The sequence below is a fragment of the Dreissena polymorpha genome, chromosome 15 (genome assembly GCF_020536995.1).
Source record: "Dreissena polymorpha isolate Duluth1 chromosome 15, UMN_Dpol_1.0, whole genome shotgun sequence".
Taxonomy (NCBI): Eukaryota; Metazoa; Mollusca; class Bivalvia; order Myida; family Dreissenidae; genus Dreissena; species Dreissena polymorpha.
The window spans coordinates 32,561,627-32,686,095 of NC_068369.1; the positions used below are offsets into that span (position 1 = coordinate 32,561,627).

General features: G+C 36.6%; 3 protein-coding genes and 1 long non-coding RNA gene across 4 annotated transcripts; all 4 read right to left on the reverse strand.

Moving 5' to 3' along the window:
- Positions 1-8,210: 8,210 nt before the first annotated feature.
- On the reverse strand, positions 8,211-10,667 carry LOC127860053 (uncharacterized). The gene is made up of 3 exons (XR_008039583.1): positions 10,523-10,667; positions 9,943-9,987; positions 8,211-8,366 (listed from the first exon to the last, which is right to left on the reverse strand). It is a non-coding gene; the product is annotated as an uncharacterized LOC127860053 (long non-coding RNA).
- A 1,172-nt stretch (positions 10,668-11,839) lies between these two features.
- On the reverse strand, positions 11,840-19,372 carry LOC127859672 (kielin/chordin-like protein). Its single transcript, XM_052397178.1, has 9 exons — positions 19,348-19,372; positions 18,383-18,415; positions 17,459-17,602; positions 16,939-16,971; positions 16,420-16,563; positions 15,217-15,249; positions 13,081-13,224; positions 12,296-12,328; positions 11,840-11,991 (listed from the first exon to the last, which is right to left on the reverse strand). The coding sequence occupies exons 1-9, from the start codon at positions 19,370-19,372 to the stop codon at positions 11,840-11,842; spliced, it is 741 nt and encodes a 246-aa protein (XP_052253138.1).
- A 5,032-nt stretch (positions 19,373-24,404) lies between these two features.
- Positions 24,405-46,507, reverse strand: LOC127859673 (kielin/chordin-like protein). Its single transcript, XM_052397180.1, has 14 exons — positions 46,424-46,507; positions 43,671-43,718; positions 42,748-42,891; positions 41,036-41,077; positions 37,637-37,780; positions 36,973-37,005; positions 36,371-36,514; positions 29,055-29,087; positions 28,078-28,221; positions 27,450-27,482; positions 26,843-26,986; positions 25,912-25,944; positions 25,222-25,365; positions 24,405-24,445 (listed from the first exon to the last, which is right to left on the reverse strand). Exons 2-14 carry the CDS (start codon positions 43,696-43,698, stop codon positions 24,405-24,407), a joined length of 1,107 nt encoding a protein of 368 aa, XP_052253140.1. The 5' UTR covers positions 43,699-43,718; positions 46,424-46,507.
- A 10,001-nt stretch (positions 46,508-56,508) lies between these two features.
- On the reverse strand, positions 56,509-92,005 carry LOC127859674 (fasciclin-1-like). Its single transcript, XM_052397181.1, is given in 23 exon segments — positions 56,509-57,254; positions 58,042-58,156; positions 59,543-59,720; positions 60,228-60,390; positions 60,676-60,844; positions 62,396-62,555; positions 63,369-63,481; positions 63,484-63,512; positions 65,353-65,470; positions 65,844-66,000; positions 70,780-70,927; positions 72,161-72,275; positions 73,408-73,570; positions 74,570-74,717; positions 75,504-75,618; positions 76,744-76,906; positions 77,588-77,732; positions 78,152-78,266; positions 79,687-79,846; positions 82,720-82,874; positions 84,983-85,092; positions 88,768-88,939; positions 91,410-92,005. Coding segments are annotated over 23 exon segments (3,285 nt in total). The 5' UTR covers positions 91,500-92,005; the 3' UTR covers positions 56,509-56,970.
- Between the last annotated feature and the right edge of the window lie 32,464 nt (positions 92,006-124,469).

Sequence of the window (124,469 nt, forward strand, 5' to 3'; positions counted from 1 at the left end):
TAGGGCGCGAATAAATTGTGAGCTTACATTTTCACAGATCAGTTTTTGCCACAGATAGGACCTATTAATTTTATCATAACACGGTTGGTAGTCAATAAAGATGTAGTACAGTTTATTATTAGAACTTAATACTTTCATAATAATGGAATTTAGAATAAAAATACAGTTCGTTATAGACTTTCCCTTTTGGAATCCGAATTGTTTTTTTAGATAAATTTTCTCGCTTTTCCGCCCATGATTTTAATATATTTATTAATAATTTTGAATGAACCTTAGCCAAAATAAGTATAAGCGAGATGCCCCTATAATTTGTAGCTTCGTCGGGATTTCCCTTGTTAAACGTCGGTGCTATAATGCCTTCGCCACATCGAGTGTGGTATTCGCAATAGTTGAATATTTTATTATGAAAGGTTTGTTAAAAGGTTCAATAGTTTCGTAGGATGTTCTTAGCATTTTGCTTGTTATAGAATCGGGTCCTGGAGCCTTATTGTTATTTTGGGAGAAGATTGCTCTCTATAACCTCGTCTATCGTAAAATTCAAATCCAGGTCATTGTTGTTATTTTCCCCTAAATAAAGAGTGTCAGTATCCGGACTTGACGTTTCATCTAGTAATTCCTTAAAGTGCACGAATAGCTCTTGAATGTATAGAAATTAAGACGTTTCTTGTGCATTCCTGTATGTTTTATGTACGGAATGTCAAAATTTTCTAGGTTGCTTTTTAGCTATTCCCTCTAACCATTTGCCTTCTTTTATTTTAAATGTATATCGTGATGCGCGTTTTACTTTATTATACTTCGTTCTAGCTAGGGTATAATTTACCCTGGACTCATCAGTTCTGCAACGTGTGTAAACATTCCTTGCAATGATAAATTCCTTGTTTTTTCAGTAACAACTTGCATCAAACCACTCATGTTCCTTTTTTTCCTTATTATTTTGGGATTAGTAATTAATTTGTGTTTATTGCCAAACGTTCCCTCGGCTATATTAAATATTACGTTTTAAAATACTTCAAATACATTATCAATATTACCTGCGGTAATAGTATTTGCTAATATCAAAATTTCGTCCGTTTTTTTTTGTTAACTTTTTCGGTATAAAAAGCGTTTATTGCTGCTAGTGGATAAATGGCTTACTTTTAGCTGAAAATGTAAGCATTTAATATATACCAATATCATTTCTTCTAACACATATTGAAAAGTTTAAGTACAATTTTCATACAAATTGTTTTTTAACGAAAATATCTGGGATTATAAGTCCCCATGCAGTCAATAGTGTCAAGGGCATAATTTGAAAACTTAAAAGAAGTTTATTAGACGATTCTGCACACCAAATATTCACGTTCCAACCGTTGTTGTTTCACGCAAAATTTTCTCAGTTTTCATGGCTTTCATGGTTAACCATCGAATTAAATTATTTAAATATCATTACCCTGGTGTCTTTGATGAGTGTGCCTCTTATATGGAATGGACCTCGTCTACATCGTTTCTACATGTATATTATAGAGATGTCACAATAACTCATGTAGTGCTATTATTTTAATTAAAAAAATGATCTTGTGAGACGTGTACATATCCCGTAAATTTAATTCTTCTTGTTTGTAAAACCCTAAAGTGCGGTCGTTTGTGTAAATATAACAATGCATAAGTATCTGTGCAACGCACTTTAGGGTTAAAACTTGACCCTAAATTGCTTATCATACTTTGGGGTTCAACCCGAACGTGCGTTGTAACACGGGCGCATGCAAAAAGACTAGCTGTATTTTAGGTTAGCGGATTTAATTTATTGATTTTAATTACAAACTTGATTTTTGTCTTTATAAATATAATTGTCCATACTGTAATTAAGAAGATCAAAGTTGTGTGTGTAAATTAATTAAGGCTCAGTTTGCCTGCGATCTTTGGCTAAATTCCTGTTCATACGTATGAACGTTTAGGAGTCACAGTGTATTTATATATTTTTGTTAAAACGGGGTCTGAATATTGAAAAGCCGAACTGGTACTAAACATTTCTTACAGAAACTATTGGACAATTCTTAAAATGAACAAATTGGTTAAACAGATGGCTGTTTTGTGAATCTGTTTTGGGGGCATTATTTCCCTCTTTTTTTGAAAGCATTCTTTTTTTGAGTTTTCCTTTTCGTTCGAATAATTTTGAATATTCAGCACAGACATATTTATCTCACTATTTCATATTATAAAGAATAAGTTAAGTTTAGTTTAATTTAGTTTTGCTTTTGGAATACCAGACCGGATCGTTTGTGATATCCGTCGCAACTAGACAATCACCCCAGCTCGATATTTGAGACTTGTACCGAATGTCGATGTCATAGCTGGCTCCATATTCTTCCCAGCAGGATATTCGGAACTAGCGCAGAATGTCGATGTCAGAGCATGCTCGACAATCGCCACAGCTCGATAATCGAGATTAGTGTCGAATGTCGATGTCAGATCTGGCTCCATATTCGCCCAAGCTGGATATTCGGGACTAATGTCGATGTCAGCGCTGCCTCGATATTCGTCCTAGCTCGATATTCAGAACTTGTGTCAAATGTCGATGTTCGAGATGGTTCCATATTTGCCGCAGCTCGATATTCGATACTAGTGTATAATGTCAATGTCAGAGCTGCTCGACATTTGCCCCAGCTTGATATTCGAAATAAGTGTCGAATTTCGATGTCAGAGCTGACTCCGTATTCGTCCCTGGTCGATATTCAGGACAAGTGTCGAATGTCGATGTCAGAGCTTGCTCGATATTTATCCCAGCTCGATATTCGGGACTAGTGTCGAATGTCGATGTCAAAGCCGGCTCGATATTCTTCCAAGCTCGAAATTTGGGCCTAGTGCCGAATGTCGATGTCAGAGCTGGCTCGATATTCACCCCAGCTCGATATTCGGGACAAGTGCTTAATGTCGATGTCACAGCTGGCTCGACATTCGCCCAAGCTCGATATTCAGGACAAGCGCCGAATATCGATGTCAGAGCTAGCTACATATTTGTCCCAGCTCGATATTCGGAACTAGTGCCGAACGTTAATGTAAGAGCTGGCTCGATATTGGTCCCAGCTCGATATTCGGGACAAGTATCGAATGTCAATGTCAGAGCTAGCTCGATATTCGTCATATCTCGATATTCAGGACTAGTGCCGAATGTCGATTTCAGAGCTGGCTCAACATTCGCCCAAGCTCCGTACTCGGACCTAGTGCCGAATGTCGATGTCAGAGCTGGCTCGATATTCGCCCAAGCTTGATAATCGGGGCAAGGGCCGAATATTGAGGTCAGAGCTGGCTTGAGATTATTTCCAGCTCTTTATTCGGGACTAGTGTCTCAGGTAGATGTCAGAGCTTGCACGATATTCGTCACAGCTCGATATTCGGGACTAGTGTTGAATTAAATGTCAGAGCTATCTCGACATTCGCCTCAGCTAGATATTCGGGACTACTGCCGAATGTCGATGTCAGAGCTAGCTCCATATTCGTCAAATCTCAATTTTCAGGACAAGTGCTAAATCTCGATGCCAGAGCTAACTCGACATTCGTCACAGCTCGATATTTGGGATAAGTTCCAAATGTCGATGTTAGAGCTAGCTCGATATTTTTACTATCTCGATATTCGGGACTAGTGCCGAATATCGATTTCAGAGCTGGCTCGATATTCGCCCCAGACCGATAGTGGATACTAGTGCCTAATGTCGATGTCAGAGCTAGCTCGATATTCGACCCATCTCGTTATTCGGGACTAGTGCAGAATGTCGATGTCAGAGCTGGCTTGTCATTCGTCCCAGCCTAATATTCGGGACAAGTGCCGAATGTCGATGTCAGAGCCGGCTCGACATTCGCCCCAGCTCGATATTCGGGACATGTGTGTAATGTCGATGTCAAAGTTGGCTCGACATTCGCCCCAGCTCGATATTCGGGACTAGTGTCGAATATTGATTTCCAAGCTAGCTCGACATTCGCCCAAGCTCGATATTTGGGGCTAGTGTCGAATGTCGATGTCAGAGCTGGCTCGACATTTGCCCCAGCTCGATATTCGGGACTATTGCCAAATGTCGATGTCAAAGCTTGTTCGATTTTCTTCCCGCCTCGTTATTCGGGACTAGTGCCGAATGTCGATTTCAGACTGGATCGACATTCGCCCCAGATCGATATTCAACACTAGTGCCGAATGTTGATGTCAGAGCATTTTATAAAATATTGACAGAACTATGAACATATTTAATTTGAAAAAAAGACCAATTTAGCTTTAGAGTTCCCGGGTATGTTGTAGTATATTTATTGTACTGAGAGTAGATTGCAGTTTACTTCAGAGTAACCGGGGTACATTTAAGTAGTACACGAGCCGACATAGACCAATCTAGATCAAGTTTTTGCTCGGTATTTCAGTTCATCACGTCAACATGAAGCGATTCAGCCGATTCTTTTATTAACTTCACTTGTTGCTATTGTCAATACAGCACAAAATATTAATTATAATTTTATTCTAGCATTTGATGTTCATTTGAATTTTAATGTCATGAGAAAAAGGGTAACGTTTTTAGCACTCGTATGTTTTGTGATTATTCCCGGGTTAAGTTTTAGGTTTAGCGCCCGGATTCATTTCCCGAACACATTTTATTTCAAGATTGCAGACAAGTGCACATACAATATAAATTATACCAAAAATGTGTTGCAATCAGACAAAAGAACATGACACCAAAATCATGTAATGCATCCAACGATAATCTTAAGTTAAGTATAATAGTAGCCAACGACAGGCAAACAATATAAGTTAGTGAAGTATCTTGTAAACTTAACAACTACATGCAGCCGTGTGTTGAAAACAAACATATACGAAATACATGTATATTCAAAAGCAAACAAATACATAATCACGTGTTCATAGACATAAATAATGTGTACATTGTAATAACAGCTAAAAAGGACACAGAGAAGCAAAAATGTGTGCATATAGCTCATAGATTATGGTATGCCAGATAAATCGTGTTACAGAGCGCAAACATGTACATTTACGTAGATGCGAATGTCAAAAAATCCAAAAATGGCATATTGGTATCAATTTGTCGGGCTCTACACGATGCAACAAACGGCATATGTGTACCTTTCTCTACTAAGGCACTATTGAACCCTCAACATTTGCGAAACGTGACCATTTTGTATTAAATTCTAAAATCGCGAATGTCTTTGTGTAGGATTCAGCCAATTATACGTCGCCTTTATTCTAAAGTCTCGAATGTAAACAATTGCACACATCGATGGATAAACAACATTTAAGAAACAATTGTCTTTAAATATTGCACATTGATAGAGTGCATGCATCTCAACCACCTGTCAAAATTTCATAAAAGTATCTAGTTGTATAATACATGGTTTGTTATTTTAAAACTTAAGAAGCGATTTTTTTCAAAATCACTTTTTTGGACTTTCTTGCATTTACAATTAGTGCGACGGCTTATTGAAAGTACTTTTTTGCTTTTTATGAGCTAAGAACACGCATGGATACGCAATTGAGACGAGGTCGAACGGTTGTTTGGCTTCATTTGTTTAATGATGCCTTTTGTTAAATATGTATTTTAATATTACTCGTTGGTGATTGCATTTAAATGAGTCAATCATGTTCTTTCGGCTTGCACCCACCATGCTTTAATTGCAAAGAATTGTAAGTTGGTTTATACATTTTAATTCATACTACAATTGTTTATTAAATTTGTTTATATATTTTAATCATAATGCGTGTACTTATTGGTCGCCGAATTAAAGGGGCTTTATTACATTTTTTTTCATATATCGAAATTTGTCGTTAAATGATTAATATTGATACATGTTAACATTGGATGTAAAAGGTCCATTAAACAAAAGAAAACGAGCATAAAATTAAAGAAAGAAAAAAAGGAACCCTCAACTGGGCTTGAACCACTTACACCTGGAATAAAAGTATATCGCTTAGACCGTGCCATCTGTGCCCATACAATTGGTGATGTATTTTATAATGTTTATGAGCAATCCTCGTAGTATCACAAAATATAACGACAACAACAGAACTCTCCAAATTATTCAATCGTTTCTCTTTATAATATTCAGGTTTTTAAATCGTCAAAAGATGCATATAATAGATTTTTGAGAGCATGGTAAATGTTCAGTATTACTGTTTACTCACAAATATCATAAATACAACGAAACTTGGCGAATCTGGAATATTTTTTTTATTTGTATCATTATACAAAGACGTGAAAAGCCCCCTTTTAAAAACTTAAGGTTTGACTCCAAACGATATTTTGAACTCAATGTTTCTCCTTAATTCATTCTATCATACCCCCACAGGAAGTATATTTGAGTCACTTTATGAGCCGGTCATTCGGTCGATTCGTCAGCATAACATATTGGACGTTTGTCGAGCGCAATATATTACCACATTGCCTAAGCAATTCAATTGAAAATTGGCAACGATCATCGGGATAAAATTAAGAGACGGAATACAGTTTTATTGAAATGATTTACGCTGTTCTAATAAAAGCGAATGTCATTTGTTTCAATGAAAACATTTTTGTTTTGAAGAAAACTATTCAACCATGTTAATTTTCTTTTGAATGTATGTATTGGATATCCATTAATTAAAACATAACAAACACAAATCTTGCACCGTTGTTAATATTGGAACAGTTTAAAATGATGACGAAATGACGTACCCAAGAAGTAGACATTTATGCAAAAAAAACTATATTCCGACGAATATACAGGTTTTTACAGTAAACATTTTCGGTTGAATGGACTTGTATACAGGGTTTTACAGTAAATGTTTTCGGTTGACTGGACTTGTATACAGGGTTTTACAGTAAATGTTTTCGGTTGACTGGCTTGAAATGGGTTTAACAGTAAATGTTTTCGGTTGACTGGACTTGGACTGGGTTTTACAGTAAATATTTTCGGTTGACTGGACTTGGAAAGGGTTTTACAGTAAATGTTTTCGGTTGACTGGACTTGAAATGGGTTTTACAGTAAATTTTTTGGGTTGACTGGACTTGGAATGGCGGTTAGCGTATGTACCTCATTTCAATGGTACTTAATGTTATATATCATCGTCATTCCTGTGTTGAATTATCCATATCATTATTAATGCATGCATTAAGAATTTTTTTTTATTGTTTTTGAATTAGTCAGATGTATCACATATTTATATTTATTTATGAATAGTAATACAGATTTTGACATGTATATGTTCTCGTTTTCTTTTCTTTATAATACGTTTAAATACGTTTAGAAGTGTGGCGTTATCCTGCGGAATATGCATGATATGTTTGTCAATGGCCAAATAGTTTTTATTTTGTTACATGCTGAAAAAAGTGCTGGTTCTTTTTTAAAGAAGTTGTGGTATTAATGGTAATAGCGAAAGCAGTAGCGGAAGATGTCAATGCATTTCCAGACATCGAATACAATTTTTGTATCGTTTATAAATGTTTTCCCCATAGACACCAGGCACTGATTCTTAGCCCCAGGAAACGGAATTGAGAGCGTTTCAATAAGCCTTAGGCTTTTGATGAAATCGAGCTAACATAAATAGGTTTAAACTAAATGGGCCGATGCGTGGATGCTGACAAGGCTTCCATCGGAGCATATGAGTAATTTGAACGCGGCATCGGGTTTTCGAATTTTAAAGATGAATATGTCCGTTTTCAATTCAAGATTAATCTGAAAGTCATCAAAAACGCATTCACATATAACCGTTTCATAAATCGACCGTATGGGAATTGGAATTAGTGAAAACTTAATTTAAGTGAATGAGTTTGTATATAATTAACATCGGTTTATGTATTTTGCGTTTACTATAACATGTTCATGTTGGATCATTTGTTAAGAATACTCAAACAGTATGTTTGCATTACATGTCAAAATAGACACAATAAGGGCCTACATTTAACATCGCTGCGTTTTAGCGCGATGACTCCAGCTTGTTTCAAGTGTCACACTATGCTGTATATTTTGTCTCGTTAATTTGTCTAACGCCGTAGATGAGATACCAGTCAATGGAAACAAGAACATCTTCTGATAATTTTCAGTATTCCGGTATTTCGAGGTACCTTGTACACGGAAGCTTCCAAAGCATTGTTCACGAAACAAAATTAACATAAACAAGTAATGTAGAGTATGCGTCATGAATTTATTGCACAAGAAAACACAACAACATACGTAGACGACAACGACAGTAGTTTTAGTCCAATTCAAAACTACTTATTAATAATGTCGTCTGCAAGATTCAGTTGTCGTTGGGTCTTCGGTGTTTGCCTAGCAACCGTACTTACTATCTTCGCATTCGATGTTGCCATAGTTACAGCGACATTTCTTGCACGGTTTATAGTCTGGGATATAGTCACCTGCAAAACGTGACATTTCGATTAACGATAACGATGGTTTCAGTGCATGAAGTAATACAAGAGTTTAATACATGAAGGCAATACATGAATATCATGAATATATATAATACCTTATTAAAATACCTGAGTGTAATAAATAAAAGTAATAAATGGGTGTAATACGTGAGTGTAATATACTGATGTGATACATGAGAATTGTAAATGAATATAGTACCTGAGTATTAATTGAGTGTTAAGAAATAATTTAGTGTAAAACATTAGAGTGTAATATATGAATGGCATCAATAAGTGTCATACATGAGTGTAATAAATTAATGTGATATATGAGTGGTGTACATGAATGTAATAAAGAAAATAAATATAATACACGATTGTTATAAATTAGTGGAATAAATCAGACGCTAAACTGGAATATAATAATACTTTTTACAATGGGCTTAATTAATGAGTGTGATTCAAATAAATAAGACGCTAAATGTGAATGTAATGATTTTCAGTGGGTGAAATTAGCTGGTGACACAATCGCCCTTAAAAATAGTAGATCACACAAGCTTAAAATGTAATATACACAAAACGCACTAGATTTTAATACTTGACATATGTGTATTATTAGTTACATTGTTATTAACTGATGGTGTATGGGATATACACGCTCAGCAAGTTCATACCATACAATATCGAAGTATGGTATGAAAGTACTGAGGGTGTATATCCCATACACCATCAGTTGCTATCTTTGTAACGATTCTATCTCAACCGACTACTCGATTACTCGGGTTGTATGGCAATTACTCGGGGTGTATTGAAAATACACCATGGCCACGTAACCGTTCTAAGACAACAGGATTAGGTTATTTTTGTAGGAGATGAGATATAAGAGTCAACTTTATGTTCACAGTGTTTTCTCTTCATAACTGTTTATAAAAACGAATAACCACTAGGATAATTAGTTTTCTTGGAAAATATTCTTATACTATTTAATATTCTTAAAGTCTTATTAACTAGGATTGGCTAAATCGGAGGTGTGTTTTTTTCGTAATTAAAGTAAATAGAGGGTATTTGTTGGATTCGATGGAATATCGATTTTATTTCACGAGTGATCATATAAAATAATATTTTTATGATCATGAGTGAATAAAAATCGATATTCCATCGAATCCAACAAATTTTCCTTTTATTTTATGCTTTTTTCACCGTTAAAGTAGATTGTAAAAGAGTTTAACTGGATAATTTCGCTGGATTTATGACGTCATTTTATTGAAAAAATGACGTCATTTCACAGTAAAACTATTTCACTGTTTAAAACAGTGGATTACCAGTTTTATTTCACCTATATTCCTCTATAAACCACCTGAAAGCATAAAATAAAGTGTTTTAATTCGAAGCACATTACACACTGGAATAACACTTATTCATTAAAAAACAACATACTTTCTATTTTTACAACACAGGTACCTTTTAAATAGTGATACACATCTAAGAAACAAGCGATGGTGTCATTAATTCTTAAAAAATAAACTATATGAAAAGGATTGCAATTTCGACAAGTCTAGCTACTAAGTACGGCAACTCTTACCATCATCGTAATCTTTGCCATATGGTCCATTTTTGCACGGTTTCTCTAAAAAAAATAAGAGACATCAATCATTTTTTCATAATAATTCAAATTGAAAGTATGACTGTTTACGAGTTTAAACACAAAAAAAACGAACGCATTCATTTTGTTTTATAAGTTCACATCCTTATAACGAAAATAATTATTTTCTTACAGTCAAAAACACCATATCACGCAAATGATTAATGTTTTAAAGCTTGAACATCTTTATCTTGAATGATACTTTCGGCACTCATATTATGTTTAGAATGCACGTTCTTTCTTTCTATTGTATCACTCTTTGTTCAGACTGCGCAGGTTAATCTTGAAAGATTCTTTACGCACTCGTATTGTTATAATACAAGTACTTTGTTTCTCTCGCACCATTTTTGTTCAGACTGCACAGACTGCACAGGCTAATCGTGAATGATACTTCACGCACTCGTATTCTGTTTAAAATGCACGATTTTTTTGTTTCTATCGTACCACTCTTTGTTCAGACTGCACAGGCTAATCTAAGATGACACTTGACGCACTCGTATTATGTTTAAAATGCACGTACTTTCTTTACACACTTGGCAGCATTTTCCGTTCGGTTTAATCCGGTCGTATTCCGCGCACGTAAGTTTCGGACACGTGTAGTCTTCGCATTCCACCTTGCCGTCTACGCACGTGCAATACTTGCATGGGTCCGCGCTGGGAGTGTTGTAGCCTGTACATAGCTTGTTGATCACAATAAGTAATTAGCCAACAGTATTAATTATACAGATATATGATTTTATAGAATTAAACTCTTGGTGTCGTGTAAACTTGTGATTTACAAGCTAATCAGCAATTACCTTGCTACAGTGTCCTCGCTAGGAGTAACAGGCTACGCAAACTAACTTATTTTGGCCAAAGAAAAGGGTGTCCGAAAATGTAGTTTGTCCGAAAACTTAGAGTAATTGCGGTATTGTAGCACGCACATGGTTTGTCAATTCAATAATAAGTGAGCTTACAGTTTGCCCAATATGGATATCACAGTTATGTAAGGGTTGTCATGAATTTTAAAAAGAAACTTTTCTTCCAGGGATAACATATTAATTCCAATTTGGTATTATAGAAGACGGGATTCTTTCATGGCAAAAAGACAAATTGTGCAATGCAATTAGACACGTGTTGATTACTTATGAATACCATAAGCAGTGTCAGCAAAACTCGAGCAAAATTACTTGAGCTTAAAAAGATCGGAAGAAAAATAAAGGTTAAGCCGAATACCAAACATTCGTACCATGCTTGTATTCTTGGTCGCTCTTCTTGCATTTGTTATCTAAGGAAAAAGTATAACTTATTACATGAATTGAACATATGAAAACCCTGTTGTAATGATCTGATAATTAACTACTTTAGTTACACATCACACATTTAGACACATTAACGATTAACGATAAATCGTCGCAAAAATAATCAAAGGTTTTTCAAATGTGTTTCGAACATACAACAACAATTAAACAATAGTGTTTTATGTTCATTATAAATGTATTTACACATTTGAATGCTACAAGATTTAAATAGCTTTTTTTCATGGATATGCAAACTAATGTTTGGCAATATGGTATTTCTATATTTTGTCCAATAAACAATTATATGTGATAATATTGATAACGTTATATAAAAACATGAATTACATTTTTTTACAAATGTTCCTGATGACTGACCAATACGTATTTTAGCAAATAATCCATTTGGATTGCAATTTTAACATAATTGGACCTCGATTTAAATCACACTCTGATTGCCATATCAAGCACAGTTGGAACCGATTTAAAACACACATTGATTCCCATTTAAAACACATATTGATTATTTTAAACAACTCATTGTGAATCCCATTTAAAACTCACTCACATTCTTTACATATCGGACAACATTTGCCTGGCTGTGGGACTGTGACGTAGCAGTTCAGTATCGGGCAGACCACGATGTCACATTTCACTCTACCGTTGTCGCACGTCCAATTCCTGCATGGGTCAGCGTCCGGAACCGGTTTTCCTGGAATCGAAAGTCTTTACAACTTTCCGTGTTATGTTGAAAATGGAATTAAATATTTCAAGATCGAGTATTGTTTTTCAACAATCGAGAGTGGATACAGAAATATATAATCCACCGAAGCGAGCACAGTTTTCGTTTGAAATTATTTTCATTAATAACGTCATGACGTCAAATAAATGAGCGCGAAACTTATTAACACTCCATTTCATTTTATGTATTAAGTCGATACATTCAAATTTAAATTATATATCACATTATAACAGGATATAATAATTAATGTTGATTTTGGCTGCGTCCTACTCACCGTGTTCGTATGTTTTGCCGTCACGCGTGCAACCTGAATTGGTGAGAAAACAATAGTTTAAATTTTTAAATGCAATGCATAGATCCATACTTTGGAATGAGCAACTTGATTTCGTTTGTACAAGATATACTTTGCAAGTATTTAATTATGCACCTGCGTATCGTTTCTGCGTACATTGCCCAAATGCGTCTACTAATATTGGACCAGAATGGAACAAACAATGAATACAATACATGTAGATTTAGATCACCTATAGAACGGTTTTGTGATCGTTCGTAGGCTGACCAAAATACTCAATACTCACATGAGTATAAACTCAAATCTCATCTTCAGAGTTAAGCAAATACGTTGACAATGTTCATGATATTGGGCAACCTCCGCGCAGAGATTTGACTGGAACCAGCATAGCTGGCTCAAATCCCTCCTGCCTTCATAACAAACCACGTGATGATAACCTAGCCACGTGGTACAATAATTTTAACCGCTGTTAATTTTACTTTTTTGCAATTTAGGTAATTAATTTTAATTAATTAATTAAATAATTAATTAATTAATTAACCTAAACTTATACACTATTTTCAAAATATAGAAGAAAATGATACTACTCTTCATAATATAATAATTGAACAAAAATATAAAATCCCACCAAATCTGGTAGGATTTTCTTGTGATGGCAGAGATTGTATGTGTGAGCATGGAACGACAACTCTGCGTGGAGATTGTATTTGAGAGCAAGGAACGACAACTCTGCGTGGGGATTGAATAATGGGCTCAGGTTTACGTACTTTCTTTACAGCGTGGACAGCACCTTCCGGCCGGTTTGTACGTGTCGTAGCATGCCAGCTTTGGACAGGATATCGTGTCACACTTAACCTCCCCATTGAGGCAGCGGCACGTTTTACAAGGGTCTCTATCGGGCACAGGTTGTCCTGGTAATAGGAAATTCGTGAAATTCTGATTATGAAAGAAAACAAAAGAAGTATTCGCTTCGTGATTTTTTGTTTTAAATTTGTGGATTGGTAGACACACGAGATCAACGAAAGTGGATGTCTAAAAATTCGTGGATCAGTAGGTCCACGAAATCAACGAAATTTAATGTCTAACATTTTGTGGATCGGTTACCCCACGAAATCAACGGAATTGGATGTTTCACAATTAGTGGATCAGTAAACCCACGAAATCAACGAAAATGAATGTCTAACAAATACGAAAGATTTTACAATATACATTTTTCATTATGGATCCATGTATTCACCAACGTGTTCATCAACTGCGATTATTGATCTTCACAAACCACGAATGGTTTTAACAATTACGTAAAATATTAAAAAATAATAATTTCTTTAATGAGTATTTCTGGACGGATGTCCCGTTTTTCCTGAATAATATGTGTTTGATTTAGAGATTGAACAACTTTTCTTTGAGTTTGAATAACAAAGTTTGGTTATTTTACATAACAAACGATAAGAGTATACTGTTGTAGTTATGGTTACTGAAGTTTCGATTACGTACACAGTGTTACGTAATCCCCTTTGTGTCGTATTTGGAGTTATCTAGATCGCGAAACATAAGTATATTGGGTTATCTAGATTGCGAAACAGTAGTATATGGATTTATCTAGATCGCGAAACAGAAGTATCTGGAGTTATCTAGATTGCGAAACAGTAGTATCTGCATTTATCTAGATTGCGAAACAGAAGTTTATGGGTGTATCTAGATTGCAAAACAGTAGTATATGGATTTATCTCGATTGCAAAACAGTATCTGGAGTTATCTAGATTGCGAAACAGAAGTAACTTAATTTATCTAGATGGCAAACCAGTAGTATATGGAGTTATCTAGATTGCGAAACAGTAGAATCTGGATTTATCTAGATTGCGGAACGTGATATCTGCATTTATCTAGATTAAAACAGTATAATCTGGAGTTATCTAGATTGTGAACTGAAGCATATGGAGTTATCTAGATTGCAAAACAGTATTATCTGGAGTTATATAGACAGCGAAACAGTAATTTCTGGAGTTATCCAGATTGCTAAACAGAATTATCTGGAGTTATCTAGATTGCAAAACAGTAGTATCTAGAGTTATCTAGATTGCTAAACAGTAGTATATAGATTTATCTAGATTTCAAAAAAGAAGTATCTGGAGTAATCTAGATTGCGAAACAGAAGTACCTAAATTTATCTAGATTGCGAAACAGTAGTATCTGGAGTTATCTAGATTGCAAAGCAGTAGTATCTGGATTTATCTAGATTGCAAAACAGAAGTATCTGGGTTTATCTAGATTGCGAAACAGAAGTGCCTAATATATATCTAGATTGCGAAACAGTAATATCCGGATTTATCTAGATTGCGAAACAGTAGTATCTGGAGTTATTTAGATTGCAAAACAGAAGTATATGGAGTCATTTAGATTGCGAAACAGTAATATATGGGTTGATCTACATTGCGAAACAGAGTATCTGTATTTATCTAGATTTCGAAACAGTAATATCTTGGTTTATCTAGCTTGCGAAACAGAAGTATCAGGGGTTATCTAGATTGCGAAACAGTAGTATCTGGGTATATCTAGATTGCGAAACAGTAATAGCTGGGTATATCTAGATTGCGAAACAGTAGTATATGGAGATATCTAGATTGCGAAACATTAGTATCTGGGTTTATCTAGATTGCGAAACAGTAGTATGTGGAGTTATCTAGATTATGGAACAGTAGTATCTGGAGTTATCTAGATTTCTATACAGGCGCAGGATTTGTGTTTGGATTACGTTGGGTAATAATCAACATGATTCCTACGGTAATTCCCTCATAAAAAAATATAAGTATATTTGTTAAAATCTTACCATGAAATCAACAACAATTAATGTCTAGTGAAAAATAATGGCTTTACAATATACACATTGCTCTAATTTTACCTACCGTGCTCATACTTCTGTCCGTTCTTTTCACAACCTGTATAAACGAGAAAAAATACACACTGCAAAACTGTGAAATATTTGACAACTACGTGACATGTATTCACTTCGGAACCAGTAAGTATTATCGGCATGCGTACAACGAATGTTGATATACCACTCTGGCTGTCAAGTATCAATTAACTAATTACACACGTTTCTGAAAATCTGATTCGTTTTACTTAAATGTTTGTCATATATGTTACAGATGAGCATACAGTTCATTTCGTTACATGTCGTTAGATTCGTGTTACAATATGGTACAATATTGTACAGTTATGGGCTTATTTTTATGTTGGATGAATTCTTATTCACATACAAATACAACAGTTTCAACAGTGTATTAATACTCAGCACATACATATGTGATATGCGTTTACAAATATATACATGTAGACTAGAAAATGCCCAGGCTGTGGGTCATGTGATATTTGAAAAAGTGCAAACATATGTGACCATTTAGAACACATGTTCAGATACTGAAACGTCTTGATAATACATAATGTATGCTCTATAATTTAAATAGTTTTTATTTTTATGAACTTGTTAGATGGTTATTTAAACAATTTTTCAGATTATTGTAATAAATGTTCCCAGATTGCAAATTATAGTTTCATTGTTCTCATTCTTAAGTTAATAAACTTTTACACAGTTTACATTCGTTCGATATTACTTAAGTCGATATTTGATAGATATATGTGCCATGTTTGTACATGTGTTTGTAAGCTATATGACTAAGGATAAAATTATGCGTTACCGATTAAAACCCGGCAGTAGTATGCGTTATTTTAGGCATATAATAGTTTTAAAATGTACAAACGTTTCGTTGCAAATCTCAAGTATGTCGATTGCGATCTAGATCTTTTCTTCTTAAAACATCGGCGCTCATTTGAGCCGCGTTCAGGCAAATCTGGGCTTAATGCATAAGCGTAATGTCATCCAAGATTAGCTGACTATATGCATAGGCTTACCAGGGACAACATCGTCCGACTAAATTTGCTTTGCATTCAAAAAATACACTCTGTAAACGAAAGTTTCAATCAAAGAGGAAAGCGTCGTCCATGATTAGCCTGTGCGGACTTTAAAGTCTAAGTTGGGACAACTTTTTACGCACATGAATTAAGCCTAGTTTTCCTAGAGCTCGGCTCGTTTATAGAGAAGAACTTACCTTCCTTGCATTTCGCACAACACTCTCCCTTTGGTTTGTACAAAGCTGCGCACGTCAAAGGTGTGCAGTCCTTGTAGCCGCACTTGACCACGCCCTTCGCGCACTTGCACGTGGCGCATGGGTTGTCGTCTGGAACGCTCTCACCTGATTGGTAAATGAGTTTGACAAGTTAAACTTGATACGCGTAAATTGTATGTCAATTACCAAGACACGTACATTCATTTTAATTACCAAGACACATTCATGTCAATTACCAAACAAGTGAATTTATTTCATTTACCAAGACACGTACACTCGTTTTAATTACCAAGACACGTACATTCATTTCAGTTACCAAGACACGTAAATGTATGTCAATTACAAAGACACAACATTGATTCCAATTACAAAGACACGTACATTCATTTCAATTACCAAGACACGTAAATTTATGTCAATTATAAAGACACAACATTAATTCCAATTACCAAGACACGTACATTCATTTCAATTACCAAGATGCGTAAATGTATAACTCACCGTCCTTGTATGTCTTCCCGTTTCGAACGCAATCTGGAAGAACATTACATAATGCAAACATCATTATGTTAATATAATGTTATTAAAAGTACCGTCAACCACAAACGACGAAAGCGGAGGCGGAGATTGGTATTGACTAGGAAGTGAACCTTTTAAGAAGTTTCTTAGCCGAAATGAGACAATCAATCATACGTAAGAAAATAAGTTGATTTTATTAAAGCAATATGTTATTCGGGTGTGGCAAGCGTGATTTATTTCTATCAATTTGTTATAGTGTTATTTATGTAAGAGACCTTCTTCAAGCAACACAGACCGAACATTTTTTAAATACGGGACGGCCTTTCGCGTGACAAGCGGTGGGGTACATGCAATACGTTACAGGGGCGGCTGACATGCCGTGACTTCACAAAGGGGTATGGGCCGTATACATGCCGAAACGTCACAAGGAGGCCGGTACATGGCGAGAAGTAACAAGGGCGCGGGGAAAAATTCATGACGTCACAAGCGGCGGGATACATACCCGTTCTACACACGGGACAGCACTTGGCGGCTGGTGTGTATGATACGTCGCAAGGCGGTGGGGCACATGCCGTGAAGTCGCAGTCCACATCTCCGTTGTTGCACGTACAATTCTCGCACGGATCCTTGGTCGGAACAGCCTCGCCTTTAAACGAACATAAAGTATAGTAAAACGGTTCAAGTCGTGAAGGCCTCGGCTTTAAACGAACATAAAGTAAGGTAAAACGGTTCATACAACAAAGAACGTTAATCAATCCCCAACATTACGCCTTTGTCAATGTGTATTTTACATCCATACTATAGCTTATTCAGCATTATAAAAAAGGTAGAGGGGCGACACCATCGACAGTATCGTATTTGCTGCCTACTTTTCTATGTGTGTGTATAATTCGAAGTTTATGAGGTCCTTCACAACGTGAGAACACGAGGGCTTGTCTATTTTAAAAGCGCTTTCAATTAAAATATGTTTGCAGACATTGTTTAATTGTTTACGTAAAATATTGGTCTACGAAATACTATATACCAATCGTTCATTTATTGTGTACATCGCTGTCAAGTAATTATTGAGTCAAAACTTTCAGACAAGGTTTTATGGACCTTTTATGTTGAATACCATCGTGCCCATAGATAACCACAATGATACATCGTTTTGCCACCTTTTCTACTCACGATTCGGACCCTTTGGAAACGGCTTGATGCGTTTGCAGAAAGTGTTGTCCCAGATTAGCCTTTCCATTCCGCCAAGACTAATCAGGGACGACACTCTTCGCTTGTATGGATTTTTTTAATTTAAATGAAGTCTTTTCTAAACAAAAATCCAGACTAGACGGAGAGTTTCGTCACTGATGAGCCTGTGCGGACTGCATTAAGCTCGGTTATCCCAGAACGAGGCTCTTACGTATATTTATTAGTAAACACAATTTACCGTCTTTGTACGTCTTGCCATTCATTGTACAGCCTGCAAAATACACACCCATATTAGTGGTCACATTATGGCGTGACTTCATAAAACGACGAAGACAAACCAAGATTAAGTTAAATCAATTCCATTAAAAAATATTCTCATTAAAAATTAACTTTCTGTTGTTTAATGCAGTATACATTTCGCAGTCCCACTTGTGTAATGCACATTTTAAACCAAGGGCAAATTGTTAGCAATTATTATTCACTGGACATTGAAAAAAATCTCGATCATAAATGCAACTTTAAAAAGGACAAAGATATAACAAAATAAATATAAAAAAGAGAACAAGACCGACCCTGCATGCAATCCGGGCAACATTTGCCTTTTGGTGTATACGTGTTAGGACACGTGGGCGGTACGCAGACGGTATACACGCAGTCGACGTCACCGTTTCGGCACGTGCAGGTTTGGCACGGGTTATCGCTGGGCACGTTCTCACCTGGCGGCAGACGATTGTATTGTTTGCAGAAGACGATTGTTTAGTTTGCGGCAGAGTAATGTATTGTTTGCAGCAGACGATTGTTTAGTTTGCGGAACACGATTGTTTAGTTTACGGCGTATATTGTTAGTTTGCTTGTAACTGTTTACTAGCTTAATCTCATATAAATGATCGTGAAAAATGATGACAATGTATAGCATTGTAACAGAAGCAAACGGATATGACAATTGCTTTTAAATATCTTTAATAACAAGTTTTATAGTAAAATGCGGATGTGTTTAGGTTATATTGCCTAGATTTGGAATCGATGCAGTGTTGTGCTTTGACAGTGCAATGTATTCAAAAGAAATCGGTGATAGCAGTTGTAAATTGTCATACATCGAACCTTGATCTGGTAATCTTCATAAAACTGTGTTTATCTTGTATATCCCCTCAAATAAGAAAATGCTAGTTAAATAAATGTTATTCTATGAAACACATTTCTTACCTTCTTTGTAGTCCTTTCCGTTCATTTTGCATACTGGAATATACATTAAAGAGATGCACATATTATGAATTAAGCAGAACAACTGACCAACAAAAAGAAAATATAATATAATCATCAGTGGAATCAATGAAATCATCTTTTTTGTTAAGTAGCGATACACGTATAAAAAAACTGGGTGTAACATGTGTTTATATCGAGTAATACTTAAATTGTAGTCTGAATGTGACATTTTTATGAACACGTAAAATAAAGCTTCATTAGAAAATGAACAAAAAGTCAGAAGAATGTCCATGTAAAAGAATGCATTGATTTTAAGATCATTATATGATGTTCATAATTGACTTTCATATACCGTGAAATCATCTGTATTCGTCGGTATAGTATTTCCTGCTTTTACAAAAAAATGTCTTCGTTGATAATTAATTATTAGATTTCTGAATTTGGAACCAAAAGGGGAAATTTGCGTCAGTCAATTTTCGATATATGTGTCACGGCACCGAACTTAAGCGGGCCGGTAGAAAGGTGTTGCGGTCCGGTAAGCTCAGTCGGGAGAGCACTCGTCCTGTAAGCGGGACTGGCTACACGAACCGGTTAGCTCAGTCGGGAGAGCACTCGCCCTGTAAGCGGGACTTGCTACACGGTCCGGTGAGCTCAGTCAAGAGAGGACTCGTCCTGTAAGCGGGACTGGCTACACGACCCGGTTAGCTCAGTCAAGAGAGGACTCGTCCTGTAAGCGGGACTGGCTACACGGCCCGGTTAGCTCAGTCGGGAGAGCACTCGCCCTGTAAGCGGGACTGGCTACACGGCCCGGTTAGCTCAGTCGGGAGAGCACTCGCCCTGTAAGCGGGACTGGCTACACGGTTCGGTTAGCTCAGTCGGGAGAGCACTCGCCCTGTAAGCGGTACTGGCTAGACGGTCCGGTTAGCTCAGCCGGGAGAGCACACGCCCTGTAAGCGGGACTGGCTACACGGCCCGGTTAGCTCAGTCGGTAGAGCACTCGTCCTGTAAGCGGGACTTGCTACACGGCTCGGTTAGCTCAGACAGGAGAGGACTCGTCCTGTAAGCGGGACTGGCTACACGGCCCGGTTAGCTCAGTCGGGAGAGCATTCGCCCTGTAAGCGGGACTGGCTACACGGCCCGGTTAGCTCAGTCGGGAGAGCACTCGCCCTGTAAGCGGGACTGGCTACACGGCCCGGTTAGCTCAGTCGTTAGAGCACTCGCCCTGTAAGCGGGACTGGCTACACGGCCCGGTTAGCTCAGTCGGGAGAACACTCGCCCTGTAAGCGGGACTGGCTACACGGCCCGGTTAGCTCAGTCGGGAGAGCACTCGCCCTGTAAGTGGGACTGGCTACACGGCCCGGTTAGCTCAGTCGGGAGAGCACTCGCCCTGTTAGCGGGACTGGCTAGACGGTCCGGTTAGCTCAGACGGGAGAGCACTCGCCCTGTAAGCGGGACTTGCTACACCGTCCGGTGAGCTTAGTCGGGAGAGCACTCGCCCTGTAAGCGGGACTGGCTACACGGCCCGGTTAGCTCAGTCGGTAGAGCACTCGTCCTGTAAGCGGGACTGGCTACACGGTCCGGTGAGCTCAGTCGGGAGAGCACTCGCCCTGTTAGCGGGGCTGGCTACACGGCCCGGTTAGCTCAGTCAGGAGAGCACTCGTCCTGTAAGCGGGACTGGCTACACGGCCCGGTTAGCTCAGTCGGGAGAGCACTCGCCCTGTAAGCGGGACTGGCTACACGGCCCGGTTAGCTCAGTCGGGAGAGCACTCGCCCTGTAAGCGGGACTGGCTACAAGGCTCGGTTAGCTCAGTTGGGAGAGCACTCGCCCTGTAAGCGGTACTGGCTAGACGGTCCGGTTAGCTCAGCCGGGAGAGCACACGCCCTGTAAGCGGGACTGGCTACACGGCCCGGTTAGCTAAGTCGGTAGAGCACTCGTCCTGTAAGCGGGACTGGCTACACGGCTCGGTTAGCTCAGACAGGAGAGGACTCGTCCTGTAAGCGGGACTGGCTACACGGCCCGGTTAGCTCAGTCGGTAGAGCACTCGTCCTGTAAGCGGGACTGGCTACACGGCTCGGTTAGCTCAGACAGGAGAGGACTCGTCCTGTAAGCGGGACTGGCTACACGGCCCGGTTAGCTCAGTCGGGAGAGCACTCGCCCTGTAAACGGGACTGGCTACACGGCCCGGTTAGCTCAGTCGGGAGAGCACTCGCCCTGTAAGCGGGACTGGCTACACAGACTGGTTAGCGCAGTCGGGAGAGCACTCGCCCTGTAAGCGGGACTGGCTACACGGCCCGGTTAGCTCAGTCGTTAGAGCACTCGCCCTGTAAGCGGGACTGGCTACACGGCCCGGTTAGCTCAGTCGGGAGAGCACTCGCCTTGTAAGCGGGACTGGCTACACGACCCGGTAAGCTCAGTCGGGAGAGCACTCGCCCTGTAAGTGGGACTGGCTACACGGCCCGGTTAGCTCAGTCGGGAGAGCACTCGCCCTGTAAGCGGGACTGGCTAGACGGTCCGGTTAGCTCAGACGGGAGAGCACTCGCCCTGTAAGCGGGACTTGCTACACGGTCCGGTGAGCTCAGTCGGGAGAGCACTCGCCCTGTAAGCGGGACTGGCTACACGGCCCGGTTAGCTCAGTCGGGAGAGCACTCGTCCTGTAAGCGGCACTGGCTACACGGTCCGGTGAGCTCAGTCGGGAGAGCACTCGCCCTGTAAGCGGGGCTGGCTACACGGCCCGGTAAGCTCAGTCAGGAGAGCACTCGTCCTGTAAGCGGGACTGGCTACACACTTTTCACCAATTGGCGACATGTTTGTGTTGATGTCGTCGATCGGTCATGCCAGGAAATCAATGAAAATATATGACCCACGAAAATTATGAGTTTCAAGTAATCATACATAATGATAATTCAACAGAAAATAAAACATATATTCAACACGGCCTGGGCTAGCATACCTTGGACACAATCTGGACAGCATTTTCCGGGGGTGGTGACTTTGTTGGTACAAGTTAGTGTTTGACAGGATGTGTACGTGCAGACAACATTGCCCTGTGTGCATTTGCAGTTTTCGCAAGCGTTGTTGCCCGGAATCGACTCGCCTGGGGAAGAAAAGGGTCATTTTACGTACATATATATTGGTCGGGTTTATTATTTCGTGTTTATTTTAGAATCTTACAAAGTAAAGTTCCATTTTAAGAAACATTAATTTAAAGTCTAATTGATAATATCGCACATATCTCTTTGAAAGAGGTCCAATCAAAAGCGTTAATGTATCGAACAAAACATGAATCAATGCAATTAAATTACCTTTGTTGATGTTAAAACATATTAACGAGCAATGCAATTACAAATAGCTAGTTGAATACTAAATTAATCCGTTTCATAAAAGAGACAACACTTACCCTCCTTGTATTTCTTTCCATCTTTCTCGCAGCCTAAAATAAGGATGAAACCTTACTGCCAGTGACATGACATGCTACAAGCGTTAGGACAGTAAAGGCCATTTTCTTTGCAAACCGAGATAAATACATGCGCGTAATGTGTCGTCCCAGATGAGCACAGGCTAATCGGAGACGACACGCTTCTATGGATTTTGTCGTTTTAAGGCACTTTCCGAACTAAAACATACTTAAGGTCATGTTTTTTTAGGTGAACCTTCACCCTAATTTTGCAGATCGTAGCAACCTTTTTACAACAACACCAAAATGTGTCTTGAAGAACATTTTCTTTTAACTGCATACTAATTTAAACAGAATTATTGTCATACTGAAGTTTTTAATATAAGCAAAAGGAGCACATCCATATCATATAAAGAACTTATTGGTTTATAGACCATGATGCTTGACAACTGTTTTTTCATATTGAAATACAGTGAGCAAAAAGTCGTATTAAAAATTACAAGCATTAACAATTTAAAATATATGTGAATTAAAGATATAAATATTTTTCGTATAACAATATCACCTATATAACAACAACAAGAAAACAAAAACAAAAAACAACAACATGAACAAATTCAAACGGGAAGATTTATTAATACCAAAATAAATTATTTTAGGAAGAAATCACGGCTTCCCCTCATTGTAAGCAAAAATGAACCGTGTTGACGTTCTGAAAAAACGGGTCTTAACTCATGTGCGTAAAGTGACGTCACAGATTAGACTGTACAGTCCGCACGGGCTTATCAGGGACGACACTTTTCGCATGGCCATATTTTTCAACGAAACATTCCATAAAAGCGAAATAAATTAACCTTCGTTTTCTCAAACGCGACTCAAATGAGTTTAACGCAATTAAAACCGACCATACCTTCCTTGCAGGCCGGACAGCACGCGCCGCTCGGTATATATGTGTTGGCGCAAGGTAACGCCAAGCACGTTTTGTAGCTACATTCAACCTCGCCACCTTTGCACGTGCAAGTCGCGCACGGGTTGTCGTCTGGGACGCTTTCCCCTGGAACAAGAATGGAGTACGTATGTGTGAATTAAGACATGTACTTATATCCGTACAAAACAGACTGTGTAGTTTATTATATTAATATAATGTTATTTAACTTCTCTCTTTAGATTAATATCTTTATTACTCATTATTTTGTGCATGTATGTATAATACTAATGATTTGTTATCACGATAAGCTGTAATATGACTTATTACATAACATATATGTTCTGTTCTGTTCTGCTATTTAAAAGTTTATGCAATTCTTGCTGACCTGAGTCTCCATTACTTGAGGACTCTGAGTTTTCCCCAGGACTTATTCCTTAGTTACTTACTAAACTCGTCTTTTTACTTATGGCTAAAATGTCTATTATTGTCGAATCATTTGTATTCGTCGCGATGAAATGGTTTGTGTTTTTCCTTGTTAACGATTTTTTTCAATGCTACTTTAGTTAAAAGCATGTCAAATAGACACCAAAGAATTTACATTAACTTGTTTACACCATACATGAAAAGTAGAGCAGATATTTTATGGAGTAAATCGCAATAATTCATTACTATTTTATATAACTAAAGCTTTTAACATATGGACGACTTTTTTTATCGAAATGTTTACAAAGCACTTAATTACCTTCCTTGTACGTCTTCCCGTTCATAACACAGCCTGAAAAAATAACGGAAATATATTAAGAATGGCTTTATTTTAAAAAGTTGTGCATGGTATTTGTCACAAAATCCACATATTAAACAATGTTAAAAATATACAAATAAAGTGTACAATACATGTTTACAAAAAAAGATAATTTTATTGGCATGTTCAGCAGTTTTTGTATTGGAGGACACTATATGACAAAACAAGAAGCAACAGTTTCTTAAAAGTTATGACATTTTTAAACTGAACTGTCACAGATGGTCGTAAAAATTAAATACAACATGGTTAACTGACTACTGTGCGATTCTTACAAAAAAATATTAACAGACCACTATAAAAGCAGACACCTTATTCTAATTTATTTATTTATTTATTTATTTATTTATTTATTTCGCTATTTATTTATTTATTTATTTATTTACTTATTTATTTATGTATATATGTATTTATGTATTTATGTATTTACTTATTTATTTTTTCTATGAACAATGAGCGTCGTAAATTTTCAAAATGTTAACTTTTGATTGGCACTAACGTTTTATGAATTGATTTATGTACCGTGTAAAGGAATGTATAAATACGCAATGAATGCAAGACTGTATTTATTTCCATAGATTACTCAGCACATTATCATATAATAAAACACAATTTAAACTTGTTTAGACATCAACTTATCACCCGCAACAAGCCACACATAACCTTATAGCTAAGATGTGATATTTACGATAATATAAGCGAATACATTAAAATCTAAGCATTAACTGATGACTGCAACAAGTCACACATACCCTCCCTGCATTTGGCACAACACTCGCCGTGGGGTCGGTATTGGTCCTTACACGTCAGTGCGGTGCACGTTGTGTAAGTGCACGTGACTTCACCTTTCTGACACGTGCAGGAAGCGCATAGGTTGTCATCCGGGACCGTTTCTCCTGAAGGCATATAATTAATGGTATCATAATGCGTTAAATAGTATAGATTGCCCCCAACAATGTAATTAATACTAATGCAGTGGGGTTAATTGCACCGTTTGTCCTAAAGAAATATTAATTATTATACTATTATGCTTTTAGTTTTTCGATTGTCCTAGACAACATAATGATTATATATTGCGTTTAAAAGTACCGTTTGCCGTAAGAAATATCATAAATGATATTATGCGTTTAAAAGATATTAATCATACGCGCTGTTTTAATTTAAACTTGTTTGCACTCATTCCGCACGATAAATACCAATACGAATTTTAACAGACCAGAGTATTGTTTTGTTCCGATATCTTGTGTTTATAGCTGTTATTCAATAAATAATTAAATACCAAATAAGGATATAGAGACATCTTCGAAACGCATATAGTGACATCGGCCGAAATGAAACAATGTTTTATCTCTTCAGTGTTGCTTTTATTTGATATCATTCTATTAAGCCCATATATAGTCTATAATAGTCTTGATGATATCAAACATGAAAGCTATACACACCTTCCTTGTATGTCTTTCCGTTCCTCACACAAACTGAAATTAAACAAAACCACAACACATTAACAAAAAGCAATACGATAAAAGCGTTTATTTTGTCGGCATGACATTTCGTGTTTTTCTTTAGAAATAGACTTTTTCATGGTCACAACAATTCGTGATTTTCTGATTTGGGTTAAAAGGAATTTGCGTCGGTATTTTTCCGATATGTTTGTGTCAAATTGTATCATGGAAATTGATATACTGCCAAATACTTTGTCTACGATGCGTATATTTGTGTGTTCTGTATAGTGTATACAATTCGCTAACAATTGCAATTACACGATCACCATTGGCAACCAAACGTTTTAATCAGCCAATAAGCGTGTAAGTATGATGTAAGAGTGCAAGAAAAGAGTACATACATATGGTCAATACACAATGTTTGTTTGTTTTTAAAGTTATCAAATTAAAAGGATACCAAACGGGAAAGCGTTGTTTCTGAAGTCATACATACATGTATAATGTCATGCAACGGCACCAAAAGGCGCCGAGTTTTTGTTGATGTCACATTTGACACATGATCATCGCTCAGGGAAAACGAGGCTTAAAGCATGTGTGTACATCGTCGTCCCAGATTAGCCTAGATCAATGACGACGCGTACATGATATTGTTCGTTCGACAAACGTCTCTTCTAAACAAAACAAAAACAGTTCAAACGATAAGTTTCGTCTCAGATTAGCCTGTGCGGACAATAAAGGACGACGCTTTCATGATAGTGTTCGTTCTACAGAAGTCTCTTCCCAACAAAAAAAAAACTACAACTTAAGCGACAACTGTCGTTCCAGATTAGCCTTTGCGGATTGCAAAAGACTTTTCTGAGAGGACACTTTATGCACATGCATTAAGCCACTTTTTCCCAGAACGAGGCTTATATTATTTTCAGTGTCTTACCTTCTCTACATTCGGGACAACATTTACCGGCCGGTTTCACCTTGTTTGCACAGGTCAACGGTTCGCAAGTGGTGTAGTTACAGCGTACGAGGCCGTTCCGACACACGCAGTTTGCGCATGGGTTTTCAGCTGGGACCGTTTGGCCTGAAAAACAATATTTTTTAAAACAAGTCTGGTAATTTTTTAAGAATAGTCATAAGGTGGAGTGTGTTATTATTAATGTTCTGTTTTTATTATGGGTTGTCAACACAATTGCAAATAAACAAGTAAACAATAAACCATTCGCAATGAATTATGTTGTTCTGTTTATGACACTTTTCTAATAAGAATTTTTGTTTGGTTAGGAAAAATTGGAGAATTTCAAAAGAAAACAACAACAAACTAAGAACCATATTGAACCCAACAAGAAGCATATTTTCTCTTATTTTGCGTATTTGCATAAATGCACTCCTTAAATAGTCCACTATACATTATCATATTACAAACTAAATACAAGTAATGACTCTATACAAAATTACATCCAAACTTTGTTTTTATTACTTTTAAAGAACATGATCTTGTTTTATCTTTTACAATATTTTAGTAAAACATGTGGAAGACGTCTTACCTTCCTTGTACGTAACGCCATTCATTTCACATCCTGTCAAAAATGCACAGAATCAAAACGCTGATAACATCAATAGAAGATAAAAAGACGGAAAACCAACTATCAAGAATTATACCAGACACATGATACAGGACAGTATCGGCGATGCCAAATACCCAACATAATTAAATTTGGTGCACACTCTTAACGAGCGAAGCAAAACACATTACATTATTATTCTAAGTCTGTGCGGCCATTGTAACTTGTATATTATTTACTAAACACACTTTCTTTGAATTACAATAAACTAGGTTGGGAACAGCTTTGGTGTCAAGTAAGTGAAGTATTTGCAGATGTTTAAATTTTTACAATCAAATATATAAAAATACAATCGCAGACATTCAGAACAATTGTAATTGGATGCGTTAATGTATTGAATTATTCTTAAAATAATCAGAAGTAGCTTTTTTGAGACAGTAAACATCACCACTAATATAATGTGTTATTGAATCTATCGATGTATGTAAATGTATAGAAGTATACGTCTTTCATCATTTACCGATCTTGTTTTATGGATAACAGACCAGCCATTTTGTTTCAAAGAAAATCGTCTGGAATGCTAAATGCCTCAAATATCTCTAATAACTACCTTCGACGCATTTGGGGCAACATTCTCCCTTCGGCGTGTAGCTGTTGTCGCAATTCGGATTGGTGCAGTTTGTGTACGAGCACGTAACGTCACCGTTCATGCACTTGCACTTGGCACACGGGTTATCATCTGGGACGGTGTCACCTGATAGACCAATCAACGACCAAGAAATTTCAATTACGAAAGTGATCGGTTTCACCGATGAAAAAAGTAATGAAACGGAAAATGTTAGAAATAAGTAAATATTAACATACAATGAAACAAGCACAAATACAATCATTATAAAAATATGTGTTACCATCCACAAGCTGTTCTTTTAATTTCAAGTTAGTAATTGTCTATACACAAAAGAACAAAACATCAAACTCCGCGCAAAGATTTGGCTCATAGATCGATCAAATTCCTGCTGTCATAATCAACCACGTGATGATAGTCGAGTCACGTGGAACAATAATTTCCCCGTTGTAATGTTTACTTTTTTAATAACGGTAATTTATTTTTTATTATGAATCTGAACGTATACATTATTTTCAAAATGAAATAGAAAATGATACTGCTTTTCATAACATAATACTAAAACAAAAAATAAAATCCTTCCAAATCAGGAACGATTTTCTTGTGATGGCAAATATTGTATGTGAGAACATGGAACGACAACTCTGCGTGGAGATTGACACATCATATAACATGGTACTAATTGTAAAACTGGAGAAAAGCTGGTATCACCGCCTCGAAACGGTCTATGCGAAGCAAGTTATTGGTCACATGTATTTCCAAATGTCTAATAATATGATCGCTGTATTGTTAGAAACGCATATCAAATTTAGTTTGCTAAAATGACGCTTTCCTTTTTGTAATTTTTTTTTCAATACAAATAAATCTAGAGAAGGAATACGTTCTTGTTAAACCAAATGTAAATAACCAATTGTCGAACGCAACAATATAAAGAGTACACAAAAATACAAAACGCTATTTACCTTCATTGTAGTTCACGCCATTTAGTGTACAACCTGAAACAGTAATAACACACAACAGTTTATTCTGTGCTTCCCGTGGTTCATAGAGAAATATTAATGAATTAAAACTGATAATTCACTGTTTCAAACAGTTAACATTAACAGTAAAATTTATCAATATCTTCACAGTTTTGAAGTGAAATTACGTTGTTTTTATGTCATGGCGTCACTATTTTAGCGTCATTGTTCAGTTTACATACACACATAATCTTGTGTAAGCATACAATAAAAAAATGTGTTGCATTCGTTGGCATATCGATTTTAATTAACTAGTGATCATAAAAGATTTTATATTTTCTATGATAGCAAGTGAGTTAAAATCGATATTCCAATTAATCCAACACATATCCTCTGTGTATTCAATACTTTACAAAGATAGGACTTCATATCACGTGATTGAAATAGCGCTCTAACATAACTTTAAATTAATGTGTGAATGAATCAATTAAAGTTTTTGCTATTATCAATTTAACCGTTTAAATTGTCAGATTGCAATTTCCAAACTCGGATAAGTTAATATAAAACACAATACAATATTATATGATACATCTCTTTATCCTGACGAGACAATATTCAGAGGGGGTAATCACGTGAACAAGTGGATGGCGACCTCTATGCCGAGAAAGGTACTTTTCGCTGTTTTAATTCCACTAACTGTCCAGCCATATCAGCAAGAAAGTGATCAGCATTTATTTCAATTAAATATTAGTTCTTTAGCTCGTCTTTACTCTGCAAATTTTATTAGCGTGAAATGTAATGTTGTTACCCGCTAAGAAATTTCGCAGCGAGTCATTTCGAGATAGAGATATATAGAGCGAATATTAATACGATAAACTCTAATTACTTTCTTGCTGATATTGCTGGAAAGTGAGCGACTTTTACGTTATTAATACAAGTCATAAAGGGTATGAAAGGGCGAAACATACCTGTATCGGCACGGACGTCGCCATTGGTTTATCAAGTGATTGCACCCTCTGATATTACGTATTGGGTATTGGGCTATGTCGGACCGTATTTGGTACAAAAACGAATATGGTACATTTGTACCATATTCGGCCGAATATGGTACAAATGTACCATACTCGGACCGAAGATGGTACAATTTTCGACCGAATATGGTACAAACATTGTACCATATTCGGTTGGAATAAGTTTTTCTATGCTCGCCAAAACGTATTTGGTACATACCAAAAAAACTCATAAAAATGAAAATGGCCTACGTATATGGTACATAAATTATGTATTTCTTAATAAATGAAATAGTCTGCCGATGTGTAAACTTTTTTTCAAACTCAAATACATTGTATTAACCTAATATTGGAAGTGACAAAAGTATCATCATCATCATCATCATCATCATCATCATCATCATCATCATCGTCGTCGTCGTCGTCGTCGTCGTCGTCGTCGTAACTAGCAGTAACAGAAACAGCTAACCTAACCACACTTTACATGGATTTTGCTGGTTGTGTAACTGTTTCGCCGGCTAGCTCAGTCGGTTGCGCGTCAGATTGGCACGCAGGCGGCCTGGGTTCGATTCCCGGGCGGGCCAGATACTTTCGTGGAGATCATTAATAGCAATTTTCAAATTTTTAAAACTTTTTTTTTCGAAAGTGTATTTTCACCAAAATCCGATTTAAGAGATTTTGAGCTCTTTTAAATGAATATATCTCTCCAAAAATAAGGATGTTTGACTGGCTGCTTTAGACAGGTGTGACTGTATTCCTAAACATTACTTTGTAAAGTTGATTTGTCGTTCCGACGTCATATTGCTGAGAAGCCGACAAAGCTTTGAAGTTTCCGATTTTTTCTTTGATAACGTGCCGCTTTAAAAAGGCGGGAATTTTGCACACGAGTCTTACTCAGAAGTCAGTAACCATAATTATTTGACTTGGCGGTCGGCAAGAAAAGTTGTGATTTTCGACTAGAAAGAATTGAAATCCAAACTTTCTTCAAACTTCAAAAGAATTCTTGACAGTAAGTACTGTACATAATTTTAATTTTCAGTTGTCTTAATATGCATTGATGTTTTAACATGCATTGATTTTTATGTTTTATGCCCCCCCCCCTCAGAGTGCATTTGCAGTAGTCCGTCCGTCTATCCAATTGTCCGTGGCATTCCTTCCGGGTGCGTAACTCCTAAACTGCTAAAATATTTAAGCTACAGTCATTTTTTCGAAAGTGTATTTTCCACCAAAATCAGATCGAGCTCCTGTAATCTGTAGATTTGAACATTTTAAATTTTATGGAGTTTATAGGTCTTTGACATTCGAACCCTGCCTAGTCGTGACTTCTGGTGAGCGACCTAGGCCCCCAGGGCCCCTTCTTTATATCCCTTCCATCCACGTAGCATTGGTTTCTACAGACCGTTTGTCCGTTGACCGCCATAAGTTTGCCCGCTATTTTTCCCCTGAATTTGAATTCGGTTGGATTTCAATGAAACTTTACATGAAGTACTTGCTACTTTCATTGCGCATATTGCCCGGAAGTTCGGATTGTAAATTTTAGCGGAGCTATCAGACGAGTGATTTTAGCTCAGCTCATGTCGTGAGACATTCGTTTTCGACACGCGGTGTTCAATACAAGCTCTATTAACTAATGAAGTATAAATGTATAATAACTTATTATATTATTTCAGATGAAGGAAGCAATAAGGAGAAAAAGGAAGCAATTAGGGTGCTTGCCCAGGTCGAAGTACGACATTATTGTCAGATGTTTAAACGGATCGTTCGATGTCCCTGTGAAGAAACGGACACCTGAAGAGAATAATTGTTTGGCCATGATTAGAAAACGTAAGGACTTCGAGCTTGGTGACCGGGGTTCTTTATTGTGTGGCGGAAAGCAAGTCCTTGTGAAAGAAGATCTTCCTAGATTTGTTGAGAAGATGTTCATGGAAAACAAAGGATGTGGAGCAAGGGTTATTTACAACAAACTGAAAGTAAATTACACGGGGTTCTCGGAACAAGCTATCCTTGAAATACTGTACAATAGCAAGTATTACCATGAGAAGTATCCGAGATTTACAAACAAGCCAAAGCCAAAGACAATTACAGAAGAGGAACCAGGCAAAAGATGGCAGATTGACATAATTAACATGAAAAATCAAAGTGTTAGCTACAAGGGGTCCACATACAGTTATATTCTACAAGTCGTGGACGTTTATTCTAGGTACGTTATGCCAAAACCCCTGAAAACGAAGAGTTCGCGTGAAGTTGCAAAGGCATTAGAGGACGTGTTGATGGTTAACCTTGCCCCTGACATCATCCAATGTGACAACGGACTGGAATTTAAAGGCCCTAGTATGAAACTTTTGTTGAACAAGTACAACATCAAAATGATCAATAGTAGGCCGTATCATCCTCAATCACAGGGCAAGTGTGAAAGGTCAAACAGTGTTATAAAGGCCAAGATTCTATTTGCAACAAAAAGTAAACGTGGATTTAACTGGGTCGAAGGGCTTCAAGATTTAGCCTATGCCATAAACACAAGTTTCAAACGAGTTCTTGGGGGTCTCACGCCCTTTGAAGCCTACTACGGAAGAAGTCATGTTTTTACCAAAGAACGTCATAGTTCTCGTGAAATAAAGAAAACCATACGGCGAGCAAATAAAAAGGCTTACAGGTCGCTGTTGAAAAACGCAACTTCCCCAAGCAAGTACAAAGTAGGAGAGACAGTATTAATTCGCTATCCCTTTCGAAAATCCAGGGTGCCAACCAAAAGATATGTTATCGAAGGCAAGGTAGAAAAAGTAAAACGAAATGGTGTTTATATCGTGTCATTTCAAGTACCGAACAAACCCGAACTTGGATTCGTAAGCAAATCGGTTGGGGTCGAAAACATGACTAGCCTAACTGTTGCGTTAGAGAAACAACGAAAAATTAAAAAACATTCATTAAAACAGAACCGCTCAGAGAAACAAAATCACAGAACTAAGTACTATCATGTTTTAACACACCATGAAAATCTGCAGTTGTTGGATGGGGTGAATATTGCCATGGACCCAAATCCGGATGGAAATTGTCAATTTGCTGCTATATCGCATCAACTTGGTAAAATTGGTATATACAAAGACGTAGATGCTTTACGTAAGGAAGCAGTCCATCACATTGTAGAAAACAGATATTTCTATGAAACTTTTGTCTATGATGAAACATTTGATGAATACGTTAAGAATATGTCTAAGAATGGGACATACGGCGACAACCTCACGCTCATTGCACTTATGAGAGAATATAATTTGCAGTGCCTGGTAGTTTCTACCCGAGGACTAGAACACTCATCAATTGTGTCAGCAGATGGAAAGTTCGATGGTGATGTTGGAACAATTGCATTGGGGTATTTCCCAGAAGGATTTGGCATGCATTACGTTAGTATCCGTATCAATCAACGCGTGTACAAGGACATAATATCACGCTTAGAACAGTCGTATGACAACGGTGACTCTGGCGACAGCGCTGCGTCTGGCGACAACGCTGCGTCAGGCGACAACGCTGCGTCTGGCGACAACGGTGACTCTGGCGACAACGGTGACTCCGGCGACACCGCTGCGTCTGGCGACAACACTGCATCTGGCGACAACGCTGCGTCTGGCGACAACGGTGACTCTTGCGACAACGGTGACTCCGGCGACAACGGTGACTCCAGCGACAACGGTGACTCCGGCGACAACGGTGACTCCGGCGACAACGCTGCGTCTGGCGACAACGGTGACTCCGGCGACAACGCTGCGTCTGGCGACAACACTGCATCTGGCGACAACGCTGCGTCTGGCGACAACGGTGACTCTTGCGACAACGGTGACTCCGGCGACAACGGTGACTCCAGCGACAACGGTGACTCCGGCGACAACGGTGACTCCGGCGACAACGCTGCGTCTGGCGACAACGGTGACTCCGGCGACAACGGTGACTCTGGCGACAACGGTGACGTCTCTGTGTGTTCAGCCCTGAAAGAGCTTCAAGATATGATAAACAATAGGAGGGCACAGAAGCGAACGACTTTTCCATTTCTGATGTTACCACTTCACATTCAAGTTGAAATTTTTAAGTTCTGCATACAATCAAACCCGTCAATCCAGTTTGTGTTGGCGAAGGTCGGCAAACCCTTTAGAGATTTAATAAGGTCAATGAGTTTGCAAACACCTAGAATTTACATTCGGCCGGATATTGGACTAGATACTAGTAACAGAAATCCTGTTAGCGTTCGTTTCCTATTAACAAGAGCGGGCAGAAACAGCGGTCTTATTTCGGCAATAAAAGAAATCATCAAGGGGCCAAAATGGGCAAACGCATGGCTGCGTTTGCGTGTTAGTGGAATCGGTTGGTATGATATCATAGATGTCATGTACAGACATTTCAGGTGAAATATACATGTATATCGGTGTTTGGAAACCTGTTATGTTATTTTTGTGATTGATGATTATGTTCTTCTACCGGAAATTTGTTGTCATTTGCTCATTTACTGGTAACTTTTTACGAAGCACATTTGGGATATTTTGGCTGCTACTAAAATGAATGTATATATGTATATTATGTCTTGTCAAAATGCTACAGTTGGATTAAAATTTAAATGCTGTTCTATGTTCTTCAATATTACTTTGAAAAATCCTGTCAGTATACCAATAAATGAAAAAAGTACAAGTTTGTTGAATCTCTTGAATGAAACAAATTATAAAATACAAAATGTAAAATGAATATGTGATGATGATGATGACAAAACATTTGTGATGATGATGATGGTAAAAAAATTGTGATGATGATGGTGGTGGTGATGATGATGACAGTGGTTATGATGATTGGGGTTTGATGATTGTGGTGATGATGATGATGATGATGATGATAATGATGATGATGGTGATGATAACAAACGTTTTGGGATGATGATGACAGCGATGTTTATCGGACGATGATGATGGTTATAATGATGATGATAAGTTTTTAGATGATGATGACGGCGATGTTTATCGGCCGACGATGATGATAATGATGATGATGATAACAAAATATTTGTGATGATGATGATGGCGATGTTTATTGGCCGATGATGATGATGATATTCTCATCGTCGTCATCATCATCACAACATCCTCATTATCGACCGAAAACATCGCTGTCATTATCATCACAAAAAAAACTTTTGTGATCACCATTACGATCATGATAATGGATATGATGATGTTGGTTTTGATGGTGATGATGATGGTGGTGTTGGTAAAGATAACAACGATGATGATCATTGGGGTGTTGATAATTGATGTGATGATGATGATGATGATGATGATGATGATGATGATGATGATGATGATGATGATGATGAGATAACGATGATGATGATGATGATGATGATGATGATGATGATGAGATAACGATGATGATGATGATGATGATTACGATGATGAGTGTGTATCATATTCGGAACGAATGTGGTACATTTTTCATCCGAATATGGTACAAGTTTGTACCATATTCGGTCAGGCATTTTACCCCAAAACTGCAGATACGTATATGGTACAATTAGACAGTTGTACCATATTCGGCCGAATATGGTACAAACTTGTACATATTCGTTTTTGTACCAAATACGGTCCGACAGGGCTAACTTCATTCTATTTTACAAACGCTTTAAGTAAAGTTAGGACAATACAACGCCAGAACTGTGCGAAGTGTGTGAGGAGTATTTAGCAGAAAGGGAAACAAACTATGCGGCACGTAGTACTCGATAGGTCATTGTTGGAGCAGGAACTACTTAAAAGTAATCTTTTATATACTACAGATAACCCCCGGGGTGCTGGAAATATCCTAAAAAGTTCCCCAGGTTATGACTGGGTGCATCTAAGTATATTTTCGTAACTTGGATACATTGTCGTTTACTTACGAGTACTCGGGGTACCTTTAAGATCTGAGCCTATAAGGAATAATTGAGCTTTTAATTAATATCGGATTAGATAAACCCAGAGTTTTCGGGGTGTGAGATGTATTACGATTTAAGGGGAAACGAAAATAAGCGGTAAGTAGTCTGTGCCTATTCTCAGACTAAAGTCTCAAAATATTGAATATTCTTGAAACTTAACATTACTGAAACCATTTGAAAATCAAGTTTAGCGTGGCAGTGAAACCCTTTATTTATATAATTATTCGTTAACAACAATGCGTTAATGATTAAAGGACCGTGTTAAGCCTTAATATATGCAAACTCTGAGGCATTTGTATTGAATCTCAAACTGTTCTTTATGCTTAAGTCTAACAATAGTAGGTTGGTGAATCCGGGCACCTGGTTACCTCTTCTACAGACTGGACAACATTCTCCGTACGGCACGTAGGTGTTCGTGCACGTGAGCGGGTCGCATGCGCGGGGCATGCAGTCGACGTCACCCTGGGAGCACGTGCAGATGTCACATGGGTCATCGGCCAGCACTTCTTCACCTGAATACGTGATGAAGAACAACAACAACAGTACGCTGAGCAATAAGAAAACATATTTTCTATAAGTATGGTTGTTTTGAGACCTGAACTATTTTAAACTTCGCACGTTGAACATGTTTGTTGTTAAAGAATAATTCGAATGGTTAAAAAGGTTAAACGTAGACAAAAATTGAAATAAAATACACAAACGACGCTTAAACTTTTAATTTTAGAAGTGAGTGTTTTACATGAGCTAGTCTAACTATTTGTATATGTATTCGTTAAGTCACCATTGTTGAGTAGTTCATTTTACACAAAAATTATTTAATCAGCACAGTTACACAACTTACTGTTACATCTTTTATTTACTGTCAAATAATATGCCAATATCAATTTAATAAAACAAGAAGTCCGTTTTTATGTTAGTAATCTAATTGTGCTTTTTTTAATTTGTTTTTCATTAAGATATGTTTACATACCTTCTTCGTGGTTAACTCCATCGACCACACAACCTGAAAATATAAATATTTTTTACATACCGTGCAGTGCCATAAGCATCTGAAAGTTAAAGAGCGTCTGAAAAAATAGTCAATAATAGCAATAGCTCATAATGACATGCAGTACACAATAAACAAATAAATAAATAAATATAAGAAAGTAAATTAAAGCATTCACGATACTACAATGCATATGCTTTGTTTACTATTTAAATTCATCGTTTGTGTCTTTAGTCAAGCAAAGACAATGAAAGAGGTGGTAATCACGTGATGGTCAAGATGGCGACGTATATGCCGAGACAGTTATTTTTCACCGTTTTATACCATTTATTTATTTTATTTAATGATTCAATGACGCTCACCTTCCAGCCATATCAGTAAGAAATTTATTAGCGTTTGTTTCATTGGGTAAAAGAAAAACGTTGTTCGCAAGAAACATGGTGTGCACACGTGGTTTTAATTCAACAGGGAGGCAAAGATGGCCGACCAAAACCCTATAAAATACCGTGTGTTTTTTTCCGCAAATAACAAAAAAAAAACATATATTTTTTCTGACTTCGGTAAGCGTTTTAAAATATGCAATATTAAGACTATTAAAAATGTCCTACTTGAATGTACCGAGCTTTAGAAACAAATTCACATCTACCGTTATTGCAGACGGGACAGCATTGGCCGACAGGGATATATGGATACTGGCACGTGGGTTTGGCGCAATCTTTCTTTTTGCAATCCACATTCCCTTTGTTGCACGTGCACACCAGGCATGGGTTGTCATCAGGAACGGAAGCACCTGTAACCAATTATATAAATCTTGATAACTCTTATCCAGTGGATAACATTTGGTAATCTTCACTTAAAAATATATTTTTGAGTAAGCCATTGTATAAGAAATAACGATATCCAAACATTTGCACGTTTTGGATACGTTTTGGGCAAGATTTAGCAAAGGTATTCGACTTCTGTTATCTTTATCCAAATAAAGTTATCTTTTAGATAAGCCAACGTAATCCATATTTATATAATTGGCTACTGGACACGAAATAAACATAGGAAATGATTGCCAGAATATTAATAACATATTTATAATTAAGTAGTAATAATATTATGAATAATAATAATAGTATTATAATATAAGAATATAAATATTAATAATATAGTAATAATATATTAATATTATACTTATTATATATAATGTTATTATATTTATATTATATTTTATATCATATTATTATTTAATATTTTTATATTTAATTTTATTATATATTGATTTATATTATATTTTACATTATATATATTATATCATATATTATTATCATGGTATTGTTATATATTATACTACTATTAGTATAGTATAATTTTTATTTTATTTGAATTAATTTATAAATAATAATAATAATAATACTAATAATAATAATAATAACAATAATATAATATAGTATATAAAAATAATAACATATAAATAACAAATCAGCAAATGGAAATACGGGTTTGTCATCAGAACGGAAGCATCTGGATGTGAAATATACATTGGCAACTACTTAAGACATAATAAGACATGTGAGCCTCGTTTTGGGAAAACAGGTTTGAATGTATCTATGTGAATCTTGGACGACACTTTACGCACATGAATTAGGCCTGGTTCCCCAGAGAGAGGTCCAGCACATGCATTAGGCCTGGTTCCCCAGAGAGAGGTCCAGCACATGCATTAGGCCTGGTTCCCCAGAGAGAGGTCCAGCACATGCATTAGGTCTGGTTCACCAGAGAGAGGTCCAGCACATGCATTAGGTCTGGTTCACCAGAGAGAGGTCCAGCACATGCATTAGGCCTGACTCCCCAGAGAGAGGTCCAGCACATGCATTAGGCCTGGTTCCCCAGAGAGAGGTCCAGCACATGCATTAGGTCTGGTTCACCAGAGAGAGGTCCAGCACATGCATTAGGCCTGGTTCCCCAGAGAGAGGTCCAGCACATGCATTAGGCCTGGCTCCCCAGAGAGAGGTCCAGCACATGCATTAGGCCTGGTTCCCCAAAGAGAGGTCCAGCACATGCATTAGGTCTGGTTCCCCAGAGAGAGGTCCAGCACATGCATTAGGCCTGGCTCCCCAGAGAGAGGTCCAGCACATGCATTAGGCCTGGTTCCCCAGAGAGAGGTCCAGCACATGCATTAGGCCTGGTTCCCCAGAGAGAGGTCCAGCACATGTATTAGGCCTGGTTCCCCAGAGAGAGGTTAAGCACATGCATTAGGCCTGGTTCCCCAGATAGAGGTCCAGCACATGCATTAGGCCGGGTTCCCCAGAGAGAGGTCCAGCACATGCATATGGTCTGGATCCCCAGAGAGAGGTCCAGCACATGTATTAGGCCTGGTTCCCCAGAGAGAGGTCCAGCACATGCATTAGGTCTGGTTCACCACAGAGAGGTCCAGCACTTGCATTAGGCCTGGTTCCCCAGAGAGAGGTCCAGCACATGCATTAGGCCTGGCTCCCCAGAGAGAGGTCCAGCACATGCATTAGGCCTGGTTCCCCAGAGAGAGGTCCAGCACATGCATTAGTTCTGGTTCCCCAGAGAGAGGTCCAGCACATGTATTAGGCCTGGTTCCCCAGAGAGAGGTCCAGCACATGCATTAGGTCTGGTTCACCACAGAGAGGTCCAGCACTTGCATTAGGCCTGGTTCCCCAGAGAGAGGTCCAGCACATGCATTAGGCCTGGCTCCCCAGAGAGAGGTCCAGCACATGCATTAGGCCTGGTTCCCCAGAGAGAGGTCCAGCACATGCATTAGTTCTGGTTCCCCAGAGAGAGGTCCAGCACATGCATTAGGCCTGGTTCCCCAGAGAGAGGTCCAGCACATGTATTAGGCCTGGTTCCCCAGAGAGAGGTCCAGCACATGCATTAGGTCTGGTTCCCCAGAGAGAGGTCCAGCACATGCATTAGGCCGGGTTCCCCAGAGAGAGGTCCAGCACATGTATTAGGCCTGGTTCCCCAGAGAGAGGTCCAGCACATGTATTAGGCCTGTTTCCCCAGAGAGAGGTCCAGCACATGCATTAGGCCTGGTTCCCCAGAGAGAGGTCCAGCACATGCATTAGGCCTGGTTCCCCAGAGAGAGGTCCAGCACATGCATTAGGCCTGGTTCCCCAGAGAGAGGTCCAGAACATGCATTAGGCCTGGTACCCCAGAGAGAGGTCCAGCACATGCATTAGGCCTGGTTCCCCAGAGAGAGGTCCAGCACATGTATTAGGCCTGGTTCCCCAGAGAGAGGTCCAACACATGCATAAGGCCTGGTTCCCCTGAGAGAGGTCCAGCACATGCATTTGGCCTAGTTCCCCAGAGAGAGGTCCAGCACATGCATTAGTCCTGGTTTCCCAGAGACGACACTTTACGCACATGCATTAGGTCTGGTTCCCCAGAGAGAGGTCCAGCACATGCATTAGGCCTGGTTCCCCAGAGAGAGGTCCAGCACATGCATTAGGCCTGGTTCCCTTGAGAGAGGTCCAGCACATGCATTAGGCCTGGTTCCACAGAGAGAGGTCCAGCACATGCATTAGGCCTGGTTCCTCAGAGAGAGGTCCAGCACATGCATTAGGCCTGGTTCCCCAGAGAGAGGTCCAGCACATGCATTAGGCCTGGTTCCCCAGAGAGAGGTCCAGCACATGCATTAGGCCTGCTTTCCCAGAGACGACACTTTACGCACATGCATTAGGCCTTGTTTCCCAGAGCGAGGTTCAGCAAGTGGTAAAACCGAAAAATATGTTTTTATGAATTTGCCTTAACATGTATACCTTTCATTTTACTAACTGCGTGGGTCATATTTCGAAGAATAAATGTTTTAAAAGACTGAGTAAGAAAGCCAACATACTACGATATCGTAAGAATGATCAAGAGTTGGTATATCACATTATGCTAAATTATTTATTGTTTACAATAAAAAACTACAACCGAAACTTCTTTTCCACGGCGATAATGTACTACAACATCGGAATGCCACGGTAACGGCTAAATAACGTTGTATGCACGTCTTTATTATAAAACATAAGAGAGTAAATGACGAACATACCGTTCTCGTATTTCGTACCGTTCACTATACACCTCAAGTCAGCTGAAATATACGTATATAATAAAATAAAATTAAATATATAATAATATAATATAAACAACATAGAATTACCTTTCTTTAGTAACAATTAATAAACAACTGCTACATATGACAATACAAATATGTTTTAATACAATTTAACCAATATAGTTAGTCATGATTGCGTATACTGGCCAAATAAATGATGTCAAATAAATTTTATATAGTAAATAAATTAGTTTTAGTTTAGTTGATTTAATCTCTATCGCATAGAGATAGCGTTTAACTCGAGTCTTTTCCCTGGAAAGAGGTAGGTGTTATGGTTGACACAACGTCAACTACAAACACAAATATGTTACATAACTTAATAAAACTTCACACTCGGTATTCCAAAAAAAACAATCATTCATAATTTGTGTTATTTTCTTTGTTTAGTTCTTGTAAACAATCCATGTTGTCGAATAAGATTGTTTTCTTTTGAGATGTGACACTTTGTTTTGATTTTTGTTTTGTTTAAACCTATTTATTTTAGTTCGATTGCGTCGAAAGCCTCAGGCTTATAGAAACGCTCTTGAGTCCGTTTCCTAGAATATCTAAAGAACGCTCAAAGAGTGGGGATCGAACCCGTGACCTCACGATCGCTAGGCGGACACCTTATCCATTATGCCACGGCGAACTCTTGTTTGCAAATAGTTTAATACATGTTTCCTGGAACCAATTCTAAACCACGAATGCCTTCTTAGGTTACATTCCATAAATATTTTTTTATCCATCTAGGTCGAGTGAAGTGCCTATTTCTAAAGTGTTGCTTTCGACACTGGTTTAGAAACCATTTGGAAATCCCGTCCATGAATTGTGTCGTTGTTTCCTGTATCCAACGTATATTTACAACATTTTGGTGCACTATATTTGAGGCTCCATAGGAAGATTTGCGTGTTGTGTGCTTTTATTTTAGTAATATGTTTTTGTCGAAATCTATTTGTCAAAACCCCGCTTTCCGATCATGTTTGCATTTTGACGTATTGGATTTTTTTAGAAATTGCATGGCCTACCTATTTTGCAATTTAGGGTAGAAAAAAACCATGGTGCAGGGTCACGTGACCTTGTGGGTTCCCCATTTTATCTTTAATAAATGTATACACGACGGTTAGTGGTCCTTTATTTCAAATAACTTTCTTAAATTATATTTCTTATATTTTTAACTAGTGCATACAACAGATTTTTATGCTACTTATGGCAATGTGAAATACATCGGAATTACTTTACTTAATACGCCTGTGTTCTTGTTTTAAAACTCGGTATCTACTGCATTCATTGTACACGGTTATGCGTCACGCAACGTGAAATTTTGTCAACGGTTTCAGACGTATTCGAGGATTCATTCTCATACCTTAAGATATCGGCACCAACTGCAAAACGGACTGTCTTTGATACACTAAAGATGTTTGCAAATGTCTTTCAATAACTTGAGATAGTTGCAAAAATAAAGTTCTAAACGCAGTGTATTTACATTCTGTCCATATCGTGTGTAAATCCCGGGAGACCCTGTTGATTCTGCACCCTGAACACATTCATCTTTACATTTATACCGGGAGAGCACAATATGAATGAAAGAAAACGAAGGAAAATGTCTTAAAAATTTGACTTTTTGAGATTGATTGACTGTACGTGAATTGGAGAAAGTGTAACCTCACCTTCTTTGCAGACGGGACAACATTTGCCATTCGGAACATAGTAGTCATAGCAGTCCGGGATAGGGCATCCTCGTCGCTGGCAGTCCACCTTCCCGCCCTTACACATGCATATCTTGCAAGGGTCACTACAGGGAACGCTTTGCCCTAGAAGTAAATCAAAGTGTATGTATATAATGCGTTTGATTATGTTATTTTTAATATGGTTATGTTAGTTCGATTACATACACAACCTTCGAGTTGATTGTTGCAAAATGATCGCTGACTTAAACAGAGTGCACGCCAAATACTTGTTGTAAGTAAGCCATCCAATATTTATTATCAATCGTGATACATCGGCTTTCTTCGGATTCCTCCGCAAGATAGGCCTCGTGCATAATGGTCGCCATATTGTATTACTTCGTAAGTCAGCCATCCAATAATAATCATATAATTGATTTATTTTAATTTAGTTTAACATATTTTTTTCAGCTCGATTGCATCGGAAGCTTATTGAAACGCTCTCGAATCCGTTTCCTACGACTAAGAACCAGTACTTGGTGTCTTGCGAAAGATCTAAAGAACGCCCTTAAAAAAAGGGGTCGAACCCGTGTCCTCCCGGTCGTTAGGTGGATACCATATCCATTACACAACGCCAACCTAGTTTATTTATTTTTTAGTATATTTATTGTAAAAATACGGAGCTCAAGCGGATTATTGAACCCATGACCTCCAGAGTTGTAGTCAGAAACTCTAACCGCTTCGCTTAAGAGCTTGCCCAACAGCAAGGCTGTTGAAAGTGACCTTAAAGTACTACACTCCTTCCCTCTTAATGTTTTAAGGCCACATACACTTCGCTACAAGCGTCGTTCGCTACACAAACGGCTCCCTGAAACAATGATACAAGGTCAGGCCAATTAACTTATTCATATATCAAACAGCCTTACCGTCTTTGTACTTTCTGTCTCCTAACATACAGTACGCGTAGTCGTAATCTGAAAATATATGTCACAACGGGATCTGAAAATATAAGTCACTACGGGATCTGAAAATATATGTCACAACAGGATCTGAAAATATAAGTGACAATGGGATCTGAAAATATATGTCACAACGGGATCTGAACATATAAGTCACAACGGGATCTAAAATATATCTCACAAAATACTGAGTGTCCTTTTATATGCAAGCTATGTTTGTGGTTCATATTTTATCATCAACTTATGATTGTCTTGACATTATATTTAAGGTAGCGCACCCGTAATGGGCACCTATCCAAATCTAATCTAATATATTATTATCTTAATCAGCATCATGTGTCTGAACTACATGCAAATTTTTATTAGGTAGTCTTTCCATGCTTTTTAAAAAAATATACTGATTTTTTCAAAACCACCCCACACTCGGCTTTTGTCGAGTTTATTCGCACCCCTGGGGTATATGCAAGTTCCATAATTCATCCAGATTTCCAAATATAGGCATGCAGTTGGTGTGTACAGATGCAGTAAAGGTGTTTAAAGTTTAAACAAGATGAAAAAGGTTTTCTTTTACAGACAATTTTTTTATAACTTGTTATCTATGGAAGAGCGCCATGAAATGTAAGTGGTTTCGGGCATATAGAAATTGTGTTTGTTAAAAACAAAGTGTCATAAATTCAAACTAGTATCATTTAAGTAATATTTTGAACTTAGTTTAAATAAATACACTATATACAGCAAAAATACCAAGAAATAGACCGATTTGCCGTTTACTTTTTGAAATAAAAATAAAAATGCAACATGCGTGGTTCGCATTTTTAGCAGTAAATCACCCGAATTAGCCATAACGTTGTTTTAATTTTAAAAATTGAAGAATGTGCATAATAATTGCAACATATTTAACAATAAACATAGCTTATATGCCATATTTACGCAAATTAAGTTAGAAAAGAAATAAAACGCGTCGAAAAAAAGTATACATCGTCGGCAGGATTCGAACCTGCGCGGGAATATCCCAAAAGATTTCTAGTCTATAGCATTAACCACTAGGCTACGGCACCTTATATTAGGCTCTTCAACCTTCGAAGAAATCGCGGGAAATCATTAGGGGTGCGCTACCTTAAGCGCGATAGTCACTGCGCACGAATGATACATGTTTATGTTTACTAAACAACCTAATATATGGGCAATTATACAATATTTAGCCTTACTATCTGTGCTATTTGTTTGATGATGAAAAAGGTATAATGGAACTTCCCATATCCGTTAACTCTCAATTGAGGGGAAAATAAAGCATCAATAAACACTATTTACATGAACACATATATATTATACCTCACATAAATTTGTTTCTTCTTTGCGTATATAAACTACATATGTCCGTTTTTTAATATCGCTTGTTAAAGATGCGCCCGCTGACTAGATATGCGCGCATCTAATAGTGCCCGCTAGAATGTTAGTTATTTGTAACATTTGTGCAAGTTTTACAACGCAAAGATTTGTCGAGTACTGTTTCCTTTGTTTACAATGATATCGTCTACAACGGTACATATTAATAATAGTAACTGATAAATATTGATGGAATTTAAATTGTGCTATTTATTTGTATTTCTATTGACATTTATCTGCACAAACATGTTCGGTATAATATAAGAAATAGAAAACCTCACCTCAGTATAAAGAAGTGAAACTCCAGCTGCTGAAGCAGTATTGCATTCTCATTATATACATTTAGTTGGTCCTTAATTTAAAGCAAGTGACCAATTGCCAAAGCAGTACAAAACAGCACAATGCAAAACAACATAAACACATTTAAGATTAAAGCTGGGGTCACAGCCTGAACGGTAAATGTAAATCATTGGGGGTTTAAACCGGTTTAAGAGCGCTCAACCTCACACTTGGCCCAGCAATATTCATGATATATATAAGTTCGGCTTCGGTCCATATACTATTTGGGGCAGCCTGGCTGGTCACTATACTGCCATAGGGCCCTCAGTGAGTTTTTTTTATTTCTTATATAGGAAATTTGTGAGAATGGTTATTAACTTCAGTGTGATTAGAAACGTACATACCTATGTAAAAAGAAATGTGTGTAAAATACATTCATGCTTTTTAAAATAACAGAATATGAAAACTTAAAAAACGTTGATTTAAAAACACTTATACCTAAATAAATAATATAGATCTACAATATATTCAAACAACGTCTTAACGTGAGATTTTTTAGTTAAAGAAATATGAAATTCGATACATTTACATGACGGCTTTTGTTCCCATGTAATATAACATGCAAGAGAGCATCATATTCAAAGCGTTGGCTGTGTGACAAATAACAATTGCAATAACGCGTAATAATATATGCTGAATTGGAAACTGTGATCGTACTGTCCATCTGGGCCCGTATTGTCCAATTACCCGTATTGTCTATCTGGGCCGTATTGTCTAAATACCCGTATTTTCCATCTGGACCCGTATTGTTCATCTCCGCTCAAATTGTCCAACAACCCGTATTGTCCAACTACCCGTATTGTCAAGCTGGGCCCGAATTGTCCAACTGGGCCCGTATTGTTTATTTTTGCATCAAACTTCAGAATTAAAATCAATATAAACCTTTCATCGCCTGCTAATTTACACACTACCAATTTTGATGCTTCAATTTAACGTTAAAAGATAATATTGAAAAATACGTCATACTATTCATTTGTATGTTTACTTATAAATACCCGGTTTGCAGGCTGGACAGCATTGGCCGTATGGCGTGTACTTTTTAGCGCAGGTTTGAGTCTTGCAGTCCGATTTGCTGCAGTTCACTGAAATACAGAGTATACTGTACACTCATTATTATTCGTGCGACATAATACAGAGTATACTGTACAATCATTATTATTCGTGCGACATTATACAGAGTATACTGTACAATCATTATTATTCGTGCGACATTACAGAGTATACTGTACAATCATTATTATTCGTGCGACATAATACAGAGTATACTGTACAATCATTATTATTCGTGCGACATAATACAGAGTATACTGTACAATCATTATTATTCGTGTGACATAAATTTTCGTGGATTTCGTAGGTTGGCCGATGCACAAATACAACGCAAAGTCCCTATTTATTTCCATATACAGAAATCGACAAACTTACGTATCAACGAAAAAGGATCTTGTCCAATGAAACCCCCGCCTAAATGAGTTCTATATACTACTCACAAAAAATGATTCGTAAATTTGAGTCATCGCACTGAATAAATACTCACAGTTTAAATGTGTTCGGGCAGTTACCAACATACTTTTTGTTAATATATATCCATTAGTAAAGTAAATTTGACTTAATAAAATAAATTATTGAATATGTCGACTACTTAATAGCTCTGTTAATGTGCATGACGGAGACATTTTTTTATGAAAAGTCAATTACCGGTAATGCATGACCAAGAACGGATTTTTTAAAATGAAAATTCAATTAACGAATGACCAAGAACGCAATGTTTTATGTCACAAAAATGAACCTTGACTTTTTTAACGAATTGCCAACGAATGCATGCCCAAAAACGCACATAGATATCTTTGATGATAACTCAATTAATGCATGACCACGAACGTACCTGGCTGTATTGGTGGCTTACACACGCGTCCGTAGCCTTCTGCGCAACATTTCTGGTTGTCCGGACACGTGGCATCGCTGGTACACTCCGCCTTTTTGTCGTAGTCTGAACTTCTTGCCCTCGGACATACACCTGGCTTTTCGGAATCTGGGAAAAGAAAACGATAGCAGTACAGTAAAGTCTCGTTAACTTTATGGACACTTAGAAAATAAATCGATAGCAGTATAGTGCGGTGTCATTAATGGTTAGTTAAATAATAAACGGATAACAGTAATGTCTCATTTATTGTTGATTGGAAAATAAACATTTGGCAGTAGAGTACGGTCTCGTTACTGGTAAAGTCTATTTAGACAATAATATACGCCAGATATTTCAAATGTTATCGTTTATATTACATATCATCCCATATTGTTTCTTCAAATAAAGTTATTACCAAAACATATGTCAAAATTTTATTTTCATTAAACTGATTACCGGTACGCAATCTATGACGCATCTCAATTTCTGTGACAAAGACAAGCTAGACGCTCTGGATTTTCGCCACGGCTATTCGGGCGTGTTGTTTTTAATAGTGAAATATTAAAACAAAGAGATATCATTGAACAAATGCAAACCATTTTTTAATTGTGTGCTTAACTTGCATTATTTGAAACTTCAAGCAGAATACAGTGAATCGCTCGGCCCAGACATTGGAGTTCGTTAATTGCGTTGTTCTTCAGAATATTTAGCAATACATACATAAAAACACGTTTGTTTTCATGTATGCAACGTTTCCAAAAAACGGCGTTGTTTATTTAAATATAATTTAGATTGATAGATGTAGGACCGAAAACGAAAATGCATATCGTAATTTCTTGGTCATAATATTTTGAATACAGTTGTCATCGAGTTGTCTTTATTATTTTGTATTATAATATGGTATATTCAATATACAATAGACATACAGTCAATGATAATGCATGTTCAAAAACTAAGAAACATATGGGCTTATGCGCTTATAACTGCCTTGCTGATATGATTGGAAAGTGAGCGGCATTTAAAAAATCAAACGAGTAATACAGAGTATAAATCGTCGAAGAATACCTCTTTCGGCATGGACGGCGCCATCTTGTTTGTTATGTGAGTACCCTCTCTGATAGCATACATCTGCTCATCGCACAATTCACATATTTGTAAAATTGAGATAATAGTGTGATACTTTTTTGCATTACATATTTATTAAAATGAAACCTATATTTTTCAATGGCAAATCGATATGTTTTGGAGGACGATATTTTGTCTTAATAATTGTTTTTTAATTATTCAAATGTTAGGGGTTTCTGAATAATCCTACTTGTCCATTTTAACGATTCCCCGTAAGATAATCGCTTCGTTAGTCGCTTTAATGTGTTTTATTTTTTATAGAGAGTACATACGAATAGGTGTTAGATTTTTTATTTGATTAACTGTTCTGAAATGAACGAGCCTAGGTCTTATATAATTGTATTAGTAACTTACGTGAAAGTAGTGCGTTGTCACGATCCTAATCCTAATCAGGAACAGTACACAGTAAACGCTTGTATTATTTCGTAAACTCTTCAGTCTTAACTTAAACGAGCAATGAAATTTATGTTATAAAAAAGGGCCATCGGCAAACGTTGTATTCCGGACCTCAATAACTTAAGTAGAACTGAATCGAATTCCGATATACAAAAAACAATGAAGCATTTTATGAACCCAATGTACTCAAATCCCCAAATAATAATAATTGATATACGTGATGGAGGAAAGGAATTTCAAAGGGTCAATATGTTTTACTCCCCAGATAAGTTATTTGTCTCCGGAACCAAGTACATGTGTGACTTTTAAAGTGTATGATCCGCACTATGAGAAAACGGGGCTTAATGCATGTGCGTAAAGTGTCGTCCCAGATTAGCCTGTGCAGTCCACACGAGAAAATCAGCACGGCACTTATCCTATAAACTGGATATTCGAAAAGAAGAGACTTCTTTTGTACGAAAAATATCATACAAGCGGAAGGTATCGTCTCTGATCAGCCTGTGCGGACTGCAGAGGTTAATCTTGGACGACACCCTACGCACAAGTCTGAATGCCGTTTTCCCAGATCGAGGCTCTAATTTTAGTGTACTTACTTCCTTCACCGGTGGATAGCACACTGTCTACATAGAACATGACGAGGCACGCAAGTAGGGCCTTGCTGAAAACCATCATGATCCTGCAACAAACACAGACACGCGGATATAGATTATATATAAGGATATGCAACTATCACAGTCACGCCGATATAGACTATATATAAGGATATGCAACTATCACATGCACGCCGATATAGATTATATATAAGGATATGCAAGTATCACAGGCACGCCGATATAGATTATATAAAAGGATATGCAACTATCACAGGCACGCCGATATAGATGTAGCAGGATTTGGTATAAGGAGAAATGCCTTGCTATATGAGCTAGTTTTTATAATTACGCGGTAAAGTGTCTGCCTGATTTGGGACCGGGAGGTCGCGGGTTCAATCCCCATATGCTAGTATTATAAGTTACACTGTTAGTAACTGATGGTGTATGGGATATAAACCCTCAGTAATGTCATACCATACGAAAGCGAAGCACCATCAGTTACTAACTGTGTAACGATTATATCCCAACCGACTACTCGATAACTCGGGGTGTATGGAAATTACTCGGGGTGTATGTAAAATACACAATGGGCACGTGACCGCTCTAAACCAATCGGATTAAGTCGTTTTTGTAGGAGATGAGATATTGTACGATACCGTTATGAAATATAACGTTTTTAAAGGTACGGTTACCAAAAACACGTTACCTAAATATATAATGACGAAAAATACAGTAACAAAAAAATTAGTTGCAACCCATTGCAAGAGCAATGTAGGTTTCGTTTTACTTGAAGGAAATCATCGTCTGTTTGCATAAGTGTGTTAAGCTTGAAACAAATAGTTATTCACCATACTTTATAACGCACCGAAAATAAAATACGCGCTGTACGTTACAACCACGCCGTGGTTAACAAAGAAGCCATTTTAAGATCATCAAATAGTTTTAAAAAATACACCAATCATGAACATTGGCCAATACGCATTTTTTGCAATGTTTGCGTAATAACCAGTTGTGTATGTTGTACCTTTTGGAGACTGTTACTGCTCTATCCTCTATTTATCTGCTTGAATAATAAACGGCGCATCTTTTCTTCATTATTTTACATTACAATGTTTAGAAAAAAAGAGTAATACAGTTGAGTTCATAGCTAAATTGATCACAATATGCATTGACAGATCAACAAGTGAACTGTCTGGTATAAGTGTTTTAATGAGTAGTTGGTATGTTTCGACCGATTTTTTTCCCACTTTTAGAACGTTCTAACGTTAATTCAAAGACACTAAGGACTGGTTCTATTAGATTTTGGCGAACATGCATTAACGGGTTGTAAATAAATGAAAATGACTCTGGAGACCCAAATGCTTTACATGCAGACGAAAAGGTTTGACTATAAATAACCGATCGTAAGTCCGTTTATTATCATCTGAAGTAATTAAATCAACTTACGTTTAGATGCTGCAACGTCAAACAATTTCAGACCATAGACACTCTTGAAAATGCGTCTCTTTATATACCTAGAAACGAACGCGTGAGGGCATCTCGCACTTTGGCAACTGTTACTTAAAAGGCACTCTAAATAGGCTTAGAACTTATGTGTGTTTCAACTTACATCTCTGCATCTGTCTTAAGCCTCTAAGTGCATGCAGTTAAGAGATTACTGATCGATTGATTGCTTGGCGTAATGTAATTTTTCAAGGTTAACATAACTGAAAGTCCATGCAGGCGTGGCTTTGCTGGGCTCGTCGTTGTAGTTGATATGTCAATATATGAGCCGCGCTCTGTGAAAGAGCAGTCCGCACAGATGAATCAGGGACAACGCTTTCCGCTTGTATGATATTTTTAGTTTGAAGATAGTCTCTTCTTAGCAAAAATATAGTTAAGGTGGAAAGTGTCGTTCCTGATTAGCCTGTGCGGACTGTACAGGCTAATCCGATACGACACTTAACGCAGCTGCATTAAACCCCCTTTTCACAGAGCGCGGCTCATATATAAAGGCAACATTTTAATTTATGTTTGATTCATGAAGACAAAGTGTAAATGTTCACTTTTTCATTTATTAATCTGCCCAAACCCCACTATATTCGACTCATTAACATTGGTGAAATACGAGAATAATAACATAATTTTGATATTGTGTATTACTGATCGATTATATGCCTATATATATGTATGAAAATAGGCAATTATAAAGGAAGCAATATGTAAGTTCGATATAGTGTAATTAGTTTGTAACACTTACATCACAAGTATAACAAGCAAAAATATAGAGACGATTGTTTGCCGGTGGTAGCCCAATCTCGTTCTCGCAATATCTATTTTATTGAGATGCGTTTTGTTTATCAATATAGGGGCCCACTATACAGTTTAGAGACAATTGGATACTGGGTTTTAAAATATATATTAATGCGTGTATATTATTCGAGGAATTTGCGCTATGATCATCAAAAGCAGAAAAGCGCAAGCGATCAGTTAATTAGGCATAAAGTATCACTTGTAGGAGAGTCTAAGTACCGAACAAATAGACGGATTAGAGATATTTAGCTAATACGGCGTGTAAAAACACGCAGGATGGAACATGTCTTAGTGCGGAATTAAACCGATAGGTATCGCAAACAGTGCTTCTACCTGTTTCGCCCCTGAGTCAGATGCGTTCTAATGGAGCAGCTGCAGATAGTTAATAAGCAATTCGTTGCAACACCTTTCACGGGAATGTCTGATCGCGACCACACAAAATAAACTACATATATTTAATACTCACTGGGCGCCTTTTATTCCCAATTAGTATATCAACGCTAAAAAAGTTTAAAATAAACTTTGTACCAAAGGTACACCTACCTTAAAGCAACATACACTTTGTTTATTCGGGACAAGTGTCGGATGTCGATGTAAAAGCGGGCTCGATATTCGTCCCAGCCCGATATTCGGGACTAGTGTCGAATGTCGATATCAGAGCTGGCACGATATTCGTCCCAACTCGATATTCGGGGCAAGTGTCGTATGTCACTGTCAGAACTGGCTCGACATTCGCCAAAGCTCTATATTCGAGATTGGTGCCGAATGTCGATGTCAAAACTGGCTCGACATTCGCTCCAATTCGATATTCGGAGCTAGTGTCGAATGTTGATGTCAGAGCCGGCTCGATATTCGCCCCAGTTTGGTATTCGGGACCCATGCCGAATGTCGATGTCAGAGCTGGCTCGACATTCTCCCCAGCTCGATATTCGGGAATAGTGCGGAATGTAGATGTCAGAGATGGCTCGACATTCGCCCCAGCTCGATATTTGGGACAAATGATGATTGTCCATGTCAGAGCTGGCTCGATATTCGTCCCAGCTCGATATTCGGGACTAGTGCCGAATGTCGATGTCACAGCTGGCTCGATATAGGTCCCAGCTCGATATTCGGGACTAGTGTCGATTGTAAATGTCAGAGCTGGCTCGACATTCGCCCAAGCTTGATAATCGGGTCTAGTGCCGAATGTCGATGTCTTGGATAGCTCGATATTCGCCCCAGCTAATTATTCGGGAATAGTGTCGATTGTCTATGTCAGAGCTAGCTAGACATTCGCCCAATCTCGATATACGGGACAAGTGTCGGATATCGATGTCAGAGCGGGCTCGATATTCGTCTCAGCAAGATATTCGGGACTAGTGTCGAATGTCGAAGTCAGAGCTGGCTCGATATTCGTCCCAACTCGATATTCGGGACTAGTGTCAAATGTCGATGTCAGAGCTGGCTCGACATTGAAATTCGCCCCAGCTCGATATAAGATCTAGTGCCGAACGTCGATGTCAGAACAGGCTCGATATTCTTCCCAGCTCGATATTCGGGACTACTGCCGAATGTCGATGTCACAGCTTGCTCGATATTCGTCCCAGCTCGATATTCGGGACTAGTGTCGAATGTCGATGTCTGGACTGGCTCGACATTCGCCCTAGCTCAATATTCGGGAATAGTGTCGAATATCGATGCCAGAGCTAGCTAGACATTCGCCCAAGCTCGATATTCAGGACAAGTGCCGGATGTCGATGTCAGAGCGGGCTCGATATTCGTCTCAGCTCGATATTTGGGACTAGTGTCGAATGTCAAAGTCAGATCTGGTTCGATGTTCGTCCCAACGTGATATTCGGGACTAGTGTCGAATGTCGATGTCAGAGCTGGCTCGACATTCGCCCCAGCTCGATATTCGGTACTAGTGCCGGATGTCGATTTCGGAGGTAGCTCGACATTCGGCCTAGCTAAGACACGTTTAGGCAGTAATCTGTCTGAATATAATCATTTATTGCGCAGTGAAATAAAGAAACCTATTAAAGATCATGTACAAAATATTGCTTAAACAGCAATGCTCGATGTCATTAAAAGTTCTATAAAAAGTATTGAAGTCAAAATTACAAAGAAAGAACGTTTATGAATAGCAAACTACTATTACAGTAAAGAACAACAGAACTGATATTTAAATAAAGCAGCTGGTTATGAGATTGTAGCAACATCACTATTACATGTATGTACCTATTTCAGCCAAACACTTAGTCATGTACATAAGTCATGTCCATCAATCATGTACATTATTAGGAAAGACCCATTCAGGAAGTTTTTGTCATGAGATATATGGTCACATTTTATGTTTCTCTTTAATATATCTGGGCCGGACTCGTTGTAGGAAGTTTTGGTTGCCAACACGGCCTAAACCCGGATAGCCGTACCGCAGTTAATAAACACTTGTTGAGTTCAACAGTTCGGTGAAAACGTCCAACTTGTCACGGCTATAATATAGTATAACATATTTATTGATCAACACTCACGTGTTTTCTATAACGATGATTGAATACGAGTCGTCATACCTTGGCGATCCGGGTTCAAACCGCGTTCCCGGATGCATGTGCGTTTGATTCGTAGTCACCATACCGGAAAGGTTGAGTGTCCTCCGAGTAGTCAAGCCCCCCCCCCTCTCAACATAAGGGGCCACACTAAATCTTTCAATAACAACCAAATCTCTGAAAATTGCAGCTATACTCCCAACATTCGTCCCTACTTTCTTGTGTCATGTAAGTTAATTAGGTAAGGGTCTACACATCAGATGCGGGCGAACCGCATACACTTCAAATTACACTTCAAAATACAGACCCATTAACTTTTTATTGCTGGAATTCGTTGAGATATTAAAAAAAATTGATTAATTCCGAACGTTTGTTATCTGAACACACCGTAGTCTGTGTGTTATAATATATTAGATGTGTGCTATGAAACCGCAATATCTCTATGCCTATGTATATTGATATCAAAGTGGAACAATAAATTATATATACACATAGTAAGCTAAGTTGTTCAGGTAATTGCTTGTCTCTGAAGGCATTAATATATATAATGATTATAACATGTATTTATATATTTCACGCTGTTTTATCTTAATACAATTGGTGGAAACTAAGTACTAACAATTACTTTTGTATTTTAGGATAGTTTTAGGATATTGCTAAGGTCGTTCATTTCAACCGTTCTTTGGGTGATGAGGTATCCGGGCAATGGTTCCTACGCTTATCTGGACAAGAGCGGACATTGTGCATACGTTGTTGCGACAACCCGGACATTCGTTACAACGTAATGTTGACAACTCCAAAAATGGTTCATGCATTATTTTGACAGATAGGAAATTCGTCCGGTATATTGGTTACCAATCCCACAACGACACACATTGTATGAAGTTCACCAAGCAAAGAAATTGATAAAAGAGTTTGGGTCATTTATTTAGTACATAATCATATATTATAATTGAAAAATGACTTAATATATATAACGTTATGTGATTTTTATTTCGTTTACCGCCAAAAAAAACAAAGAAAGATTGTCTCATGATTTTAAATATTACGAAAAAATGATGTATTATATTTTAAGTGGCTATTTCATTCATAAAGACCATACTATTAACAATGATATATTACCAGGGATTCACTTCAAACGCATTCCCTCTAATAATAGACATATCAGTGTTTAATGTAATGTTATTAAACGTCAGTATCTCGGTAAACGATCACAGTTTACGCATATGAATTTGTTAAATGACTTGGGTCATACGGTTAGGTTATCATGTAAACAGTAAACGTCATTAAATGCGCAAATGCCTGTTAAGGCGGATATGTCATATTTGAATTTAGTTTGCGTGTTATATGAATTGATGAACAAGATGATCTGTTCTGCGTTTTGTTCTTTGTTGTATTTGTGTTATCTGACTTAATCTTAGTCAACATGTAGATCTATTACAATATTTTAAATTAGTTAAACGTGTTTTTCCCACATGCAAATAAAATGTCAATGACCAATCGAATTACGCTTTAAAATGACATGACGTCATGAACATAGAATGACGTCACTTTGATAAACACAACTTGGGTTAATCAACATAATACAGCAAAATAAGGAGATGAGTATTTCGTTTGAAAGCATGACTCACTGGCATAATGTGCCACATTGTATTCAACTTCCAGAACATATGTGTTTCATCATTTGAGTTTACAAATCAGAAAAATATATTTTCCCATAATGCAAGCTTGGACGCTCTCAACGTGTGCACGAGGAAATCGACTGTGCTTGACGGTTTTCCGTCATTCAGCTTTAAACAGTCGAACTGTAAAGCCTACTTTAGGGTTGTGTTTTTTTTTGTATTTTAATTACTTGTACAGTGTGAATGAATGTTCGAACGTAATTAATTCAGGCATTGGTCAACTACGATAAGAAAAACAAAATAGGCGGATAACGTAAATGAGTATGAATGAGATGTGTGTCATGTCGATAACATACATTTTCTTGATAAGTATTTCTTGAATTATTATATTATTGTGATGTTTGTCCTGTTTGATGCAGACAGTAGACTGTCCAGATGCTTTGCCAAATACAGAAAATGTTCTGAACATTATTTAAGTATTGTTTTGTTCATTTGCAATAAGAAAGAAAATAGATTGTATTTTATTTAAGATTTGTATAGGAGAAAGACTGGGTGTACATTGTTGATATATCAGAGGTAAATGAAATGGTATTTGAGGAATTAGTTTCGAAGTTTGCGAACGCCAAAAGTCCGGAAATCGTTTAATAGTATAAAATTATATAACTAAAATCGTTACAACAGTTAAACATGTCAAATCACAAAATAATCTGAAAACAATACATGATTTATGGTGCTAATGCATTACTCATAATTAAGTAATTGAAAACATGTATATTAAACAATAAGCGTATTACAACACAATCCGAACTATTCGAGGGAATGGAAGACGATGGTTTGATCGCAACACATTAAGAGCACGTGTTCAGCAAACAAAAATAAACAAGTAAACAAAAATAAACAATCAATTGTTTCTTGAAATAAATGGCGCGTGAATAATTCAAAGTATCATACATAATCAGTTATGCATCATGACCTAAATGCCGTCGCGTTGTTTATTTAGACAGCACACGGGCCATCAACAACAAAATATATCACAACGTATTTCAAAGAAAAAAACGAAAATAATAATAAAGTCTTTCACCTGCATCATCTACAGACATTCAAATATGTGACAACCTGTGAACACACGAGACAAATGAAATACGCGAAATGAATATTTAATGAGGCATAATGGGCGTGAACTGAGCCATGGATAGTATGACCGGATGATACGGGTTGTTGAGTAGTCGTCGACGTCGGTGGCGGAAGTGTGGTGGTCTGGTACGGTGACGTCATGAGGAACCGATCCACCACGTGTATTATTGCGTTAATGGCTAAAATGTTTGGTTTGACGATCTTGGCTTCGATGTCCTTCCATCGGAGATAAAACCCTGAAATTATATAGCTTAAAATACATTTTAGATACCAGATGCGGACATAGAACCATACGAAAATGGATTTGTTGATTTTCCTTTTTTGTAATTCATGAGTTTTAAGTTTACAGCTGTATTCTTTTGTTTCCAAATATTTTTTTTTTATTATAAATAGCTTCTTAAAATAAAAGAAATAAATTTCCCAACGAATTGAAATAATGAAAGAAATAAAGCTAGTATGGATGTAGGTACTAAGTATGTTCTTCCGAAAGGGCGGATCAATGAAATACCATACGACGATAAATCAGCCAGGCACTTGGTGAAAACGGAGACATGATATCCTTTTGAGGCTAAAACATGTTAACTAGGAAGTTATACTATAGATACTTACGGCTGGTTAAACAAACAAGGCTTTCCAAATACCGTAACAAGCCGGTTACAGCAGTTTATTTAATTTTTGTGTGTAATTATGCATCTTGTCTAGTACATGTCTTATGTTACATTATACGGAAACGTGTTCATTGCCATAAACAAACCAAAAACTACATGCATTAATAAGTGATAATTGAAATTGTCACTTACCTACAGTTATATCACTGTGATATGGTCACTCACGGTCAATTCTAGCTATCACTGTGATATAGTCACTCAACGTCAGTTATATTTATCACAGTGATATGGTCAATCACCGTCAGTTCTATATATAACAGTTATTTTGTCACTGACCGTCAGTTCTAGCTACCACTGTGATATAAAGACAACTCACCGTTAGTTCTAGCTATCACTGTGATATTAGACAACTTACCGTCAGTTCTTGCTATCACTGTGATATTTCTGCTGCTTGCGTAAGAGCTGAATGAGCCGCTTATGATGCTGTCGTAATCCACCTTTTGGTTGGGGACGATATGGCGGCGAACGATCTATTCAAATAATACAACGAAAACTACATGTTAACAATATGTTATGTAAGGTAGTTGTCCTTTATATGTTACGGATGTCTTGAATGACACACATTTATAATATTCGACAGCTTGTACTATGATGCGATGAAAAAAAAACGCGTAAATAGGTTTTAATATATTCAAAATGAAAAACGATATAGTGAATCACGGGGAAATATTGTGTATGTTGGCAATAGTCAAAACAAGCTCTATGAAACACGTTTGAAGTGTAATATGGTCCTTAATTCAAATGAAAAATCTTATGTCAGGTTAAGTGTCAGGTCTTGTGTCAAGTTTATTATCATGTTTAGCATCAGGTCCTGTGCTAGGTCTACCGCATAGTCTAGTGCAAGGTCCAGTGTTAGATCAGGTGCTGTGTATAGTGTCAGATCAAAGGTCAGGTCTAATGTCAGGCCAAGTGTTAGGTCTAGTGTTAGGTCTAGTGTTTAATCTAGTGTCAGGTAAGGCTATGGTAGTTTCAGGTCATGTAAGATTGGGAATAAGTAAATTATTGGCCAATTAACGCTCATACCAACAAAGTTTTCTTCGTAGCTGAGCATTTGGTGCTGTATTATCAGAGATTGTATTACGCTTAATTTGTAACACAATACCATATACCAAACATTTATGATCAGCATGATCCAACATGATTTCATCCGTAATCATTTAAGACGTGTTTTATTTTATTAATTTTATTATCGTGCTATAATACTATCTGATGGTTACAGCAATTACTCTCCTGAAAGTGTTTCTGAAATTTTCATTTTTACAATATGAGCCGCGTCGTGCTAAAATGGGTCTTCTGCCCTTTGTGACGATCGCAGTCTGGAGCTACGCTGTGCGCATAATGCATAAGACCCATTCTCGCGTGACGCGCCTCGTATTTCGATACACTTTTACCGCATCGTTTTTTGACCCTATTAGGATAAATTATCGAGAAAACCCCTGAAATTGGGCAAATTTGCATCGTGAAATCTTCGGTTTTGGATTTATTGGTCGTCTTAATTGCTTGGTACTTAATTGCAAAAAACCATCTAAATAATATTGTACATGTTCTTGTTGCTGAATTTTCAATTTTAGTGCTTATTGTATCTGTTCATTTGTAGATATTATGCTTTTGAAACGATATTGATGTAATTTCTCTTCTTTTGGGGGGAATTTTTTCGGCATTTGGGAATTTTGCAAATTGTCCTCTGTGCAAGTGCCTATTACGGGTACGTTATACAGAAGAAAAACAAATGGCGTCGTGCGAAAATATATCGTATTCCATATGCGAGAGCGCAGATTGGTCTGGCGCTACGCTGGCCGCATATGACATATGACCCATTTTCGCATGACGCAGCTTGTATTACAAAACAATCTTACAGCAATCTTCGCCTCCTTAGTGAGGTTCGCGTTTATGTACTCCAGTTCCGTCCTACTGAGATGCTGCGGGTCCAGCGAGGAGTCCATGGGAACGAACACCGTGTACATGGTCTTCAAGGACGTCAGATCGATACCGGAGTCGCTCGGTATGAGCTTCAGCAGCTGATCGCTTCCAAGACTGTACAACAAATATAAATGAGCATCGATTAGGGAAATCGGGGCTTAATGCATGTGCGTAAAACATCGCCCCAATTAGCTTGTGCAGTCCGCATGGGCTTATTAGAGACGACACCTTTAGGTTTTATGGTATTTTATTTATTAAAAGAAGTCTCTTCCAAGCGAAAATCCAGTTCAGGCTGAAAGTGTCATCCCTGCAGTCCGCACAGGCTGATATGGGACGACACTTTTCGCACTTCAATGCTACCTAAAGTCGTCAGTGTGTATGCAACGTATTCAAACAGTGGATATGGATGCTGACGGGGTTGCTTATAATTATTATTATCATAATTAGTAGCAAACGTATTATCATATCTCCCTGACGAAAATTATATTTCAGCTTATGATATTGATGTTTGTCATGATAAAGATAATTGTTTGATAATGACGACGATGACGATGGTGACGATAATGTCAACAATGCTTCGGTTGAATGCATGAAATATCGCTAGCAGAATATTGTCAATACCTAATATCCGGTTGATGCGTTAACTCAAAGTGAGCGTCATTCAGCGGTAAGTTCACGAAGCCGTCGATGACGTAGATAATGCCGTTACTGCACGCGATGCCATCACGCACCAGGTCGAAAGTCCGTCTGAGATTCGTGTAGCCAATATCAACCGAAGTAACTTCTGTCAAATCATGTTCATAGTGTAAGTTATTATGATATAAGAACTGCAATATAAACCAAGTTCGTCGTTAAGTGAATATCAACCGAAGAAATTACTGCAAAAGTTTTTTTTTTAAACAACATTCGCCATACTCATTACCTTTATTGTCTCAGTAACCAGACTAGGCGTTTATTTTCTTAATACTTCATGAAGTAAAAACAAGCAATAGTTTTATAATGACGAAACAAAGAAATGGAAACAAAAAGTTGAAAACTTTGTTTGATATCAAGTTGTTGTATAGGTTACCGTATTTCAGTAATACATATCTACCCGTTCTATTGGTAGGGTCCACATTTACAAAGGTGAAGGTCGTATTGTAGCGATTCTCTGTGTAGAACACGCGACTGCTACTGAACATAGCGTCCATGTACGCTTGATTTAACGTGATCGATGGCAGTGCGTGGCTGTTGAATAACTGTAAACGTAAAATATAACGTTATATTATTTTGCCGATTCGCTTGTGCGTTAGGTGTCTTCCCAGATTGGACTGTGCAGTTTACAGTCAGGGACAACACTTTCCGCTTTTTTGTATTTTTCGGTTAAATGACATCTCTGCTGACATCCAGTTAAAGCGCAAAGTTTCGTTCCTAATCAGTCTATGTAGACTGCACAGGCTTATCTCGGAAGACACTTAACGCACATTGATTAAGGTAAATCCGCTCTTGAAACTATGACAGCCTGACCCTCTCAATGATACCTTGAAAGCTTGATTTGTGCCGTGCTCTGTGAAAAGGGGGTTAAATTCATGTGCGTAAAGTGTCGTCCCAGATTAGCATGTTAAGTCCGCACAGGCTAATCATGGACGACGCTTTCCGCTTTTATATTTTTCGTTTCAAGAAAGTCTCTTCTTGGCCAAAAAACTAGTATAGACGGAAAGTGTCGTCCCTAATTAGATTGTGCGGAATGCATATTCTAATATGGGATGTCACTTTACGCACATGCATCAAACCTCTTTTTCACAAAGCGCGGCTCATTATTTTGCCGATTCGCATCGGCGTAAAGTGTCGTCTCAGATTGGACTGTGCAGTTTACAGTCAGGGAAAACACTTACCGCTTTTTTGAATTTTTCGTTTAAAAGACTTCACTGCTTAGCAAAAATCCAGTTAAAGCGCAAAGTTTCGTCCCTGATCAGCCTATGCGGACTGCACAGGCTTATCTCTGAAGACACGTAACGTACATGGATTAAGGTAAATCCGTTCTTGAAACTATGAAAGACCAACCATCTTAATGATACATTGGCAGTTTGATTTATAATAATATGCAAATCTGTAATGGACCTAATGACACACAGCAGCAATACATTTCAGTATACTGAAATTAAACAGCTATAGTACATATAGTTTTTATAAATAGTAACAAAATGACGTCGCGAGTGGGTCGTTATTCGTATCTAGCGGGCCAATGTAAATTAGTATGCCGTGTTTTATTGTCTAATTATAAATGAGCGAAGAACGTTTTCAACTTTGTCCATCATTTAATGACACATTTATAAGTGACTATGCAATTACCTAGCATGTACATAATCTATACGACAATGAGCCCAATACCAATGACACCATTATGTGCAACCATTTATATTAACAGTGTTTTGATTGCCTTTGTAATGCATAGCTAGATTGGATAAAATATCAACTAAAACGTGTTTAGTATTAAATATTGACATGCAATTCTAGTATGCCTAGGTCCGATTTCGCGTTCATTTAATGTATGAGATTCTGTTGAATTTGCTGTACATTTGTTATTGGGATCAAATCGCGCGAAGGTTAAATCCGCATAGCGATCAGAAGGTCCCGGATCGATCCCACCTCAGGAAGTATTTTTGAAATCGAATCAAAGACATCATGAACGGGGTGTACACAGAAAACGGACTCGAACGTGTCGTTGTAAGTCTAATGCTTTCGATAAAACAGAGCTTAAATTTATATGTTAACATACACGCGCAAATTTCAAGTGTAATGTAACCTACCTTTCTATCCATGTCTGGTTCCGCGCTTATGTAACTTCGATGAAAGTTTGAGAGACTTGCTATAAACTTGGCACTGGGAATCAGCAGAGTGAAATTCGTGTCGTGCGAGTTGGACCACGTGTAGAGGTCGTCCACGTTCATTAACATATCGTGGAAAGGCCTTAAATGAATTCAAACCATGTCCCGTATTCACCAACCAACAAACTTCTAGACATTAGACGAAGAATAAGACTAAATTGTGAAGATAAGACTTAAGACTACATATATGTCTTAAGAGATACATGTACATAAGTATTAAGACTTAAAATAAGACTTAAGAACAAGCCTTAAGACTTAGAAGAAGGAACATTCTTGAAATAATAAGGTTCTACAATATATTAAAAGTTCATTATACGTCCATTGACGAGAATCTTAATACTAGGTAAATTGTATGAAAGTAATTGACAATTAAACACGCACAATTAAATATAAAAAACGCCTGAAGTATCGCGGTGGCGTGATGTCCTCCTAGCAGTCGGGAGTCGCCGGGTTCGATCTCAGCGCTAGGGGCGTTCGTAAAAGAAACCAAGTAAGTTCGAATGGCTATTGGCGTCTACGTATTCGCACTATGTGTTACTACCCCGGGCACTCATAAGTACACTAAAAAGTACCCTAGAGTATGACCGGGTGCGTTTGTGCATATTTTCTGTACCCGGGTTACTACATTGTAATTTCTACTTCTACTTCGTAATTCCTACAGTCAATTGCTGACTATTACAGGAAGTCCAATTATAGGCAGATATACATAGCAGTACCAGCTTTACTTTTAAGTAGTTCCCGAGCCGACAACGACAAATCGAGCTAAAGAATTAGTAAACGCTCAAAAAATTAGTAAACCCCGTGAAAGCAACTCAATATTTTGTTCAATTAGCCTTAAGCTTCCGATGTTATCGAGCTTCCTAAAATATAAATGTTTAAACTAGAAATGGCGTACAAGAGGTTGTTGGTTTTCTCAATGGTTTCGGCGACTGTCCAGAAGGGGAACTGTAACAGCGTGTCCAGCACGTGGATGATCCCGTTACTGCAGCGGATGTCGGACCTGATGACGCCCCACGGACATTGCTACTGACCGCGAACACTGGAGGATGGAAAATAGAAGCACTCGTTACCAACCAATGCTGGACAAAATGATGAACCTATAGCTCACTAAAACAGAAACTCGTTACGAAAAATTCTGTTAACATTGACGAACCTATAGCTCACTAATACAGACACTCGTTACGAAAAATTCTGGCAACAATGACGAACATATAGCACATTTATTCAGACACTCGTTACAAAAAATTCTTGCCACAATGACGAACCTATAGCTCACTAATACAGACTCTTTACCAACAAATGCTGGACAAAATGACGAACCTTTAGCTTTACTAATTACGACAATCATTACGAAACATTCTGGCCACACTGACGAACCTTTAGCTCACTAATAAAGACACTCGTTACGAAAAATTATGGCCACAGTAACACATCTATAGCTTACTAATTCAGACATTCGTAACGAACAATTCTGTCCACAATGACGAATCAATAGCTTACTAATACAAACACTTGTTACGAACAATTCTGGTCATAAGGACGAACGTATAGCTCACTTAGTCAGACACTCGTTACGAAAAACTCTGGCCAAACTGATGAAACTATAGCTCATTTATACAGAAACTACTTACCAAAACTTCTGACCACACTGACGAACCTATAGCTCATTAATTTGGACACTCATTACGAACAATTATGTCCACAATGACGAACCTTTAGTTCACTTATACCGAAACTCGTTACCAACCAATGATGGACAAAATGACGAACCTATAGATCACTAATACAGACACTCGCTACCAATAAATGCTGCACAAATTGACGAACTTATGGCTCACTTATACAGACACCCGTTACCAACAAATGCTGGACAAAGTGGCGAACCTATAGTTCACTAATACAGACAGTCGTTTACAACAAAAAGTGGACAAAATTACGAACCTATAGTTCACTAATACCGAAACTCGTTACCAACCAATGATGGACAAAATGACGAACCTATAGCTCACTAATACAGACACTCGTTACCAACAAATGCTGAATAGAATGACGAACCTATAGCTCGCTAATACAGATACTCGTTACCAACAAATGCTGACTTAAATGAAGAACCCTTATCGCAATTATACAGAAATTATTTTAGCAAACGTAAATTATTTGCTGTTACCAGTGTTTCCATGATGACATTACACATGTGATCTTCTAAACTCATTTCTTTGATGAAGCTAATGAATTATGCAGCTAGTTATGTGCTTATATTTGTAATCATCAATACATTTGTGAAATTTCCATATAATCAGCAGACGTATTTGAGAGATCATATATACCATTTACTTAATTTAAGTCCGTTTTAGAGCTTTAGGTCTTACATTTTTAAAGTCTTGAGTTGCTGACTAAACTCGATAAACACAAAAGTAAATAAAGAGAAAAGTATGTGAGTTTTGGATAAAGATCAATTTTATCATCCGAAGCTTAGAACCATGTTAGCGCGAGGCTTGCCGAGCGCTACCTTTGGTTCGAGCAGAGCATGATTAACTTGATCTTTATCCAAAACTCACATAATATTCTCTTTATCCTATTATTTCCTCCCTTTTGCCATCAATATTTATAAAGAAGCGCATTTTTTCGATTTTATCTTTCCGTAGTTGACAAAAATATATTCACCGATTTTTGGAAAAACTCAAATCTGATCTAAAAATAGCGATAGTATTCAGTTAAAGTTTATACGATCGTTGTTAGACTATCGATTTTCATCTGGTAAAAAGATTAGAAGTAACATGATATTAATGTATGTTTATTCGCTATAGCTCCAACTATTGAGAGACGTGTAATGTTTTACTGGTGAATAGACATATACAATTTCGTTCTCATGCTATTACCTTTCTCCTGTTCACGTAGAACAAAGAGCGGATCGCCTGTCAGAGATGAAAATTTCGAGTAATCACGTAACTGCTCCAGGAATAACGAAGAGCCGAAAATAATATGTGAGCGAACGATCTGAAATAAAAAGCATAATACGGGGTTTAATGCACGTGCGTAAAGTGTCAAGCAATATTAGACTGTGAAGTCAGCGCAGGCTTATCAGGGACGATTAGCCTGTGAGGACTATTTAATTGATACATAATGCGCTAAAGTAATGACGAAGCATTGTATGATTAAGTAGATTTACATATGCATTCATATTTTTTTTGCACTCATATGTTGGTTTCATTGAGGTTTTTATATTGTTTTGGAACAAAATATTGGCAGTTGACACATGCATATTTACCGCTATGTAGTCTAACTAATAAACTCAAAAATCAGTTTTCGCAAAGATATAGCAAAAATATTCATAGATCGATATAGTTATGAATGTTAGAAGTATTCGAACATGTTGCAGTAAGATGGGGTCTTGTAGCTTCTGAGCCCGATGGGTGGGTAGCAGTGTGAACGCGTCGTCACTGGGAACGAACATGGTGAATGTTTTACTCGTGTCCTTAAGGATTTGTTTAAGAGACGGAATGACATCGATAATTCCCGCCATAACCCTAAAGAAAAAAAACAAACGTTGTTAAATACTTCTGTAATAAAACGTGTTAATACTTTTCGAAACTTTAAGTAACCTCGCAATTCAGTAAATAACAAAGAACTCACACTTTTAGTTTTAAGACAATGTCATATTAATAACGCCCCTATTAAGGATATCATAATTGATTAACGCAACATTTCAGCTACTTCACTAAAGAAACGCTACGGCAATGACTCAGAACAGTATCATTTTGGTACAATATACAATGTACAATAGCCTCATTGGCGTTATGATCACATGATCATGAATACGTAACCCGTTAATATACAATGTACATTAGCCTCACTAAGTTTAAAAGTACAAACCATATCTAATTAACTTTGTTTATCGCCCACCAAATAGCCCTCAATCTTGGATTTCCTCATTTAATTTACAATTAAATAAAGCAGACATGGGAGATTGTAATTTGCATTCGACAGGGGATTTTAATTTTCAATGTTTAAGCCAAAACGTATTTAACAATAAGAAATGGAAAAAACTTATCACTGATTTTAATTTAAAACAACATGAGTCTTTTCCAACAAGAGTTACTAAGCGCTCATCATCTATATTACACCATTTGTATTCAAAACATGACAACATTTATGAGGTTATCACACCAAAAATATGCATAAGTGATCATTACCCAGTAGTTTTCGCATTAAGCGTCTAAGGTAAAATTGTTAAGACAGACGATCATAAAATTATTAAGTACAGATGTTTTAACAAATTTAATAAAATCTATTTTCAAAATGACTTCTCGAATCTTATTAAAAAGACTAAATTTACTGAACACGATTTCAACTCACTTAAAACATATCTAGATGCTAAGCTAGATTCTAAGCATTTCTCTGTTCAGTTTATTACTTCATTAGAAGTTGGTACTTTAATTGATCAATTACATTCAAACAAATATGTTGGGGCTGATGGTATCGGACCCTGCATTGTCAAACTTTGCAAAGAATTCGTAATACGACCAATCACTGCTTTTATAAATAACTGTATATCACATGGAACCTTTCCAGACATGCTTAAAATTGCAAACGTTATACCTTTGTACAAGGGGGGATCGGTAGAAGATCCTAACAATTATTGACCAATATCACTTTTACCTACTATATCTAAAATATTTTAAAAGCATATAGCTAAACAATTGCATATATATCTAGAATATACAGGTCTATTATACAAAACTCAGTCGGGTTTTCGCAAATATCATTCTTGTCAAACAGCATTGATTAATATAGTTGATTCATGGCTTAAACAAATTGATAATGGAAATCTGGTAGGTACAATTGCCGTGGATTTAAAAAAAGCATTTGATCTTGTGGACCATAGGTTTTTTTTATACAAATTAAAACTGTATCATTTTAATGATAGGTCATGCGACCTATTTTCTTCATATCTCCGCAATCGATTTTAGTATATTAAAGCAGAAAACACTTCCCCTACTTGTAAAAGCATCATTGCTGGTGTTCCCCAAGGATCTATTTTGGGACCTCTTCTATTTTTTTATTATGTTAATGATCTATCACTAAATCTTACATGTAATTCTGCAATGTATGCGGATGATACAAAATTGCACACTGTGGGAACAAATATTCAAACAGTTCAAACTAATCTACAAACAACTCTTTCCATTGTAAATGAATGGTGCAAAACTAATAACATGATTATTAATCAACTAAAAACTACTTGTATGGTATTAGGATCGAAACGGAAAGCTCAACAATTAACGAATCTAAAACTCAAAATTTCAGATACGGTGATCAAAACAGTAAATTGTCAAAAACTTATTGGCCTTTATATTGACAATACTTTATCCTGGAAACTACACATTAACAGCGTTTGTTCAAACATGTCGTCTCGAATGTTTCTTCTAAAAAAAAATAAAACCATATTTAACCCTTGACATGCGTAAACTCTTCTACAATGGTTATATCTCATCTATATCCGATTACGCAAGCGTTACATGGAGTTCAGCAGCCAAAACGGACATTAATAGAATAGTCAAAAAACTACAAAAGCGTTGTATTGCACATATTTTAAATAAAACTTACAACACCAATTCAAAAACCCTAGTTAAAGATCTATAATGGTTGACTTTCAAACAGCGTAATCACTATTTCACGTCAGTTATTGTTTTTAGATCATTTCACAATCAAAACCCAACAAACATTTTAACACCTTCACAAAATAATCATTATAACTTGCGATCTTGCGAAAAGGGGGTTTTAAGGCTTATGCGAATACCCCCTCAAAAAATAATTTCAAACGATCGTTTGAATTTTCTAGCACAAAAAAATTTGGAATTCATTACCGCAATCTATAAGTCAACCAAACAATTTAATGACATTTAAGAAAAAAAATAAAAGCTTATCTTTCTACCACATCTTATGAAATAAACTGAACATGCTTCATGTTTTTTTTAGTAAATAACCTTAATTTAATGTTTAAATCCTGCTCTTGCATAAATGGTAATTGTAGTTTTATGTATGTCATTTGTTTTCAATTATGATATATATCATTGTAAGTGTTCATGCATATGAATATTTATGTTTTGTTCTTATTGCTCAAGATGAAATATGAAATATGATGTATTTGTTGTAAATTGTATTATGTTATAAGACCTTGTTGAAATAAGAAATGTATTATATAAATTGCATATTATGTAATCTGATGTATTTCTTAACAAGTAAATCTTCTTTAAATGAAGATTTTGTTATTATTATTATTATTCACTGACGTAATGATCACACGATCATGAATACGTAACCCGTCAATATACAATGTACAATAGCCTCACAGTCGTAATGATCTAATGATCATGAATACGTAACCCGTCAATATTCAATGTACAATAGCCTCACTGACGTAATGATCACATGATCATGAATACGTAACCCGTCAATATAGACCAGTTCATTGTTATTGTTTTGATTCCTGATTTTCGCGCATGCGCAATGCACTGGTAGTCAAAAGCATTGCTTACAGCTAACGCAACGCATATGGATAACGAGACTTGTTTAGTCAATAAATCGAAAAGAAACTAAAAAAACAACACCTAAATAATATTTAAAAAATATAATATTTAGTGCCAAAAGAATGCATTAACACATTTATTTGCATTTTAAAAGAACGCGTAATTAGCATCAAAGTAATTAAGATTGTATGAAGTCTGAACGACAGACAATTCGACACAACAAAGAGCTCTATGCATTAGCCGTATAATTATTTGCAGAAAAGCTTCAATAAAAATAATGATACATCTAATTATAAAATTATAATTATCAATTGCATGCGTAAACTAGAGTAATAAAAAATTAGTGATAGCTAGAATGTGTCAGTGTTTCATTGAAAATAAACGTACTCCAAAGCCCTATTAAAAGCGAAGTTCATGACGGTATTTACATGTAATTTTAATTTGGATGGGTGTTGTTCAGAGAATGACTTGAGGAATATTAACATTCAACTGAAAAACACAACCTCACATGATGCAAATTGAACTGTGTATTCATGTATTTTGTAAACTCGTTACTAGTGATCGAGTATGAGTGACAACTATCTAACATTTAACACACAAACACACACACACACACACACACACAACATAATATATATACATATATAATATAATATATACATATTGTTTCATTGTTATTTACCCCCATTGATGTCAAACGTAATTTCTTGTTTTTATGATGTATTTCGTGCATTGCCGTAACATTACATCTTCATACGGAATGACGTATTTATAATTAACCGATGCCCGCTAAATACGTTAAATATTTTTTATTTACATTTTATAATTCATAAATACTTTATTTTTTTATAAATAAAACGGGCTTGTATCTTTACCGTGTTCAATTTCCGATAATCTATAGACTTCAAATTTGTACAATATGTAACATATCTAATTTAAGCAACTGTTAAGTATGTCGGCGGTAAATTTATTCAACCAAATGCCTAGTTACTAAATACTACCAGAATGAAGACATGGTGGCATCATCAATTGCGTTTAATGACCAGACTGTCATCTGCCACCTAGTGTGATTTATGACACCATGTTGTAGTTAGGTGTGGACAATATCTGATCAAAACGAGATAATCGGATTAGGCAGAACAAAGGGGCAATTAAACACCGGAATACAAAGGCTTAAACGATTTTAAGATTGATGCAAAAAAATCAAATGAAAACTATTGCATTTAATTTAATTAAATGTTTATTTAATGTATCAACATGTTAGTTTTCCCGGACCAGGGTATAGGTCCCTGCCCAGACAAATACCATTATGGTTAATTTGTAAATGTTTTTTATTTGGAATTGATCTGTTTATTCATTGTGTTTAATCTTTTTTGTTTCAGTAACGTAGAACAACTTGTTGTGCATGTTGAAAAATAAAATCTAAATATAATTGTTTAAATTTAACCGATCACGCTCTATTTCTCTCCATTGATTGTATCTTTCTTTTGACTACCAATATAGCCCGGATGTAAACACGCAGGTGCGCGTGACGTCACGCGTGAACTGGTCTATACAATGTACTATAGCCTCACTGACGTAATGATCACACGATCATGAATACGTAACCCGTCAAAATACAATGTACAATAGCCTCACTGACGTTATGATCACATTATCATGAATACGTAACCAGTGTGCTTTTAAAATGGATTGTTTGACATCATATTTGTTCGTGGAATAACGAAAACATTGTAGTCACAATTACTAGTATTGTTTTAAACATTATTAGCGTACCCAAGTCCGGGTTGCACCGCCATTTCGTCCACAATGTTCCTGGTCGGAAGGTGCAGGAGGTTATCTGTGATATGTAAGACGCCATTAGAACACCAGATGTCCTCGATCACTACATCAGCGCGAATCCGACTTCCGACTATGAACAAACCTGGAAGGGCAATGCAAACCAGTCAACGATTGAAAGTGACAAAATAAGTTCATAGAAGTTCAAAGCCTTTGTCAATGTTAATGACACATTCAATAGCCATAATTTCAATGTCATTTTTAATTGAGATTCTTTCAATGCTATTGTCGGTTATTATATCAATTATATTACCTATAGGCAAAAATTCAATTGCATGCTCAATTTCCATAATTTCAATTTCATTGTCAATAGCCATAATTAAAAAAGTCATTGTCAATAGCCATAATTTCAATGGCATATTCGATAGCCGAAATTTCAATGGCATGCTCAATAGCCATAATTTCTATGGAATACTCAATATCCATAATTTCAATGGCATGCTCAATAGCCATAATTTCTATGGAATACTCAATATCCATAATTTCAGTGGCATACCCAATAGCCATGATTTCAATTGTTTTGCCAATAGCCATAATTTCAATTGTATTGTAAATAGCCATACTTTCAATGCCACTGTCAATTGCTATAATACCAATGATATTGTTAAAAGCAATAATGTCAATAACATGCTGAATAGCCATAGTTTCAAATGCATGCTCAGTTATATCAGTTATTTCAATGACATGGGCAATAGCCATAATTTCAATGACCTGCTCCATAGCAATAACTTCAATTCCATTGTCAATAGCCATACTTTCAATGCCATTGCCAATAGTTATAATATAAATGATATTGCCAATCCCCTTAAGTTAAATTGCATGATCAATAGCCATGAAAATGTTCAATGGCATGCTCAATATCCATAATTTCCATGACGTGGTCAATAGCAAAAATTTCAATTGCCACAATTTCAATACCATTGGCAATAGATATAATTTCAATGACATTCCCAATAGCCAACGTGTGCGTAAGTCATTATCATCCAATAAGTAAACCCTATATTGTACAAACCTTAAATTGACATGAACGATACATTTAGTCAAATACATCTAAAGGTTTGCTTCTATCACAACATAGGCTAAGTTGATGATTCTTGCAAACTGTATACATTGGAAATCTTTATTGTCTAAAACTGATACCGTTTATCGAATAACACAAGGGTTTTCAAAATAAAGCCATTTGACTTTATAACACTCATGTAAAGTGTGTTTAATATGCAATTCCCTAAATCATTTATAATGATATACCAGCTCAATTTCATGGTATATCTGAGTATTGAACTACTATTTTCTTATTTTGGTATGTCTAAGACAATACCTGTCTCGGTTTGATGCAGTGTGATAGTTTTGCCCGCTAACGTAGGTACCTCCATCTCGCCCGTTATTTGGGAGGAGCTCAGGATAACCCCGGGCGCAATCGATCCATGCAGCGCCTTTATCAGAGAAAATACATTTACACTGTAGTAGGATTAGGTATGAGGTACGGAATCCGGATAGTGTCATCTATAATCTCGCCCTTCTTTCATCAAGGGCGACACTATTTTAAAAGTACAAATATCGTGCGTCGCTCCGACTATCGCGCAAAATGTTGAGTATCGCTTCGTGTTTCTAGTGTTGCGGTCTGAAATGAGACCGCGATACACGAGATTCGGATTATATGGGCGATATTCGAATAATAAAAAATCATGCGTCGCTTCGTGCGTCGCCCTTTAAACGCGAGACACGTCACACGAAGCAATACACGATATTTTGCGCGACAGTGAGGCGACGCACGATATTTTGCACGACAGTCGCGGCGAAGCACGATAATTTGCGCGACAGTCGCGGCGACGCCTTTGTGTAGGTAGCCCAAAAGGCGAAATATCGTGCTCAATATATCGTGACTCGCCGCGACTGTCGCGCAAACTATCGTGCGTCGCCGCCACTGTCGCGAAAAATATCGTGCATCGCCGCGACTGTCGCGAAAAATATCGTGTATCGCTTCGTGTGTCTAGTGTCGTCCTCGTTGAAAGAAGGGCGAGATTATAGATGGCACTATCCGGATTCCGTAAAAAGGAGAGCTTATACTGCCTTGCTATATGAGCCAGCTTTTATAGCGATGTGATAGAGTGTCTAACTGATTTAGAACCTGGGGTTCCCGGGTTCAATCCCCATGGTGGAGATTATTCTGGCTGGGTAGCAACATGATGATACTTTTTATATTGTCTCATATTGTGTCTTCAATACACATGTTTGTTGCAATGTGGTCAACTTCAATAAAATTGATGCATCATATTTAATGCATCTTTTGCCATTGTTAAACACCATATTGAAAATAAGCAATACAGAAATGTACTAAATTAACTTAAATTATTAAAGCAAAACAAAAGAAGTAAACGTGCACGATTCGAAAACATGAAACTGTTGTATAATTATAGTCGCTTGTAAAGAGTTTGACTTGTTAGCAAAATGTAAACACACAGTTTAACTTCATCCTTAAATTACGCGTGTTCACACAGAAAGCTTAATGCAATATTGTCCAGTGGAATACAATACTCAAACAATACAATATCTATGCGCATTTACTTCGAGTATCAAATTGTAGTTGGACGTAAATTGTTCGAACGTGTCGCTAGGGATAATGTTCAAGGCAGCGTCGCTTATCAGGAACACCGTCATTGGTCCATTTCTTGTAGCGCTCAATGTCGCCATTAGGTCCTGGTTCTTGCTAATCAATTGCTTCATTTTGCTATAACAACACAGTCAGTATTCTTTATTTTATGGAAGCAATAGACATAAAGTGACTAAATCTCAATATCTAGTTCACTTACGGTAGTTTGTATGCTTAGCTTCGAAGGTAAAGAATCTGAAACTGCAGCAACAGGAATAAAAACATATCAACACATAAGTTCCTTTATTTAAGGCAAGTAACCGATTTCAAAGCTACCTGACACAGCAAATAAATGTTTTGACACGGGACAAAAACAAGCCACATACACACATACACGTGAATAAAACTGAAGTCATCGCTTTGGAACGGACAATGTAAACCATAAGAAGTTTTAAACGTTTTATGCGGCTCACAATTTCAGAACACTTAGAAATATTCTCTTTATTGGATCTTACAGCACACAAACACAACACAAGTTAATAGCACTCGATTGATCATTGTAGGCTCGAGCACTACTTATAAGTACCCCGGGTATTCTTAAGTATACAACAATGTACATCGGGTACGAAAAATATACTTAAATGTATCCGGCCAATATTAGACTGTACCCGAGTTTTATTCCCGTCAATAATCCGATGTTAAACATTACTCCAAAAAACATTCATCAACATGCTTTTTTAGTATAAGTTTCAATAATATAGAGGCCATTTTGCTGAATATTGACATAAACATGAACATAATACCAACACAAAAATAGCCGACAACAACCTATTTAGTGTTTGTATTCTCGGGAACTGTTAAGCATATTTTTCCGTACCGGTGGAACATTGTAGTATACTTAAGAGCACTCTGGGTACTTGTAAGTAGTACCCGAGCCGACAATGACAAATCGACCGTTAATAGCGTACACCTTAACGCAAATCAGAACGCAATGTACAACACTGGAAACATAAAACATGCTTACAGCGCATACAACCAAATTGGTGCACAAATGTACCATGTGACATTGAAATAAGAAGGCAGATGGTACCTTTTTGCACCAATAGGGAGATACTTTTTCGCAAATAAAGCACTGACCTCAGCTGGTTGTTGCCTATGATTGCGTCCCAGATGGTGAAGTCACGCTGGAAGAGAACACTGTTGACGAGATGTATGACGCCGTTGGTGCAGCCGATATCCGGAGTGGTCACCTTAGCACGGACACCACCGCCTTCCACGTATACGACTGAGGGAGTAGAGGAGAATATGGTTTTAGTGTAAACCTATTTTTAGCTCCATTGCATCACAAGCCTTAGGCTTACTGAAACGCTCTCTATTAAGTTCCTGGATAAATACAGTAGTTGGTGACTTTGGTGGAGGGCTAAATAATGCTTATAAAGTGAAGATCGAACCCATGACTGCCAAGTATATTAGTATATAAATAATCAAGTCCTTCAAGCTAGGAAATGCATAACTATAATACGTGATAACAGTTTAATGGCAATCAAATCTATTTTAAAATACGTGTCTCTCAACCGTAACTGTTTTTGCGACTGGTGTTATTTTCCTTCAGTCTATGATAATAAAATGTACAGTTCGGTACGAAATTAAATTGTGTGTCTTGTTTTATAAGCAATGACAATACCAACTCTTTATACATAAAGATATGTAAAAATATGTGAACATATTTATATATGATAAAAATGCAAATAATCGTTTCGTTTATTGCTTATTATCATACATAAACAGTTAAAACCGGTGAGAGATCGCAACAACAACAACCGAGCTTAAGGTATGTGCCTTAAGTGTCGTCCCAGATCAGCCTTGCAGTCCGCACAGGCTAATCTATGAAAGCAACTTCCCTATTAATTGGATTGTTTTTAAAAGAAGAGACATTGTTTAAAAGATAAAGTACATACTAGCGGAAAGTGTCGTCCCTGATTAGCCTGTGCGACTGCGCGGGCTAAACCCTGACAATACTTTACGCAGGTGCATTAGGTCCTTTTTCGCAGAAAAAGGCTCATCCGTATACCATTTTGAATCTTCTTCACGGTCAATATTGCGCCGTCTGCGGTCGTGAATGTTTCCCCGTCTTGGAAAGAATCGATGGCCCGCTCTGCATACATAATAAGGTGGTCCTGGAATAACTAAACAAAAAACACATGCCGATAATTTAACGTGTTTTGGTGTGATCAATTAATAGTCAGTTAATAATATGTGATCAAATAATAGTCAGTTAATAATATGTGATCAAATAATAGTCAGTTAATAATATGTGATCAAATAATAGTCAGTTAATAATATGTGATCAGATAATAGTCAGTAAATAATATGTCATTAAAAATAGTCAGTTAATAGTATTGGTGTGATCAAATAATAGTCAGTTAATAATATGTGATCAAATAATAGTCAGTTAATAATATGTGATCAAATAATAGTCAGTTAATAATATGTGATCAAATAATAGTCAGTTAATAATATGTGATCAAATAATAGTCAGTTAATAATATGTGATCAGATAATAGTCAGTTAATAATATGTGATCAGATAATAGTCAGTAAATAATATGTCATTAATAATAGTCAGTTAATAATAGTCAGTTAATAATATGTCATTAATAAGTATATACTCTGGGCATGAAACGTTTCTTACAGATTTTGAAGTGCATTTTAACTTATAGTTTATAATTTGATTAAATACATTAAAAAAATTCAAATTAACTTGAACCCAACTATAAACGTAGAACTAAATCTCTCAGATACACCAATCATTTATTATAAAGCACGTGAAAGACCGTCGGGAAGTAATATACAATTCAATTTAATATTTGAACTTGTTCCGTCAAACATTTTAATGCATTGACGTGAATGTTGAATGTTCTTTTTGTGTACAAATGTAAAGTGTGAATTATTAGTTGATACAACGATTTCCTAACCCATTTATGCCTAGTGGACTAACCCATCCTTCTAAATTAGGGATGTCTAGTATATTTATTTCTATATTTAGAATATTTCTTACAAAAATTCCTTTAAGCAAACATCGCATACCCTGATGAGACGCCGCATCATGCGGCGTCTCATCTAGGTCTTCGCTGTTTGCCAAGGCCTTGTTTCTAGACGCTAGGCATACATGGGTTGAGTGAGTGAAAAGTAATTCGCAATCATGAACGCATATATATCCACAATAATTCATATTAAAATGAACGGTTTTGTGCGTAACTTTTATGAAGACATATTTTTTTCTATTTGTCAATATAACCTAACACTACTCACCCGAGAAACGTGAGTTCCATTATTGTCTATTGAATGCTGTTTATGTTGGGGCAGCTTTGCAAAGGCGTCGTCTGTTGGAAGGAACAACGTCATTTTGCGTGTTTTATCCGTGAGTTCGGTCACGATTTCCGCGTCTAGACCGTGAAGATTGCCTTGTATAAAACTGCAATATAAATTGCCTTGTATAAAACTGCAATTTGTATTGCTTTAGCATAAATGATTGTGGAGCGAGTTCTGTTTTAATAATCGTTTATGAACAGTTATTTTTCAAGATGGTTTAAAAGCGCAACGCGAAACATGCGTTTCGTATGATAAACATAATCATAAAAATTGGTTGTTTCAACGATTTTGAAGATAGCATATATTTATTGTCGCGTTTTCCATCGTACACGTTATATACTGAATGTTATAACAAGTTACTCTGCATCGATATTTACGAACGTTTATGGTACCCGGCATTCTCGTAGCATGATGATGGGGTTGTTACCCTTGATAACGCAGTTCGCATACACCAGCTTGTTTGCTTATCCTCGGTTTGGGAAAACTGGACTTAATGCATGTGCGTAAAGAATCGTCCTTAATTAGCCTGTGCAATTCGGAACGGCTACTCAGGGACCACACACCTCGCTTTAGTTAGTCCCGGTTAATTAGTGGCAAGCGTCCTCTCTGATTAATCTAGAACGACTCTTTATGATTATGCATTTAGCCAAATTTTCCCAGAACGATATTCTTGCTAAATAAACCCGGTTACTTTACACATGTTCACAATAATTGCAATGTGCGCTTCAAGTTAATACAAAACCAGACCCGATTATACATTATATGAAGATAGGTCACACACTACCTTATCTTTTGCTGATGCTCGATCGTCTGCCGCAAGTTTCTGTACACAAAGAAAAGCAGATCGTCGATAACGTGGATGACCCCGTTTTGTACCGGGATGTTCGGCTGCACAACACGAGCTCGAACCTTATTGTTCGACACGTACACTGCAACAATTCAAGGATGAAATTATTTAAACTTAAAACAGTTTGTGAGATTGCCTGGTTTGTCCCCCTTTGATCATATACGTTCAATTTAGACAACTGAATATTCCCAATCTGGTTTAAATGTTTATTAAAATCAGTTGGATTAACTATAAAGGCACTGGCTTTGATATAAAAAAAAACATGTGTGTCTTAAATACGTAAAGCGTCGGTCCAGATTAGCCTGTGAAATACGAATACAAGAAAGGTACAATAAAAGCAAACGCTCATCTTGGGCGACGCCCATTTATTTAAACATATATACAGTCATTTTTGCTTGCGTTTTAAATTTCTAAAGAGCGAAACAGGAGTCTTCAAAACGTATTTAATATAAACTCTTTTGGTGTTTTGCGTCTGTTTGTTTACTTATTTAAAGCTTATACCATCGGATCCAACGCGGTAAAACTTCAGTATGCCCGCCTTTGCTGGGTAGTTGGGAATGGTTCCCATCCTGGGGATATACACCGTTTCGTCCTCGATCGTGTGGGCCCAAAATACCTACAAACAAAGCACTTGAGTATCGCTCTGGGAAAATGGGGCTTATTGCATGTACCTAAAGTGTCTTCTCCGGTAAGCCTGTGCAGTCCGCATAGGCTTATCAGGGACGACACATTCCGAATGTATTATATTTTTCCTTTTTTAAAAAGTATTTAATAATAAAAATCGTTTTATACTACTGCTCATTGTGTAAACGTATTTTCTTTACGAAAATCCAGTTTAAATGGAAAGTATCGTCCCAGATTAGTCGGTCCCGATTGCGCATGATAATGTTGGACGCAATTACGCAAATGCATTAAGCCATTTTTCCAAGACGATGTGCAGCTAATAATGCGTTTTACACCAGTAATTCTTCACATTCTTGCCAACCTTTCTACCGATGTATTTACCCATTTATGCCTAGTGTATTCTCCCATCCTTCTAAATTGGATCAATTTATTTCCAAAATTAGGGATGTCTAGTATATTTATTTTTATATTTAGAATATTTCTTACAGAAATTCCCTTAAGCAAACAGCGTAGACCCTGATGAGACACCGCATCATGCGGCGTCTCATCAGGGTCTACGCTTTTTGCCAAGGCCTTTTTATAGACGCTAGGCATAAATGGGTTAAGTTAAATTGTTCAATCATTGCTTAAAACAAACGTAATGAATGTTTGTTACAAAACTGTTGGTTTCTTCAACAGCAACGCAAAAGACACCTTGATAAATAAGAAAAAAAAATAAGTTTGCGTTTTAAATTGTGTCTTGATTATAGTTCCAAATGATTGTCGTCCTGTGCGCACGTTTGTTTAACAAAAGTCTTCATGATTTGGTGTATAAGCATACGAACTGGTCGTGCATATACAGTTTAATTTGCTCAATAAACCATCAGTTTCTAATATTATTCTCTAAAGTAACATTAGGCCGAATGTAATCAATACAATCAAAAATACATACCAGAGCCTACCTACGATTGCCTTGACAAAAGCTCGATGAGTCATTGTCGGTTTGGTTACTACTTAAATGTATCGTGGTACTCTTAAGAATACTTAAATGTACCCGGGGTACGAAAAATATATAAAAAGGTACCCGGGATTTCTAACGATAGGGTAGATGTCGGACTTAGTTGTAAAACTAATTATGTTCATATTTATGTCAATATTTTATAGAATTGAATCGATGTTAAAGAAACTCGTACTCAAAAAAGAATGTTGATTTTTTTTACACAAATAGAATTTTGCTTCGTATTCCGTAGCGCATTTTACGACATCATATTTTTGGCGGGAATAAAACTTGGGTACAGTCTTAACTGGTCGGGTACGTCTGAGTATATTATCCGTACCCGGGGTACATTGAAGCAGTATCCGAGCCGACAATGGCTAATCGATCGTGACAAAATGGTGCGAATAAACCAGCCCAGAACCAAACGATTTCTTACCGATTTCAGCAAAGCTGTATCATTAAACAAAATATCCTTGCCAAAGTCCGGCATTATGTTTATGTTAGAGTCATTAGGAGCAAACACGGTGAAGCGATTCGTTGAAGAGTTCGTTGCATACTTAAGTTGCAGGTCAATGATAGATGCCAACCTTATTGATCTGGAACATAAACCACAAGTCCAGTACATAATTTATTTATACAATAACGAAGCACACACTATAAAATTGACATAGAGAAGTTCATTGTCACCAGAGTATACAAAAGATTGTTTTTAGCATCACAATTATAAATATTAAGTCTATGATAGAGAACATAAAGACCAAGTCATTGTTAGATGACAACCTAATTTAGCTGAACAATGAATACCCAATTCTTAAATATGACGTTACGGTGTAGTATGCATTCTGTGAGTTTCAAATATGCAGATATAATATATTTCATTGTCCCTTATTGTGGTTAAATTTGAAAATAAAAAATACTCATACCCAGTTACAAACAATGCTGATCCGTTTCATGTCAAAATCGTTATTTCGTACAAAATAACGGTTGATCTTGTTCGTGATTTTTAAAAAGTTCTTAATGTATCACCTTTATTATAACCGTAAGATTTTTAGGGATAAGTGGCGTTCCAAAACTCTAACATATTCCGAGATACGTCTATTACAGGAGTATCACATAGTTATATGTATTTATAAGTTATGTATAACATTCGTATGTGTAACATATTCCGAGATACGTCTTTTACAGGAGTATCACATAGTTATATGTATTTATAAGTTATGTATAACATTTGTATGTCTAACATATTCCGAGATACGTCTACTGCAGGAGAATCACATAGTTATATATTCACTTATAAGTTATGTATAATATAATATTCGTATGTCTTACATTTTCCGAGATACGTCTTTTACAGGAGTATCACATAGTTATATGCATTTATAAGTTATGTATAACATTCGTATGTCTAACATATTCCGAGATACGGCTTTTACAGGAGTATAACATAGTTATATATTCACTTATAAGTTATGTATAACATACGTATGTCTAACCTATTCCGAGATACGTCTATTACACGAGTATAACATAGTTACATGCATTTATAAGTTATGTATAAAATTCGTATGTCTAACATATTCCGAGATACGTCTTTTACAGGAGTATCACATAGTTATATGTATTTATAAGTTATGTATAACATTCGTATGTCTAACATATTCCGAGATACGTCTTTTACAAGAGTATCACATAGTTATATGTATTTATAAGTTATGTATAACATTCGTATGTGTAACATATTCCGAGATATGTCTTTTACAGAAGTATCACATGGTTATATGTATTTATAAGTTATGTATAACATTCGTATGTCTAACATATTCCGAGATACGTCTATTGCAGGAGAATCACATAGTTATATATTCACTTATAAGTTATGTATAATATAATATTCGTATGTCTAGCATACTCCGAGATACGTCTATTGCAAGAGAATCACATAGCTAAGTATTCACTTATAAGTTATGTATAATATTCGTATGTATTTTGCATATGAAAAACAAGTGTAAGTATTTCTAATATAAATACTTAAAATACAACATGTGACCGTGTTTCTCTTGCATGTGAATTCCCGAGTTCGTGTGGAGAAATATTTGTAAGCGTGTTCCGCTAAAACACAACGCTTTAATGCCATTCACTAGAAGGCAAACATCAATTTGCATGTGGTCTTTAATCTGTAAACAAACAGTATTGATTAATTTTAAATAAACTAAAAAAAGCTATAATTTTTTTATCGCAACAAATGTTCCTCGATACGGAGAATTGTGATGCAGTTTATAAACCTGTATCTTATGAATGTCTGAAAAACATGTGAAATTACACACAAAAAAGAACCCAATCTTAAAATCTCATTTGTTTTCCGCAATTGTGTACTCAAATGTGTCTTTTATGTCCTGAAAGGTGCTTTCAGGCACTGGTAATATCGCTTTTATTGCCCTTCGTCTCGTACGAGAAAGCGTTGCTAAACATCTTATTGAAACCAAGGGGGGATAATCGTGTTAAAACGTTTGATAATGAAAACCAAAGCAATCTTTCCTCACATCAAGGCGTTTGAGTAACGGTGCTTAAAAGAATGTGTCAATCTGGCGTTTCAGATACTCGTAAGTTAATGGCGGCGTCAAATTTCCAAATTACAGACACATTTACAGATCCATTTGTAAATTGGTCCGATATGCCTACGATAATCAAGTTTGTTGCAGAGTGTGTTTGTGTATACACATTTGCGATAACGCCATTATTTAGGGGCTAGACCATCACTTGATTTGAATTATTACAGTGTGTAATTGTAAATGAAAACTTAATTTAAACTTCGTTTAGATATTATTTTATCAGCGATTTAATTCATAGGTTCAGATCAAGCTATACATATATTACACCAGCCTAGCGCTGTATGTTGATTAAGCTATTCATATATTACACCAGCCTGGCGCTGTATGTTGATTTTTTTGAGAAATACATAAAAACAAAAGCACGCGTAATGCCATAATTAATATATTAAGTAATTAAAACAGGATACCCGAATAATTATCATGAAAATGTCAATATAGTATAAGGATACCTTTGGCATAACACAAAATCCAAAATTAAACGTTCATCATTTTTACTATATCATGCATCGATAGCCCTTTACACGTTTTAGTATATACATTTGATACACATTTTTACACGGCAAATATGAATTGCATTTGAAATTTCTTCTAAGCCTAACGAACCACAATTTATGCAATTTTACAATTTGTACAATTTTTACATTTTTTTACATATTTTACGTTTTTTTTTAATTTTAATTATCACAGTTTTAATCTTTAGTGAATTACAATTTATTTCAAATGCATACATTACGAAAGCAATTTAATCTTTAATGAATCCCAATTTATAATAATCTTCTTTAAAATCAATGAAAATAACTGGCAAATATGAATTGCATTTGAAATGTCGTGTAATCTTTACAGAAAATGCATGTTCTTACTGGAATGAAAACCTCTGTATGTCCGGATGTTCCAAATAATCTGCGACCGTCTTGTTGGACTGTATTGGTATCAGGAACCTGTCAACTAGGTGAACTATTCCATTGCTAGCCAGAATGTCTGCGGTCAGAATCCAGGCTCCGTTGACGGTGTGTACCTATATCATAGGACATGCACGAGTGTGTACCTATATCATAGGACATGAACGAGTGTGCACCTATATCATAGGTCATGAACGAGTGTGTACCTATATCATAGGACATGCACGAGTGTGTACCTATATCATAGGACATGCACGAGTGTGTACCTATATCATAGGTCATGAACGAGTGTGCACCTATATCATAGGACATATACGATACACGTTACCTGCACTAATTACATTTGAGCCTCGCTCTAGGAATACGGGGCCTAATACACTGACGTAAACTGCCGTTCGCACAGGGACGACACTATCCGCCTTCAAGGTATTTTTTGTTTAACGGCGAATATCCATATTAGGCGGAAAGTGTCGTCCCTGATAAGCCTGGGCTGTTTTCACAGGTTGATATGGGACGATAATTACGCACAGTCATCATGCCCTATTTTTTTCCACAGTGAGACTCATGAAGGGAAATCATCATGCCCTGTTTATTTCCACAATGAGACTCATGAAGGGAAATCATCATGCCCTGTTTATTTCCACAGTGAGACTCATGAAGGGCAATGTGGAAGTTAGTGTGCCATGCCTTGTTTATTTCCACAGTGAGACTCGTGAAGGGACAGTCATCATGCCCTGTTTATTTCCACAGTGAGACTCATGAAGGGACAGTCATCATGCCCTGTTTATTTCCACAGTGAGACTCGTGAAGGGACAGTCATCATGCCCTGTTTATTTCCACAGTGAGACTCATGAAGGGACAGTCATCATGCCCTGTTTATTTCCACAGTGAGACTCGTGAAGGGACAGTCATCATGCCCTGTTTATTTCCTCAGTGAGACTCGTGAAGGGAAATGTGGAAGTTAGTGTGCTTACGATTTGTTTTATGAAGTCGAAATGGAGAGAAAAAAGTAATAATGAAACTTTGTAAGATGAGCAATTATTGCTAGTTTTACATTATACATTGAAGATAACAGTGAAGTAATTAACTATGAACAGGAGGAAAACAAGATATTATGAACTAAACAAAATGCATCTGCACATTTCGTTAAGATGTAATTTTGCGTGTATTCTAGTAATACAATACGATTCAACACCGTACTCCACTCAGCATTATGGTCTGATAGTTGATATAGTGTGTGCAAAATAAGTACTGCAGCGTTCAATGACAGGTGGCTCGCGATGCAACAGGGATTTATTTAGAATTTGCTTACTGTACGAAATACAGTATCAGTAGTCATCAATCTAACATCGAATACTCCACGTTATTGATTTAATTAAACACTCTTCAACTCTTTGAATCAAATCACCTTAATCCATGTGTTCAAAGTGTCGACATACGAGTACCAATTTAATGTAACCGCTTGTTTCCGTAAGCCGTAAGCATTTGATTAAATCGCGCTAAAAACGATCCTCGCTCTGGGAAAACCGGGTGTAAAGTTTCGCGAAGATACAACACTTTGGATGTGTGAAAGGTTTTATCCCAGATTAGCCTGTGCGCAGGCTTATATCGGACAACACTTTCCGTCTCAACAGGAGTTTTGCTTAGAACAGACTTTCGTTAAACGAAATATACAGAACAAGCTGAAAGATTCGCACCTGATTAGCCTGTGTGGACTGTGAAAGATTCGCACCTGATTAGCCTGTGTGGACTGTGAAAGATTCGCACCTGATTAGCCTGTGTGGACTGTGTAAGATTCGCACCTGATTAGCCTGTGTGGACTGTGAAAGATTCGCACCTGATTAGCCTGTGTGGACTTTGAAAGATTCGCACCTGATAAGCCTGTGTGGACTGTGAAAGATTCGCACCTGATTAGCCTGTGTGGACTGTGAAAGATTCGCACCTGATTAGCCTGTGTGGACTGTGAAAGATTCGCACCTGATTAGCCTGTGTGGACTGTGTAAGATTCGCACCTGATTAGCCTGTGCGGACTGTGAAAGATTCGCACCTGATTAGCCTGTGCGGACTGTGTAAGATTCGCACCTGATTAGCCTGTGTGGACTGTGAAAGATTCGCACCTGATTAGCCTGTGTGGACTGCACAGGTTATGACGACACTATACGCATAAGACCGATTTTCCCAGAGCCTGGCTCAAATGTATTTTGAGTAAAAGGCCGTCACTTACAATGGAGTCTCCGTAGTTGTAACTTCCGAAGAACAACCGCCTCTGTCCTTCGAGAGGTGTCATCGCGGATTTCCGTGAGGACATATCAGCTACACTCATTACCGAGTCCGCTAAAAAACACGCAGGTTCATTAAGATAACTGGTTGTTCTGTTTCTAATAAAGTAACATAAATTCGCAAAATCAACGAATATTTCGGAATATATTTCGTAAAATAAAGTGAAGCCTTAAAAAATCAGTGTTCTTTAAAGCAATAGCCAAAATTTCAACGCTAGATGTGGTATGGTAACATAGATCTAACAAGATACACAATGCTCAATTTTATTTTTTGTGCGAAAATAAATTCCATGTTAATTTCCCGACACGATAGACGAACATTTACGAACGAACGCAATAGCATAAGAAAGACGGGCTTCGGGCAGCGTCGGAAGAACGACGTATTCATGAGAACTATGTCGTGCTTCCGAAGCTGCTCGAAGCCAATCTCGCGTTCGCTCGTCTTATGTCGCATTAAATCTATGTTACCAGACCACTTCTAGCGTAGAAATATTGCCATACGGAACATTGATTAACATGTGTTAACTTTATTTTACGAAATAAAAACGCGTTATTTTTCCATGTCGGCTGATGTCGGCATTCATCGTAAGGTGTATTCGAGTATACACGAATACATTCTTCACAATGCGGTTTACTTCGTTTTCTTCGTTAAAATGGTCGATTTTAATTGGACATTGTAGGTTAACTTATTGTTGTGTTAAAATGTAACGTGTGGTGAGTGTTACGTTTAACGTTTAATAAGTGCTTGCTTGGAAATCCGTTAGGCGACCGGTAACTTTTATGAACGCTTTCTCGGATTTCCATTCGGTAATTGATTAACTATGAAGCGCTACGTTATATGATATTATTTAATAACAATTCCATATATGTCCTACCTTTCGAACAACAAAACATGTTGCTATGCCAAACAACTGGCATTTAATCACAAACCAATTAATCATGTGCGTGTGATCGTTATACAATTAAAACGCCATCATGTATCAGTCTGTTAATGTATTTCAACATCTTACAGCTATAACCATTCGCATGCAATCAACGAATAAATCACCCCGAACATCGACAATGACGTTAATCAATATACATACACAAGGGACGGTTATTACATATAACCTCCGCTACTGTCCATGTAAATATCTGAATTTCCAGCTGTATTGGCCGCCACAGGACACGGAACGAGTCATTCATAAGCGCAATCCCAAACTAATTGTCGCTATTTGTAATGTGTGCGCACGTTCTGATTCATAAGCGCAATCCCAAACTAATTGTCGCAATTTGTAATGTGTGCACACGTTCTGATTCATAGCGCAATCTCCAACTATTTGTCGCTATTTGTAATGTGTGCACACGTTCTGATTCATAAGCGCAATCCCAAACTAATTGTCGCTATGTGTTATGTGTGCGCACGTTCTGATTCATAGCGCAATTCCAAACTAATTGTCGCTATTTATATGTGTGCGCATGTTCTGATTCATAGCTCAATCCCAAACTAATTGTCGCTATTTGTAATGTGTGCACACGTTCTGATTCATAAGCGCGATCCCAAACTAATTGTCGCTATTTGTAATGTGTGCACACGTTCTGATTCATAGCGCGATCCCAAACTAATTGTCGCTATTTGTAATGTGTGCACACGTTCTGATTCATAAGTGCATTCCCAAACTAATTGCCGCTATTTGTAATGTGTGCGCACGTTCTGATTCATAAGCGCAATCCCAAACTAATTGTCGCTATTTGTAATGTGTGCGCACGTTCTGATTCATAAGCGCAATCTCAAACTAATTGTCGCTATGTGTTATGTGTGCGCACGTTCTGATTCATAGCGCAATTCCAAACTAATTGTCGCTATTTATATGTGTGCGCATGTTCTGATTCATAGCTCAATCCCAAACTAATTGTCGCTATTTGTAATGTGTGCGCATGTTCTGATTCATAGCGCAATCCCAAACTAATTGTCGCTATGCGTAATGTGTGCGCACGTTCTGATTCATAAGCGCAATCCCAAACTAATTGTCGCTATGTGTAATGTGTGCGCACGTTCTGATTCATAGCGCAATCCCAAACTAATTGTCGCTATTTGTAATGTGTGCGCATGTTCTGATTCATAGCGCAATCCCAAACTAATTGTCGCTATTTGTAATGTGTGCGCATGTTCTGATTCATAGCGCAATCCCAAACTAATTGTCGCTATTTGTAATGTGTGCGCATGTTCTGATTCATAGCGCAATCCCAAACTAATTGTCGCTATTTGTAATGTGTGCGCACGTTCTGATTCATAAACGCAATCCCAAACTAATTGTCGCTATGTGTAATGTGTGCGCACGTTCTGATTCATAAGCGCAATCCCAAACTTATTGTCGCTATTTGTAATGTGTGCGCACGTTCTGATTCATAAGCGCAATCCAAAACTAATTGTCGCTATATGTAATATGTGCACACGTTCTGATTCATAAGCGCAATCCCAAACTAATTGTCGCTATTTGGTATGTGTGCGCACGTTCTGATTCATAAGCGCAATTCCAAACTAATTGTCGCTATTTGTAATGTGTGCGCACGTTCTGATTTGAGCTATACGGACCGTTGAAGTATGGGGTATATTTCAAGCGTATTGTTGTAATTTGTGTGGCTTACCTTTTTTAATTCCTACATATACACTTCGCAATTTGCAATATCATTACATCTAAACGTTGGCTTAAAAGGCGGTTTGCCCGCGCAGTCGTTGTAGCCTGACACATTTGAAAGCGAGCAAACGTTGCCATGTTTTATGACAATCTTTAGAGTTAAATGGTAAGGTAACTTTAAACTCAACTTGTTATGCAGCATAAAATAAAGATTTTGTTTCTGTAGGTAAACGGAAAATAAATGCTATACATATGTGGCCTATATCATGAAGGGACAAATCAATTTAATGCAATACTTTAAATACGTATTATGTCAGTAAGAGCGAATACATGTATATACAATTAATTCACGCTGATTCCTATATTTAAAACAAAAAAAAACGAGACATATGTTTAAGCTTCGTGCACTCCTAAAGTTTCAACAGATGCGTACGTAAGGTGTCGTGTCCACTAATGGTGTGGCTAAACAAAGCGGCGTTACATATGAGCTGTGGTCTGTGACTGTGCGTTAAGTGTCGTTCCAGATTAGCCTGTGAAGTCCGCACAGGCTTATCAGAGACGACACTTTCCGCCTGAACTCGATTTTTGCTAATAAGAGAATCTCTACAAATGAAAAATAATATAAATGGGAAAGTGTCGTCCTTAATAAGCCTGTGCGGACTGCACAGGCTAATCTGGGATGACTCTTTAAGCATTTGCATTAAAGGCCATTTTCACAGAACACGGTCCATATTAAAATACTATACATATTTTTACCCAAAGGAATACCCACACAATCACATCTAAATCGATAAATCGGCGGCTTATTCTTTACATAAATGCTCCCATTTAAATTAAATGCAACTTGATAATCCATTGCATTGTAAGTTAGATAAGTTTTCCAAAAATAAATGAATATCATGTTAATAGTATATGATCCAAAAGTATGTATTTGATATTACTGTAATCGTTGTTGAAGCAAAACCGAACGGAATCTCGTTTTAATACTGCATTATCATGGAATACGAATGAACTTGTCAGTTTTGTAGTCATATATAATGCGCCTTTAATTATTGTAAAAGCCAACTTACCTATCAGCTATGAAACAAATGTACAGGACTCGAAAAATTCACCTATGTGATAAAGAAGTATGCTTTCCACGGTTGCACGATCACTGGTGTTGTAACCAAACCAGGTGGCCTCGGTAAGGAATACATCGTTGGAGGAGGATACGGGTACGAACACTGTGATGCCGGGTTTCTCGAAGTGATGGGACAGGTTGTACGTCTTTATCAAGGAGGCGAACTGTAAACAAAAATAAGTCATGGTCTGGGAAAACGGGGCTAAATGCATGTGCGTACAATTGCGTCCTATATTAGCCTGTAAAATCCGCACCGGACAGACGTTTCAAGGACGACACTTTCTGTCTGGAAGGGATTTGCATTTTGAGAAACTTCCTTTGAACAAAGCAAGTCCATTAAAGCTGATATTGTCGTCCCTGGTTAGCCTGTGCGAAATCAATGATTGTGCGTTAAGTGTCGTCCCAAAAAAAGCTTGAACACTCAGCACATGCTTATCTCGGACGACACTTTTCGCTCAAAGATCCAGTCAGTTTCTCGGACAACACTTTTCGCTCAAAGATCCAGTCAGTTTCTAGGACGACACTTTTCGCTCAAAGATCCAGTCAGTTTCTTGGACGACACTTTTCGCTCAAAGATCCAGTCAATTTTTCAAGAACGTGTCTGAAATCACTTGCACGTGTAACATTATAATTAACAGCGAATGCTCTTATAATTACAACGTTTACTTATACATTATTGCGGATGTAGTTGGTAAACCGTTTCCTACTGCGTATGAGGAGGTCACATTAACATAAACAAACTGTTAATTTCTTAAGACAGGACACTTAGATAAGTATAACCTTTGGGGTTGACGCTTCCTGGTGGCCTTTATGTAATATTGTTTTAGAGAAATCTGAATCGATTTTACTTACAGCTGAATGAACATGAACAAACGGATTTGTCGTTATTTCTGTACAAACGTATAACCAATGGAAACATAAATAGGTAAGTTATATAAATCCTAAGTGATTTAATAATTTCCAACATGTATTTCGCCATTTTAAATCTTACTTTGTTCAAACTCTGTCCTGGGGAATACTGGCAGTTGTTTAATATGCATGGGCGTGTCAATGTATAAACTCTGCACAGGAATGATCATGAAATAATAAACAGACACTGCGAATTTTTATGCCAAACAGTAACGCTTGAATAAGAAACGTAATATGAAAGGGGTCTGGAATATTCTGAAACGTGCGCGTTTATGATCTAACTGAAGCATTTTAATTTGCAACGCATTGTTCATATCGGTTTTATAAACTTGTTCACGAAAATTCATAGCACATATCTGTGTTGCTATATTATTTATTTATTTTTTAAAAACCGCTTGTCAGTCAATAATTTAAGACGCAATTCAAAATAACAATAGAAACATAACAACATACATACTTTGCAACAAATAGCCTTACGTTTTGGAAATTAATGTATTTCTATGATTTGTGTTTTTGTTTTGGTTTGTTTTAATTCGTTAATTCAAATGACTAATTTCCATATGTGTATTGTTACTCAATAATAGCGACACAAAAACACAAGTACTACAGATGCGATTTGTAATACAAGACACGTTTTCACCTGAATAATGGAATGCATATTGATATTTATACATCTGTATTGCAAAAAACTTCTCATCTGCGAAACTTTCAAATTACCATCGTATTATATGTTTAAACATAAAATGTATGGGGCATTCGACCTTTGGCGACGTATCTGGCATAGCAATTGACTTTTTTTGTATGTCTTGAATTAAATAACAATGTATGGGCCTGGTGAAAAACTATTGATTTTGTGATTTTATTAGTATGGTTGGCGTCAGTTCAGAGCATGATGCCGTCGTTGGTTTTCGGACGCTTGCAGTACCTTACATGTTTCATACATATACCATACATACACTGTTGTTTTATAATGCAATCCTACATCATGAGTATTGAATAGGAAGGAATATAAAGGAATACACACTGGTAGCATATATATAGTTGTTAAAACAATATTTCTTCTAGACAACAAATCATATTTGCTGACAAAAATAACTCCGTGACAATACCACATCTTTTACGCTCAGAATCGAAATAAATGACAGTACTTTCCCTTCAATAATTATTACAACACTAGTAGAGTTACTGCATAAGTTTTTAAGGAAGGATCAGAAAATGACACAGGGTGTGTCAGTCTCTATTAGAATAAATCACTTCTTAATAGGGATTGCCATATAAAGCTATTAAGTATATGTGAACTAATTAAATATGAAGAACTATACACCGGACGACCATTGAAAATGTCATAACTGTTCTCAAATTTATGAATAATGATGCAGGAGACAAAAATGTCAATATCTGTATTTGTACAACTGCGGTTCGCGTAGATATACTCGTAACATAAAACAAAGATTGAAAAATCATATGGATAAAATATATTCTTTACAAGAAGCGACCAGTGTGTTAATTTCGGGAAATAAGTACTTAAGAACAGAAAAAATACGGTACTTTAGACTGATGAAGATTTTTAAAGAAAGATGTAAAAAAAAGAAAACAAACAACTAATTATATCAACTGATTTTAGAATGAATAATTTAACATAAGATAGCTACTTTCGAAGTTGATATCTACATATTCCAAATGATAGGCCTCACAATCATGACCAAAGAAGTTATAAAGGCCAACCTTGCGCAGTCTATTCCAGTATTGTATGTGTTGATATAAGGTCTTCCGGTGATGTGCAGGAGGTATCACAGTCATCCCCAGGGTTGCCATGACAATCAAGACAGTTCCAACTATAGTCAACACGACACATATTTTCATGTTTGCCTTACAACCACAATATCATCATGAGTGTTGGCATTTTCGCTGTCTCATCCTTTCTTTCACTTTCTCGTCAGTGTTTCATGCTGATTGACCACACTTTGTATCCATTATATCCAAAATCGGCGCGGCGCGTATTGGACCAAATGAAATCGCTTGCTTTCCATCAATACTTTAATTACATATGCTCACAATCGCATACTTGCATCAGTATAATGTGTTCTTTTCTGTATGTAGTCCGTAAAAGCAAGAATTCCTTTAATATCCTCTACTAAAGAAACACTTAGATTCAATACTCGATCAGAACATATAAATATTAAAACAATGAAAGTAAGCTTTGCACTATTTACTTATGTTATCGTCATGGATAAACGTTGTGTTATTATAACCGAGGATTATCCAGTATTATCAAGATCTGTACAAATCTGTATCTTACAACCAATGTAACGCTTGCAATTTGCTACGAACATCGTTAATGTATAACCATTGTTAACAGTGCGTTCGCAAATCGACTTAGTAACAATTTGTTATCAATAAATCCCTACTCGTTCTCTCTCCCTGTCTCCAGCGCCAGTTCAATCATTTGCGCACACACTTACATCTCAAGCTAACAGCAATGCTCACGTCTCAATGCCTTCAATTTGGCATGTACCACGAAATGTGAGTATCCTTTACGCGGTCATTTACGCCTCACTTGACCCGTCTTTGCAATCATACGTGCAGTACGCAAGCCAACCAGTCAACGAGCGTTAATACAATTACAACTAAAGTATATATCGTTTGTATTATAATATACGGCATTTCAGTGCCGCCTTATTATCGTATTTTCAATATTATACAATGTATCATATGAAAATTGAACTAGATGTAATATCATTTCGATTATTATAAGATCTTAATTAATAATACACAAACCAGGCTGACTACCCTGAAAGACATCACCAATGCAGTCAGTAAATATCCCATAAGGTACACGTTATTCACGTGTTTGTTTTAACAGCGCCTTATCAACGTTAAAACGCGTTTTCAATTTCGCTGGTCTTACAGCGCACACCGTTATCCTTAAAAGGCGGCCATTGATAAACACATGCACAAAATCCGATAGTTGGAACGAGTTCCTTACAATGTACAAAAGGTTCACACAAAATCTACTTAATTATACATATTACAAACGCATGCGTAAAAGCTTTTGTACTTGGCTAGATAATTATTAAAAACACTCAATCATTTTGAATAAGATACTAGTATTTTGTGGATTATCATTATATTTCATTATACTTCCATTCACAAGAGCGTGTGTAGAAAGCGTATGCGCTATAAAGATGTCACATTGTGAACGCGTCTTTAACAAACAAAAATCTATTTTATTTCACCCATCGTTTGATATAAACAATCTAAAACACACATAGCCAAAATGCCAAAAATGTTCATGGAAAGAAACAGACAATTCAGTACATGTAATTGTTTTCTAATAGCAGTGATGGCAATACAAAAACTGTGACAGACCGCTACCAAGATCTCTAGAAAGTCTAGGAGGTTTATCTAATGAAACGGTGTTTGCTTTGATGATCAGCGTGTTTGATCAGGCGGTGAAAAGACAATAGTCTCAGATGAGAATCGGCAGCTATTGCAGACCTATGATGATTGCAAACACCGTTGTTTTCTATGAGAAGATACTACCATGCTTCAATATTTCGAGTCTGATTTCAACGTATACTTTTAATACTGCGTTCTCTACAAATTGTTGTTCACACAACATTACCGTGTACGCTAAATACGTATTACAGAGATTGACTTTTTAAAAAAAACGTAACAGATCAATAAATAAGTGTAGTTTTCAAAAGCAATTATGCTTGTTTCATTCATTCTCATAATCATGTTTTATTCCTTGTAAGTGAACATTTTGTGTACACTGCATACTACATTTAAAACGATATACATTTTTCTTTACCCCTTTACCTCATTTACAAAGTTAAATTTAATTACAGACTTTTCTTACCATATTCAAGTTTTATTCATTTCCAGCCCCTAGATACTGATGGGCAGCAAACAGCATACAGCCTGAACAGAGTGCGAGTTACTCGCAGGCTGTTCTCGTTGTATGCTGGTTGCAAAAACCATTTCATGTTCACTTTCTGATGGGGAAAGGGTTAAATCCTCTTTAAAGAATTGGCATTGGTGCGATTACTTAAACATCAACTTACCAATAAAGTATTGGTGTACACACTCTATTTACTCCATATTTGTTGTTAACAAGATTTTAAAGTGTACATTTCCATAAAGTTAAAAAAGTGCTGCTTTTATTAAACGCTAAACGATTTAGATTTCGGTAAACGGGCGGAAGCAAAATATTATAAACTTACATAGCAAATTGAACTAGTTATCCACAATATATTATAGATTTTTATCAATACGTAATCTCAGAAAGCATCGCTCTATTGGAGTAGAAAGAAAAACAAAATGTCCAATTAAGATGACAATAGTGGCGTTGCCAGTTTCTCTGTTCTGCGTATGGAAAGTCACGTATTGTTTCACGAGTGTACCTACGAAACGTTTCAAAATCGCGTGTCGCATTTTAAATATTTGATCGCCATAATAACACGTCCCGTATGCAAATCCGTCCTGCGTATTTCTGTTTCGGCGATAAAATCTGTCTGGCAACGAATGATTGACTGCTAATTGCAGGACAAATCAAAGCATTGAAGACAGCTGTTTATGAGAGTGCTACGAATCTTTCCCTGTACAGTTGTGAGACTAACAATATCTTGAAGACCTGCTATTATTGTGAAGTTTTTAATGTCATTTTGATGTACTGTTCATTTTCACTAGCGTTTGAATAGCATTTTTGCAGGCTCAGTTATGCCAATTAAATAGTTACGAACTTTTGATTTAATCTTACCTTCATATTGTTATAATTTGTAACTGTATAGACCTAATACTATTTACTTTGGACGAAAAGTAACAAAGTCTCTTTGAAGCGTTTGTTTTACATTTTAGACATGGCTTCAACGAAAACAATGTACAACCATTTGTTCATGTGGATAGCACGTGCTATATTAGAATAACAGACATCTCATATTTAATTCTATATTGTGGCCTTGGGTATGTCTAGTTTTTATTGAATTATCCTCGGTGCACTAAATCCTGACACACATTTATAATTACGTGTGTGTGGTTTTGGCTTGTCATGGTGTAAGTCTGTGAGTATTATTTTCTAAACTGCTCTTCTTCAGACGACATTTCATTTTTAATAGCGACAACATTTGCACTATTTGCACTATTTAAACTTCTCTATTGTGAATGATCGACTTAATGTTAATATCATAACCTTTTTGAAGCGGCGACAGTTTTGTAAAATAGAACATTTATTTTGAAGGAGATGTGAACAATTGCAAATGGACATAAAAGTGTGTTAACACTACATGATGTTTCGACGCAAAGCAAACTGAGGAAATCGGACCTTATTCAAAGAAGGTGCGTGACATATCGAACTCTTTGGACCTGAATCCTAGCTACAAACAAACGTATTTAAGTGCAAATGATCTAAAAATGTTGTTAGTCTACGCCCACAAATCTTTTAAATGACTTAGATTCAAGACCAGCGATTACCAGATAAGGTGAGGATCAAAGACGAATAGAAGGAGAGCTGTAAATGGTGAGTCACAAATGCTTTCAATTAAGTACGGAGATATTGGAATGGATTTACCAATATTCAGAGGGAGTAATCACTTGATAGTCAAGATGGCGACGGTCATGCAGAGGCAAGTATATTTCGCCGTTTTATACCCTTAATTACTTGTATTATTTTTTTAAATGCCGCTCACTTTCCAGTCAAATTAGCAAAATAGCGTTTGTTTTGTATAAATATTCGCTCAATATGTCGACTTTACTCGATGCAAAATTTTTAGCGGGATGACCTTAATACAGCTCAACTAAGAAAATTTGCGGGGAATAAAGTCGGGATATATAGCGAATTTTAATACGAAATAAACCCTCATCACCTTTTTACTGATATGGCTAGAAAGTGAGCGTTATTTTACAATTTAACAAAATAAATAAAGGGTATAAAACGGCGAACAATATTTGTATCGGCATGAACGTCGCCATCTTGACTATCATGTTATTATCCCCTCTGATATTGGTCGTTCCGAGTTTAACAAAATGAGTACCGGTATGTATCTGCGGGTCGTTCACAGGGTGCAGGATCACGTGACTTTGTGGGGTTCCCAATTACACGTTAATGGATGAAAACAAACCGGTAAGATGTGCTTGTTTTTCAAATAATTTTTTTAAACAATTTTTCTGAAGAATTTCAACTCGTGCATAAAAGACAGATTTGTATGCTGCTTATGGCAATGTGAAATACATCAGAATTACTTTAATTAATAACCCTGTGTATTTGTTCAAAAAGAGGGCCTGAAAGGCCCAAAGTCGCTCACCTGAGATTACAAGATATTATTGGGACAAATCTTCTCACCAAGTTTCATGAAGATCGGAAAATAAATGTGGCCTCTAGATCGTTAACAAGGTTTTACTATGTAGCCATTTAAGGAAAAATGCCTCGCCCCCTGGCAGCCATGTTTTTCAACCAACTGGCATCATTTTTGAACTCGTCCACTATATTATTGGGATAAATCTTCTTACCAAGTTTCATGAAGATCGGATAATAAATGTGACCTCTAGAGTGTCAACAAGGTTTTACTATAGCCATACATGTATAAGGAAAAATGCCCCGCCCCCGTGGTGGCCATGTTTTTCAACCAACCAGAATCATCTTTGAACTCGCCCAAGATATGAATGGGATGAATCTTCTGACCAAATTTCATGAAGATCGGAAAATAAATGGCCTCTAGAGTGTTAACAAAGTTTTACTATAGCCATATAAGGAAAAATGTCCCGCCCCTTGGCAGCCATGTTTTTCAAGCAAATGTACTCATTTTCGAACTCATTCAAGTATTATTGAGACCAACCCTCTGACTAAATTACATGAAGATTGGAAATAAATGTGGCCTCTAGAGAGTTAAACAAGGCAAATGTGGACGCCGCACAACGCACGACGGACAACGGACAACGGACGACGGACAAAAGGCGATCACAAAAGCTCACCATGAGCACGTTGTGCTCAGGTGAGATAGAAAGTCAATGTGTAATTGTGCATTGTGTCCGCAATTAAGCATAAAAAGTTTATCGTCATATACAAATGCACGTTAAATTTACAGACATGCGTGCTGAATATGAATTATTACAATGTTCAAATTACATTCATCAATTAATAAATCACTTATCACTGGAGAGTGAGAGTGTTCTAGATTACAAGTTATAATGTGACATGGAATACATATATAGGTATCAATACATTTGATACATCCATGGTTAACAAACAACATGTAACAAGCATAGTACACTCAATTGTTAGTATAGGTTATAGTTCTTATTACCATATCATGTGATAATAAACAAAGTCAAAATAAATATTCTGTTCTGTTATGTTCTGTAATTCACGGTTATGGTTTACGCAACGTGAAATGTGTCACCGATGTCAGAGGTATTCAATGATTTATTCTTAAACATTAATATATCGAGACAGACTGCGAGAAAAAACTGTCTTTTATGCACTTACGATTTTTGAAAATATATTTCAATAACTTGAGAGATTTGCAAAAATAAAATTCTTAGCGGTATGTTTACATTCTAACCAGCTCGTCCGTGTGTAAACCAGTGAAAACCCCGTTGAGTACCGCTAATTCAGCTGTGTACGGGGAACTAGGGCGATAGCCATAATATATAAATCGCTATGTACGAATTATAAAATATTTCATAAAATTGTATACGGTTAAACAAACTAATTGTATATTATATAGAACACTATGTTATATGAGAAATGGTGCTGAAAATAAAATACGATGTAACAATTGGATTACCAAAGTACGAGACTTACTTCAAAACACTGGTTTTGTAGATGTTTGGATGTACCCAGAATCAGTAAATGCAAATGTATTTATTCCTATATTTAAAAAAAATTTACTAATTGATATGTACATAGGTTTGTGGCTAAATGATTTAAACGTTAAAAGTTCATTAACTTTATACAAAGAATTGAAACATCGATTTGAACTAACTGATTACCTTAACATAATCCAAATCTTTAATTGAAGAACATACATATCAAAATTAAGACTTTCGTCCCATATGTTAAAAATTGAATATGGGAGACATTCAAATATTCCTAAAAACGAACGCAAATGTAATATATGTAACTCAAATGATATTGAAGACGAATACCATTTTGTAATTGTATATCCTCTTTAAACAGATATAAGAAAAATGTATATTGAAAAATTCTATTATAACCGACCTAGTATGCATAAATTTATTCTTTTGTTAACAAGTAATAAAACCAAAATCCTAAATAAACTCGCGATATATTGTAAAAATGCTTTTAAAATGAGAACTGATACATTGAATGCAAACGTTGAGTAATTAGATGGCCTAATTGCATTTTTAAAACCTTTTTATGTACGAGTTTGGTCACTTTCGCATTACTATGCATGTGCTTATTGCTTATATATTGTCAGTTTTGTATATGTAACGATGAACTGTAAATGTTCAAGTTATATGAATAAACTTTCTGTTCTGTTCTGTTCTGTTGATTCTGAGCCCTGTATACTGTAAACTGATCGAGAACGCTTGACCGAGACGACGTTTAAATTGTACAATATGGTAGCACACCGTTACGTCTTATTTTCAAATTTCACAGTAAACCTAATACTTGAATTTGTATTATGCAAGGGTTGTCAGTCTTTAAAACATTTATAGATTATTTACTATTTTTAATGTAAATAATAGAATACACAACAATAAAGTCGGGTGCATTAAAACTCTGAAATTTATATCAAAATATATTTAAAAGGAAATAAAATAAACTTGTGAACATTGGCCATTTAAAAATATTTCATTGTTATAACTACATGGTACAATGTGAGTTTCCTGAAAAGCGCAACTGATTAACAAACAAAACAAATATGTTCCTCGTTTTGGGAAAACAGGACTAAGTGCATGAGCGTCAAGAGTCGTCCCAGATTTGCCTGTTCAGTCTCAGGCTCTTAAGGAACGACACTTTCCGCCTTAGCTGGATCTTCGCTAAGAAGAGACTTCTTTTAAACGAAAAATACCATAAAAGTAGTAAGTGTCTTTCTTGTTAGAGTGTGCGTACATGCTTTAAGCCTGAATTTCCCAGAACGAGTCTCATATATTCACGTATGACGCTTCAATGCAATAACAGTGATTTCAATTAGAGCAGAATCCTGCATTTTGATTCCAGCAAGTTGCAGTTTCCTAATTGTTGACTAGTACAGAAAAATAGCATTGCATTTCTTTGACACATTTATTTTCCACAATCCAACTTGAAAAAAAGGACAATAAATGATCATTTATGGAAATAATAAAGCTTTTATGAAAATGTTGTATTTATTATTATAATAAAGAAGCTATTACAAACCCTTAAAGTGATATTATGGGCATTAAACAGTATATAGGTGTCTATCGCAACCGTTGTTTAGTTTTGGTGTTCATACTTCATATACACTTATATATGTTAATGCAGCATCAACATACTAAAACAATACCACGGAAAGAGAAAAATAATCAATTGAATATCAACCGTACTTTCATTTTGACAAATGGCGACAGAAAAGAATCGATGTACGATGTGAGTCTAAATGTAGTTTTCATGCAGATTCGTTCATACGACACAAAGACACAATTTTGTTTTACGGATCATTTCGGCCTAGAGGACTGGGTGAGTCATGTAAAATATAGAACATAATATTTTTTTTTATAAACAACTGGTAGCAAGATGAGTCGTATATAATTGGTCAGTTACTAAATTTTAACTAATAATTTTGACCTATTAATTATTTTCAGCTCAATTCAACAGTGAAAAATGACCACAATATAACTTTTAACATGCATTCAAGAACATTTCAAGTAACTTCAGTATTTTGACCGTAATAATTTTTTATTTCGACCCTTTATTATTTTGAGACCTTGTGTCATTTTGACGCCTGATTTTCAAAATCTACTGAAATCCCTGAATAACATTTCAACTGATGAAAGTATATTCTACTCTGCTAATCGGAAGCTAGTTTACGAGGATAAAAAGTCTCTTAAAACTGATAACAGTCGAATAAATGTTGTTAAAAGCGCTAGTGAAGTCAAGAAATATGTCTATTAAGGTTCGCAACGTCAATGCGGGATCTTAATAACTTACGCGATTTATATACCACCATATCATGTTAGCTTTTAGAACTTATCAGAGCAACCCTACACGTATCAGCTCCTGTCAGTTTCATTACTCCAGTTTTATATTTATATACTTTTAACGGAGACATATATAAGCATGGTAAATAGCAAACTGCAAACCTTTCAACACCGCAATGTAAATGTAACACAAGTACACAAAATAAACAAAATTGACAAAACAGTGTAAACAATGTATGGTAGACAACAATAGACTGGCACCTTTGTATAAATGTAACGTATAGCACGCAACCGCCAGCATATGAAACCGCCAGTATATGAAATCTTGTGGCAAAACGACTTGTTAAACAGTTTGAAAATAAATATTAGCTGTTTTCATGCATAGAAAATTTGTCACTGCGAACTGCACATGCTAATCTGGGACGACACTTAACGCACATGCATTAAGCCCCTTTTTCACAGAGCATGGCTCATTTATATACTTTTACGGAGATATATATATATATATAAGCCTTGTTAATAGCAAACTCCAACCGCAATGTAAATGTAACACAAGTACACACAATAAACGAAATTGACAAAACAGTGTTAACAACGTAACCTCCTTAAGATAATCTATCGTATGGTAGACAACAACAGACTGGTACCAGATAACCTATCGTATGGTAGACACCAATATACTGGTACCAGATAACCTATCGTAGACAATAACAGACTGGTACCTTTGTACACATGTTACGTATAGCACTCAACCGCCTGAATATGAAAACTTGTGGCAAAGCGACATGTTTGAAAATAAATATTAGCTATTTGTATGCATAAAAAATTATATAACAACTTTTGCGAATATATCAAAACCAAACATAAAACCAAGGAGCACATTTACATCAAATCGCCCCATTGGTACCAACAAATTGGTACCACGTGACATGTAAGCTAAATGGCACGTGGTACCTTTTTACACTAATGGGGCGAAAAACGAACATAATACAACTAAGACGCTACATTTCGCCTTTAAATTCGACATGAAAACTGACACACCAATTCATATCTCTTTAGATTTTTCTCTCAAATACATTTTAGATATTGGCCCTTTCAAAAGAAATACCGCCATTATGCCTCACACTCGCGAAAAATGCGTGAACATAATATGCTGATTTAATACGTTTAAAAGGGACCTTTTGACAGATTGTGGCATGTTTCGTTAAATGCTTTATATTTATAAATGTAAACATCGGACCTTACAAGCTCCAGTAAGAAAACAAGAATACAATTAAAGAAAGAAATTAGTAATCATCAACTGGGCTCGAACCACTGACCCCTGCAGTAAAAGACTATAGCTTCTACCACTACGTCATCCGTGCTCTGACATACAATGCTAACTGTATTTTATACTTTATATAAGCAATGCTCATAGATTCACAAAATATAACGACCACAACAGAAGTATCCAAATTATTCAATCGTTTCGCGTTGCTGCGCTTTATAAATGTCAGGTTTTTAAATCGTCAAAATATGCCTATAACGGGCATTTTAGAGCATGGTAAATGTTCAGTATTACTTGTTTACTCACAAATATCTAACTACTACGAAAATTTGCGATTCTGAAACATTTGTTTCTATTTTGTCAATATACCAAAACGTGAATACGTCCCTTTAAAGTACATGTATATCGGTCTTAATCGCCAGTCCACCAATTATGTTACATAAAGTAACAGATGACTAAAATGATCGAACGATTTATGTTCTATTTAATCTGTAATACGAATTTTACAATGCAATTTTGTTTGTTCGTGCATCAACCTATTAATTAAATACCTCGTTCTTGATCGTCTCTCAAAACCACCTGTACACAAAACCTCCACATGACACCATCACGAGCCGAACAACAATTACAAGTAATTATCTACAAGAGGTTCGTAACAATACCCAATACCTTGATAACGAGTTAAGGTAGGCATCTTTCCAATAGCGAGAATACTTGAAATAACAATGCAAACTTTTTGTGCGATTTGTAGATATTAACCCATTCATGCCTAGCGTCTAGAAAAAATACTTGGCAAACAGCGTAGACCCGGATGAGACGCCACATGATGCATCATGCGGCGTCTCATCAGGGTCTGCGCTGTTTGCTTAAAGGAATTTATGTAAGAAATGTTCTAAATATAAAAATAAATATACTAGACATCCCTAAGTTTAGAAATAAATGGATCCAATTTAGAAGGATGGGAAACCGGAAAATACAAAGGATATCGAACCTAATTATCAATTGACCATTCTCGACGGACAAAGGTTCGTAGCACGTAATCCTTACGATTGTCAATCCTATTTTCCAAACGCGATGAAACAGGTGTTAAAGATGAGAATAGTCTCCCCCCCCCCACAATGGATTGGGCTTTAATCGCTTCGTGGTGGTTGCTAGGCGTTTATTTAACATTCGACATTGGATGAATTTTTTTTTATAACGTTACAATATCCAAAATATCGATTCCGCTTATTGAAAGCCCTGATTTAAAAAAAGGTTTTATTTTTGCTGAATATTTAATACTCTTAAACTTGAAGCTGAAAAACAATTGACATATTCAAACTACTAAACAAAATTCCAATGTATAGTTATTCAACTTTTGGTTAAGTCTTAGAGTTTAAACCTTGTAATAAAAGAAAACAATCTCTATACATGCACACAACTTTTCTTGGGCTATTAAAGAATATTATTTCGTGCATACAAACGTAGTTTCAACGCTATTCTACGCGACCATTATACACCTCAATTTTTTATCGAATCATTTTTTTTCAGTGAACGATATTCTTTCATTTGAAGGTCAAACATAAAACACAAATAATAGCGCAATGCACTACCGAAATATAAAACAAGGCTGAACTTTCTATTGATGTCTGGTCTAACGAGCGGGTATTGGCAATTTGTAAGAATAAAGATCAAATCGTGATCGTAAAGTCAGTGTAGCATGTAGGAGTGTTAAACGTCAACGATAGTGTTTTTTTATTATTTATTAATAAGACTATCAATATGCTTTCTAAGTTTCCGCTAACTTTATAAATCGTCGCTTACTGACCAAGTTAATGCTTATTTTATAAGTTGACGCTGACTTTATAAGCTGACGCTTACTTTAAAAGTTGACACTCACTTCATATGTTGAAGCTTACTTTATTTAATAAGAATTAATAAGACAATCATTATGCTTTATAAGTTGCCGCTAACCTTATTAATCGTCTCTTACCGTAAAAGTTGAAGCTTACTTTATAAGTTGACGCTTACTTTATAAGTTGATTCTTACTTTATAAGTTGACGCTTACTGACTCTTACTTTATAAGTTGACGCTTCCTTTATAAGTTGACGCTTACTTCACATGTTGAAGCTTACTTTATAAGTTGACACTTACTTTATAAGTTGATGCTTACTTTATAAGTTGACGCTTACTTTATAAGTTGACGCTTACTTAATAAGTTGACGCTTGGTTAATAAGTTGACGCTTCATTTATAAGTCGACGCTTCATTTATATGTTGACGCTTAGTTTATAAGTTGTCGCTTAGTTTATAAGTTGACGCTTACTTTATAAGTTGACGCTTACTTTATAAGTGGATTCTTACTTTACATGTTGAAGCTTACTTTAAAAAGTTGACATTCACTTCATAAGTTGAAGCTTACTTTATAAGTTGACTTATACCTTATAAGTTGAAGCATACTTTATAAGTTGACGCTTACTTTATATGTTGAAGCTTAATTTAAAAAGTTGACACTTAATTAATAAGTTGAATCTTTCTTTATATGTTGACGCTTACTTAAAAATGTACGCTTTCTCTATAAGTTGAAGCTTACTTTATAAGTTGACGCTTACTTAAAACTGTACGTTTTCTCTATAAGTTGACGCTCATTAAGAATTGTGCGGTTACTTCAAACCATCAGTTATTGATCAGGGAGCGTTTCTCTCTAAATTCTTAAACAGCGATGAAAGTTAGTTTGTTTTGGCATATGTTTAATGTCTTGACATTTCAAAACGCCAACGCAGAGATAGAATATTGGCTGATTGTGTTATAAATCTGCTTATGAATCTCTAAGCGTCCGGCAGCCATGTTTTATTGTTCATTAACCATTTCAGGCGTTCCAATTTGCACATTCAATGTTTAAAGACCCTGGTGAAATGTTGTTCAGTTCATGCCACCTGAATATTTACTTGATAGACAGGCGTAAACAATATTGTATAAACAAAAGCCATTCTGCATATTACCTTGCAATAAAAGAAAACTATATTTAAATCATAATGTCCTCGGCTTATGTTCAGCCAAGGGCCGTTTAATCATTTGTCATATTTAAAAACATATTAACAATATAAAATATTCACTCTGCCAAAAAAATACTGCATTTAATCACGGTTATAAATAACATACGCAAGTTGAAGTCGATGCTTAAATAATCGGTTTTTAAAGTCTTATTATTTTATTCACAATAAATTGATCAGAAAAATGCATTTACATACATTTTGGCAGAAAGGTCATTACAATTTATATGATAAAAGCTCCTTTAAGACGTGTTCGTTACAACAATATTTACTTTCAAAAATGTAAATCCACTTCAATAAGAATGAAAATATTTCAATCAATGGAGAAATATCAATAATGTTTACTTGAATGGATTTTCCTTTTACGATCTATTTTGAATGATAAAATTGATGATTTCGTATTGGACTTATTTTGGTAATAAAAGACTGTGCTATAAATGTAAATGCCAAGTTTTGAGTTCAAATAAAACATAAATAACTACAATATATATAATTTTAAGCTCCTATCAAGTATTATATCTTCAACAATCTACTTTATGCGTATAATTTCACAAATCTGTTCTTGTGAAGTTATCTTGCTAATTGCAATATTGCACTAAAACTTACAACAGTAAATATCCGTTTATCGACTTTTCCACTAATACTATTCTAACTTTATCCATCGTAAAATGAGATTGTTATTATCATCTATGACAATACATACAAACACCAGAGGGATGAAAACATTAAATCCTTCAATTTTCAAAAACTTTTAGATTGAATTCGTTTTGTCGTTATTTGAAAGAATCATTGAATTGAAGCGTACACAAAATGCGCGTTACAAGAAATAACTCACACAATCCACAATGAATTATCTGCACACAACTAGAACAAGGTTTGATGTATAAATACGTTTCACAATGAGTGTCAGCGACTCTACCTATTTAAACATAACTGCGTCTTTCTTTCCTTATCCTGACATAGTGATACAATACGCTCACAGTATCACATAAGCACTAAGCACTAGGCATTAATCCATCTCCATCAATGCAAAAATTGCTACCTTAGACTGGACATGGCGTGGGTAAATATAATTAGCACTAATAGCCGCCAGTCCAGTAGACTGGTCACCTGGTAAAGGGAATATTTACCTATCAACAGTTCACATAATATGATTACCACTGATAGCCGCCTGTCCAGTGGACTGGTCACCTGGTAAAGGGAATATTTACTTCCCAAGTTCCCATGAACAGTTTAAATAAGCGTCGCGCTGGACAACGGGCCATAGTGCATGGGCGTAAGGTTTCGTATGAGATAAGCCTGTGCACTCAACGCAGGCTAATAAGGGACGACACTTTTCGTCTTAACTGGATTTTCGCCATAAAGAGACTTCCTTTAACCGAAGATTACCATACAAGCGGAAGGTGTTATCTCACATTAGCCTGTTCGGACAGCGCAGGCTTATCTGGGAAGACACATAACGCACATGCATTAAAGGACGTTTTCTCGGATTGAGGCCTCAAATCTTTAAACGTGGGGCACGTAGCCTTGTTTGATTGAAAAGTGTCATGGTAGCAGGTGGTATTTCATACGTGTATTTGGTAAAAAGCGCTATAAGGGGTCGTTGCATTAAGCATATGTACCCAATTATATTATTAGATGCGTTATTTCGCAACAGATTATGTTGGGCCAAATACATGTACAAAGGAATGTATGAAAGGAGTCCATACATTCGCCGAATGCAAGGTTATAATACATAAGCTGCATTCAAAATACATGTATATTGAACTAATTGTGAGCAAGTAAACAAATAAGACTATTAAACAGTATGGTACAAAGTTACTAAAAACTGTGTTTACGATACACAACGAAACGTGTTTTGTTTTTTTTCGACCATAATAATATAGGTATACGAAAGTGGCCCAAAACAACTTTAAATCTCGTTTTACTGATATCCGAAATAACCCATTTATGCCAAGCGTCTAGAAAAAAGCTTTGGCAAACAGCGTAGAACCAGATGAGACGCCGCATGTTGTGGCGTCTCATCAGGGTCTGCGCTGTTTGCTTAAATGAATTTCTGTAAGAAATGTTCTAAATTTAGCAATACATATACTAGACATCACTAAGTTTGAAAATAAATTGATCCCATTTAGAAGGATGGGAGAATCCACTAGGCATAAATGGGTTATTGCATTATTCTTTTCTAACAGGACCACCCACTTTAAAACCTAAATTAAATCGTTCTGTAATCCTGAATATTGCATGCGTGGGTAAGCGAAATTACGCTGTTATCACCGTCCTTGAAATGTGATCAATGAAATATTTATATCGGGTGTGTGTGAGTCACCCTTATATCAACAGCTCGGATAACAACAAAGATGAGTTCGGAAATTAAATACAAACTTATGCATTTGTCGCAAGCATCGCTTTAACCCATGTAGCAATTATTTCATGTTCATTGTCACATGTGTGTATGTATTATATCTCAAAGATGAAGTTTACTTTGACATGCTGTATCTATGTGTTTGTTTGGATTGTTGCCATTTTAACAGCAGTTCAGTCACATTCACACTTTCTCGGAATAGCTAGGCTTGGGCGTTTTACCGTGCAGCATTTGGTTGACTTACAACAGTGACTAAAATCTGCCCTTTTTTAATCCTGGGTAGAAAGAGAATATGTTTTATTATAGACATAATAAGGAAACTGTATCGTCCCTGGTTGCCGTATTTTTTTTAGCTAACCGAAACCATTGTTTAACTCAGTCGAGATATCATTAGAACAAATGTATTACCAAGTTTCAAAAAGATGGGACCATTAATGTGACTTCTAGAGTGTTAACAAGGTTTTTACTATAATCATGAAAGAAAAGCTTCCCCACCCGCCCACTAGCGGCGTTCTTTTTCAATGAACGGGGACCATTTAGAATTCAGATGAGGCTCCTAATAAGATCACACCGCTCAATGTCCATGGATTACATAAGTGGATCGTGAGCAATATTGGGCCGTGCTCTGTGAACAACGGGTTTAATGCATATGCGTAAAGAGTCATCCCAGTCCGCACAGGCTAATCAGGGACGACACTTTCCGCTTTTATTATATTTTTCGTTTCAAGAAAGTATCTTCTTAGCGAAAATCTAGTTAAGGCGGAAAGTGTCGTCCCTGATTAGCCTGTGCGGACATGCAATAAACCCCCTTTTCACAGAGCGCGGCTAATATATGTTGTTTCGGTCACTTTGTGATTAGATTATTTGTGACTTTTGATAAAATGTATACTTCCTACAAAATCTCAACGTACAGTCTCTGGAGAGATATGTATTGGGTTGTAACAAACCCAAATATCTGCCTAAATAGGATAATAGGTGTATCAAATAGCTTTGTCTAAAATAACATATCTTATATTTTCGCATAATCGTTTTGAAATATACTAAAAAGTTGTGTTCCATAGATATACACATGGGATTAAAACGTATTAATATTTAAATAATTCTAAGTGACGTACTTAACAACTTTTTATATGTCCATACGATATTTGTAAAGATGTCGCTGTTTTTCAAAAATGTCGTACGAATGTATGAATTAACTAGTCATTGAGTCAGATTGCGTCGCCGGCAAATTAATTTAAGTATTATAAACCTGCTTATTTTAACTCTATTGCATAGAAAGCCGCAAGCTTATTTGAAACGCTCTCGAATCCGTTGCCTGGGACTAGAACCAGTGCTTGGTGTTGATGGGTGAGATCTAAAGAACGCCTCCACAGTGGAGATCGAACCAGTGACCTCCTAGTCGCTAGGACACCATATCCACTACGCTACGGCGACAATGAACATATTTCAACGCGTATGACAGAAATACGAAAGTGTTCAGATTCTTCACTCTATCTTGTTTTCTTTTATGTTTAATTCATCACATTATTAGCCCATAAGAAACGCAATACGACACATGTAGAACACATAATTGCGATGATTAACAAATAGCTGTAACTACCAACAAGAATTATACTAATGAAACGTAAAGTCAGTCGCTGTTACGATAACGAGGTTGGTGTTATTTGAAATCCGAAACATTAAGATAAAAAACTATCGTTTCAACGATTTCGGAAAAAAAGACTCGTAATTAAAAAGAATGTAACACGTCTTGACATAAAGTTGCACACCTGTTTTTACATGATGTATCTCCGCCCTCGGGTAATGTTTTGAAGCGCAAGGATGTTGCATTTTCCCTTTGTTCTTACGTTAGATCTCAAATAATGTGTGTTTTATACAATACATTGAAATAATATATATAATATAAGAATATTTAAAGATTTTTGTTTGCTGAAGATGTATGCTTCTTTACAAATTACAGAACACAAGTTCTATATTCTATTAACTGGTACTGTTAAACAGACACATGGTTAAGCATTTAAAACGCGTATTCACAAAATAATACCTTTCTGTCAGGTGTTGTAACATTTTTACGTGAAAGTGGTTTAGGTAGTTCCAAGTTTGAAACTAACGGAACAGCACCACAAACCAACGCCATCATAAGCTGGGCCAAGTCGCACTCTGCGAAAATGGGGCTAAATGTTCGTCCGTAAAGTGTGCAGACAGCACTGGCTTATCAGGGACGACACTTTCCGCATGTCCTGTATTGTTTAATTAAAGGAAGCATCATCTTCGTAAAAATGACGTTTAGGCGGAAAGTGTCGTCCCTGATTATAACGTGCGGAATACACAGGCTCAACAGGGACGACAATTCGCACGTGCATTTTGGCATCGTTGCACAATTTCAAACAGAAATAGTGTAGCAAATGCAAATGCACGCTACTTAATACGGCTATGATCTTTGCTGACTCATAAAGGGTCATTTTTTTGTGTCTTTTCACCGTACATTTTCCAGCAAAACAAATATGTTTTTGAACATGTAAATTTCACTTATATGAAGATCATACAAATACATTACATAGTTAAGGAACAAATCAAGAAAACAGCACATGTTAAAAATTCAATTATAATGTAAAGTACCACCTTTCAAGTTAAGGCTACGATATCAAATAGTCATGTATGATATTTCAACTGTGCACTCACTCTTACAGTTTAAGCGTTATAAATAATTGCCAAATAATTGATCGCATTTTATCACAGCAACAGATTAAATTTAAATTATGAAAACTTAAACCTTCTAGTTCATGCAGAGGTAGGTACAGCAAAGCTCGATCCGAAGATAATGTCAATATTAGCCGCGATCTGTGAAAATAGGGTTTAATGCATGTGCGTGAAGTATCATACCAGATTAGCCTGTGTAGTCTGCAGGGACGACACTTTTCACTTAAACTGAATTTTTGAAGAGACTTTCTTGAAAAGAAAAATATCATAAATGGGAAAAGTTTCGTCCCTGATTAGCCTATGCGGACAGCACATGCTAATATAGGATGACACTTTACGCACATGCATTAAATCCCCTTTTTACAGAGCACGGCCCATATCCTTGTTTCATACTGGATATCCACTGCTGTACCGTATAGACTGATAGAGCACGGCCCATATCCTTTTTTCATACTGGATATCCACTGCTGTACCGTATAGACTGATAGAGCACGGCCTATATCCTTTTTTCATACTGGATATCCACGTCTTTACCGTATAGACTGATAAGCATCTGTTAGTAGCGCGTTTTTAAACGAATATTCATTTCCAGTAGCAACTTCAGAGGTCCTTTCATGACCTGGGCTGTATTATGAGGCGATTCGGAGAGAACGCCAGCTATCCCGCACTTATTAACTTACTAGTCTCACGAAAGTTGGGGACGAATTTTGAACTATAGCTGCCATTTCGAGCTATTTCTAGTAATTACTGTAAGATCGTTAATATTGATGTGATCTTGTTTGGGTTGTTGTTTGGAGGGGGAGGGGGTTAATAGAACCATAAGGAAATCCCACCTGTCCGGTATGGAGACCGCACACAAACTCACATACTTCCGGGAATAAGGATTGAACCCGTATCGCCCAGGTGAGCTTGTCTACCAACCACTGCGCTAGCCGGACAGCCCAGGTGAGCTTGTCTACCAACCACTGCGCTAGCCGGACAGCCCAGGTGAGCTTGTCTACCAACCACTGCGCTAGCCGGACAGCCCAGGTGAGCTTGTCTACCAACCACTGCGCTAGCCGGACAGCCCAGGTGAGCTTGTCTACCAACCACTGCGCTAGCCGGACAGCCCAGGTGAGCTTGTCTACCAACCACTGCGCTAGCCGGACAGCCCAGGTGAGCTTGTCTACCAACCACTGCGCTAGCCGGACAGCCCAGGTGAGCTTGTCTACCAACCACTGCGCTAGCCGGACAGCCCAGGTGAGCTTGTCTACCAACCACTGCGCTAGCCGGACAGCCCAGGTGAGCTTGTCTACCAACCACTGCGCTAGCCGGACAGCCCCAGGTGAGCTTGTCTACCAACCACTGCGCTAGCCGGACAGCCCCAGGTGAGCTTGTCTACCAACCACTGCGCTAGCCGGACAGCCCCAGGTGAGCTTGTCTACCAACCACTGCGCTAGCCGGACAGCCCAGGTGAGCTTGTCTACCAACCACTGCGCTAGCCGGACAGCCCAGGTGAGCTTGTCTACCAACCACTGCGCTAGCCGGACAGCCCCAGATTGCCCTTTGCGCAACTGAAATTGCGATTTTGACTATGTCTTCTGTATCAGTGTTCAAAAAAATATCGTCGTCCGGAACAGCACACATCACGCAAAACTATAACACATGTATACGATTCGTATGTACACCAATACAATGTTATATTGGCTACATCATCCTGTTCGGGTAGCTCTCGAAACCGATTTGCACAACTCTATCCATATCGAAACCTTCTACACAAGTGCAAAAGGTCACTTAAAGTAACATACATACTCAAAATTAACGAATATTTCGCAAACTATTTCGTAAAATAAAATTATCCCATAAAAAACAGTGTTCATAATTGCAATAGCCATAATTTCAACTCTAGATACGATATGGTAACATAAATTTAACGACATACACAATGCTCGTTCTTTTTGTGGCACAATATATTTTAATTTCCTCTATTTAAACGACTTACGAAAATTATTTGGTGCACGAACATGTGTTGATTATTATGTCCCGCAAAAAACAAAAAAGAGCATTATGTATCTTGTTAAATCTGTTACCAGAGCACATCTAGCGTTGATAGTGTAGCTATTGCTATGTCAAATAAACTCTCTATCGAGGGTTCGCTGGATCAAATTGATTTATATCTCGTCATATCAGTTTAATACAAATAGCTTCATACGGCGACTTTACTACGGCGTTCAGATCTTGTCATTGTGTCTGTTTATTTTAATTTTAGGATTTATATAATATGTCATAGATCTACTCACTTGAGAAATATTTGCGAATACTTTAAAAGTAAAAGTACATGGATTAATACTTTGTATTCGATACCAACATTACATGTGTTACAGTCAACAAAAAGAAAACAGTATGATGCAAAAGCAAATTCAAAACATGAACATTTATAAAGGAAACATTAAAACAATTTTTACACGACTGTGCATTTTTTATTATTACAATTCCTTTAAATAGTGTAATACTTTATTGTTATGGTATCGTTAAAAGCTGTGCCGTTTAATATAATTATTATATTACTTCAAAAGAACAATGTTGACGTTACCTTGGCTATTTCATCAACGTTCTTGTGTCTCATAGCAAGGAATTTCATAATATAAATGGACACATTTCATGAATTAAAACATTTCTTGGATTATGTGCCAGACAAAACGCCAGAAGTTAATAATTTAGTCTATTTTTATGAAACCAATCTTCAGTCAGATTACACCATAGACTGTTACGTTGTATGCTCCATGGTTTAACTGAAAGTGAAATGTTGTCCGTTAGGACCACGTTTAAATGGCATAGTCGCTTGAAGCTTTTCCGATAGACGGCACAAACCAACATCTGCTTTCTGCGCCTTCGCTTCACACTGTATTCATATAAATCAATTAAAACGGACCTAATTGTATTATATCCGTTTGCATCAGTGTAGTTACAAGACACATAAGGCTGAACTGTGAATAGAATACTTCTTCATTACAGTTCTGATACGTGAAAGGCATATAATATATAGGGCCGTGCTCTGTGAAAAGGGGGTTTAATGAATATGCGTAAAGTGTCGTCGCGGATAAGGCTATTATTCCATCTATCCGCATCCGTATCCGCATCCGCAACCGCAAAATCATAATACGGACGCTATATTCCATTTATCCGCATACGTCGAACATATTTTTCTTTATTATATATTAAATTATATTTTTTTAATTAAATTAAATTTATAATTGAGATAATTATTACGAAGGACAAGCGTGATATTAAGTAGATATAAGGTACAAATCATCATTCTGTCTGTATAAGAATATAAATGGTATTACCTGAAACATCTTCTTCTAGTGCCTTGGCTATGCTTTCCCAAACATGTGTAGTGAAATCAGAGTCCCGATATGCGGAACTGCGTTGGTTGTATAATTCCGGGTAATTTTTCACGAATTTGATTAGTTTTTCAGTTGATTATGAGATGACAGCTCACCTCATCGTTCTTAATGCCGTCCGTATCTTGTCCGCATCAGCATTAGAATGCTCACTTAAGCATTCTTTTGCGGACGCATATTGCGCGTGCGGATATGCGGATGCGGATGCGGATGAATGGAATAAGCGCAGTGCATTTAAACTTGTTCTATTTTTTTTGCGGATGCGGGTATGCGGATGCGGACGCGGATGCGGAGATATGGAATACCAGCATAGCCTCTGCAGTCCGCTTTTATGATATTTTTTTAGTTTTTAGTTTCAAGAAAGTATATTCTTATTATAAATATAGCTTAGGCGGAAATTTTCGTTAAGCCTTATCTTAGACGACTCCATTATGCACACGCAATAAACCCCCTTTTCACAGAGCACGCGTCATATTGATATTCCAACTCAATTTTATAGATACAACTGACATTTTGGCAGTTCAACAAACTATCGAATGTTTATATTATTGTTTTTTATTTTTAGTATCGAACAAAACGAAACGCACATGCAGTCTCTCGGCAAACAACATGTATCGACATTGTCCAAATAGCGTACATGAATATCTATAGGCATCGGAACCAAGCGTTTGTTGTGGTCACTTTGCGATAGGAATGCAAGATGGATACATTTAATATTTCCTCCGGATTCCCAACGTCGCGTCTCCGGAGAATTAAAGCTCGGGATATAAAGTGCTGAGTGGTCTGAGAACAATCTAAGTATTAATGTAGACATAAATGCTCCTGAAAATTCTGCTTTATAATGTTTAGAATTCGCTTTGTTCCCTCTAACATCTGCACAATGTTTCATTGAATGGTAACTTTGTTTTTATTCTATATTCAATTTGCTTATATTTATAATATGTTATTGTTTTGAAACAAACATGAAACGTCTGCTGTACATTCATTTTTCTTTAACACTCTCATTCAAATTATAGAAATTAAGATTTTCCTATCCGCAGTTTTTAAGTAAGTACTATCAATTTGGCGATTGGAATTCCTATAGAACTAATAAGCACAATATATGTAAGTGCGTTTAAATTTCCATCACGTCATTTATTTTTCGTTGATTCGTTAACTAAATTTACTGAAAATATTGAGCATCGAAAATCAAGACAATACTCTTCAATATGAACACAACTTCAGACTTACAAAACATACAATTAGGAAAAAGAGATATTAAAACAATACGCAATAATTTAATAAAGACCATAGCCTGGCGCCAAAACAATACAGCAACTACACTCGAAATAGTCTAGACCACTTTCAGTTCAGTATAAAAGTCCAAAGAACATAGGATATAAATGCACAAGGAATATACAGCGATGGCTATTATCGACGAACATCAATTATGAACACATAACCCTTAATGTAAAACGTTACGTAAAATACATAAGGTCTATCCCATTATCCCGGGATGTTTTCTTCCTCTTTAATAAATATTGATAAATATATATTTCTTGATAATGTTAAATAGCTTTATAAGTATATATCAGAAACTTAATTATTTTTTCTGTATATTTGTTTCTGGTTATATCTCACAAACAATGCGTAAGATCAATCGATATAATTGCATGACAGGCATCGAACAATATATTTCTTTACGTTTTATAGCTATATAGAATTCGAACATAATAACTGAGTTACATAAAATAGTTCAAACAATTTATCGTTGCCACACTTTTTTGACGCTAAAATGTTACAGCAGTTTGCCAGAAATGTGAAATCGGCACATCAATAAACATATATAAACTCGCACTGGGAAAAAAGGTTTAATGCACTTGCGGCAATTGTCGTCCCAGATTAATCTGTGAAGTCCACACAGGCTAATCAGGGACGACACTTTCCGCTTTTAAGACATTTTTTTAAAAATAAGTCGTCCCTTATTAGCCTGTGGGGACTGCATAGAAACGATGTTTCAGTCCAAAATGGCCGTTTAATTGGTAAACACATTTCCTAAATGGAAGATGCTATTTCATTTCTCATTGAATTTCATAAAACACCACAGCAAACATTGGTTTACCAAACAAATAAACCAAACATTAAGTTTCGGTTGGCTTTTTATCCAGCATTCGATCTGAATTGTAATTTGTATACATTCAACAATGCTTTAACCATAAACGGTAACGTACTTATCCTGCCAAATAATTGATTTAAGTCAATCACGAACAAAAATAATATTAGCATTTTGATGCCTAAATAATTGGTATTTAACCCTGCTATCTGATTCATCTCTTGCACTGAACGTCGATAAGTAGAAAATCCAGTAACCTATTTTGAATATGGGTAGACAACGTTTCAATATTGTATCTGATTAGAGAATGTTTATAGACAAGTGTGTTTGTTATACTTAGATTTATTACCAAAAGTGTTAGCCGCTAAAATAAGAAAGAAACTATGTGTACGAATGAAAGAAGCTGGCACTTTTTGTATTGGGGGAACATGTGTTATTGAAATGTATGTATGATCGATCAAATTGTAAATTCTAAATTTCTTGGAGAAAACAAAACACACGTTTATTTCTTCACAATGTGTACTAATCCACATATAAAGTCATAATACATCTTCCAAAAACATATATAACTTTTTTGACAAATTTGCTGTTAGTACACTCCTTTATACAGGTTATATAGCAAAGTACATTTCATACGCAAACAATATGTTAACGATAACATTGGCATAATTGATGAATCTTATGGGTACGTAGAACATACTTTAAATTAAAGTCTTGACCCTTAGAAATATGCCACAAAACTGACAAATATTCCAAAAGCAATGGAACACGTGTGCATGTGGGTTATATATCCCTGCATCTAAAGTAAGATTACTCTATGAAAATAACGTATAATTACCAGTGGTCAGAAGTAAAAACTTCAACTTTATCCTATTTCATTAAATCGTTTGACAAATAATCCAAGGCAATTTAAACGTTCCAGTTTAAAATTCATACACGAAATAAACATTTAAAATCATTAAACAGTTAACTCTGCGATTAATAGCATCCAGGAATCTAACGCAACAAAGGATGGATACATATATCACTTTTTAGAATGCGCCCCATCAGCTGTAGCCTACAATCGTATTGAAGCGGTTCACAATTTCACATCAGTTCACGGTGTACCGCCAGCGACAATACACGAATTGCCACCTTAGACTGGACATTGCGTGGGTAAATAGGATTAATTTATTGCTGTCAACTCAGATGGATCGTTGACCTGAAATGATTTACTTAACTCACACGAATGCATGCCTTATTCGCATACTGAGCTTTAGCGCTCATAGCTTACATTTAGTTACACTTGCTTCACTCATAGCATAGTTCAAAAATTGAACTGCAGTAGAAGTAGTAGTAATAGTAGTCGTAGTAGTAGTTTAGTGTAGTAGTTTGTCATATAGTAATATTGTAGTATATAATGAACACATAACATCAGCAGAAAAATACGCTATTTATTTTATGCAAAATGTTTACACGTGAGTCATGTCGATTAAATGCTTAAACCAACTTTTCCCCACTAAATAACAACCGAATGCATTAAAAAGAAACACATTGCAAGAACCATCGTTGCTTGGGAAAATGAAAGTTCGACGTTATCAGCTTTCGTTGTTTGTTATCAAGTGTATATTATATTGATTGTGTGTTGGTTTGTTTACAATTTCGATATTAAATATGTGTAAAGCCTAGCTGTAAAGTAAAGATTAACTTCCACAAGCTAACTTAAAAAATGCCTTTCACAAAACGTATTGATTTGTTTATCTCTAAACAATCTAAGGTTTACTTCACCATTGTAAAACGAAAATTTAAACATTTACGATGTTCAATCGCTACAGTGCTTTGCCAAATCGTATTGTCATTCGCCGCAATTCAAGTCAGTTAAAAGATTTTTTTCCAATTTTTCGTAACCAAAAATATAAATCCAAAATATCTGGTCATTACAAAAATGCATTAAAATCGTTAAATGTTTTGGTATTTTTAAGCTTAACAAATACCATTTGCTTTATTCTGCAATAAAAATAGTTTAGAATGCGGGAATCGAAATTAAACCTGTTAAACATGTTGTTATACTATTGGACGCAATCGTTTCCAAGTCGTAAACCACTTCCTCGTTGCAACGAGCCCAACATATGGTTTCAAACGTGTTATTGAGCCGTGTTCTGTGAAAAGGGGGTTTAATGCATATGTCTGAAGTGTGGTCCCAGATGAATCAGGGACGACACGTTCCTCCTAAACTGGATTTTTGCTTAGAAGAGTCTTTTTTAAACAGAAAATATCATAAAAGCGGAAAGTGTCGTCCCTGATTAGCCTGTGCGGACTGCTCATGCTAATCTGGTACGACACTTTACGCACATGCATTTAACCCCTTTTTCAATAAGCGCGACTCAATTATAAACAGCCGAGTAAACACCAATCGTCTTAAAGTATAAGATAAAAATACTCGAAAACAATACAAATATTTCATGGAAATTGTAATGAACAATTATCTGGAATATTTAAAAGTAACAGATCCATATGGTACATCAAACAGTTCTTTGTAAGTGCATTCATTGGTTGTGTCAAATCACATGTCAATAACGTCAATGGACTGAACCAATAAACGGCAGACAGGATTACTACTTATAACTAAGAATTACCAGGGAATACCTTTTTAATCTGTGCAATTCATAATGTGTACAAATACAAATCAACGATTTCGAGAATAATATGTTCTATGATTTTACATTCTGTACATAGACAATGTCATATGTAGCATTTACGATTTTCATTTAAAAAATAACATATTGTACTAAGCTTGAATCCTTAATGCTGGCTCAAAAAGGGAACAAACAAGTAAGAATACCAAATTAAATCATGCAAATTACGTTACGAACCAAATATAAATAGCTTTCGTATGTTCAGATAAAAAAAAACTAGTAGGATTTGATGTGACGGGTTTTAGCGCATTAAGGTTTGTATTTCAGAGCTGAGATATTACCGGAATAATTGATTTCGCTGTCTAGAGCTCTACATTGTAACTTGTGCAATATCTGCTATGTTTCACGTATTAACGTGTGCACTATCTTCTACGTTGCACATATTACTTTGCACAAGATATGCACTGTGGCACGTGATAACTCGATAACACATATTTACTTGTGCAATATCTGATGTGTGTCTTATATTAACTTGCGTATTATATGCTACGTTTCACGTTTAACGTGTGCAATATCTTTAACATTTCACTTATTTACTTGAGCAATGTCTGCTATGTGTCACGTATTTATTTGAGCAATATCTGCTATGTTTCACGTATTAACTTGCGCAATATCTACTCCATTTTTCAACGACAATATCTGCTGTGTTCCTTATATTAACATGTGCAATAAATACTTAGTTTCAGAAATTAGCATGTGCAATATCTGCTACATTTCATGTATTAACTTGAGCATTTTCTGCTACGTTTCACTTACAAATATATGTAATATATACTTTTTATCAGATATTAACTGGTGAAAAATCTGTTATGTTTTACAAAAATTAATTTAACAATATCGACTATGTTTCAACCAATCGGCTCTTTACAGCATAATCTTATACATTGACATTAATGTCGAATTTGATAACAATATGTTCTAGCATCTTTGAAACATGCAGACTTAAAGGTGCAAAATTCAGTGTTGTTTGCGTTTTCTTTCCGCCAATTTGTAAAGACAATGTTAATTCACAATCGCTTTGATTGATTTGTCGCGTACAAAAACCATGTGTCGCTGATCTGTCAACATCCGGCATAGACTGTTTATTTGAGAATTAGCATAACTATTATGTAGTGGCCCAGGCTGCAATGATTTCTACCGCCGTTCGCACATTATTGAAGATATTTTGGGATGTTTTTCCGTCAATGAAGACATTATTTGATACGGGAAAGAAGCTTATAATGTTACGTTGTGCAAACAAGAATTACATCGTTTGTTCTACAAGCAGTAAGGGGACATTATACAAATGCACAAATAACAAGGTACGTATGTCAGCTACATTGATTATTAAGTTGAGTAGTTCCATAATATTCAATTAAAAAGTGTAGATTTGTTTCAAATTAGACATTCTTATTTACATAATATTCAACTGAGTATGGGCTTTGAGGGGCTAAAGTATATTTTTTTCATTTTTACACCAGAGCGTCTTTATATTTGAGCATTGGTTTTCTCTGTAAAAACGGGGTTTAATGCAAGCGCTTATAGAGTCGCCCCAGATAACCACGTGCACAGGCTTATCAGGGTCGACTCTTTCCGCCTAAACTGGAATTTTGCTTAGAATATATTTCCTTTACACGAAAAATACCATAAAAAGCGGAAAGTTCTAGAATGCACGTGCTAATCTGGGTCAACACTATATGCGCATGCACTAAGCCATGTTTCCCCACTAATCTTATGTCAGAGCGTCTTTATATTTGTATGTCATATATGTATTAAGTAACCCTTTAATTTTGCAGACATTTCTATGTAGATATAAACCACAGAGTAAAGTAAATTATTAGCAATAAAACACTTTATTTGGCAAACATATTAATTTCATTGACAAACGATTAAGAAAATCTTGGTACGAACGTATAATATTTTGCGCCGCTTTATATGCTTGTTATTAAACAGGAACGCATATTGTTAAACCATAAAAAGGATATGATTATTCCGATTTGGCTTTGTTATGTAAATTATAATCGAGGGAAGGCTTCCTAAAATATCAACAATATTTCACAAATAAAGGTCTCAGTAAAATATACTAAAATGTAACTGAGAGAGAAAGACATCGGACAGACAGACAGACAGACAGACAGACAGACAGACAGACAGACAGACAGACAGACAGACAGACAGACAGACAGACACCAGACAGACAGACAGACAGACAGACAGACAGACAGACAGACAGACAGACAGACAGACAGACAGACAGACAGACAGACAGACAGAACAGACAGACAGACAGACAGCAGACAGGCAGGCAGGCAGGCAGGCAGGCAGGCAGGCAGGCAGGCAGGCAGGCAGGAACGCAGGCAGGCAGGCAGGCAGGCAGACAGGCAGGCAGGCAGGCAGGCAGGCATACAGGCAGGCAGGCAGACAGACAGGCAGGCAGACAGGCAGACAGGCAGACAGGCAGACAGGCAGACAGGCAGGCAGGCAGGCAGGAAGGCAGGCAGGCAGGCAGGCAGACAGGTAGCAGATAGAAAGAGAAACAGCAATAGAAAGTTCAAAACGGCAAACTTCAATTCACTATTCGTCTCAATGTTCGAGAGTCTATAAAGGTTACTAGGTCGTAGTTGCGGGACACCGTTCGGGTCCTGACATAATGCAGTGTCAAAACGTTATAAACTTCAAACCGGCAACAACAAAGTGCACTGAATCATCAATAAAGACCATGAGTATGTTTGTTACATGTGTCCAACTTTCACAAGTCATACACGTTAATATTTTGTGCAAATCTGCTGTCAGTGAGGTACGATAACTATTCAAAGGTCACAATCATAACTGCACTAAACATTTTACTGACAAAAGAGCACTTTAAATGGCTGCTGATAATTGAACTTTCTTTCAAATGTCCATGCATATAAGACAGTACCGAAGAGAGTGTCTATTCTCAAATAAAACGAGAGTTATTTATATACTATTCCCACAAATTGAATATGCTTTCGATAATAATACTTAATAGAGCAAATTGTCTGTCCTTAAATAGCATACGCGCGGCATTAATAAATAGTAAAACATCGTTTCAGAGCCGAGTATCAGTTAAGTGTAACGCAATTGCTTATTTTAGCCCTTTTTATACATCACTCATAAGACATCGGATATTTCAGTAGACATCGGATAATGCATTTTACATCGGAAATTGCATTATATATCTGATACTGCATTATAAATCGGATACTGCATTAGACATCGGAGATTGCATTAGACATCGGAAATTGCATTAGACATCGGATACTGCATTAGAACAGAACAGAACAGATATTTTATTTGATTTGTACATAGTACATCATCATCATACATCACAAAATGTGTGTTTGTCCAATTAAAAATGAGAGCACTTTAAATGGCTGCAGATAATAAGCCATACTTAAGTATTTCTTTTTTGGGCCATTATGGTCAACAACCAATTAAAACGGAATTATGAGGCCATCGATCGTTAATTAGTGGCGCAATTAGTGATGTATACTGATGACAGTTACAGTGACGTAAATAAGTATCAATAAGGTAAATTGCATGGCATCATTTGCTGTTCTTGTTTGGAAAACTGTATATTTTACACGATCCGACCAGACAAAACAACTTAGATCAGAAAATGCAATGACTCAACTCTCATTTCTACGCCGATTAATAAAAGGTAAAGTGCCATCGCACAAATGCATTGATATTTTCAACATACATTTTCATACATATATTTTAATACATAAAGAGAACCAAGTCTACTGAAGTTTATTATGTCCATTAGAATTAAAAAAAACCCAGCTATGTTGTTGGTGTTTTGTTGTAGATTGTGTTCATGCTGTTATTGGTAACTTATAGTGTACATATTCATATGTATTCAAATAGAAAAGAACCTTTCCGATAATTCAGAATTGTATACCCTTTATCAACCATTCAAAATTACACACACTTGACCTTTTTCGCTAGAAGGGTGTCGTTTCGTTTGTATTTGTTACAATAAAGGTGATTAATATGTCAGCTGGTTTGGAACATTTGATGAAATCAACCATTTAAAGTCAATTAGAGATCTTTGAAATTCCCTGTAGAATTAATTTGCAGCGTAATTGGATTTCATCTCAGTAAATTTTCACTCTGCCTGTTAAAAGATTGTGACCCGCAAAAAATATATCTCTAAACTGACGAGGAAAAAACAGAGAGGTTTTTAATTAGATTTGATTTTGAGAGTTTCGTAGATTGATGTGAATCTGCAAATGTTGAAGGGGTTGTTCCTAAGACAACGAAGGCGACAATCAGTTAAACTCGATTGTTAACAATGCGTACATACATTTAATATTAGAATGCTATGTCTGTACGCGAGATGCATTTGTATTGCTTCGGGATAGTTGCCATTAGTAGAGCACGCATTGAATGCACATGTAGAGGCTTTGTATTCAGCAATAGCAAAAGTTTTTTTTATATTGTGTTGTTGTTGTTGCTGTTGTTGTTAAAATTTTGCTTGGAACAGCATTTTAGTTGCAGCAGCCTTATGAGGCTTGATCTGGGAAACCCGGGCTTAATGCACGGGCGTTGATTGTCATCCCAAATAGGCCTGTGCAGTCCGTACAGGATAAGAAGAGATGGCACTGCCCGCCATTATTTAATTTTTATTTAAATGTGTCTTCTTAACGAAAATCCAGTCTATACGCAAAGCGTCGTCCCTGATTAGCATGTTCCGAACTCTAGGCTTATTTGGGACGACACTTAATGCATGTCATGCATTAAGCCCATAGGTCCCAGAACAAGGCTCGTTTAAGCATTATCAGGGCCATCAGCATCAGCGGTAGTAGTCGTTGTTGTATAATGCGTACTTTACCTTAAAGTACGATATTATAAATATCTCACAGTTTTCAAGAAGTCAATCCCTGTGCAATTTATTTCGGCAAGATTTGTAACGGCTGTTCTAGTGGGTCGTATTACTCCTTGTGAGTCCAACCACCGTCTTAAATTATTGAGAGGTGTCAACAAACAATTGAGCCAAGATTTTGCATCAAAGATAATTATTCCTTTGGGGAGATGCTATACATAACTCATGCTAATAAATTCACTTACATTTCGCATGATTTCTGCCATTTTTCTGAAGACGCGATTTACGCAGAACACCTTTTAAAGGGGCCTTTTCACAGATTTTGGCATTTTTTTTAACGTATCATTAAATGCTTTATATGGATAAATGTAAACATTGGATCGTAAAAGCTCCAGTAAAAATCAAGAAAAAAATTAAAAAGAGGCAAAGAACATTGCCTGGAGCAGGTTTCGAACAGTGACCCCTGGAGTCCTGCCAGAGTCCTGAAGTAAAAACGCTTTAGCCTACTGAGCTATTCCGCCGAGTACACATCTTGACGTATTGATACATTATAAGCAATCTTCGTAATTTCACAAAATTTAACGACAAAAACAGAACTCTCCAAATTATTCAATCGTTTCGCGTTGCAAACGCTTTATATTTTAGGTTTTAAAATCGTCAAAAGGTGCATATAATGGCTATATTAGAGCATGGTTAATGTTCAGTATTACTGTTCCTCACAAATATCATAACTAAAACGAAAACTTACGAATCTGAAACAACTTTTTTCAATTTTGTCAATTTACCAAGCGTGAAAAATCCCTTAAAGTTGTTTTTTGGTTGTATGTTCCTGGTTGCATTCGAAAAGCATTTATTATAGTTGATTGCTACACATGTTTATTGCAATATCAGACAGAAGGAAGTTTAGTGAATTAAAAAGGTGAAAATTATCGAACATTTTCAGTTTTACTGTGAAATGAAGTTTTTTTGTTATGTCCATGACGTCATTATTTTAGAGTAATTTTCCAGTTTAAAAACCTTAAATAATCATTTGTAAGCATACAATAAAAGTAAATTGTAAATTTGTTGGATTCGTTGGAATATCGATTTTTATTCAATTGTGATCATTAACAAAAATGTATATGATACTCGTGTATTGAAATCGATATTCCACCAAATCCCACACATATCCTCTTTTATTTGAAAGAAAGCGGATGGTCCAGATTTGAAGGCTTTTCTTGTGATGGCAGAGATTGTATGTCAAAACATTGAACGACAATTCTGCGTGGATATTAATTCACTAGGTCAACGTAGAAGGGAGGCTACGGACAATGAATTGTTGGTTACAGTAATTAAGAATGTTCCCTTGAACAAAGGTTTTACCTTGCTACGATTACCGTTAAACTTAATTTCTTCTGTAATGGTCCGGATTGCATCGACGTGTAGCAACTGAAACAGCAGTGACACGGAAACGAACAACTGCGCGTGTGCGACCGGAAATAGCATGCTAACATCAGGGTCATCTGAAAAATCATACGTCCAGCGTTAAATATTAGCTAACAAATTTACCAACGAGAGTAACAGTATACAATTTAATTATCAGTCTATCACAATGGTTTGAATTAAAAACTAATTTCGTACTTGAAACTTAGGTAGTTTTAAATGGGGGATGTGTGGATGAGTGCGTGTGTTAGCGTTCACGAGAGTGTGTGAGTGATTGCACGAGTCTTAATTTATTCGTTTTGTGTTTTAAGGTTTCCGTGGCGTAGTGAATACGGTATTCGTCAAGCGACTGGGGAGTCACGGCTTCGATCCCCACTGATCTTTAGATCTCCCCCATAGACATACTGGTTCTAGTCCAAGGAAAAGGATTCGATATCGTTTCAAATACGTAGTAGTAATTATAATAGAACACAAATAATAATGTTTGAACTAAAAACTAGATTGTTTTAGCTACGATGTTTTATCCGTGTTGCTGTATTATTAGTGAAAGTTCTCTTCAATTTCTCAGAAAAAGGGAAGCACGTTCCTTTATTGAACGAGTTTGCTGCGCTCGGTGGTTTATTATCGGGCAAACAGTTATCATCGCTTTTGATTTCAATTAAAACGATGAATGCATATTTGATTTTATAATTGCATTTCTATTATTAAATCTCGCTATTTGTTATACTACTTTTGTCGAAAATGCAGTTAAACGATTATTTCGCAGATCCGGTATCTTAAAACCAATATTTCAACAATACGGTCTTGAAGTCTACTTTATGAGCGTATAATTACGGCGTCGAAATCATAACACGAACATTAATTATAGGGTTCGCGGACTTTCATATTTGTTACTTGAGGGT

Coding starts and splice junctions, on each gene's coding strand:
- LOC127859673 (XM_052397180.1), bottom strand. CDS start 43,698: ATGTTAGGAGACAGAAAGTACAAAGACG. Junction 28,222..29,054: donor TGGCGTGAACTACAATGAAG/GTAAATAGCGTT, acceptor TTGGTCTATCAG/GTGACACCGTCCCAGATGAT. Junction 26,987..27,449: donor TGGCGTTACGTACAAGGAAG/GTAAGACGTCTT, acceptor ATTGTTTTTCAG/GCCAAACGGTCCCAGCTGAA.
- LOC127859672 (XM_052397178.1), bottom strand. CDS start 19,372: ATGAACGGAAAGGACTACAAAGAAG. Junction 17,603..18,382: donor TGGCAAGACGTACAAAGACG/GTAAATTGTGTT, acceptor GTTCGTTTAAAG/GCGAGGCTGTTCCGACCAAG. Junction 16,564..16,938: donor CGGGAAGACATACAAGGACG/GTGAGTTATACA, acceptor TTTACCAATCAG/GTGAGAGCGTTCCAGACGAC.